Below are 139,102 nucleotides of genomic sequence, written 5' to 3' on the forward strand. Positions count from 1 at the left end.
GACATGGAACAACAGACTGGTTCCAAATAGGAAAAAGGAGTATGTCAAGGCTGTATATTGTCACCCTGCTTTATTAACTTATATGCAGAGTACATCATACGAAACGCCAGGCTGGATGAGTTACAAGCTGGTATCAAGATTGCCAGGAGAAATGTCAACAACTTCAGATATGCAGATGATACCATTCTAATGGCAGAAAGTGAAGAGGAACTAAAGACTAAAGAGCCTCTTGATAAGGGTGAAAGAGGAGAATGAAAAATCAGCTTAAAACCAACATTCAAAAAACTAAGATCACAGCATCTGGTCCCATCACTTCATGGCGAATGGAAAGAGGAAAAAGTGGAAACAGTGACAAATTTTCTCTTCTTGGACCTTCAAATCACTGCAAGATGTGACTGCAAGCATGAAATTAGAAAGATGTTTGCTTGCTTGGAAGGAATGCTATGTATGACAAACCTAGAGCAGCTTGTTAAAAAGCAAAGATATCACTTTGCTGACAAGGTCTGTAAATAGATCAAAGCTATGTTTTTTTCCAGTAGTCATGTATGGATGGGAGAGTTGGACTTAAAGAAAGCTGAGCAACCCAAGATTGATGCTTTTGAACTATGGTGTTTGGAGAAGACTCTTGAGAATCTCTTGGACTGCAAGGAGATTCAATGAGTCCATCCTAAAGGAAATCAGTCCTGAATATTCATTGGAAGGACTGATGCTCAAGCTGAAACTTCATTACTTTGGCCACCTGATGCAAAGAACTGACTCATTGGAAAAGACCCTGATGCTGGGAAAGATTGAGGGCAGGAGGAGAAGGGGATGACAGAGGATGAGGCAGTTGGATGGCATCACCAACTCGATGGACATGAGTTTGAGAAAGCTCTGGTAGAAGAAATCAAAAAAGAAATCAAAATATGCATAGAAACAAATGAAAATGAAAACACAACAACCCAAAACCTATGGTACACTGTAAAAGCAGTGCTAAGGGGAATGTTCATAGCATTACAGGCTTGACCAACAAATCATAGAAGAAATCAAAAAGGAAATCAAAATATGCAGAGAAAGCTCTGGGAGTTGGTGATGGACAGGGAATCCTGGTGTGCTGCAGTCCATGGGGTCGAAAGAGTGACTGAACTGAACTGAACTAATGGTCTTTCTAGTAGTCATGTATAGATGTGAGAGTTAGACCATAAGGAAGGTTGAGCGCAGAAGAATTGATGATTTTGAACTGTGGTGTTGGAGAAGACTTTTGAGCGTCCCTTGGACAGCAAGGAGATCAAACCAGTCAATCCTAAAGGAAAATCAATACTCATTGGAAGAACTGATGCTGAAGCTGAAACTCCAATACTTTGGCCACCTGATGCAAAGAGCCAACTCATTGAAAAAGACCCTGATGCTGGGAAAGATTGAAGGCAGAAGGAGAAGAGGGTGGCAGAGGATGAGATGGTTGGATAGCATCAATGACTCAATGAACAAGAACTTGGACAAACTCTGGGAGACAGTGAGGGACATGGAGGCCTGGTGTACCACAGTCCACAGGGTCACAAAGAGTCAGACATGGCTTAGTGACTGAACAACACGGAAAAACAGACCCTCTCGGTTCTCTCTGTGGGTCTCTGACTGTGAGTAGCCAGGTCAAGGCTTTTGCCTGCAGCGGTTCCTTGCCTGGCTGTGCTGGCCTGGGTCTCACAGCCTGGCCCCCTCTTTGTTCTTACCTCCCACTCTCTCTCTCTCCCCTCCTTTGATCTCTCTTGGGTGCTATTCCTGTAGGGCTGAGGGTTAACATTTTCAGATTAAGATTTACTTGGCCAGAGGCAGGAGTTGTATATATAATAACTCACCTGATGACCCCTGTAACATGGGCAGGTAGTGAGTGTCGGACATCATTTTGTCAGTGTCCAAAATAATTTTCTTCCCACTAGGCCTGGGGCTCTTTCCCCCAGGAGAGCAATGATGTCCCTGCCTCCCTCTGGCTCTAGAAAGTGTTCATCTAAACCAAGAGCTGGGCCTATGATAGTGGGATTTTCAAGGCTGCCAGCGTACCTCGGGCAGTAGGACGCTCTCTTGGCCTTGCCTGTCTTTTCAAGGGCTCTGGCCTGGTGCACCCCAACAAGTGGGGGGTTCCAAATGTCATTTTGCAAAGATTTAAAAGTGCCTTTCCCTTCAAGGTCACTACCAAAACTGAAAAAAGGAATCCAACCCCAAACCTCCCACTCCCAAGGCCAGACTTGCCTGTGTTTATCATCTCTGTGTCCTATAAGCATTAATCAGAAAGCCTCTTTGGCTGGACACAGGGGAAATAAAGGTTGCACTGTCTCCCACACACAGAGCTCTCAGGCTGAACAAAGGCAGAACCACAAAGGCACATGTCTGTTCCTGTTCTTTGCCTGGAATTTAAAAACCTATTCATTAGACCTTTTTCTGGATGACTCACCCACCCCCTATGCGTTTTATCTGAAGATGGTCGCATGAGTTTTATGACATTTTTGCATGTTTGCCTTGCCTGCATTTAACATTGCTAAGTTATTTAATTCAGCCATGCCTAGGTCTTCTCTCCAAGTTCTGAAGGGGCTTCTTTGTAACTTTTCTTACATCTGAACTTGTTTTTCAGTTAGCTCACACCTTGTCTCTCCCTCCTTGAGTAGAACCATTTATTTAGCATCAAGTGCCTAAATAAACTGCGAGCCAAGGGACCCATAAGTTTTTTCATCTGCCATAGTCTTGGGAGTCTTGTGGACACCGGCCCCATGGGCTTTCAGATCTAGGTGTTCTGGGGGCTGTCCCTCAGGCGGGAGTCTTAGAAGTTGTGGGACTGGATACCTTGCTTCTAACCCAGTGGGACCCATTTTGGACTACCAGCCTCCAGAACCTTGAGATGATAAGTTGGTGTTATTTTAAGCCACTGAGTTGGTGGTAATTTCTTGCAGCAGCAATTGGAGACTCACATAGAGAAGTGAAGGGGCGTCACAGAGACAATTTGGAAGGGGCACGATGGCAGTCTGGAGATGGCCCAACTGGCTTACAGCTTCTGTTCAGCCCCAGCCAGTATTTCTTAGAGGGAATAGAGGGTCAGAATTGTCAGATTCTTCAATTTTCCAAATAAGGTGAAAATACAATTTCCATGTCAAAAAAAAGTTGGGGGGGGGGTGCCTAGATGTGTGGTCCAAATCATTCACTCCTCACAAACAGTGAAATCACCCCCTTTTAAAACTGAAGAACTAGAACGTCAGCTTGTGGAAGCAAATCACTCAAGGTCACATAACTTGCCAGCAGTAATATTCCTTCCTTCCAACCTGACTTGCATTAGGAAAAAATTAACTATATATGTGAATTTCGGAAGGCAAGACAAATTGACTATCAAGTTACTACTCTCAACTACACCCAGAAAACAAATATGCCCAAGACAGTTTATGCCGGAAAGATCCTGGTGCCCTGGAAGGTGTCAGGGCCATCCAAACATCACACTTAAGCCAAGAGAGCAAACAGAGGCCTGAAATTACAAAAGAAGCTCAAAAGGTCTGGTGGTTTAAAAAAAAAAAAGTTCCGCATACCATAACCCGAAAGTCTGCTTTTTGAGTAAGAGTTATTTTCTGAAAGTCAGGACAGCCTTTACCCATTTGTTTATTCTTTAATTTGTTCATTCATTCAGCAAAGTTCCATAAACATCCCCTAAGGAGCTTATTTCAGCCGTGGAGACAGGGGCGTAACCAGTAAATAAAAGCTATGTGATATGGAATGAATTGGAAGAGGCCCCAGTAAAGAATTAGGAGAGTATCCAAAATGAATAATAATAACTAATCTTCCTGGGCACTCATTACGTTCCAGGCATTTTCTAAGTGCTTTACACGTATCCGTTTATTTAATCTTCACAAAACCTCTGAGGAGAGCAGTAGCCTGCTCCCTACATTTACCTTAGAAAATTCAGGCACAGAATGGTTTCATCACTCACCAAGATCACAGAACTAATAAATGGGTTTAGATCATCTGGCTCCACAGCCTGTATCTTTCATCATCTCACTCCAGCTGTTGGGAGGACAAGGCAAGTGTTGACGTTGCTTCTAGCCAGAGGGATTGGGGAAGGCTTTGTGGAAGAGGTGGTATTGGGTTAAGCCCTGAAGGAGAAGGGAAAGAGCATTCCAGGTTGAGAGGGGAGATACAGAGAAGCAAAAGAAAAAAATTGTATTGGGGGTAAGCAGTTGCTAGCAGGAGTAGGCAGACCGTGTGGATGGGGAGGGTGAGATCTCTGATAAGTTTCATATTATTCTGAAGGTGTTAGGAAGTCAGAGTTTTTCTGAGCAGGGAAGGGCTCCATTCTAACACTTTCTATGTATCCTTTCAATCAATACTTACTTAACATCTAATTAAACACCTGTTTGAACAGTTAATTTAACACCTAATATTGAATGCTGGTAGAGGGGAATTGTTTCTGCTGTCAAAGAAGTACACCTTAATTGAAGGCACAGGAAATAATACTTCAAAAAACTGTACCACAAATTTAAAAATATGACAAGAGGTGTTCCAAGGCAGTACATGAGGAATTGTTCAACAAACCATTTCGTGAAATTTGGCAAATTTCAGGGTCTGTTAATCCTCTCTCTGGCTTGGGTTGAGGGTTTGCAAGGGCAAAGTAGGGGAGCAGTCTGGGGAGCCAGCTGGAGAAGTTCATGGTGCCACATACACGGCTAGCCCTTGAGCTACCAAACACAGGAACAAAATAGTTAATGTTGGATCTGGCTCCCCAGCACCCTCTTCCTAATCTGCATCATGGCCTAGGGAGAGGAGAGTTCCCTGTAATCAGAAGCTAGGAGGAAGGCAGTGGCTAGAAATAGGAGCCTATTGATTCCCTTGATTCAGAGTGAGAAAATTCCAAAGCTTCTCTCCTAGACTACAGTCTAATGATCTAAATATCACTGGGGAAAACTGTCCAAGATTTGGAAATGGACAGGGGAGATTACTAGGTTTCCTTTCAGTGGAATGCTTATTACTGCCTGCTGTAATCTCTGTGATTTTCTGATTCTACAGGTTTATACAATTTGATTTCTTATTGGCCAGGCTATTTTTTTTATCTCTGGAGGAGTTGAAGTAAATTTGTAGAAAAAATTATAATAATGCAAAGTTTCTTATTTATAGCAATGTAAGTGAATTTTGTCTGGTGAGGATACAACTGATTTCTGTAGAAAAGGTAACCCCAAACATTACATTTTATTGCATGAAGATATTAACCAGTTTTACATGTATTAGCAGAACCATTTTATCTTTCCTCATTGCCTCTTCCTCAAATTCTGCTTTGAAACAGTCTTAACATCTTTCTGGTGCCTTCTTCCGTTTCTGGGTAGCAGTAAGATGCCCCCTAATTAATCTTTACTGTGGGACCATTGTATTTTTACATTAAAAAATGATTAAAAATCATGCTTTAACACTGTTAATTCCTGCAGGTTTTCCAGCATCTAGGATAATCAGAAGAAAGGAAATGCCACAATTTCCATTAGTGAGCCAAAAGTCGTTTCCAGAAATTGTAACTGAGGTGCTTGTTGGCAATTCTTTGAGAATTCTAACTGGAGTTTTAAAACAAATGCTTTATGAGAATTTAGAAAGAAAAAGGAAAAAATGTTTACTATTATATTGCCAATTACTGCACTAGGTGATTTACATATATTATCATAACCCTTGGGAAATCTTTGAAATAGGTATTATTGTCCTAATTTTGTAGGTGAATAAACAGGAAATATTTGATTAAGTATTGTAGCACCCATCTGCAGATCAAATCACATAAGTGGAAAATTACTGTAATGGTTCATAAACCACGGTGGTTAAAAGGGTACATGGTAAATAAGGGTATAAAATTCAATAAAGATGTGAGTGAAAGGACAATGAGCAAGACCAAAGTCCCAAACAAGAAAAACTGGCGGCAGTGCTTGGGCGGGAGCTCTTAATTACATGGGTATGGCTTGAAAGCTTCTTTAGATATCCTGTTTCTTTAGACCTCACCTCACGACAAACCTGCCCACACATCCACCCTCTGCTGTCTGCTGGCCTTCCTGAGCAAGAGAGAGGGAACTTAGGACCACTTCAATGTCTGCCTTCCTACATCACTCTCAAAGGGATGTGTGGTCCACTCCCACAAGGCAGCCCCACTAACCATGTGGCTGATGGAGATGAAGCAGCTTCTTAGAAAGACTGGATCCACAGATCCACTGCATCTGCAATATTTCCTCTCTCAACTGCAAGATCTGATGCAAAATGGCATAATGCTAAAATTGTAAACCTGGGTTGTTGCGTTCTTCTATACTTGCCTCTTATATCTCATACAAAATAAGTTTATCATTAAGTAAAAAAGGGAAATCTGGAGGGAAAAAGGTTTAATTTATTAGTTTTGATTTTGAAGTGAAAGTTGCTCAGTTGTGTCTGACTCCTCTTGACCCCATGGACTATATATAGTCCTTGGAATTCTCTAGGCCAGAATACTGGAGTTGGTAGCCTTTCCCTTCTCCAGATCTTTCCCAACCAAGGGATCGAACCCAGGTATCCCGCATTGCAGGCGGATTCTTTACCAACTGAGCCACTAGGAGAGTCCAGTTTTGATTTTGAGCCCTCCCTTAAAAGCAGAGACAGAGGCAGAGGGAAAGCAGGGACAGGTCCAGGTGTGCCCAACAAGCCTAATTAGCTGAAGCATATCACTGCCCTGCTGCTGCCAGACCTCAGGCTCTTCTCATCCACGTGGCCTCCTGATCAACAGTGCTTTTTACTTCTACTTTATCAACACTCCTGTTTTTGGACACCATCTCCTCAGAACGCAAGACAACTCCAAGAGATCTTTCAAGCATAAGATCTGGGACTTCAGGCCCCAAGAGTCTCTTCAGGCCTCGTGTCCTCCTCTGGCTCCTGAGTCCTGCCTCCAGGTCTCACCCACCCTACCGTCCATCTCTTCTATTCCTCCTCTCTGTGCCTGCCTGTTTTATTTTATATTCTCATGAATGTGTCCCCCATCAAAGACACACGTACATACAGCCCAGACTAGTGTGTTAGGAGTTCTGCAACTCACTGACATATATTTGTTGATAGAAACCAGAGCCTGGGGTGGGAATTCTGCCTGACGCTAACACATCTCCTCTACCTCTGGAAGCTGCCACCGTGATCAGGTGGATGGGAGCCCCCTGGTCCTACCCCATTACATTCTAGGGCGTCTGCTCAGGTGTTTGACGCAATTTGGGCCTCCTGTTCCAGTGGCAGTGGGATGCAGCTCTGGGAAAGCACCCTTCATTCCTCCCCAGGACGCGGTTCCTGAAGAGTGGAGGCCCTTCTACTGGTTGCATTCAGGACCCGCTGCTGTTTAAAGCGGGTATTGCCACTGTCTGACAAAAGGAGCCTGTGTGCAAAGGCCTCCAAGCTGGTGCAGTGTGGGTGGGGGGTGTGCAAAGGCCTCCAAGCTGGTGCAGTGTGGGTGGGGGGAGCCTGCGGCGGCGGCGGGGAGAAGGCCTGCCCACGGGCTGTCCCCGGAACGCTCTCCGGGGCCTCTGTCTCCCTGTCCCTGTCCTGGAGGAGCCTCGCTCCGGTCGTCCTGACACAGGCTGGAGCCTCGGGAGCCCTGCCTTCTCCCCGTGTCCCCCCCACGGGTGCTTAAGGGGGAGGGTTGGCTTCACTCTCCCCTGGCGACCAGGTTGGCTTCCCGTCCACAGTCTACGACGGGAAGCCGTGACTGTCGCCTCCCCCGCCCCGACCTCGGCACCCAGGTCTGCACTTGGCCCCGGCAGCTCCCCAGCTGGCTGCCTGTCACAGAGGGCAGTGCGGCGGGCCTGCCGCACCCTGTTCCTTATGGACCTCCTCATTCCTCGGGCCACCTGCCCCCAGGCTCACTCTTCTTCTCTGAAACCCTGAGCTGTTCCCGCCAGCCTTCCCAGAGGCCTGGCCATGAGGCTTTGGGCATTTCTGGTTTTAGTTCTGGGCTCCGAGAGGGGAGGAGAAGGCAGCCTTTCTCTCTAGTGGAGGCCGATGCCGGGCAGGAAGGCAGGGACCCAGAGGGGCCACTGCCGGAGAATATGAGTGCGGGGCGACGGGAGGGCCAGACGGCCCAGGTCTCTGGGTGCCCTGGGCCTGCGGGCAGGAGGAGATGGGTCGGGAAGCCTTCAGATGCGGCAGCTCGCGGCCGTCTGGTGCTGGTGGCTGGGGAGGGTCCCCGCGTCCCAGGCTCCCGGGGTCAGCGAGGGGCCTGGGAAGGCCACTGCTGGCTCTTAGGAGAGCTGTCTCAGGAGTGTGGCGGGGCCTGAAGACAGATGGGGAAAGTCAGGAGCGAGTGGGCGGTTGGCAGGCGGAGACCCTCCGTGCACCCCGCTCTCCCAGGATACTGTGTGAGGAGGGAGAGGCAGGGCGCTGACAGGCCGGGGACGTTCACAGTCACAGGGAGAACCGGTTTGCACTGCCTGTGTTTGTTTTTGCCCTAGAGACACATGCAGGTACTCAGAGAGAAGACCTTGGAGAAAGGGGCAGGCCAGAAAGATGTTACAAAGGCCATGTTGACAAAGCCCAGTCCCCAGATCACACTGCTGGTGGGAGGGAGGCCGCCTGTGGGACCACAGGTGTGACCGCCGGGCTCAGTAAGGCCCACTGAGGCCCTTGGCTTAGAGTCTAAGCCAAGCTGAGTCTCTCCCCAAAGCTGAGTCTCCCCGAAAGCTGAGTCTTGCCATTTTAACAGGGCCTCGCCTAAAGCCCAGGGCAGCCTTGTGAGAAGAATGTGGGTCCCTCAGGGGAAGGAAGAGGGTGAGTCACACACACAGACACACACACACACCACCCCCAGCCAAACCCGCAGAGCGGGCATGAGTCAATTTTCCTTTCAGTCACCTATAAGGAAGAATTAGATGGAAAACAAGAAAACACCCAGGGTTAAAATAAACCCTGTCCTTTCTAACCTCCCGCCTATTGCACAGAGGCAAATGCGGAGCAGAAGGAAGCCTCCAGCCTGGAGTTTAGTGCCCTGACTAGGGGCCTTGGTAAACACGCGGCAGAGCTTCCTAACCAGGGCAGCAGGTCGTCCACTGACCCTCTCAGCCCTGGGAATGAGTGGGTCTGGGGTCAACTGCCTTGCCTGGTACTCAGCTTATAGCCGTGCCAGGCTGTTTGTGCATATTGGATTGGCCCAAAAGTTTGTTCAGGTTTTTCCATTAGATGTTACGGAAAAACCTGAATGAACTTTTGGGTCAACCCAATAAAAAGGCACTCTAATACCTGCTGAATGAATGACTGCCTGAATGTATTCATTTTGACGCATATTAGAAAAAAGATCTATAATTAGCATGTTAATCCTATGAAGATCATAAAAGGCACCGTTGAATGAGTGACAAAGTGTATTTACTGTGCACTGGAAAATGTATATAATTAGCAAGTTAAACCTATGCTTTCACAAATATTATCTAGGACAAGGCTACGTTTAGAAAAAGAATTGATTTAAAGTTGATTTCAGGAGAAACAAAACAGCATGATTACAAGCAGATCGGACAGGCAGTCATCAGACAACATACACTGTCTCCCCCACTGCCTGCATCACTCACGAGGGCCTTGTCATCGTTCTGTTTGGGTCTGGGGAGAGCAAGGAAACTCACTGAGAGTCAGGGGCTGCGTGTACATTTTGCATTGGTACCTCCTTCCACCTGGTACCAGCCTTCTGAATATTCCCTCTACAGACGTACTATCAGCCTTAGAAAAGTTAAGTAACTTGTCCAAGATCAGTCAACTGTAAATGACAGAGCCAGGATTCAAGCTTGGCTCCAGCTGACTTCACAGCCCCGCTCCTGTCACTATCTTCCAGGCACGAAGAGTGAGTCAGTCTACAGGAAATGTTCAGCCTAGGGTAGGAAGAAGGAGGGAGTTTCCTTGGAAGGTTCTCTCTCTCCATGACGTCAGTGATGAGTCCATCTGCTGAGCCACGGTGGGGGATTTGAAAAGAAAACACCCTAACTGATAGAAAATGAAAAGAAATAAAAGAACTGGGAAAGGAAGACCCTTAGAGAGGGTGGAACACCCATGGCACCCCATGTCAGGAACTAATACTTGTGGATTTGTCCTCTGCAAGATACCTTTACACTTATCCCCACATTCAGGGGGAAGTCTCCAGTTTTCACAAGTCCGCTCCTTTCCTAGAGTAGGTACTCATGTGGCAGGTTGAGTGGTGGTACCCTGTGTTGGTCAGGGTTCTCCAGAGAAACAGAGCCAATAGGATGTATTGATTTATAAAGAGAGAAAGAGGCTTATTTTAAGGAATTGGAAAACGTGATTGTGGGGGCTTGGCAAGTCCAAAATCTGATGGGGGAAGTGCCAGGCAGAGACTCAGGGAAGAATTGCAGTTGAGTCCAAAGGCAGTTAGGCTGGAGACTCAGGAAGAGCAAATACTGCAGATAAAGTCCAAAGGCTGTCTGCTGGCAGAAGCGTCCTTCCTGCTCTGGGGAGGTCAGCCTTTGTTTTATCCAGGCCTTGAACTCATTGAGTGAGGCCCAATCATGGAGCATGGAGTACAATCCCTGAATAATGTTTGAGCACATATCTAGGCACCATGGACCAGAGAAACTGACATAAAATTCGCCCCATCACATCCCCCAATCCCTGTCAAATCCTTGGAACCAGTGGGTGTTACCCTATCTGAAAAAAAGAGTTTGGGGAATTAGGTATCTTGAGATAAGGAGATCATCCTGGACCATCCAGGCAAGCCTTTAGTCCAGTGATAAGGGTCCTTACAGGAGACACACAGGGGAGAGATGCACGGGAGGGGAAAAGGCCGCATGGAGACAGGAGACGGGAGTGACGAAACCACAGTCCAGTCAGCCCCTGGAATAAGAAGAGACTAAAAAAGTATACTCCCCTGGAGCCTGCAGAGGGGGTGCAACCCTGCCAGCCCCCAGATTTTGGACTCACAGCCTCTAGACTGAGGGAAACACTTAAACGTAGTTTGAAACCACCCAGTTTGCAGTGATTCCTTACAACTGCCTGGGAAAACACATTCAGCAGGGCAATGGCGAGTGCCCCGCTTCCTTGCTTGCGTGCTGTGGTTCCTCAACCTCAAGCTTGCACACACAGAAGGAAGGCGAGAGGCAGTCTCCTCTACTCCTCGTTCTTTTTGGGGACTTCAACTCCAGGCCCCCAGGCCCCTAACAGGACCCTTAGCCTCTCTTCTCCATCTCCTGCCCAGGCCCTACTCCCCCAAAACAGCTCAGTTCTGCTGCCCCAGTGCTAGCTGGCATCTCTTGCCTGCTCAGCACCCCAAACCCCTGTGCCTGCTTCCTCCCAGACTGCCTGTCCCCAAGGACATGGTTCTGATTGTCTCTTTGGACCCAGGAGGACTTTATCCTTCTACTCAGCCTTGGACCCACCTGCTATTACCGTCACTCAGGTCAGCAGCATTTGTCGTGTGTAATCTAGGAATCAGACCTCCTTCAAATTTCTAGAGGCACCTAAAAGTCCCTGCCCTCTGTAAGCTTACCCTCTGCTCAGTAATTTCCCTTCTCCTTCTCTCCTGGAACACATGGTCTGTGGCCACCAGTTTCTAGCAATCTGCTTTGTACCTGCTCCTCCTCTGAGTTTCTGGGGGTGAGGGTCCCACTGTGCAGGATGTTAGGACCAGGATCTAATCGCGGGCCCTCTTTGAAGTGTAATTTGTTGATCTTTGCTATGGAAGAGGCCATAGGCCAAACGGAAGCAAGGCAGGGGCTAAATTTGACACAAAGAGTCACTAATGGTTATTTCATCAAAGCTGTGTGTTATTTCATCAACACAATGCTTAGCTATGTTTGTATAAGAAAAGATAAGAAACAATGATGTAATGTTTCCCAACCTAGAGTAGTTAAAATTTACATAAGTGTTAACACGGGCACCAGAAAAACATGAGGTGAGGCCTGATTTTAAATCTTACATCTTAAAAAAAAATCACATTGCAAAATCCACTTTAATAATCAAGATATTTCATAAAAAAATATATTTCATCAGTATAGATTTGGATTTATTTATCAATGTATCATATTCTTTGAGTACGAGTATGCTTTATCTACATCTGAATTTCTTTAAAAAAAATCCTCTTTCATATCTTTAGTATAGTTGTTCTCACTTTCAGTAATCTAAAACATGTTGAATCACTTTTAATAGTTCAAATAGTCTACCCTAGACATAAATCATGACTATTAAGGCTGAACTGGGAAATTCCCTGGCGGCCCCGTAGTTAGGACACTGTGTTTTCTCTGCCAAGTGCCTAGGTTCAACCCCTGATTAGGGAATTAAGATTCCCTGATCCAAGAGAGCTAAGCTACCCAGTGCAGCCAAAAACACACAAAAAAAGCAAATAAAAAGACTGAACTGAACTTCAGCTCCAAAAAGGCCATTCTGTCTGTCTCAGGTTTCTTTCACTGTCTCATGAATACCTTATCCTAGCCCATTTTAATTTAATTCACAATTCATTGAATGCTACTATATTCATTGAGTGCTACTATGTACTTGGAGCTCCCCTTGGAGCTCAGCTGGTAAAGAATCCGCCTGCAATGCGGGAGACCTGGGTTTGATCCCTGGGCTGGGAAGATCCCCTGGAGATGGGAAAGGCTCCCCACTCCAGTATTCTGGCCTGGAGAATTCCCCGGACTGTACAGTCCTTGGGGACGCAAAGAGTCAGACATGACTGAGCGAATTCACTTTCACGTGCTTGGCACTATGCATGATTCTGGAAATACAAAGATGAACAAAATAGCTGCGGTGATCCTATTGGGGTCTACTCCCAGTGTCAGGCTGGTGAACTGCCGGGTACTGGGGCAGCAGTTCTCAAAGTGGCCTCAGGACCCTTGGTAAGGAAGGAGGAGTCCCTGAGACTGGCTGTGTGTGAAGCCCAAATATATTTCTGTGTTCATCATAATATAGATTATTCTCTCTTTTTTTTTTTTTTTTTGCAGTATTTAGGGGATATACGGTTGCTGTGAAGGCCAAGGTAGTGAATACCCAACTGTTTATTGCATCTAAGAGAAGCAAAAGATTAGGTTCCTGCAAGCCTCTGGTCACAACATTTTTGTCAACCGATTGATATATAACCTTGTTTGGTGTGTGTTTCTGTTTAAAAGGCAACTTACTGAGAGAGAATGGGAAACTTCTAGGGTATCTCCCATCTACTTCCCTGCCTTCCCTGGGAGGATGTCATGGTATGATTTCTCAGGCCTTCCGGGTTCTGAGGAGGAAGGGGCTTCTGCCCCAGTCCCCTCAAAATAGGGCTTCAGAGTGTGAACCTCCTTGCTGCAGTCTGGAGCAGGCTCCAGCAGGAAGATGCCCCACATCCCGCATGTGGTCAACGGGCCGTTTGGCTGTGTTGTCATTCTGGGTGTCTGTGCTGGGACCAGGGGAGTTGGCACCTAAAAGTAACCTGTTGTATGTTTACTCTCCAGCCAGCCGGGCCCATCTGCGGCCTGATGTGTGCTTAACAAATATGAGCAACTGAAGGGCAGCATCGCATGAGTGGCCTGCCCAGGGACACTGCTCACAGCTGAGCCAGGGGGCCCCCAGAGCCGCAGCCTGAAAACCAGCCGTGAGACTATTTCCCAGGTCCGCTCTCAGAGCTGGGCTTTACTGATAGAGACTAGAAACGAAGGGAGAGGACTTTTTAAGACCATGTTTTTATGTGAGAAAAAGCAAACTGGATGTGAAGAGATGAATGGGAATGAAGAGTGGACATTAATCAGAAAATGATGCCGAGGGTTATGTATACCCTTCATCACATTTGGGAAATGTAAGAAAATTTTTCAGTTATTTAAAAATTACTCTTTGGTGGTCCAGCTGGTTTCTCCGGTTGCAGCACTGCTTCAAGACCAGACCATGGTTTGCTTCAGAGTCCGTAAATACTGATACGTAATGATTAACTAGGAATTTCTGTGCCTGGAGGGGAGTCCATGATGCCTAACACTCCTGAACTTCCCAACCAAATTGCAGGAGACAATTCTATTATTTTTTATGTAATTATAAATTCCATAAGCTTTCTACATGTAAATATTTCAGTGGAATTTCTTAGTAGGAATATTCCCATCATTTGGTATTGCGCTCAGTCGTGTCTGACTCTGCACCCTTTTGGACTGTAGCCTGCCAGGCTCCTCTGTCCATGGGATTTTCTAGGCAAGAATACTGGAGTGGGTTGCCATTTCCTCCTCCAGGGGTTCTTCCTGACCCAGGAATCGAACCTGCATCTCCTGTGTCTCCTGCATTGAAGGCAGATTTTTCACCTGCTGAGCCATCAAGGAATCCCATCATTTGGGGCAGAAGAAGTTTTTATCGTGCAGGACAATTTCTGACATTGCAAAAAAGTTCCTATCCAGTAAAACTAAAAGCATCTGTTGCTCATCGTGGCAAATAAAGATCATCCCCCCACACACATTTTGTAATATACCCCTTTGGGGTATGGAACTGCCTCCCTTGAGAATGATTGCCACCCAGAAGTAGATGGAGGATACCTGGGAATTTCAGCTCCAGCCTCCCTCAGCCTAACCCTGTCATAATGTTTATTTCACTCCTGCAGTCTTCTTGATGGGCTGAGTAAAGGGGCCCCATCCTGAGAGGCATTGTTATGAACTAAACACTTGTGCCCCCCAAACTCACATGTTGAACTCCTCCCAAATATGATGTCTTGGGAAGTGGGGCCTTCATTGGAAGTGGCAGTAGAATGAGAGGTTTTTTGTTTCACCGTCACATGCGATGCTTGCTCTGGATTTCGGTTGTACTTTAATGAGTTAAGGAAGTTTCCAGATATCCTACATGACAAAAAGAGCTTTTCTCTTGGTTTCAGTTTTTTTTTTTTAATTGGGAACAGGTGTAGCAAACACTTTTTCAAAATCTAATTTTTGTAATTTTTCTCTTTTGTTAATGTAACGTCATATCAAAAGACCTCTAAAGCTGGATCATACTCACAGTCCAGAGACAAACATTTGGTCATTTGGTATTATTCTTTTCATACATAGTTAGATTTTATTTACTATTCTTTAAGTCAATTTCATTTCTCAGTTTGTGCCAGCCTGTGATAGTTCAGTAAATGTGCTAGCCTATGCTTAGCTATATGCTCCGCATTCCATTCATCCGTTTTTAAAAACAGCAGTATAGAGTGTTCTCGTCTTAAAAACTGATTATTTTTCTTTTTTGGCTTTGCAGCTTGCAGGATCTTACCTTCTCAACCAGGGATAGAACCCCAAGCCCCGACAGTGAAAGCTCCAGACCACCAGACCACCAGGAAATTCCCCCAAATAGATTACTTCTAATCGTAGCTTTCCTTAAGTAGAATGTACAGTTATGTGGTAGATAAGGCTAGGACGGTGATATGTTCAAATGAACATATACCAGTGAAATCAAAATAAGCAAATCATCAGCCTATATCCCTTGCCGCCAATCTGGCTATGGGGGGGGGGGGTTCCTGAGCCCCCAAAATATAAGATTCCTCCCTTATAAAATGTATCAACAGTTTTCAGTCCTAATGCAGCTTAGATAAAGTGCAACAGTATTGATTTTCCTTCAGTCTCAGGAAACTAAGGGTTTTAAGTATCTTGAGGCCTGTGACTGTGAAGGAACCTTAAATCCTCTTGTTTAATCTTTTTATTTTCCTTCTTTGCTCTAAACAATACATCAGTAAATGTTTTGCCTCTGTGTGAAGCCAATATGAAGAACACTATTGAGATTTTGATCGTATATTTTTGTTTCTACCTTTAAGAAACTCAGAAGGAAATAATTTTTCTAGTGGAAAATAAAATCATCAAGTAGAATAGTGCATCCAAAACAGGAAACTAACACTCAGACACTGACTGTCCTACTTTTAAGCTCCTGTCCAGGCAGACAGGAAGAGTTGAGAGTCACATTTTTTTTTTTTCTTCCTTTTCAGAGAGGCGGAGCTCAAGATTTAGTTTGGAATTCAGACGCCTATTTATGACTGCTCTGGGGTAGTTAAGCCAAGAGAACACACGGCTGCTCTGCTCACTGATTCAAACGCCAGGTACAGAGCTTGTGATCCAGGATGGACATTAACATGTATGCTCACCACACCTTGGGCCTTCCTGGCCCCCATGTAAGTAACTTAGTGATTTGACAGACTTTTATCATTGAACATGCAATCAGGAAAAAAAGGAGAAAATGACCAGGAGGAAGAGGAAAAGCTTTGGTTTTAAATCTATCACACCTAGCAGTTTTTTCTAGTGTCATTTTTTTTTTTAACTGCTGACTCCTGGCAGCAGGAATTCTCTGGTGGCTAGTTGTCTCTGAGTTCCTGTGTTGAACCTCACAGTCTCTTAACAATTCTAAACACAAAACCGAAAATGGAATCTTTCCATAAGATTCCTGATGCTTTCATCACATAAAGAGGGTAGGCTTTTACTTTTTGAGACATCTGCTTCATAAATGTAGTTTTTTTCCGTAAGTGCAGTGTTTACTGCAATTTTATTTTTTCCTTTGCTTTTGAAACATGGTATATAGAGCTGCCTGGCTTGTAGCACTTTTTCTCCCAGCTATTTACCTATTGACTGATTATACTGGTGAGGGAAGTATATTTATTTTGAATTTAATTAGTATCTGAGCCAAATTAAATGGAAATTGCTTACATTTATCAATATATAATATGTCATATCATATGCTATACTATAACATAGCTTATTTAACCTCAAATTTTTACTGAGAAATATGGAAATGCAGATGTTTCAGAAAATCATCATCACAATTCAATTTGGTGATTTATTAAAAAATGTCTATATATATTCAGTTTAAAGATCATTTATAGTTAAGGAATTGATTTATAAGCACCTTTCAATTAAATTATGTCATTCTTGCAATTATTTTCAACACAGTCTACTAATTATATCACTAATGCCTAATTTCAATTTATCTTCTTCAATGAGAATTTATTATTTTTTATTTTTTAGTAGCACTTCCATTTAAATTCAGGGTCACATTTTCTAACCTTCTAGTTGGAACTTCGTAGGTTTTGTTTTTTCCTCATGTCATCAATGAATTGTGAGAAATGGTTGTCTCTGGTTACAAAGTTACTCCTATTTTTCAAGTGACTGCTTTTTTAAAATGCACTTTGAAATGACCATTTCATCCATCTGCCTAATGTCTGGTCCTTCTACAACCACATCAGTTGTGAAATACTCCATGTGGCCTCTTTCAAGTCACTCTCCCACTTGATGGTACAACCATATTTTCCGATATTTCTCAACAAAACTTCTCCTGTCAGGGCTAGTCTCAATCCTTCCTTACTATCTTCAACCACACTGTATCCTCATCTGGGAAAATGCTCACTTAAAATGTGAAATGGGTAGGATTTCACGGTAAACTGAGTTTGAGAAAGAAAAGAGAAGTCAGGAGCGGCTCCCAGGTTACGGGGAGGGTGACTCCCATCACTGAAAATTAGACCAGAGAAAGGCCAGGTGTGGGGGGCAACGGAGAACTTCACTGCGGCAAACTGAATTGAAATGCCCATGGAACACATGCGGAAAAAGGTATCCTAAAAGGAGTTGGATATTTGGACTTGGACTGAGAAGACTGGGCCACAGATTCAGATTTAGAAATAATGTTAATGGTTGTTTTTTAAGCCCCGCAAGTGGATGAGATCACATTGTGCACTAAAATGAGATGAAAGGAAGGCTAAACAGGGAAGCCTAGAAAACTTTAAGTAGGGGTTTGGTGACATATAGCAGTCAGAGATATTGGAGGTAGGTGGAAAATCAGGAGATGTCGTGAAGCCCAGGAAGAAGAAAGCTTTGAAAATAAAGCAGTGGGGACTTCCCTCGTGCTCCAATGGCTAAAACTCTGAGCTCCCAATGCAGGGGGCCACGGGTTCGATCTCTGGTCAGGGAAGTATATCCCGCGTGCTGCAATGAGGACTAAAGAGCCCATGTGCTGCAACTAATACGCGGCACAGTCAAATAAACTAATTAACAACCACAACAAAAAAAGATAAGGCTGTGACCATAAGTGTAGAGAAGGGGTTAAGAGAATAGGAGGTGGAAGGCAGAGAAGATTCTATGCATGGGCAGTTGGATGAAGTGAGCTGGAAAAGAGGGAACCCGGCCAGGACACACCACAGTCTATTGTAACATAAGGTGCAATAAACTGGGTTTCCACGGAACTTTACTCCTTATGAAATTAAACAATGTCGAAGAGTCTGTTTAAGACTTACGTAACGACTCTATATAAAATATTACAGAAAGAGTTCTGAACTGGCCAAGAGTAGAAATATAACGAACTGGGATCCAGGAACATAATAAAAATCTGGTGAAACAGGTAGGACAAGAAATGTAGTTGGCTGCGTGGGCTGAGAGTGAACAGTGTATTTCAAGACAGATACACATTTTATTGGGTGAGTTATACCTATCACAGGTCTGTCTCTCCAACCCATCTCTCGCTTCAGGTCCTCAATCACAAATTCAACGTATCCACATCAGACTTCATTGTCTTCTCACCTACTCCAGCCCATCCCCAACCTGCTTCTCTACTTTAGGGAAGAGCTCTGCCAGCTACCCCATTGTTAAAAGTGCAAACCTGTGTCATTCACTCTTTTCCATTGTCATCTTTTCCGTCTCATCTCTGCCATGAAGTTATGTCCATTTTTCCTTCACATTCTTTTTTTTTTGACAGGAAAGTAGGATTTATTGGTGGGCATGAGTAAGGAGGGAACGGTGTCAAGGTTCTCACGAGTGCAGGCCCGCTGTTTGTCCAGATTAGGAATGTATTTGACCCCACAGTCATCCAAGATGAGCCACTTTTATGCCACCATGTTCTCAAATTCTTCCACATTAAACTGAGTAAATCCCCACTTCTTGGAGATGCAGGTCTCCTGGCAGTCCAGGCACTTGAATTTGGCCCTGTGTAGGGCCTCAATTGGGCTTCCTTGGTGAATCAGACAGTAAAGAATCCACCTGCAATGTGGGAGACCTGGGTTTGATCCCTGGATTGGGAAGATCCCCTGGAGGAGGGCATGGCAACCCCCTCCAGTATTCTTGCCTGGAGAATCCCCATGGACAGAGGAGCCTGGCAGGATACAGTCCATGGGGTCACAAAGAGTTGGTCATGCTGCTGCTAAGTCGAGTCAGTCGTGTCTGACTCTGTGCGACCCCATAGATGGCAGCCCACCAGGCTCCTCTGTCCCTGGGATTCTCCAGGCAAGAACACTGGAGTGGGTTGCCATTTCCTTCTCCAATGCATGAAAGTGAAAAGTTAAAGTGAAGTCGCTCAGTCGTGTCCGACTCTTTGCAACCCCATGGGCTGCAGCCTACCAGGCTCCTCAGTCCATGGGATTTTCCAGGCAAGAGTCCTGGAGTGGGGTGCCATTGCCTTCTCCCAATTGGACGTGACTGAGCGACTAAGCACAGCAAAGGGCCTTAATCACATACTCCTTGTTCTGCAACTTGGACATTATGATTTGGCCAATGTGGACCCTGGCCACTCTGCCCTGGGGCTTCTTTGGAAAGGCACTACACACACCTGTCTGGAACCTAGATTGGGGACAGCATGCCAATCATAAATGTCTACTGGAAAGGGCTGACTCCAAGGTACCTTAGGGCAACCTGCACAGGCTACAGGCTTCCGACACTCCTAAGGAGGCTGCTGTTTGCAGCCCTTGTGCACTAGGCCCCCTTGGGGAAAAGAGCACAGCGGGCTCAATGGGCTGCAAATCTCTACGTTCTTTTGACTCCGTTCTCTTGCTTTGCAGTCCTACCACCACCACTACCGTGCTGAAATCGTAATCTTAACTGCCTACCTTCTCCCAGTCTTTCCTCCTCTTCCCTACCCATCTCCCACACCTCTAATGAAGTAAATCTGATCAGGTCCCTCCGTGACATGGCTGGCTGATTAAAAAAACCTCCCAGTTCCAGTGATAAGAAAGAAGGTCCCACCTCCTTAGCATGACATCTTGCTAACCAGCCTTGCCCTACATCTTAGTTGACCCAGCCTAACCTGCTGACCCAGCCTTGCCCCACATCTTAGCTGCATCTCAAGACTTTCTGCCTCCTCACATCCACCTTCTAACACTGCTAAGTTTCTCCTTGTTCTTCAACTCACCATGTTCCTTTACATTTGATTTATGCTAAAGCCTGCGCAATAGTATTGTTCTACTAAGATCATTAGCTTGGGTGCTGGAGGAGGGCCAATGGGAGAAGTTGAACATAAGTGATTAGGACCAGCCATAGAGCAAAGAAGAGAGGTGGCCATGACCTTTGCTAAGAGATGTGATCCCACATTGAACTCAGTGCTTATTAGACTATTTCTTAGACAAATCACAATTCAAGGGAAACAAGTATATCTAATAGAGATAACTTCAAAGAATTTGTAATTTGATGAGAGAAATAAGACATAGAATGAGGCAACTAACGTGACTGATTTTTTCCTGGGTTCATTATAAAACATCAGATTAATGGCTTTACACTCATAAATATATCACTGACTCAATGGACATGAGTTTGAGCAAACTCCGGGAGACAGTGAAGGACAAGTAAGCCTGGCGTGCTGCAGTCCACAGGGATGCAAAGAGTTGGACATGACTTAGCAACTGAACAATCACAACACACATATATACAGACATTCAAAGATACTAGATAACTAATAATGTATGTGAGACACGGTGGCAGAAAAGCGGCTCATCCTGGATGGCTGTGGGATCAAGACAAGTCCTACAGGAATTTGGAGGAAGACAAGAGTATTTGGGGACAGAGTGCTCAGGTTACGTTTACAACAGAGCTAGGACTTGCAGTCTGAGTAGGGCATATGCAGCAGGAGGAATAACCTCCTAATTATGGGAAATGACACAGACAGGCAGAAGAGGATGTGTGCAGGGCAGAAGAATCCGGGTAGGGGGATTATGCTGACAAGGACAGGAAGACGTCAGCGTGTGATTGTGGGGTCCCTTCAACGTGTACTTTGATCCCCTAGGCATACCTACATACTTTGCCTAGCAGAGAATGGGTACCACTGAAGTTGTTTTTTTTTTTTTGGTCACACCTAGTTCTCCGGCCATGGATGAACCTGTGCCCTGCAGTGAAAGCACAGTCTTAGCCAGTGGACGTAGCTGATTGCAGTCTTTTAAGGAGATTAATCAGGCAGTAGTGTGCAGGACAGGTTAGAAAAGCAAGGGAATTCAGGCTGAAAGAGCGGTAGAAGCACAGTAATCTAGGTCTGAGATGTCACAGTTTTTTATTCTAAGACACTATTGAATAATAGGTTTTTGTAATAAGAAGCTCTACATTAAATGTCTACACTGATTATAAAATTTTAGGTATATAAAATTACAAAAATGCTGGCATCTCAGAATTAAGAACATAAGATAAAGATCTGAACTAAGGTGATGATGAAAGGAATGAGAAGAGTAGATGCAAAAAAGAAAACATCTTGAAGAATTTAGATATTAAAAGTCAGAAGAGATTAAAATAAGACTCCATTGTCTTGAGTCTGAATGAAAGTGACAAATTGTTACCTTTAAAAGAAGCCGGAAGGTCAAGAAGTAAAAAACCAAACTAAATTTAACGTAGAGTTGGAGGTGAGGAAATATCTAGCAGACAGTTGAAGATACAGGCTTAGAACTAGGAAGAAAGATCAGGCCAGAGTATTATCCAAGGAATTACCTACAAACAAGTCATAGTCAGAATGGAAAGTCTGAGAGTGAATGACATTCTGAAAGACCAAGTGTGTAGAAGACCTGAGGGAAAAGGTGTCATTGCAAGGGAGTGCCCACATTTCAGGACAGAAAGGAGGGTAGGGGGAAAAAAACAAATTATTTGAAAGTTTGACTTAGATCCAGAGTAGGAACATGGAAAACGTGAAGAAAGGCTGAGGTCTTCTTTTCATGTTTAGAATTTATTGTTGTTCACCATGTATATTTGAGTGTGTCTTAAGTATTCACCCAACCTAGATAGCATATTAAAAAGCAGAGACACTACTTTGCCAACAAAGATCTGTCTGGTCAAGGCTATGGTTTTTCCAGTGGTCATGTATGGATGTGAGAGTCGGACTGTGAAGACAGCTGAGCACTGAAAAATTGATGCTTTTGAACTGTGGTGTTGGAGAAGACTCTTGAGAGTCCCTTGGACTGCAAGGAGATCCAACCAGTCCATCCTAAAAGAGATCAGTCCTGGGTGTTCATTGGAGGGACTGATGCTGAAGCTGAAACTCCAGTACTTTGGCCACCTCATGCGAAGAGTTGACTCATTGGAAAAGACCCTGATGCCGGGAGGGATTGGGGGCAGGAGGAGAAGGGGACAACAGAGGATGAGATGGCTGGATGGCATCACCGACTCAATGGGCATGAGTTTGAGTAAACTCTGGGAGTTGGTGATGGACAGGGAGGCCTGGCGTGCTGTGATTCATGGGGTCGCAAAGAGTCGGACAGGACTGAGTGACTGAACTGAACTGAACTAAGTATTCACAGCCTGGGCTTCCCCGGAGACTCAGTGGTAAAGAATCTGCCTGCCAATGCAGGAGATGCAGGAGACCTGGGTTCGATCCCTGGGTCGGGAAGATCCCCTGGAGGAGGAAATGGCAATCCACCCCAGCATTCCTGCCTGGAGAATTCCATGGACAGAGGAGCATGGCGGGCTACAGTCTATGAGGGTCACAAACAGTTGGATATGACTGAGCATTCACGCCTCTAAGTACCTTCACACAGGTATGAAGAAGCCCACTGTGGCATTCCAAAGGAATGTCCATGTGGGCCCCCACTTTCATCCTTAGCTGGATGCCAAGTCCTAGCTGTGGGCTGTTCCTCAGCTCCAGAGGTTCTGGACATGTACCTGGCCTAGTTCCTCAGCTGTTGTGGAGAAATCATGAGATTTTTCCAAAGGTTTATTGCTCAGCAGTTCCTTTAAAGTCCAAAAGAACATATTTCCCACATTACTCTTTGATGAGCAGTTATTTAAGAATGTAATTTTGTTAATCCAACTTTTTATAACAGGGTCAAAGTTAAAAACGAACTAGTTTCTAACGCTTTTCCAGTTCAGCTGGAATAACTGTGCCCATTCAGCTTTCTGGACCCTGCTGGTCAGGGATGACTGAGCTGTCTCTGGCTTAGCTCATTGCCCTAGCAAGACAGATGAGAAATAAAAGTATTCATCAGTGCAAAATATGATATTTTCACAGCCCACAAAAATACATTAAGAAATTGTCCAATGAAGAGCAGCATTTCACAAACACACACACATGGTCCTTGCATTTATTTGTACTTTTCTTCTATAATTGGGGAAACTAGCAGAGGCATGGCTCACCATGGCAGGCACTCTACCAAGCTAATTGGCTGACATGATTAGTAACTGGGGATATGAACAGTGATTATATTTTCCCAAAATATGAAGCTGAAAAAGGCTTCTCTTCTCATCACAAATATTTTAATCGGGATGTTTGTAAGCATATCTTATAGTCTCATGCTCTTACAAACCTGAAGTTGACCCATACAGTTTGTTCACATTGTTACTGAATTATTTTCCGCCAGTATAAACTTACCCCTCACATGACTTTCCCAAGAGGAAAAGAAGTGTTTTCTCCTCTATATGGTGAAGCCTGATCAGTGTCACAGAAGTAATTCTCTCTTGCGAGGAGGTACCCACGTGACTTGGTTAGGCTGTAAGCAATCTGGCTTATGCAGTGATACTTGCTTTGTAAGATGTGCTTTATCTCTTTATATACTCAGGAGGCTCTGACAATTAAAAGGTCATGGTTGAAATACAGAGCGGGGTAGGAGGAACAACTAAGGCAAGGATATTTATTAAACAGAATCATCCAGATAATACGGTGATTAATTACTCAGCTTTTCCCATCTGAGGTTGATTTCTTCATGATACGGGCCGAGAGCAGGAGGGGCAAGCTCATGTCACTATTCCTGCCTCTCTTCCACACACACCCCACCTACCACCCACCTCCCCCCAAAAAACCCACGTGGCAGACATCACAATTTTCTTTTCCATTGGACTAAGCCTTGGAGTTTGGTGTTCATATCTTCTGACTACAAGGAGTAGGGCACCTTAAGGAAAAGAGGATTTATTTTAAGGATACACATAGTTTGAAGTCAGAGAGTTGTTCAGGATCCAAGGCAAGTCAGAGACTGGATTCTTGCCCTATGGCCCACCTGTTCAACCTCTCGTAACGTAACTGTGCTCTCATTTCTTGACTGACCAATCTTCTTTATATTCCACAGTCTAAATGCTTCAGAGAGTCAGTTTAACATGCTTCCTTAATTACCATTGTATCTATTACTAAGCATAGCTTTGGTTCCAGGTTTTGTCATGGGTCATGGACAGGCAGCTCTTGGTTAGGCAGCCCATGGATACTGGTACTTTTTGTCTTTATCTTAGTGGTAGTTATCCAAGTGTGTTCAGTTCATGAAAACCCAAAATTCAACCATGCTTGTTATGTGCAACTTTCTTTGTTATAATAAGTTTATTTTTTAAAATTATGCCAAACTGACCTCATTCTCTTTTTTGAAGCATATCAGGAGAATGTCATAGGCATATATGTTGATTTTAAAGATATCTTTTAAAATTTTCTAAGACCATTATGTGCAATTCAGAGAGAGATGGGCTGTGTAGTAGAAGAGTTATGTGAATTCTTAACAACTTATGCAAAAGTTGACAATTAAGATCACCCTGAAGACAGGTTTCTGTCATGATATATGTGGGTTCTGCAGTACAGAGAGGAAATGTAGGTCGAGTATGTGAGATCAAGGGCTGGGCTCTTCTGCTTAATAGCTGTTTGACCTTAAGGAATTTTTCCTTCTATGCTTCAGTCAGTTTTTCTGTCTATGAAATAGAGGTGATAGAGTCTACATCTTAAGATGGTCAGGAGTACTGAGTGAACATAAAGTGTTCAGAACCCTACTAACGTGTAGGTAGAGAGGCAGAGTACTTTATCATTAAGTCACGAAGTTAAAGAGCAAGACAAGTCTCTGTTAGAATAAATGTGCCCAAAGTGGCCAGATGAATGTCTGTCTGGATGCTGTAGAGAGATCTCTTCTGCTAATGAGAAGGCTGAATTAGATGATCTCTCAAGGTCTACGGTTCTTTGACAATCTAATTGTGCCCTGAATACTAAATTCTGTTTATGGAGTAATTCTATAGAGTTACTCACTAAGAGGAGCCGGGGTCACCCATAACAAAATGGGTGTGCTTTGGAAACATCTGAGAACCCAGAGAACCAGTAGCTCCTCTGTCTAACGTTAGGTGAAAACATGAGAAAGTTCAATAGCCACAAGCTTGGGAAAAACACTTGCCTGTAAGATTGAAGAATCAAGAAAGAAACAGGTTTGTCTGCTTCATTTCTTCTTTAAAATGACCACCTGGCTTTAGCCATCATCGGGAATGTACTTTAGGCTCAAAAGGAACAAACACACACCTTCGGTGAGTTGCCAAGAGTAACAAGGTAACTGCCTTGCTTTGTTTGCAAGAAATGTTTGCTAAATTTTTTTAACTCTGATTTTATTTCACTACAAAGCCATCAGTACTTTTTTGCAGTTTGTAGAGCTCTCAGATTAAAGCCAAAGGAAATCAAGCCAAACGAAACATAATGACTTGAGGGAGTGGCCAAGAGGATGGAGCAGGAAGACCTGGTGTTCACCTCCTCCCAGAGGCACACCAAAACTGCAATTATTTACAGACAAAGTATCCATAAGAGCACCCTGAGGACGAACAAAAAAGGTCTTCTAAAAGCTGAAGCTGAAACTCCAATACTTTGGCCACCTCATGCGAAGAGCTGACTCATTGGAAAAGACCCTGATGCTTGGACGGATTGGGGGCAGGAGGAGAAGGGGACGACAGAGGATGAGATGGCTGGATGGCATCACCGACTCAATGGGCATGAGTTTGAGTAAACTCCGGGAGTTGGTGATGGACAGGGAGGCCTGGCGTGCTGCGATTCATGGGGTCGCAGAGAGTCGGACACCACTGAACTGAGCTGAAAAGCTAAAGTTACAAAGAAGGAACCACAGTGAGAAGGGGAGGAGGGGCAGAGATGCGGTTAGTCAAGACTCATGTCCCCCAGGTGAGTGATGCACAACTGGAAGGATAATTACAGTTGCGGAGGTTCTTCCCCAGAATCAGGGGGTCCAAGCCCTGCATTGGGCTTCCATCCCAGGGATCCTGTACTGGGGAGCCCAGCCCCCAGAACATTTAACTTGGAAGGCCAGTGGGACTTTCTTTAGGGAGACCCAGAGGGTTATGGGAAATAGAGACTCCACTCTTAAAGGGCACACACAAAATCTCACACGCTCCAAGATGCATGGCAGAAGCAGTCACTGGAAAGGAGCCTGGATCAAACCCACTTGCTGATCTTGGAGAGCCTCTTGTAGAGGCAGGAGGCAACCGAAACTCACCCTGGGGACATAGATGCAGCCATTTCAGGGAGGTCAACCCACCAGGAGGGCCCTGGCATGGGTAAGCACCACTTTAGAGTCTCCCCTGTAGCTTATTAGTGCTGGAAACTACTTGCCCACCAGCCAATCAGCACCAGTCCAGGGATGCCCCAGGCCAGGTGCCCCAGATGGGTAGGGTCTTGACCTCACCCCCTAGCAGAAAGGACTCCTTGAGGCTCCAGCCTTGTGCCAGGAAACACCCTCACCTACCAGATGGCCCAGGGCCCAGCCCCACCCACCTAGTGGGTCTACATCAGCGACAGAACCTTCAGCCCCTCAGTCAGAGATCCCAGGACCCAGCTCCACCCGTGGGTTGACACTAGTCTTGGAAAGAGGCCTCACCCACCTCTGGTAGACACCAGCTCCGTGAACACCAAGACCCCGCAGCCAGCTGTGTGAGGACCTGGTGTGCTAATCAGCAGACTAACACCAGCTCCAGGAGCACCAGGACCTGGCCTCGTCCACCAGTGGATGGGCGCCAGCCCTGGGACCCCCTGGGCCCAAGCCCCACACACGAATGGGCTGACCAACCCTGGGTCGCACAGACCCACTGCCCGCCATGTCAAGACCAGGCCCATCTGTTAGCAGGCCAGCGCCACCTTAGTATGGATTAAAGACTTAAACGTAAGACCTGAAACCATAAACTCTAGAAAGAAAATAGGCACTACACTCTTTGACACTGGCTTTAGCAATTTTTTTTTTTTGGATGTATCTCCTCAGGCAAGGGCAACAAAAGCCAAAATAAACAACTGCGACTACATCAAACTATAGTTTCACACAGTGAAGGAAACTATCAACAAAATTAAAAGGCCGCCTACCAAAAGGGAGAACATATTTTCAAGTGATACATGCAATAAGCAATTAATGCCCCCAATACGTAATGAACTCATACAACTCAACATCAAAAGACAATTTTTAAATGGCAAGAGATCCTAAACGGGCATTTTTCCAAAGAAGACATGCAGAGGGCCAACAGGCATGTGAAAAGATGCTGAACATCACCAATCACCAAGGAAATTCAAATCAAAACCACAATGAAATATCACCTCACATCTGTCAAAATGGTTAGCATGTGTTGTCAAAAAGATAACAAATAATAGCTATTGGTGAGGACTTGGAGAAAAAAGAAACTTTGCGCATTGGTGGTGAGAATATAAACTGGCATAGCCACTATAGAAAACGGTAAGGAGGTTTCTCAAAAAATTAAAAATAGAACTAACATACCATCCAGAAATTCCACTTCTGGGTATTTATCTGCAGAAAATGAAAACACTAATTATTAGAAAAGATAATGCTCCCCTATAGCAGAGACCCAGAAATCCAGAATGGTAATCTTTACCCATAGAAAAGTGATCTTAAAAAGCCAAGAGAAAATCCTTCCTACAGCTTCTTGCTGCAACTTCATCTTAAGAGAACATAGGAGAAAATCCTAAAAAGGGATAATCTAGGGTTAAATGATTCTATGAACACAGAACTATTCAACTATGTATGAAACTATAAAATTCTCAATATTGGTCAAAAAACAACAAAATCTGTGAGTGGCTTAATACGTGTACAAATTCTCAAAATTGTATTTCCTATTACTACAAGTATTTATATTTCTAGTTACATTTTCCCCAGCTATCATCTTAAGCATTAAGTATTTTAGAAACATATTGTACTTACAATATAAACACAAAAAGTGCACATATCTTAAGCGTACAATATGAAATTTTACAAACTAAACACATCCATGTAATAAGCCACCAGATAAAAACTGAACATTAACCCTGTTTTGATATTAATTTTTATTCAAGAAAAGAAAACTGATGTTCTGCTCTGGATAGGGTCTTCTCCAGCACAATTCGAAAGCATCAGTTCTTCAGCGCTCAGCCTTCTTTATGGTCCAGCTCTCACATCCATACATGACTACTGGAAAAAAACATAGCTTTGACTATGCAGACCTTTCTTGGCAAAGTGATATCTCTCCTTTTTAATATGCTGTCTAGGTTTGTCATAGCTTTCTTTCCAAGGAACAAATATCCTTTACTTTCAAGGCTACAGTCACCATCCACAGTGATTTTGGAGCCCAAGAAAGCAAAGTATGTCACTGTTTCCATTCCCCCCCGCCCCCCCATCTATTTGCCATGAAGTGACGGGACTGGATGCAATGATCTTAGTTTTTGAATGTTGAGTTTTAAGCATCAAGAGGCCCTTCAGTTCCTCTTCTGCTTTCTGCCATTAGGGTGGTACTACTTGTGTATTATCTCCTACTATCTGCAAATCTGAGGTTATTGATATTTCTCCCAACAATCTTAATCCAGCTTGAGCTTCATCCAGTCCAGCATTTTTTCATGATGTACTCTGCATATGTTAAATAAACAGGGTGACAATACACAGCCCTGATGTACTCCTTAAGCCCAACTTTGAGCCAGTCTGTTTTTCCATGTCTGGTTCTAACTTGCTTCTTGATCTGCATACAGCTTTCTCAGGAGACAGATAAGGTGGTGTGGTATTACCATCTCTTGAAGAATTTCCCACAGTTTGTTGTGATCCACCAGTCAAGGGCTTTAGCACAGTCAATGAAGCAGAAGTAGATGTTTTCCTGGAATTCCTTTGTTTCTTCTGTGATCCAACAAATGTTGGCAATTTGATCTCTGGTTTCTCTGCCTTTTCTAAATCCAACTTATACAACTTGTAGTTCTCAGTTCATGTACTGTCAAAGCCTAGCTTGAAGGATTTAAGCATTACCTTGCTAGCATGTGAAATAAGTGCAGTTGTGCAGTGGTTTGAACATTCTTTGGCATTGCCCTTATTTGGGACTGGAATAAAAACTGACCTTTTCCAATCCTGTGCCCACTGCTGAGTTTTCCAAATTTGCTGGCATATTGACTGCAGCACTTTAATAACATCATCTTTTAGGATCTGAAATAGCTCAGCTGGAATTCCATCCCCTTCACTAGCTTTGTTTGTATTAATGCCTCCTAAGGCCCACTTGATTTCACACTCCAGGATGTCTGGCTCTAGGTGAATGATCACACTATCATGGTTATCCCGGTCATTAAGACCTTTTCGTGAAGCTCTTCTGTGTATTATTGCCACCTCTTCTTAATCTCTTCTGCTTCTGTTAGGTCTTTGCCTTCTGTAGATTGTTGTTGTTTAGTCGCTAAGTTCTGTTCAACTCTTTTGCAACCCCCATGGATTGTAGCCTGCCAGGCTCCTCTGTCCATGGAATTTCCCAGGCAAGAATAATGGAGAGGGTTGCCTTTTCCTTCTCCAGGGGATCTTCCCAACCCAGGTATCGAACCCATGTCTCGTGCATTGGCAGGCAGATTCTTTACCACTGAGCCTCACCAGGGAAGTCTGAAGGTAGCCTCTAGAAATTGGAAAAGGCAAAGATACAGATTCTCCCCTGCAGCCTAAGGAAGACAAACCTACTGATACCCTTTTTTTTAAATTGAGATATATTTGACATATAACTTTACATTAGGTTCAGGTGTAAAACACAAGGATCTTGTGAAATGATCACCATGATAAATCTAGTTAACATTGATCACTACACATAGTTATAATTTTTTTTCTTGTGATGATATCTATACTGCTTCTTTTATGTTAGCCCCTCAAAAACCCATTTCAGACTTCTAACCTCCAGATTGGAAGATAATATAATTGTATTTTTAAGCTACTAAGTTTTGTGTAATTTGTTACAACAGCAGTGGGAAACTAATACACCGTGAATCTGTGTGTTCAGATCCACACAGCTTTTGTACACATCACTTTATTTATCTTCGGTTGTGCTAGGTCTTTGTCGCCATGCAGGCTTTTCTCCAGTTGCAGTGAGTGGGGGCTACTCTCTAGTCACCGTGTCTGGGCTTCTCACTGTGGCAGTTTCTCTTCTGGAGCATGGGATCTAGGTGCACACGAGTTTCAGTATTTGCAACTCCCGGGCTCTAGAGCACAAGCTCAGTAGTTGCGGTGCATGGGCTTAGCTGCTCCTTAGCATGTGAGATCTTCCTGGACCGGGGATCGAACTTGTGTATCCTGCATTGGCAGGCAGATTCTTTACCACTGAGCCACCAGGGAAGCCCTAGATTCATATATCTTATTGCCTTTATAATAGCTTCATGTGGCTGTCTCATAGGCATCTCAAATCTAACACATCACAAATTATGCCTTTACTTTTAAATCCCTAAACCTGACCACTCCCCCAGCTTTTCATCTTGGTAAATGGCACTAATCACCCAATTACTAATACCAGACATCTGGAAGTCAACCTTCCTTTTCTCTGTCATCCTTGCATGTGTACCAAGTCACTTCAGTCGTGTCCAACTCTTTATGACCCTATGGACTGTAGCCTGCCAGGCTCCTCTGTCCATGGAATTCTTCAGGCAAGAATACTGGAGTGGGTTGCCGTGCCCTCTTTCAGGGGATCTTCCTGACCCAAGGATCGAACATATCTCTTATGTCTCCTACATTGGCAGGCGGGTTCTTTACCATTGAGCCACCTGGGAAGTCCCATTCCTTTCACATCTAATTCATAATTAAGTTTCATCAATTCCACTTCCAAGCTAAATATCATAACCAACCGCTTCAATTGAGTTTCACTGCCACCATTTTTTTTACCATCAATTTTCTTTTCTTTAATATGGAATGTGTGCATATACTACAAAATACAAAAGATATTATAAAAATAAACTCAGTGAAAAGTCTATCTCTTCCCAGCTCTGCCAAATGCAATTAGTGGTATGGGTTTTGTCTGTATATGTGTGCGTGTGTATCCTTTCAGAGATTTTTTTTCACTACCACCATTCTCAACTTTCAACCAGTCCATTCTCCACAGAATAGCAAAAGTGATATTTTAAAAAAGAAATCTGCTGGTACTTCCTTGCAGGAAATCCCCTAATATCTGTCCTTTTGTGGCTGATGTGACCTCTTGGTGACAACAAGCTAGCTGCAGGGGAACTAACGGTTCACAAATATTCTGTAAATTAGAGCATCATTAACTGAAATAAATTAAGTGCAAAAGTTTATTGGGCTTGAAATTCACTTTAGCAAGAACTGACAATGAATCATTAGGCTGTTTAAATAGTTTCACTTGCGGTAAATTATTTACTAGCTGTAAAAAATATTTTAATATATTGCATCACCAACTCAAAGCTTGTCAGTGGTGACTAAGGAATTTGCAACAATCATTAGAAAGCGTCCGTCAGGAGCTGTGTGAGCCCTTTCCCGCCACTTTCTCTGCCACCTCTGTGTTCCTCTCTGTGAGTCTCTGGGGCAGGACGGCATGGGGGTTCCGCGCATCCTAAGGATCAGCAGGTCTCCGCCTTGACTTGGTCTTCAGCATCCACAGATCCTTCTAGTAGACGCGGTTCTGGAGCGGCAGGTCTTCACTCGGGAGAGGGCTCTGGGTGGACCGCCACTCGACCGTATTGTTTTGGTCCTGCCTCTGAGATGACTGCGTGAGAAGGCCTGAGACATTACCTCTAGGGCGCAAGGCCAGAACAACTACCCGTGAGGCGCTCGGGTTCCGAACTTTCCCTTGACAGGCCGAGAAGCGGTCCAGGGGCGGGAACACCGGCGGAGAAGAAGAGCTGGTCGCCTGGGGGCTACGCCACGTCCACGGAAGGCGCCGCCCCGGCCCGTCCTCCTCGCTCAGCCAATCGCAGGGTTCCTCCCCGCTGACGTGGGGCGCGACGGCCGATTCGGCGCTCGGGTGGGCGCGCAGGGCGCGCGGGGTGCCCCAGGAGCCGGGCGAGGCGCGTCATCGTTCGCGGTGCAGCGTGGCGGAAGCCGAAGGGGCGGTCTCGCGCCGGCCTGCGTTCCGTCTCGACCCTCAGCTCTCACCCGCGAGGTCTGGCGGCGGGGGACGCCGCGGAAACAGCGGACCCGCTACTGGTGAGATCTGCGTGCCCGCCAGGGACTCGGGGGAGGAGGACGCGGGCTCGGGGAACGCCACCTGTCGGCCCCCGGGGCCTTTCTCCTTCGGCCTCCACCCGGAGGCCTCAGATCCCCGGCCGGCGGCTCCGCACCTCACCACGCCGCAGGTCCGCACCCGGCCCGGGCCTCGCGGTCTCCGGGGGGCCCGCACGCCGGAGCCCAGTTGTAGGCTCAGCTGTTGGCTGGTGCAGCAGACAGTTTTGAGTGCGGACCCCGGGTGAGTAACCCCGGAGTGGGGCTCGGGGTCTCAGAGGAAGGCCGGCTGCACTCTGTTCCTCCGGCTGTCCTGAAAGACGGCGAGCAGCCGCTCACGGAGATGTGCGGAAGGCAGGGAGCTCCGTGGAGATGAGTGGCCCTGGGATGTAAAGTGTCGGACCAACGATGATCTTGAAGGTCTGCTCCTAACCCCGACTGTCCTCTGAGTCTGGGCTTCCCTGGAAGCTTGATATGCATTTATTCCACTCCCCCGCCCCAGCACACTTGTCAAATTGTCAGAGCACGGAAGTTTTTTTTTTTTTTTGAATCCTGATGGAGAAGAGGCGTAGGGTACAGCTTGGCATTTAGAGGTAACTGTTCCAGTCGACTATGGAAGCTCTGGAAGGAGTCACACCCGAGTATAGCTCAGGATAGTGTTCTGAATTTCAGACCACTTTAGATAGGCCTCCCCTGATTCTTGTGAGCCTCATCCGGTCTGCACTGAGGGAAGAGAGGGATTCATCATGTGTGCCCTTCACTCCCGCGGTGCCTGGAAGGAACGTTCTCACTCATGAGTGCTTATGAAATGAACAGACCCAGGCAAACACTGGATATGGGCACTATCTTGAATGCTGATTTGGTGTTTGTTTTCGCAGTTATTAGTTATGATTTGGGGCAAATCACTGAGGTATGCCCATTTGTAAAACAGGGCTAGTAAGATAGGGCTGTGAGGATGAAGTGAGTTAATGCTTGTAAAGCTCTTTAACATGTGCTTGGCAATTGTTTGCTTTGATGGTTTCCTCTGCTCAGAAGGGCTTCCCCCTGTGGCTCAGCTGGTAAAGAATCTGCCTGCAATGTGGGAGATCTGGGTTCAGTCTCTGGGTTGGGAAGATCCCATGGAGAAGGGAAAGGCTACCCACTCCAGGATTCTGGCCTGGAGAATTCCATGGACTGTGGTCCATGGGGTCACAAAGTTACTCAACTGAGCAACTTTCACTTCACTTCTGGTCAGAAGCTGCTTGAGCCAAGTGTCTTTTTCAGTAGTTGAGTGGGACCACAGTATTTATTTTTCTGGAAAGGGTCACTCACCTTTTTGTCAGTATTTGTAATAGTCTTGAGAGAATGTGGGTTTCTCAGATTGTCAGTGAGTTCGAGGCGAAGGCTTATTTTCATACCAGTATCTATGTTTTAGTGGCTCTGGTTACTCTCATGGAATTGAGTGAAATGAATGTAAATATCCAGTCCATCTGCTTTCTGAGCGTTAGGCTTTAAGGACTGTGGACAGTGCATCTTCGTTGTTCATTTAAAAGATTTCTCGTTTTCCATACAATATTTCATATATGCTGAAAAGGACAGAAGACAACATGACACCCTCTACCAGTCCTCAAGATTTAACACATATTAATATGGTACCGTGTTTGTTTCAGATCTCTACTTAAACGATTTTTAAAAAAATGTTTACATAGACAACAGAAGCCCTCTAAGCCTTCTTTTCCTTTCCCTTCCCTCCTTCTTCAGAGGTAACTACTTTCTTGAGTTGCTGTAAAATTTTACTATAGATGAGTAAACAACATACAGTAATGTTTTACATATTTTTAGATGGTGCCCTATTGTATCTTTTTAGAATATGCTGTTTTTGTCTAACATTATGTTTTAGATGTTTGTTAATGTTGACACATTTCAACATAGTGCATTTGTTTTCATTACTCTCTGAGAGTCCACTGTGTAAATAAAAGTTTTATCTTGTTTTACATTGCACTTTATGCAACTTAAAAACTCCTGGTATAGTTTAAGTCCATTATGTCACATTTATTCATTTCTTACTGGTCATGGAGACTCTGATCATAGTTAGTGTAAAAATGGATCCTTGGGCATGACATTTTATCCAGAACAAATAATAATTATACTGAGCAGTGAAAGAAAATTTGTTACTTTTGTTCCTAGTGCTTCTGTTGGGAAGCTGATCTATTAACGTGGCTTGGTGGCAGGTACTAGGTTCTAAGTTCCTCAAAACTGGAGGTGAGATCTTCCTCAGCTCCACATCTCTGCTTTGCGTTGCTCTGCACAGAGTCACTTCTCGATAAATGTTTGTGGCACTTTTACTTTCAGGGCTCTCATAACCCTACATATATTTGAAAAAGTTGATGGCCAGCAATTTTCAAAATTGCACCGTAAAAAATATAATTGTATTTATTTATTTTGGCTGTGCTGGATCTTCACCGCCGTGCAGTCTTCCCTCTAGGTGTGGAGAGGCGGGGCTGCTGTCCACTTGCGGTGAGCGGGCTTCGCATTGTGGGGCGTCTCTCGTGGAGCACTGGCTCTGTGGGGCGTGGGCTTCAGTGTTGGTGGCATGCAGGCTCCGTAGTTGTGGTTCCCAGGCTCTAGAGCACAGCTGCCATAGCTGTGTGCACAGGCTGAGTTGCTCTGCAGCCTGTGGGATCTTCCCAGACCAGGGATCAAACGCTCATCTCCTGCGCGGGCAGGCAGATCCTTTACCACTGAGCCACCAGGGAAGCCCGGAATTGCACTTTTAGATTTGATATCTCTAATGCCTTTAAGGGCTTCCCTGGTGGCTCAGTGGTTAAAGAATCCGCCTGCCGATACAGAAGACGAGACTTTGATCCCTGGGTCGGGAAGATCCCCTGGAGAAGGAAATGGCAACCCACTCCAGTATTCTTGCCTGGGAAATCCTGTGGACAGAGGAGCCTGGCGGCTACAGTCCATGGGGTCACAAAAGAGTTGGACGTGACTTAGTGACTAAAAAGCTACAACAACAATGTCTTTAAACCTTCCCATTTTACCACTTGATTCAGAAACTTAATTAAGAACAATTAAAAAGCAAGGTATGTGACAACAGTTTGTAGACTATATTACTAATTGCATAATGCACTCTCTCTATATTTATAAAATATATTTGTATTTATGTATGTGAAGAAATATATGTGTATTTTTTGTATATATATAGTTTATCTGTAGAAGGATGGATAAGTAACTAGTAACTCACTAGTAACTCTAAGCATCCCGGCAGAACTACATGTCTGAGAACACAGATGAGAAGACTTTTACAGCCTCTGTGCCTTTTCAGTTTTAAACTATGTAAATGTACTATCTAATCAAAAGTTAGTTAAATTAAAATTATTTTTTAAAAAGAATTCTCCCCTTAAAAAAGGATTTTTACCATTATTAAACTTTTTTTTTTTTTTTTAAGATTTAGCTTTTTTCTTTAAAAAAACTTTTGGTCTTAGTAACATTATTGTATTTTTCATAGTTTGTATATATGGCTACTTACTTTCACTTTTCGTAGAATAACCTTTGAATTACCTGATAAGCACTAAGTGTTTTAGAATTGCTGGATAGAAAGTTTACTATTCTAAAATAAATACAAATTTGCCAACCATTTGGTCGGTAAAAAAAATCCATTTGCTTTGCCTCACCTAGCAAATTAAATATCATTAGCAATTTATTCAGCTCAAATTTAATGAGTGGAGGAAGATTTACATACAAGAACACTCAGGCCAGCTGGTTTTGGAAAAATATCTTTGTCTCGGTAGTGCTTGTGGGGAAAAAAATGTGAAAGTGTTAGTCACTCAGCTGTGTCTGACTCTTTGTGACCCCAGGGACTGTAGCCCACCAGGCTCCTCTGTCCATGGGATTCTTCAGGCAAGAACGCGGGAGTGGGTAGCCATTCCATTCTCCAGGGGATCTTCCCTGCTCAGGGATTGAAGTCTGGTCTCCTGCATTTTAGGCAGATTCTTTACCGTCTGAGCCATAGCCAGTGCTTAGACCTTACAAATACAACTCCCTTGACAGAATGTCCATTTCATTATCTTATAAATGCTTTCCATTGGGTGGAATTAGTTCTTACTGGAGATTAGAAATTCTGAGTGGGCCTAATGATGGGCAATTTGTGTGATTACGGGAGTTCAGCATAAGAGAGATGAGACATCAGCAGCAGAAGGTTACTGGCAGTATATCCACTGAGTCTGGGTCTACCTTGATTGCAAAGGCAGCTCCCCTTTTATTGGCACCCTTACTCAAGCCTCGCTGGATTCCTGATCACAAAGTCTAAATGTTGATACACTTCCTGAGACCTAGGCATTGAGATTAGTCCATGAAGTTAAACTTTACATTGATATAAGGAAGTTTTAAAAACTCCATGAAACATAACTCTTATAACCTTGTCCCTGGTTTTTACTTTTTGAACTGAGTACAGGATGGTGGGGGATGGGGGGCAGAGGAGTTGAGCAGTAGTAGGTGGCTCAGTGGCAAGGAGTCCACCTGCCAAGCAGGAGTCGCGGGTTCGATCCCTGGGTTGAGGTGATTGCCTGGAGAAGGAAATGGCAACCCACTCCAGTATTCTTGCAGGGGAAGTCCCATGGACAGAGGAGCCTGCAGGGCTACAGTCCATGTGGTCACAAAGAGTCGGACATGACTTAGCAGCTAAACAACAATACATGTGTATGTTAGGGCCACAGTGCTCAGAGGGAGGCAGCAATGAAAAGGGGTTGAGTAGGGAGGAATTGAGGTTTATGTGAAGGCTTTCCAGAGGAGGTGACACTCAGACTGAATTTTAAAGGTTGCAGAAGAATCCAGGCAAGAGGGAAAGGAAGTTTTAGGCAGAGGAATGGGCATCTAAAATGGCACAGAAATATGAAGACCCACTGGTTGAACTACAGGCATTTCAGCATGGCTTTGGCTCAGAGTAAGGGTAATTATAATGGTTGGAAGAGTGGACTAGGTCCAGATCTGCAATTTGGAATTTATCCATAGGTGGTATATGTTTAGCAGTGTAGTCAGGTTTACAAATTTGGAGAGATCACCCTGAAAGTTTGTGGGAGGCAGGGCAAGACCAGAGGCAGGGAATCCACTTTGAGGGGCTTCCCAGATGGCCCTCGTGGTAAAGAACTCGCCTGCCAATGCTGGAGACATGAGAGATGCGGGTTTGATCCCTGGGTCTGGAAGATGCCCTGGAGGAGGACATGGCAACCCACTCCAGTATTCTTGCCTGGAGAATCCCATGGACAGAGGAGCCTGGCGGGCTTCCAGTCCATGGGGCCACAAAAAGTCGGACACAACTTAGAATAAACAACAATCCACTTTGACAGCTGTTAGAATAGTTCTGATCTGAGGTCAGATATTAGACTAGGAGACGTCCTGGTGGGTGGGGATGGAGAGGAGACAGATTTGAAAGATATTCGGAAGGTAGAATTGACAGGGCTGAGGAAGGACAGGGTGAGGCGCAGAGAAGGCAAGGATGTCAAGGCATTTGGATGAATGGGGGTTCATAACGGAGTTAGAGAATCAGGAAGGAGGAACAGGTTTGGAGAAGAAAATGAGTTCCGTTTGGGACAGTGACTTTGAGGGACCTATGGGGCAGGAGATAGCTGGGAGGCGTTTGGAGGCGTCAAGTCTGTAGGCACTGGCTGGGGATGTGATTGAGGCCGTGGAGGTCGGGGTTCTTGTTTCAGCTTACGCATCTTTTCCTCAGCACGAATCACAGTGCTTTGTGCGTAGTATGAGAGTGAGTCACTCATTTGTCCCAGGATGTGATCTTGAATCTTGGGGAAGTCATTTCCTCCCCTGGCTTGTCTTTCTCTTTCTCTAGGTGGGGAAGTTGAATTAGATCAGTGGCTCTCAACCAAACTTTTGCTTTAGTCTGGTATGTTGGGATTAATTGTGAGGAACGGCAAGTCATTTTTAATTAATAATAAAGAGCTGATGTTTGCTTGCCTTTTAAATGAGAGTTGATTTGTTACTCTTTAAATAACAAACAATATTTTACTAAAACATAAGATTTACCAAAATTTCCAGACAAACCATACAAAATGGTCACAAGCTTTTTCTTAAAGGGAGAATGCTACACTTGACAGCTAACACAGTGTTATTGGTGAGTTTGCTTAATGTTCCCATTTTGGTTCAATCAAGCTTGTCCAGCTATAGCGTCTAAATAAAGTTAGACTTGATTAGAGACCATATTCTGAAGAACTGATTAGTTGCTTTTAACCAATGCAATTAGATCACCATAAAAGGGGGGAAAGGAGCCCATGAAACTAAAATAAAACTATCTTTCCCTCACCGAAAAAAGAGAGAGAGAGAGAAACAGTCACAGCCCTGCAACTAATCCTGACAACTACCTTCATTCACAGAGGTGGTGGTTCACTCCCCAAGGTGTGTTTAACTCTTCCGACCCCATGGACTGTAGTCCCCCAGGCTCCTCTGTCCATGGGACTTCCAGGCAGGAATGCTGGAGTGGGTTGCCATTTCCTTCTCCGGCTGCTTTATACTTAAACCATGATGAGGAAAATGAATAAAAGCAGAAAGAGGCTATTGCTTTTACACCTTTCGCCGCAATCCAAACGATACTTCTAGCCTCTGCTCATGCTGATTTGCAACAGTGAATGAGGACAAGACTAGATCTGCTCATGTGCGTTTAATCAGCAAAGGAAGGACGGCGTCTGGGCTTTTATTCTGTAATGTTTCTAAGACTGCGTCCATTAAATGCAAACACAGAAGGGAGACGTCTTGGCAGAACAGGGGGAGCGATGCATACTTGATGATTGATGGATTTAAGTATTGTCTGTGGCATGTAGCCTCGCCCATGCTTCAGCTGTTTCTGTGGCTTGGGCTTTGTTGACCTTCCGCTGCTCGGCTACATCATTTGTTGATGGATCATCTGGACTCGGAGCACTTAACAGAGTCTGGATGGATAGCAGAACTATCCACATCTGCAGTGCCAGGGACTACTTGTCTTTCAAAATATCTAAACGTTCTTCCCAACTTGTCTACATTAGGATGATAAATTCTGGTCATGAAACATACTTTGGGGGCTGCCATTGGGTATTCTTCTGAAGGGATGGTTCAGACTTAAAAGTCCCTCCCTTTATCCCTATACTGAATGGTGGTTAAAGATTTAAGACTGCAAAATCTTATGTTTATATCTGGGATCTGTCATTCTGATTATAAATAAATTTTTTGTCTCTGTAATGCCTTATTATTGAAATATAGTTGAACAATAGTTAATTACTGTTGTGCAGCAAAGTGACTCAGTAATACATACATATTGTATTCTCTTCCATTATGGTTTGTCACAGGATATTAATTTTTTATTTTTGCAACTTTAGGAACTCTACTTTCAGAACCTCTCAAAAAGAAAACAAGTCATGGAGAAGAAAGAGAATAACCGAAAGCTTCGGGTTTGTGTTGCTACTTGCAACCGTGCTGATTATTCTAAACTTGCCCCCATCATGTTTGGCATTAAAATGGAACCTGAGTTCTTTGAACTTGACGTGGTGGTACTTGGCTCTCACCTGATAGATGACTATGGGTAAGATGAAAGCATTTTCTTATGATATTCTTCATTGCAACATGGTGTACCACAGAGAACTTGGGTCCTGGGGCCATGTGAGCCCAGCTTCAAATGCCAGTTCTACCACTTAGTTTTTAGGTGGCCTTGGAGACATTGCCTAGCACTTGTGAGCTTCAGGTTCCTCAGTTATAAAACGGAGTGGAAACTTGTATTGCAGGTTACTGTGAAGAATGGAGATAGCGACATAAAGTGTCTGTACAGGGATGCTGCCTACTAGATGCTTGGTAAATTATAGCCATTATCATTATTACTACTATTATTTGCTACTACATTCAGAAATGCCATTTATAAATGTATATTGTGTGACTATAATGTGATTCTATACATTTGTTTTGTGAGTTCTAATGCTAATCGTACATGAAAAAACTGTGTATAAAGTAGTAGGTACTGAACAAGATTTTAAAAATCAAATCTATAAGATAAAGTAGAATTACCATTACCATTGATCCTTATTTTGATGACATTAGGTTTGTTATTGATCACAGTCTGAATATGAAAGATGAAACTTGGGAAATCTTTGAGGGAGCAGAAAGAATGTATGTACCAAAGATGAACATTCATTGTTATATGTGTTAATAATAAAGTGGCTTTAGTGCACCCTTGTGGCATGAGAACAGTAATGCAGCCTCTGAAGAAGGTAAAAAAAAATACAATATGAAAGAAGCTTGTGTTAAGGTAAAATTGTCTTTTTCAGACTGTCCTTTAACAATAAGATAATAACAGCAAAAACAAAAACTGCTTCCAAAAACAAATTTGGCAATTTGCGATAAGAAAACACTTTTAAAGACTAGAGCAGAAACTTATGGATAGCTTAAAAGTTCATAGGTTTTTAAAATGTGCAATGAGTTTTGGCTATCTAAGAAAACCCGCTTGAGTGTTCTTACATTATTGAACAGAAACTGGACAAAGTAAAAGAGGAGTTTCCGTTACAACCTGAGGTAGAGATCTAAGCGTGTTCTTTTACTTCTTTGAGAGAAGTTTGGCAGAAGACTGGTAGGGGAGAGGCTTTCACAGAGATGGTGGCAGGTTTCTCACCTGCCTGCCATAGTAATTAAGGGGGAAGGTAGTGTTTGCCAGGCGAGGTTAAAATGGAAACTAGACTGGTACTTACTGGAAATATTTGTCTGTAGTGCATTCTTACACAGGAAATTGGTTGCTTATGGGGAGAAGCATTGGATGACTGGAAAACAAAAGTGAGAAGCAGCCTTTTCACTGCACAGCCTTTTGTATCCTGAGTTTTAAACCATGTGATTGTTATTATTTAAGACGTTAGGGCTTCCCTGGTGGCTCAGTGGTAAAGAACTCACCTGCCAGTGCAGGAGACGTGGGTTTGATCCCTGGTCAGGGGAGATCCCACGTGCCATGGGGCAGCTAAGCTTTTGGGCCACAACGATTGAGCCTGTGCTTAGAGCCAGGGAACTGCAGCTGCTGAAGCCCAAGGGCCCCAGAGCCCGTGCTCCATGGCCGGAGGCCGCCAGTGAGCGAAGCCCGGGCACTGCGGCCGGAGGAGAGCCCACGCAGCAACGCAGACCCAGCCCAGCCAGAAACAATACATGAATAAAAACCACAGGAGAAAAAGAAGACATTCAGTCAACAGAAGCAGTTAGCTACCTTTCTACCTCAACTAGTTGGATATTTTTTTAAAACATCATTTTTATACTCTTAAGAATTGGGCAAAAAAATTCAAATGAATAACAGACTCCTTAAGAATTCATTGGTTCATTTATCCAGCACATTTTTTTTCAGATTGGTATTACAAGTTTTTTTGTTTTTTGAAGTATAGTTGATTACAATGTTGTGCTAATGTCTGCTATATAGCAAAGTGACTCAGTTACATGTACATATACATTCTTTTTTGTATTCGTTTCCATTATGGTTTATCCCAGGAAATTGGATATCGTTCCCTGTGCTATATATACAGTAGGATCTTGTTTATCCATTCTAAACGTAATAGTTTGCATTTACTAACCTCACCCTCCCAGTCCATCCCTCTCCCTTCCCTCATCACCCTGGCAACCACAAGTCTATACTGGATGTCTGTGAGTCTGGTTTTTGTAGATAGGTTCATTTGTGCCAAATTTCATTTCATTTATTAATTTGGCCACACAGCGTGGGCTTATGGGATCTTAGTTCCCCGACGAGGGATTGAACCCTGACCCTCAGCAGAGAAAGCACCAAACCACTGGGCTGCCCAGAAGTTCCCTGAATTACCTATTTCTTCTGATTCAGTTTTGGTGGGCTGCATGTTTTGTATGTTTCTAGAAAGTTGCCCATTTCTTTTGAGTTGTCAAATTTGTTGGCATATAATTGTCCATAGTATTCTCTTAGGGGTTTTTGTATTTCGTGGTAGCAGTTGAAATTTCTCCTTTTATATTTCTAATTTTTTAAAAATTTGAGTTCCTGTCTTTCTTTTTGGTGAGCCTGGCTAAAGGTTTGTCAATTTTGTTTGCCCTTTCAAAGAATCAGCTCTTGGTTTTACTGATTTTTTTTTCAATTGTTTTTTTAAATCTCTATTTTATTTCCTCTCTGATATAAATTTATATTTTATTTCCTTCATTCTGCTGACTTTAGGTTTTGTTTGTTCTTTTTCTAATTATTTTAGGTGGTGGGTTAGGTTGTTTATTTGAGATTTTTCTTATTTTTTTGAGGAATATCTGTATTGCTATGAACTTCCCTCTAAGAACTACTTTTGCTGCATCCCATAGGTTTTTGTATAGTTGTGTTTTCCTTGTCATTTGTCTCAAGGTATTTTTAAATTCTGTTTTGATTTTCTCACTTACCACCCCCCAACCCCCTTATTTTAGTAGCATGTCATTTAATATCCATGAAATCTTTTCCCTCTTTTTTTCCTTGTAATTGATTTCTAGTTTTGTGCTCTATTTCAAAGGGATTCTGATTATGGTTACTGATTCAGATGGTTAGACATGAACATTCTGTAGGTAGTACAGTCTCAGAATTAAAGCTGTGTTGCAATCTTAGAAGACATACCTGCCAGAGGTTTCCAAATTTGGTTAAAAAAAAACAAACAAAAACCCAGAAAAACCCAACATTGATGTACATATACAGAAAGGTCAACAACCCTTAATAGATAAATACAAAGAAGAAAACTACATGTACACATAGCATAGTCAATTTGTTGAAGACAAGAAAATCTTGAAAGCAACAAGACCAAAAATTGCATTTCTTACAGGGGAACTAATGATAAGAATAATTAACTCACTGACAGTGGAGGCCAGAAGACAATGGAACATCTTTAATGTGCTCAGAAAAGGGGAAAAAAACCTCTGCTAACCCAGAATTTTTTTATCCAGTGAAAGTACCTTTTAAAAATAAAGTTGAAGTAAAGATATTTTCAAAGAAAAGCTAAGCAAATTATCACCAGCAGGTATGTGCTGCTAAAAATGCTAAGGCAGATTCTTGAAACTGAAGAGAAATGATACCTGTTGGGAACTTACATCTACAGGAAGGAGTAACTACAAATGGTAAAATACATGCGAATATGTAAAAGAAAGAATGCCTTTAAAAAATAGATTTTAGAATAGTGTTAAGTCCTGCAGCAAAACTGAGCAGAAGGTACAGAAGTTACCCATATACCTCTCTTCCTCTGTACATGCCTAACATCCCCCACTATCGGCATCCCCTACCATACCTCATTGGTACATATTGTTCAAACAGTGCACCTCCACTGACACCTCATTGTCACTCAAAGTCATAGTTTAATTGGTTTCAACTTGGTGGTGTAAGTTCTATGGGTTTGGACAAATGTATATTGACATCTATCTACCGTTATAGTATCACAGAGTCATTTCACTGTTTCGTTCAGTCAGTCAGTCGTGTCCAATCTTTGTGACCCCATGGACTGCAGCACGCCAGGCCTCCTTGTCCATCACCAGCTCCCAGAGTTTACTCAAACTCACGTCCATTGAGTCGGTGATGCCATCCAACCATCTCATCCTCTGTCGTCCCCTTCTCCTCCCGCCTTCAATCTTTCCCAGCGTCAGGGTCGTTTCAAATGAGTCAGCTCTTCGCATCAGATGGCCAGAGTATTGGAGTTTCAGCTTCAGCATCCATCCTTCCAGTGAATATTCAGGACTGATTTCCTTTAGGATGGACTGGTTGGATCTCCGTGTAGTCCAAGGGACTCTCAAGAGTCTTCTCTAGCACCACAGTTCAAAAGCATCAATTCTTCGGCGCTCATTTCACTGTTCACTGTCTCCCAAATCTTCTCCTCTACCCATTCATCCCTTCCTCTCCCCCTAACCCATTTCCTGGTGGTCACTGATCTTTTTACCATTTCCATAGATTTTTCTGCCTTTTCCAGAATGTCATATTGTTGGAATATCCTATATTATGTAGCCTCTTCTTTCATTTAGTAATATACTTTTGAATTTCCTTTATGTATTTTCTTAGCTTGATAGTCATTTCTTTTCAGTGCTGAATAATATTGCATTGTGTGGATGTATGATAGTTTATTTCTGCATTCTCTTACTGAAGGATATTTTGATTGCTTCCAAGTATTGGGGATTATGAATAAAGCAGATTTTTGTAGATTTTTGTGTAGTGTAAGTTTTTAGCTCCTTTAGGTAGATCAAGGAGCATGATTGCTCCTTGTAAAAAAGTATGTTTAGTTTTGCAAGAAACTGACAAACTATCTTCCAAAATGGCTGTATCATTCTGTATTCCCCCAACGATAAGTGAGAACTCCTGTTGCTCCATATCATTGCCAGAATTTAGTGTTGTCAGTGCTCTGGCTTTTGTCCATTCTAATAGTATCTCTTTTTAATTTGCATTTCCTTGATGACACGTGATGTGGAGCATCTTTTCGTATGCTTATTTGCCATCTTTATATCATCTTTGGTTTAACCCATTTTTAAATTGGGTTGTTTATTGTTGAGTTTTAAGCTCAGGGGCCAAACAAGAAATCCTAAGGGAAATTAGAAAGTATTTTGACCTAAATAAATATTACAGTGTCTCAAAATTTGTGGTTATAGGTTAATCAGGGCTTGTGGGGAAATTTATCATTTTAAATATTAATACTTATGTGAAAAAAGAGGTTAGAGTCAAGGATCCATTTCCACTTTAATAAACAAGAAAGAAAATGAAGCCCAAAGTAAGTAGAAGGGAGGATCAAGGACCAATAGAGTCAAAATCAATGAAATGTAAAAATAGATTAAACAATAAAGAAAGTTAATTGAGCTAAAAGTTATTTGTTTAAAATAATAAAATCAACAAGCTTCTGCAGAACAAGGAAGGGGTAACAGAAATTACCAACATAGGATAACAAAGAGGATATCACTACTGATCTCAGCCATTAAAAGAATAAAAGGAGGCTATTAGGCCAGTAAATTGACAATCAATTTAGATGAAATGGACACACTTTTGAAAAATATAGCTTACAGTATTTTTTTCTACAGAAAAGATAGAAAATCTCAATAGCTCTATATTAAAGAAATTTGGTTCATTACCAAACCCTAGAGATACCTTCACTTTTGAATCCTATCAAACATTTAAGATCCCATTAAATTCCTATGGGAATTCTCAGAGGATTTTCTTTATTTACAATGTCATAGCTTTTGTAGGAAAATCCAAAGAAATCTATAAAATGACTGCTAAGACATTTATATGATGTATGTAAAAAATCCTTCATAATCTGAGAAAATATCATAGTGTTAAATGGGTTAAATAGATTACAAAATTGTACTGTGATGTATTCTCAATCATGTTAAAATATTACGGGAAAAAATGATGTATAAAGTGGTTAGAAAGAGGGACTTCCCTGGTGGTGCGGTGGTTAAGACTCCATGTTCCCATGTAGGGGGTGCAGGTTGGATTCCTGGTCAGGGAACCAAGATCCCACACGCCGCATGGTATGGCAAAAAAAAAAAGAAATCATGGTAATAGTGATGGTGCTTAGTGGTAGGTTTATGCATGATGATTTTCTGTATTTTTCTAATTTTTAAGTAATGTTTTATATATTTCCAGAAAAAAAGTCAGATCTTTTAAAATTTAGTCATAACAAACAGGAAACTTTAAAGCATTGAGGACTGCTATTGCTGTTGAAGCATGAGACAGACCTGAAACTGCATTTTACAGACAATTTAAGCCACGTTTTCACCCCAGTCAGAATTACACTGCATGACCGGTACCGTACGAAGAGAATTCAGGGGATGATTCCCATCATTCAGGAATTTATAATATAGTGCCATATCGGGTATCCCGGTCCCATACTGCTTTTTTAGGAGCCTTTATAAGTAACATTTTTCCTGTTAAGTGCCATGATTTCTTTTAAAAATATTATATATATTTTTCAGTTCAGTTCAGTTGCTCAGTCATGTCCGACTGCAACACCATGGACTGCAGCACGCCAGTCCTCCCTGTCCATCGCCAATTCCTGGAGTTTACTCAAATGAGTAAACTCCTGTCTTACGAGTAAACTCATAAGTCTACATAAGTAGACTTATGAGTTTACTCATGTCCGTTGAGTCAGTGACGCCATCCAACCATCTCATCCTCTGTCGTCCCCTTCTCCTCCTGCCCCCAATCTTTCCCAGCATCAGGGTCTTTTCTAATGAGTCTGTTCTTCGAATCAGATGGCCAGAGTATTGGAGCTTCAGCTCCAATGAATATTCAGGACTGATTTCCTTTAGGATGGACTGGTTGGATCTCCTTGCGGTCCAAGGGACTCTCAAGAGTCTTCTCCAACACCACAGTTCAAAAGCATCGATTCTTGGGTGCTCAGCTTTCTTTACAGTCCAACTCTCACATCCACACATGACTACTGGAAAAACCATAGCTTTGACTAGACAGACCTTTGTTGGCATATAATATTTTTTAACAGGAAAGAAAAAGTTGTGATCACTGTAAAATTTAGTGTCTTTTTTCCTAATAAAAAATTCTCCCTCCAAAGTTCTCCCTCCAGGTGCACAGGTGAGACCTGCAAGGTGTGGGAGGTGTTGATCTAGGTGGTGACTACAGGGGTGTTTGTGTAGAAAAAGTAATCGAGTGATCTGTATATTTATAGCCTATGCTTTTAATTTTTGTGTGTAAGTTATACTTCAGTTTATTTTAACAGGGAAATTTTGTGAAATATTTCTCCCTTCAGAGTTAATGTTGATGTTTTTATAGCCCTATATTTAAGAACATGCTCTCACATTTTTATTTCTCCCTGCTTTAGAAACACGTATCGCATGATTGAACAAGATGACTTTGACATTAACACCAGGTTACACACGATTGTCAGAGGGGAAGATGAGGCAGCCATGGTGGAGTCAGTAGGCCTGGCCCTTGTGAAGCTACCAGATGTCCTTAATCGCCTGAAGCCTGACATCATGATTGTTCATGGAGACAGGTTTGATGCCCTGGCTCTGGCTACCTCTGCTGCCTTGATGAATATCCGGATCCTTCACATTGAAGGGGGGGAGGTCAGCGGGACCATTGACGACTCCATCAGACACGCCATCACGAAGCTGGCTCATTATCACGTGTGCTGCACCCGAAGCGCGGAGCAGCACCTGATATCCATGTGTGAGGACCACGACCGCATCCTGCTGGCAGGCTGCCCTTCCTATGACAAGCTGCTCTCCGCCAAGAACAAGGACTACATGAGCATCATTCGGATGTGGTTAGGTATGTGTCAGACTTTATTCAGTCTAATAGTTGCTTTTGTCCCGAAGTTTGGTTATGTTTCAGTCCTTTTGGTAACTGTTGTGTATAGAAGGTACCATTAGCAGTCGGAAGGCTAAAATTTTAGTTCCTAAATCTTGCCCTGTGGTATGACTTTACCTCTCTGAGACTCATCTTTTCTAAAGGTAGGCTTAATGGACTGAATTTTTTAAATCTATGCTATTTTTATATAACAGAATGCTTTTCATCCATTAAATACAACGTTACAGGTGAATATTTAGTTACAGGGACAGATCCTGACATATCAAAAAGGGAAAAAAAGGAAGCTACAAATTGTATAATGTGATGCTGTTTTTATAAAAAACAATAGCATAATAGAAAAGTTGATAAGTATGTACATCAAATCATTTATAATATTTACTTCTGGTTAGTAGAATTATGGGTATCTTTTTTCCTTTGTTTTTTTAGCACAATGAAAAAATTAATTTAATGCCTTTCTTATGGACTTGTTAAAATACTCAGATGAGATAATGTTGAAAGGAGTAAGCCATAAGTACTTATAAGGGATTATGATTATTGTTAAAAAGCAGAAGTCATAGTTGTACAATTAGAGTTTGTTAGCCCTGTAAATAAGCCTTAAGGAAGGTTGTTCATTTATCTTCAGATCAATAATCTAGATTCCTGGAAGTTACTTTTTGCTAATCAGAGGCAAAGAAAAAAGATTTGCAAACAATGTCAGTTGGTTAATTTATAATGAGAGTACTATCTTGAGGATAAATCAGAACTAATTGTCTGTTTAGGTATTTAGGACTCTCTGTGAAAAGGTAGATCAGTTGAATAATGAAGTTAATGAATAGTAAATTAATCTAGTGGTTGTATAATTTAAGATTTTAAATCCAGATCACATTAGAACAGGAAAGAAACTGAATTTTTTTTACTCTATAGTTTAGCCCATTCTGTGTGTTTCTCACCCCTGGACAGATCTGTGCTGTCAGGGAACCTGCCGAGATAATGCTGATGAAGCAGACTTCCGTCTCTCAGTCTCCCCTTCCTTCATGCTTCTAAGTGAGCATTCCTGCACTCTGTTCTGGTTATACTGTTAGCTTTGTATGTCTTCTGAAAAACTTATAATGAATAAAAAATAACCCTTTTAAAGCAGAATACAACAGATTTGTACTTGCGGGGCTTCAGATTCTATTCGTAATCATTTAAGCAGTTTCTCTGTGAAAAGAAGAATGACAAAATAGTAAAAACTGGATTTTTTTTTTTAAGCCAGTGGGGGAAAATAAGACTTCTTCTGCAAAGCTTTTACCTGCTTCTAGACCTACAATTTCTGATGTTATCCTTCTCCTTATAGGAAAAATAGCATTGGGTAGGCCACTCAAACATACAGCTTTGTAACCAGAATATTAATAAATAACAGCCCTAATAAAAAATATTAGCAAAGTTAAATAGACATGTTAACATTTCTAATAATGAAAGAAATACCATAGTAAATATAGAACTTTTGACACAAAACCAAATAATGGTACCATAATGGAAAGGCTTTAAATAAATGCTTTAAATGTGTGGAAGGACTGAAGCTGCTGAGTTCTGGAGACAAAGGCAGATAATGTCAAAGTCATACATCACATTGAGGAACTAGTGTGGGATTTGCACAGACTATGTTATTACTAGGGATGGGTAGCTCCAGCCCATTGTCCTGTGTTTTCTTTTTCTTTTTTTTTTTTAAGATGTCTAATTTTTGCTCTTCTGTTTTCCCTTTTTAATGAAGAAACTGCTTAAATGGCTCCATATAAAGCATTAAGTTACAAAGTGCAGTCCTGCTGCATTCTGCGTTATAGGGTTATTTTCTGTATACTACAAATATTTCTCAATCACACTTAAAGTAGAAGATAAATGAGGTGTGGAAAGCGCTCATGGGGTAAACTGTTGGAATTTTTCTTCCTCTTCACCTTCCACTTGCCCCTTAGCAGTAAGTTGTGTAGAATGATCCTCTGCGTGGGACCACAAAAGCTCTGTTTATCCCCATTCTCAAAGAACAATTGCCACCAAAAAAGAAAGGCACAAAGATCAAAGAGACTTGCCCAATAAGTGTTCTCAAGACAGAGTACATGGGCAGACTGAACTCCAAGAAAGAGCGTGGGGTGAGGGGCCTGGTGACAAATACACTATTTCACCACAGCTTGTCTACATTTGCTTTACGGTTCTTAGCAATCAGTCTTGGGGAATCATGAATGAATAACTCAGCTACTGCATTCCTCTGTTTACCACTCACAGATGAGCTGATTCTCATTGTAGAAGTAACACATCATAGTGAGACTAACTTGTACCTGTGGCCAGACTGCAGCATACACGTTTCCATATCTGTTACAGCAGACACCTCTTTTGTTGGTTTCCTTCTCCCCAAGTTTTTAATTCTCTTTGAACTAGTTTCTTTCTAATGGCCTTGCTCTATATCTAATAGATTGCCTGAGTTTGTGTTGACGGCATCTTTGTTTCTGATAGAGTCTTTTAGGCCTTTAGGCCTTTTTTCTGCTTTGTACCAAAATGTAACGATGATATCCCCACGCCACCCGCAGTTTAGAACATGATGAGTCCAATAATTTTTTTAAATAAAATTTTGGAGCCTGTGGTCTTTTGAATAATACTGAAGATTCTTAGTAACATCTCTCTTACTATTACATCATAAAAAATAACTGCTACTGGTTGAATTTGGATTAATGATAAACATAGTTCATGATAAAGTTGTTCATTAAAATTAGTATCACAAAGAAATTTATTCGTTCATTAAAACTTAGTGAGTAGGAGCTTCCTTGGTGGCTCAATGGTAAAGAATCGGCCTGCCAATGCAGGAGAGACAGGTTTGATCCCAGGTCTGGGAAGATCCCACGTGCCATGGAGCAGCTCAGCCTCTACACCATAGCTACTGAGCCCGAGCTCACGGCCCGGGAGCTGCAGTTACTGAGAGCCGAGCGCCCCAGAGCCCGTGTTCCGCAGCAGGAGAAATCCGAACACCACAACGAAGAGGAGCCGCCGCCCACTGCAACTAGAGGAAGCCTGCGTGAAGCAACAGCAGTCGCTGCCCAGCGCAGCAAACATAAATAATTTTTAAAAATTAGCAAGTAGAACTAATTTCCAGTTCTATGGGATAACATAGGCGCTGTTGCAAAATGGTTTGTTATTTGACATAGCACTCTTCATCCAGATTTTTACACTTTACATTTTTGCTGAGGAACTGTCCTTGAGAGCCCTGGGGATGAGTTAAGCCTTTCTGGTCTTTTGAACAGAGTTAGAAACACTGGCATTCTATTGAATCTGGTAAGTGAGAGTGGGGAAGCTCCTGTGCATTATATGAAATTTATTTAATGCTCAACCAGTCTCTGAACCCTCTGATTTGCAACACATTATTACTCATTGACGATAAGTCATTAGAAACACCAGTTAAAAACTGGAAAGAGTCGCATTTTTCTAACACTTTGAAATATTTTGGATTTTAAAACAATGAAGTCTAGTGTCTGCTATTTAAAGTTTTATATTTTGTTTGTGGTAGCAAGCACCTTTGTAAAATGTTAAAAGTTTGCTGAAGAATCCTTGGACTTGTTGCTAAAAGTTCTTATTGTTAGGTCCTAATTTACATGCCCTGCTTAGATTGTGACAAACTGTTTTTTCCTTAGAATTTTTAAAAGCATAGACTTCGGGGTCTTGCTTTTCAGAATTTGCTCCTTCCTCCTGTAAGATTCTTAATTAATGAAGCCATGTGATTTGATTTTCTTTAAACAGGTGATGATGTAAAACCTAAAGATTACATTGTTGCTCTCCAGCACCCTGTGACCACTGACATTAAGCATTCCATAAAAATGTTTGAATTAACATTGGATGCACTTATCTCATTTAACAAGCGGACCCTAGTTCTGTTTCCAAATATTGATGCAGGTAATTGAACTTGAAAGTATGCCACCTACCTTTCCAGTTTTTTGTTTCTATCATGTCTTCTTTTGACTGACATTCTTGTCCTGCTCATCTTATCATTGAAGGCCATTCTATTCTGAAATGTATTCTGATTTTCAAAGGATCACCAATTTTTCAGTAGATTGAAGAGTTTGTGATATTATTGTCAAGTCTAGTAGAAACTTAATAGGAAAGAAATACTTGTAAATCTCCACTCTGTATTTTCATGTTTAGTTTCTCCCCTCCAGTTTCCATCCATGAGAAAATGCAGTAGCCAACAGATATAAACTTTAGAAGCTGAGTGTCTCTAGGAAAGTAGTGATCCCACTGACCACAGTAGAATAGCCATTATTGTTATTTCTTGTGAACATTTTTCGTTTATCTCGTACACCATTTAACAGTTGGCTCTTTTCACAGGGAGCAAAGAGATGGTCCGAGTGATGCGGAAGAAGGGCATTGAGCACCACCCCAACTTCCGGGCCGTTAAGCACGTCCCGTTTGACCAGTTTATACAGCTGGTTGCCCACGCTGGTTGCATGATTGGGAACAGCAGCTGCGGGGTGCGCGAGGTTGGCGCTTTTGGAACACCTGTCATCAACTTAGGAACACGTCAGATTGGCAGAGAAACAGGTATTTACCTTTATCTTTCAGCTGACTAGGCTTACTACGTGTGTTTGCATTATTACAGGTATGCATGTATCAGTGCTGCCATACATGTTTATGAATAAATGAGTAAATGAGGTTAATGACCAACTGTAGCCTGAAACCTGTAGATAGTACACATATTACCAAAGTTTTTAGGGCTCTACTTGTATTTTTATTGTCTTTGTAATAGCAGAGCTAAAAGTTTCTTAGTTAATTATGGTCTTTGATAGTTGTGTTTAAGAATGTGTTTAAATGTTTAAGTATATGAATGCTAGCCTTTCATCTCCCTGGGCCCAGTAAAATGAAGGGAATCAACAATACCCTTACACTTTTGGTTTGAGCAGTGGGGGTTCTCTTTCCTGATACGGAGGACCCTGAAGAAGGAGCAGTTTGGGAGCAGGTAGGATTAAGACTTCTCTGCGCTGCGCTTAGTTGTGCCTGACTCTCTGCGACCCCATGGCCTGTAGCCCTCCTCTGTCCATGGGGATTCTCCAAGAATACTGGAGTGGGTTGCCATGCCCTCCTCCAGGGGATCTTCCCAGCCCAGCTCTCTTGCGCTGCAGGCGGATTCTTTACTGTCTGAGCCGCCAGGGAAGCCCAAGAATACTGGAGTGGGTAGCCTATTCCTTCTCCAGAGGAACTCCCCGACCCAGGAATTGAACCAGGGTCTCCTGCATTACAGGCGGATTCTTTACCAGCTAAACCACCAGGCAAGCCCAAGAGTTCTCTGATGGCCATGTTAAGTCTGAAATGCCTTTTAGATATGGGAGTGGAGATGGCAGGCTAGCAGCTATATTGTTCCAGGAAAAGCTGAAGTTGAAGATAGAACTTTGAGAGTGATTGGCAAATGGGTGGTGTTAGGATATCGGTTCAGCTGCTGTAACAGACACAAGAAAGTAGTGCCTCAAAAAGATTTTCTTTGTTTCTCACTGGTAAGTCATCGGAGACTTAGCTTCCATCTATCTTTTTTTTTTTTTCTGTCTGTCTTCTTGATGGTTGCTCCAGCTCTTGCTGTCACTTGACACTTTGGCACATTTTAGCCATTGGGAAAGGAGGAGAGGGGAAGATACCCTTCCCTCTAAAAGCACAACTTGGAAGTTGCAAGTATTTCTTCTTACATCCTATAGAGTGTTGTCACCTGGCCACATCCAAGGGAAGCTGAAAAATACGTATAATCTTTAGCTGGGTGATCAGATGCCAAACTAAAAATTCTGCTACTGGTACAAAGGAAATTGAGGATAATGGCACACTCTGCCAGGAATGGTACTGACATTTAAAACCAAGGGATGAAATGAGATTACCCAGGGGGGAACATGCAAATAGGGAAGAGAATGGAGCCCAGGACCAACCTCTGGAGTCTTTCTGATGAGGAGGGAAGAGCCAGGAGGAAAGACTGAAGAGGAGCTGCCAGAAGATCAGGAGTGTAATATCATTAAAGCCCAGAAAAGAAAGGGTTTCAAGGAGATGACGTTGAATGATGCCGAGAGCTCAAACAAGACGTGAACAGAGAATTGAACCCTGGATTTGGCACCAGGGTCATCTAGCAAAAGCAGTGTGTCCTTTCTGCCACCACACTCACACAAACACATGCTCTCCATCCTTTCCTTCTTCCCTGCTTTACATTGGAGGGTGTGGGGTGTGGGGTCACCCCTGCCTGTCCACTGCTCAGCCTTCTGTGTTCTAAATCCCCGCCCTCCTGCCTTCTCAAGGACTATCAGTCATCCTTTCTCTTCCATGTATCTTTAGCTTCCTTAGCATTTAAACATGCCTAGGCCTCTGGTATCTTAAAACTACAAAACAACCCCTTCCCTGACCCCACACCTCTCCCTAGCCACTACCCTTCTGCTCTTCTCTTCTTCATAGCCAAGTCCACTGAAAAACATGTCATTGTCACTGTATTTACTCCCTCAAATTGGTGAGAAAATGTATGGAGAGAATGTGCCTGTATTAACAGCTGACTGGCCAACTGACTGATGCCCTAGCCTGACCAGCTGATCCAGCAACTGGCTGAGTAGATGGAAGTCAGGGCAGATGGAGAGAGTGGATGTGCTGGATGACTTTGTGAGTGGCAAGTGGATACTGGATTAATTACCTTATTTATTTCAATGATGAAACCAAAGCTTGATTTATTCTCTTTGGGAATAAAGGAATCTATGGCCCTCAAGTATCTGATATATGGAAATATTGCCGAGAGTGCTTGCAAAGGTATAAAGTAGAAAAGTTCATTTCTCTAATAGAAGACGACTTGTTTGAAGCCTTCTGGGTTTCAGGACTAATTATGAGCACGACACACTGCTCATTTCTGTCTTCTCTGGTTTCTCCCACTTCTGAATCACCATGACGTCACTGGACTTACCTAGGGGAGAATGTCCTTCATGTCCGGGATGCTGATACCCAAGACAAAATATTGCAAGCATTGCACCTTCAGTTTGGTAAACAGTACCCTTGGTGAGTGTATACTTTTAAAGTGATTTAAAAGGGGAGCTGCCTTAGGCACCATTTTCAAACTGTTTAGTCATCCTAACAGCATTCTCATTCTGCATTCTTAGGGGTCCCTGTCTGCTGGTGAGATAGGGCTTGTTAATACCGCTGTGACTCTACCAAGGGTTCCAGTGGAGAATAATTTATTTGTCTTAATTAATGTAGCACTTCTACCAGGAAATATTGCTTTAGCCTATTTTGAATTTCTGTAAGTATTAGAAAATAATGTAACTGATTTTCTTTAAAAATAGTACATTTCAGCATTTTAATTTAGACTATCCTTTCTGTTTCAAATTAAAGACGTTTTCCTTTACTTGAACCTTTTTTTCTGAAAATAACTTTTTCCCCATAAAAGTAAGGATAAAAAGCAAAAAAATACTTCTTTTTTTAACTATCCCAAACTATGATATATTGGTTTAAAAGAGATAATTTTCCTTTGATCTTATTGGCATTTTTGTTAGTGATATCTCAGTCTGGAAATAGTTGTATTTCAGTCAACAGTGGTTTTAGATATTCCATTGATAATATGAAGGTATTTAAGTAAGTGTTGCTGAAGAGATCCAGGTGTTGTTTTATATTTTAAAGGGAAAAAGCCCAAACTATTAATTACCTGAAGTTTCAGATTCCAGTAATACTGTGTCTTCCATATAATTTAATATGTGCAAGAGAAACATTTAATTTAGTTGACTTTTTGGACATTGCAGTTCAAAGATATATGGGGATGGAAATGCTGTTCCAAGGATTTTGAAGTTTCTCAAATCTATTGATCTTCAAGAGCCACTACAAAAGAAATTTTGTTTTCCTCCTGTGAAGGATAACATCTCTCAAGATATTGACCATATTCTTGAAACTCTAAGTGCCTTGGCTGTTGATCTTGGCGGGACGAACCTCCGAGTTGCAATAGTCAGCATGAAGGTAAAATAACTCCTAAGGTTATAACTTTATATCCCACATGAGTAGTTGATTTTCTTAAAGTATGGTTGGAAGGTAGGACTATAAACATACACAAGAGCTTGTAATCATTTGCCAATAGTATTGACTTAAAGGTCCATCACAATGCTTGTCTTACTATTTTACTAATCACTAACATTTTGAAGAGGTAAATTCTCAAGGAATTCAAGTTTGTAGATTTGAGTCGACAATGGGAGACCCATTAGACACCAGAGAGGGCATCTACCATGCAGGGGACCTGAAATGCTACACTCAGTAACAGCATGGAGCATGTTGACTACTCTCTCTGCCCTGGGGAGGGTATCTTCAGATGGTGAGGGGAATTGCTTCTCCTCTGGATCATGATTTTAGTTGAATTCAGCATACCTTCAATCTCTTAAGCAAACCAGCACCATAACTTTGACAGAGCCTTTATAAAACACCAAAACATCCGTGTGAAAATAATCTTCGATGATATAACAAGGAAGAATAAAATTACCAGAAAAATCTTTGAAATGTTATAGGTGTATGAAGTTTCAGGAGTCCATGAGAAATATAAAGGACTTTAAACACAAAGTTGTTTAGATCAATTTAAAAAAAGCGAAACAAAACATGATTTTATCTAGTGAAGCCAAAGGGCCTCCTTTATAAATTTTTTTTTTCTTTTGGGCCACACTGCATGGCTTGTGGGATCTCATTCCCTGACTAGGAATTGAACTCAGGACCTTGGCAGTAAAAGTGTGGAATCCTAATCACTGAACCGCCAGGGAATCCCCTATAAATGTATTAATAGGGAACTTCCTTGGTGATTCCTTCCAAGAATCTGCCTGTCAATGCAGGGGACATGGGTTCAGTCCCTGCTCGAGGAAGGTTCCACATGCCTTAGGAGCGGCTAAGCCTGTGCGCCACAACGGCTGAGCCCAAGTGCCCCAGCAACAAAGACCCAGAGCAGCCAAAAACTAAATAAATAAATTAATTTTAAAAATATTACTAGAAAAACATTTTCTTAACATATGATGATGATGATGATGTGAGGTTGCTCAGTAGTGTCCAACTCTTTGCGACCCCATGGACTGTAGCCCACCAGCCTCCTCCATCCATGGGATTTTCCAGGCAGGAGTACTGGAGTGGGTTGCCATTTCCTTCTCCAGGGTTCTTAACATATATTCCATATCAATGACCAACACCCTCAATAGTGGCAGGTCTAAAGATACTCTTATTAAAATCAAGTGGAAAAGGATATTTTCTGCAACATTATTTAACATAATTCTCAGAGTTAGGAAGGGAGTAAAGCAAGGAATGAACAGCAAAAATGGCAGTTGTGCACAGGATAAAAAAAACGTTACTTGCAGATAATATGAATAAACCAACAAGCTTGTAAAATAACACAACTGAGTAAAATCGTTAGATATTATGATAAATATGTAAGTATCAGTAACTTTTACTTATATGAAATTGCAGATAAAGATTTGAGTTTTTCTGTAGGTGAGTATTTATCAACCCTGATTGCACATTATTAGTGTTACATGGAAGCTTTAAAAAATTGTATGGATGCCTGGCCCCCACACCAGACTAGTTAGATGCCAGTCTCTGGGGGTAGGGACCAGGCATCAATATTTGTTCAAAGCTTTCCAGGTGATTCTGATGCACAGTGAAGGTCAAGAAGCACAAGGAGGTTTATTTTTAGTGACAATCATTAGTGACAGTTTTAACCCTTGGAAATGGATAAAAAGCCATTAATGAGCTTCTCTGGTTGCTCAGTGGATAAGAATCTGCCTGCCAGTGCAGGAGACATGGGTTTGATCCCTGATCCGGGAAGATCCCACATGCCAGAGCAGCTACGCCTGTGCAGCACAACTACTGAGACTGTGCTTTGAGCCCGGGCGCTGCGGCCACCGGAGCCCCGCAGCGCTCTGGGGCCCGGGCGCTGCGGCCGCCGGAGCCCTATGGTTCTCTAGAGCCCGCGTTCTGCAACAAGCCACCGCAGAGAGAGGCCCACGCACCGCAGCTAGAGAGGAGCCCACACAGCAGTGAAGACCCAGCACAGCCAGAAATAAATGCATTTTTTAAAAAAGTCATTCGTAACAGAAGAATGGAAAAAGAGACATATTTAGAACAACATAACTTCTAAGAAAAATCTAAACCAGAAAACTATGTGACCTATATAAAGAACATCTAAAAACTATAAAATAGAAAGCCTTGAAAAATCTCCTGGATGGGAGTGCTGAGTATTTTTTAAATGCCAAGAGTTTCCAAATTGAGTTTAACATAATTTTAGTCAACATTTCAGTGACGTTTTTTAAAGTTTAACAACATTTTCTGAAATTTACTTAGAATACACAAGTGGGAAGAGCACAGAAAAAAAATTTAAAAACAAGAATAGTTAGGAGGGACTGTGTCACCAAGCACAGTAATTTAATAAACATCATGGTTCGATACCATTATTGGCTTCAGTTATAGGAGATGATTAATGTTTACTTAGCATTTTTATTGAGTTGCTTCAGTATTTAAACAGGGAATTTTATCAGCCTGAAAGAGTAAAATATGATCTTTTAGTGAAGATTCAGATTAGCCAGAAGAGAGGGCCCACCTGGCTGGCTGTGGAGCTGTCATTGCTTCAGTGGCTTCCTAGAAACTAGTTGGGTGTAACCTAGGGCTGGCCCAAGCCAGCAAGGGTTCTCTTCCCAAGCAGTCATCTGAGTCTGCAGTACTGTGCTAAAGCAATGTCTGACTTATCATGAAAAAGGTCAGAGATTCACTGTATACTCCTCAGCTAAGACCAGTGAGACAGATCTGGTTTTTCTCTTTCAGGGTGAAATAGTTAAGAAGTATACTCAGTTCAATCCTAAAACGTATGAAGAGAGGATTAATTTAATCCTACAGATGTGTGTAGAAGCCGCAGCAGAAGCTGTAAAACTGAACTGCAGAATTTTGGGAGTAGGTGAGACTGAATTACATGTCCAAGCATGTTCACTGCCACATACAAAGTGTGCTCAGTTCTGATGCGTGACGTGGAACGTCAGGTCACCGTCGCGTGTGTAGACGGCTCCAGTCCCGCCTGTGGGCCCTCCGCAAACATTGTGAAAAGCATCATGGAACTGTCAGTCTGTGGGGGGGCACAGGTTTAGCCTTACATTACCTTGCAGTCCTTGGTAATGTCTGTTTTAGGAGATCTTGGGTGAATAATTTGTGTTCTAAGCCCAGAAAGCCAGCATAGTCTCTGAGATTGCTCAACAGAATTATTTTCCTTGTGTTTGTTGGGGAGCTCAGGCATTTCCACAGGTGGCCGTGTAAACCCTCGGGAAGGAATTGTGCTGCATTCAACCAAACTGATTCACGAATGGAACTCTGTGGACCTCAGAAGCCCCCTGTCTGACACTTTGCATCTCCCTGTGTGGGTAGACAATGATGGCAACTGTGCTGCCCTGGCAGAAAGGAAGTTTGGCCAAGGAAAAGGCCTTGAAAACTTTGTGACGCTCATCACAGGCACAGGTAAGAGGGGTAGAGACGGCCGCTTCGGATCTTGGGTGTGTGCTGGGCACCTTCACCACTCAGGCAGTCTTCACCTTCCCTCCCTGCTTGAGTAAGCCTGTAGGTGAGAGCTGAGGATGCCCAGGGCTTTTCTGGGCATGTGCCCGGCCCTGGGCATGAATGTGACCTTCTAAATTGCCAGGAATCGTCAGAGCTCTTCAAAGCCCTTATTCCCCAGAGCTTCTCACTGCTGGTTCCCCAGCTTTTCTTCCCACTCTCTTTGGTTTGTCACAACTATCATCCATTGCCCTAAGCAGTAGAAACTAATAAGTCTATCTTGCCTTTAAATGTCTTTGACAAGTGCCCCCTGGGTAGGCCCTCAGCCCTGGGAGAGTTCTGAGGAGGGTGAGATAGAGACCAGCCCTTTGAGCTCGTCCTCCGGGAGCCACCAAGCAGGTCTCCAGTGTTGCCGTCCGTACTGGGAATGCAGGCTGTAACTCATGGCCGTTGCCAAGCTGGGAGGTGAAGGGTGGGGGTGATGGGACCAGGAGATGCCAGAAATCCCTAAGACTCAGCTGTTTTCTCTCAATTCCCCTGTTTGCTGTAAATGTTTGGTTAGTTTCCAGAGTTCCAAAAAGAGTTGATTCTGACAGTTTTTACTAGTTTATCATTGCTTTAGTGGAGGGGTGGACTTTTGGAGTTCCTCCTTGGTCACTTCTGCTGATGTTCCAATTCGTTTTTCAAACGAGGAAACGGATTCAGCCAGTCAGTGTTGGAGGCGACCCTCAGTCTCCGCGTTCCTCACTGCAAACCCTGTGTGCTGTTCACCTCCACGTCAGAGCCCCTCCCCACGCGGTCGTGCCCTTGGTCCCAGACGCGGTGCTGACAGCTCGGATGTCACTCCCCAGTTCAGAGGAGTGCGTGCCTAGTCGCTGCAGTCCTGTCCGACTCTGCGACCCGATGGACCATGGCCCGCCAGGCTCCTCTGTCCCTGGGATTCTCCCGGAGAGAACACTGGAGTGGGTTGCCATTTTTCTCCAGTGATACCCTGCAGAGAGGAGTGCGGCTTGAGGAGTAGGCGCCACAGAAAGTAAGAGAGGGCAGCTCTAAAATGCAGCACCCATTCAGGCAGAAGGCCCTTTCTAACTCCTCAGCTCCATGACCAAAAAAATTCACTGATATTCATAATTGTTGAATCATACATTTTTAGACAAGGTGGCATTAAGAAGAGCCAAAACTATTTACTATTTTGTTTAAGAAAGCAGGTGTTTAAAAAAAAAAAAAAGCAGGTGGTGTATGAAACCTTTTAAAAAGCTTATCTTATCTCAGATTTCCCCCAAGGCAGAGCCTGAGGCAGGAGTTTGGTGTGGGTGTTTTATTTTGGAGGTGACTCTGAGACACAGGAATGAGGTGGTGGGGAGAGTGGAGCAGCAGGAGAACCATGAGAAGGCGCATCATCAGAGCTACCTCGGAAGCCTGCCTGTGAGCAGTGTGCTTCCGGGGCTGCTAGGCTCTCCCTTGAGTGCTAGAGAGGACCTGGGTGAGAACCAAGTTGAAATCACAGTGACTCCAAGCAGATGCAACACAGGGCGTCAGAGGATCAGCTAAACATTTCCATCCAAAAGGATTCCAGGTGGCGTTTTGGTGCCTGGTGAAGTTTTAGCTGTTTCAGGAAGCAGGCGCCACACAGGACCTTCAGATACATCCTGAAGCCTGGTAGACAGGAGGCAGGGCTCAGCTTTCTGTGTCGGGCGCAGAGCCGCGTCAGTGACTGGCGTCTCTCACCGCAGGGATTGGCGGGGGCATCATCCATCAGCATGAACTGATCCACGGCAGCTCCTTCTGCGCCGCAGAGCTGGGCCACATCGTGGTGTCCCTGGACGGGCCTGACTGCTCCTGTGGAAGCCACGGCTGTATTGAAGCCTACGCCTCCGGAATGGCCTTGCAGCGGGAAGCCAAAAAGCTACATGACGGTGGGTTTCTTTCACCTGACGGATAAATAGCCAAGTGGTAGATATTTTCGAAGTAGATACTCCAAAAAGGGCTGAATGCTGGAAGCCAGAACTTTCAAGCTTTTCACTCTCTAGAGGAAAGTCAGGACTCCGCATACTGAAGCTCAGAGCCTCCCTGGTCTTGACCCCGATTAACACTCTTCCCCTCCAGCAGTGGACAGGGACTAGGGTCTTGAGCTCCAGGAGAGCAGGGGAGATTGCTTTCATTTTTGTCTTCTCAACCCCTGACACAGGTTGGGTATCTTAATACAGATTTAATGGAGAAGTAAATGGATAAACATACACAATTTTTCAAGTCTGAGAGGTCTTTTGCATTATAGCTGTTTCTGGACATGTTATAAAAATCAGGATGGTTTCCAGTCTAATATAAGAGGGAATCATTTAATGTCATTACAATATGGTGTGTCAAGGGCACTGAGGATGATGGCCAGGGAGCATAGATGCATACAGGAGGCACATCAGTGTCCCCCCCAGCCCTCTCCATATAGGGAAGGGAGCCTTAGGCTGTCTAGTTGAAAGTCAGAGGGTAAGTCGAATTACTGAGGCAAGTTTGGATGAGCCAGGCAGCACTTCCAAGCATAGGAAACAGAGGTGTTGGTGCATAACGGCAAGGCAGGGTATAGCCAGAGGTTTGCCAGGACCAGCAGCTAATTGGAGAAGCCACTAAAAAATTTTAGGGAAAAAGACAGATCTGAATTTTAGGTTGTTCACCAAACTTCTGTTTTCTGGGAAGACAGTGATAGTTGAATGGAGGATGGCTTTCAGGGGGACAGTGCTGTGTGTGACTTGCAGTGTTTGGTTGGGAACATAAGAGAAGGAGCAGTCTGGCAGAAGATGATGGTTGGGAACCAGTGGGGTGTGAGGAGCAGTGCGCAGAAGGCAGCTGGCCACCGGGACCTGATGCTCAGGAGAGGTGATGGGGCTGGACTTGGAATCCTTGGCATTGAGGTGGTTCTTAAGCCTGTGAGTGAGACCTGGAGTGAGATGAACTGAGGGTGGAATCCAGCGAAACGTCAGTACTTGTAGGCAGAGAGGAAAACCAGGAGAGGGTCAAGCCACAGGCACCAAAAGGGAGAGAGCGGTGGGCAGTGTCAAGTGCTGAGGACAGGGAAACCGGAAAGTTCACTGGTTTGACCCTGAGGACGGGCACCATTTGGAGCCCTGAAAACTGTGATTTCCCACCTCATTTGTATCACCAACCCCCTAAGAAGTCTAAGTGCTTGGACACTTTTTCCTGATCATTCCACCCCAGGAAACTCGAATACCGCAGATACGTTGTTTGTTTATGTACTCTCTGTATAAAAAGAGAAGCTTTTTGCCCCCAAGAATCAGTTTTTGCCCTCATGGGGATAAATGCTTAAAGAAGTTTGGTCAGGTAGTGGGAGCAGAAAACGGACTACCCTGAGGAGGAGGGAAGGATGCCTCGAGGGCGAGGAATCTGGGTGCTCGCATGGGTGGAAGGGAGACAGCGAGGGCGCAAGGAGACAGCGGGAGCAGAAGTGAGCGTTGAGAACACAGGAGAGGATCAGTGGGGGAGCCCTTACAAGGCCCCTGGGGAGGCAGGGGGCAGTGAGCTGCAAAGCCCAAGTGGAGGGTGCGAGGAGAGAGCCAGGGTGTGAGAACACAGCCCTGTTCATAGGCAGGGGCAGGAGAGTAAGGGAGCTCCTGCCTGGAGGTGTCCTCTGTCTAAAGTCAGAGGTGCCGGTAGTGGGGGCAGGGATGGACAGTCTGAGGAGATGAAGGCTGAGAAGGGCTATGAAGGGGAATGGCAGGGTGGGCAGGGCGGCTGTGAGGGCCCCTGAAGATAGGAAGCCCCCAGCTTTTGTCTAGATAACCGTCTGCTTGGTTGGGATTTTCTCCCATCAGAGATGGAGCAACAGCCGATGAGGAGGGAGAGTGATCTAGGTTGGTGACTTGGCAGCGTCGGGGTAGATAACAACGGAGATATATACATTCATTTAGCATTTCCTCTGGCCAGCGGCTGGAATCCTGCGAGGGTAGGCCTCGTCACCCTAGTCTTAGAAGAGAAACGTGTGGAGGCGACGCATGTGGGCAAGGTGGCACAGCCGGCGCCGGCGGAGCTGACAGCTGAACCCAGGCCTGTCAGCTTCTGAGGCGCTGGGCCCTCCTGCTGTGGGGCACTGGCAGCGGCCTGGCATCTCAGCTAGACAAGGAAGGGGATGAATGCAGAGGAGTTCTGGTAATTTGGAGGAAAAAACACTTCACGACTGTTTAATACAGAATGGAGAAGCGAGGGAGGATTTTCTAGTTAGAGAAGTTTTGGATGATGTATAACCAGGCAGCAAAGGCCTCTTTGGCAGATGTATATTTATGATGATTGCAAAGCTTTGCAAGTGTGAAAAAAGATGATCATCTTCCCACTTGGGGGCCTGCTGCCCACAGACACAGTTGTAAGTGTGGCCTTCCCACGGGGCTGCTGCAGCTCGTGAATGACTGCTGCTCCTTCTCGCCTCTGCCCAAACAGAAGACCAGCTCTTGGTGGAAGGGATGTCCGTGCCAAAAGATGAGGCTGTGGGCGCACTCCATCTCATCCAGGCTGCAAAACTGGGCAACGCGAAGGCCCAGAGCATCTTAAGAACAGGTGAGCACACGGCCCTGGGCAGCTCTGCCTGGGGGGAGCCTGGAGTGCCCGCAGGTGCCCAGCCGGCCTCAGGATCAGTGCTCTGTCGTGTCTGTCCAGAGGTAATTTTTCTGCTTACTGAGACAACAAGGAATCGCATTCAAGGTATTTGGTAGCATTGCCTTTTTATTTTTTAATTGGAGTATAAATGCTTTACAGGGTTGCATTTCCTGCTGTACAGCAGTGTAAATCAGCTCTAAGTGTGTATATATGTATCTCCCCTCCCTCCCACTCCCCCCATCCTCCTCTACGTCATCACAGAGCAGGAGCTGAAGCTTCCCACCAGCTATTTCACACGTGGTGGTGTATACATGTCAATGCGTCCCACTTCTCCCCTCCCCACCCCTCGTGTCCACAGATCCATTCTGTGTCTGCATCTTGCTCTGCAAGCAGGTTCATCAGTACCATTTTTCTAGATTCCATATGTATGCGTTAATCTGTGATATTTTTCTCTTTCTGACCTACTCTGTGACAGACTCTAGGTTCATCCACATCACTACAACTGGCTCAATTTTGTTCCTTTTTATGGCTGAGTAATATTCCGCTATATTTATGTACCGCAGTGCCTTTATCCATTCGTCCGCTGATGGACGTCTACGTTGCTTCCCTGTCCTGGCTGTTGTAAACAGTGCTGTAATGAACATTGGGGTACATGTGTCTTTTCGATTATGGTTTTCTCAGGGTACATGCCCAGTAGCGGGATTACTGGGTCATGTGGTAGTTTTATCTTCAGTTTTTAAGGAACTTCTTCTGTTCTCCATGTTTAGTTTTTTAAAGACCTTCCTTACTATTCTCTGTAGTGGTTCTATCAATTTATATTCCCACCAATAGTGCAAGAAGATTTCCTTTTTTCCATACCCTCTCCAGCATTTACTGTTTGCAGACTTTCTGATAATGGTCATTCTGACTGGTGTGAGGTGACGCCTCATTGTGGCTTTGATCTGCATTCTGCAGTGATGAGCGATGTTGGGCACTGTTTCGTGTGCTCGCTGCCGTCTGCGTGTCGTCTTTGGAGAACGGTCTGTGTGGGCCCCCTGCCCGTCTCCTGACTGGGCCGTCTGCAGCACTGTCTCCCTCTCCCCTTGTGTCTCTGCTGGGTCTTCGCTGCGGCTCAGGCTCTGTCGAGTTGCAGCGTGCAGGCTTTTGATTGCAGTGGCCTCTCTTGGTGGGCAGTGCGGGCTGCAGGGCACACAGGCTTCAGCAGTTGCAATGCATGGGCTTAGCAGCTGCGGCTTATGGGCTCTGCAGCGCAGCCTCAGCTGTTGTGGCACATGGGCCTAGTTGCCCTATGGCATGTGGGATTTTCCCAGATTAGGGATCGAACTTGTGTCCCCTGCACCGGCAGGCGGATTCTTAACCACTAGATCACCAGCAAAGTCCATAAACAGCTGTAAAAGCACTGCTTCCCATGAGGCCGTGTAGGTGAACTATTCCTGGCTAGTGCCCTTTTCACATTCCTCTTTGACTTTGGATTGGGCTCTCTCCCAAAAACTTATTTTAATTTTTGTTTTCCTGTAGCTGGAACAGCTTTAGGTCTTGGGGTTGTGAACATCCTCCACACTATGAATCCTTCCCTTGTGATCCTCTCTGGAGTCCTAGCCAGTCACTACATCCACACTGTCAAAGACGTCATCCGCCAGCAAGCCTTGTCCTCGGTTCAGGATGTGGACGTGGTGGTTTCAGATTTGGTGGAACCTGCTCTGCTCGGCGCCGCCAGCATGGTTCTGGACTACACGACTCGCAGGATCTACTAGGCCTCCCGGGAATGCACGAGGACAGAGATGCAAGAGCTCCTTGGTGGAACCAGGTTGTCTCCTAGATGAGCATTTCTTATTAGGCAACCTGGCAGGTGACTACGGCAGAGAAGTGTTTGCTTTTAGTCTCCTCCTCCAAAGTCACTTTTCCCAACCTGATTTTGTAGATGCTGCTCCTCCTGGGGTTATTTCAGCTCAAACCTTGTCACACTCTTCTGTGCCAAAAGGAGCTACAACAGTAGCCAAGGATGCCTTGGGACTCCGTTTACTAGATGTACCACTCAGACCTGCAGGCCTTGCTTGGGGTGGGACCTTGATACTGGAGTTTTGAGTTATTAATCCTTCCTCCTCTGACCCTAAATTCAGAACACAGAAAGGGATCCAGTCAGGGAATGGAAAGAAATCCCACCACAAAAGGCTAAAGTAAACTCTTAAAAAGCAGTTTTATTGAGGTATTTTTTTAAGTGCACAATTCGGTAAGTTTTGACATCTATATGAAATCATGGCCACAATCAAGATATCAGGTGTATCTCTCACTGCTGTACGTCACTTGCTGAAAGATGTCGTTTGCTATTACTCTCTCAGAATCTTGAGCAACTGTAGATCGGGGTCTGAATTACAGTGGCCTTAGGGACCTTGTCCTTATCTTCTTAAGGACTGCTGAGAAGCCACTAGGACTTAGCCTCTGAAAGGAGATTAACCACCCCAGAAGGATCTTTGTTGCTGAGAACAGGCGTCTCTCTTCAGCAGCTTTTCACGTGGTGTTGAATATGGCTGGAGTACTGATAAAGGCAGGGTTTGTTGTGCGTCATATACCTAGAGCCCTGGAGGCTCAGACTTACGGTCTGCCTACAAGGTGGGAGACCTGGGTTCAATCCCTGGGTCAGGAAGATCTCCTGGAGAAGGAAATGGCAACCCACTCCAGTGTTCTTGCCTGGAAAATCCCATGGATGGAGGAGCTTGGTAGGCTACGGTCCGTGGGGTCACAAAGAGTCAGACACGACTGAGTGACTTCACTTTTGCCCAGAGCCCACATCTGTGAATCTGGATTCTGGCTAAATACGATTCCACGCCTGTACTGGTGTCAAGATACAGAGGCCAAGGTTCTTGCTATCAATTTCCACCTGGAAGAAATACTAATAGCCACCACTTATTAAGTGCCTACTGTGTGCTAGGCTCTGAACTTGGTGCTTCATATACATTATTCTAAATTCTCACAACCAGTAAGGTAGGTGTTTTAATTCCCATTTTATAGAACCCCAAACTAAGTCTTAAGTGGTGTGCCTAGAGCCACGTGGCTAATGAGTCTTAAAGATAAGGTTTGAGGCAGGTCCCTCTGTGCTTTTTCTGCTAAGCTACACAAGCTCTATTCATATCAAAATCTTCCAAAGTGCAAATATATTCTGATTTATTCCAGGCTACCGAAAGCTTTCACAGTATCTCAGTAGCAAATGAATTGCTTTATCCTTGACACTCTCAGTGATGAATTTAATAAAATATTCTTGTATGCTGTGGAAATTTTGCCAATATAGTATTTCGTCTAGTGACAGGTTTTTATGGGTACTTTTAGACAATCTAAAAATTAGCGTATGTTTTTAAGATTTATTATTTTAGGAAAACTTGAAGGTTTCTACAACATATTATTTCACTTGTTCACATATGAAGGAATCAAGATTATTGTATTTGAATTCCTTCCTTCCTGGTGGGTTAATGTGAAAAGAGGTTGGCTGATTCCTAGAACTCTGTCAGCTCTGAAATAATCTCCAGGTCCTGGTTGAAACATTCCACGTTGATTCCTGGGAAGGAAGCTTGATGGCTTGGCCACCAGTGTCTGGGGCCAGTCAGTGTACTGTGAAGGGGCATCCGTTGTTCCTTGGTGAAATCTACAACCACTGTATATACCAGACAGTTGCATTGCTATCAAGTTTCATACCAAATATTTGGAAGAATGGTACTGAATCTATAAAACCAGATCTCCATTTTTATTAAATTCATGGAAAAGCTAATATATTCCAACATAATTATTACGACAAGCTAAAATGATCACATTTTAATTTATTTTAATGTAAATATTTTTATGTTACTGTTCTGAGCCAAATTCTAAAGAAAAAATAAATTATTTCCTTGTGGAAATCCTGACATTTTTCTATTTTGTTTTGTTCTTAATTAGCTCATTAGCTAAAAACATTTCCCTCCCAAAGAGATTTGTTATACTCCTTACTATTTGAAGGTCATATAACTTCTTTAAGGCATTTAATATTGACTTAACAATCTCCCCCAAAAAAACCTTGTTAATAGATAGCATTGTTATATAACTTAAAAAATATATATATTGCAAAATGATCACCACAGTTTAGCTAACATCATCACAATCCATAGTTAAAAGAGTTTTTTTCCTTGTGATGAGGACTTTTAAGATTGAATTTAGTAGCAACTTTCAAATATGCCTTATGGTATTATCAACTATAGTTGCCATGCTGTATATTACATCCCTGTAACTTATTTTGTAACTGGAAGTTTGTAGCTTTTAACCCTCTACACCCACTCCCCACCTCCCAACCCTATCTGTGGCAACCACCAATTTGTTCTCTGTGAGCTGGGTTTTATTTTTTTTAGATTCCACATAGCACTTAGATCATATGGTATTTGTCTTTCTTGGTTTGATGTTTTACTTATTTAGTATAATGCCCTCAAGGTCTATCCATGTTTCACAAAGGGGAAGATTTCTTTTTTTTAAATGGCTGAATACTATTCTATCATATATATTTACACCACATTTTATCCACTCATTTGTTGATGAACACTTAGGTTGTTCCCATTACCTTGACTATGTAAGACTGCATATGCCTCTTAGAGTTAAGTGCTTCTGTTTTCTTTAGATAAATACCCAGAATTGTAATTGCTGGATCGTATGGGAGTTCATTTTCAATTTTTTGAGGACCCTCCGTACTGTCTTCCATAGTGGCTGCACCAGTTTACATTCTCACCAACAGTGCACAGGGCTCCCTTTCTCCTCCTCTCCTCCTCTCCTGTTACTTCTTGTCTTTTTGACAAGAGCCATCCTAAGAAATGTGAGGTGGTATCTCGTGGTTTTCATTTTCATGATTAGTGATATTGAGCACCTTTTTCATTTACCCATTGGCCAGCTATATCTCTTCTTTGGATAAATGTCTATTCAAATCCTCTGCTCATTTTTAAATTGTTTTTATGCTATTGAGTGTGAGTTCTTCACATATTTTGGATATGAACCCCTTACTGTATATGTGATCTGTAAATATTGTCACCCTTTCAGTAAGCTGTCTTTTTGTTGATAGTTTTCATTTTGCTGTGCAGAAGCTTTTTTGCTTGATGTAGTCCTGCTACCTGACGTGTGAGTTTATTTATTCTTTATTTATTTTTCATTGATCCATGTGTCTGTTTTTATGCCAATTACTGTTTTCATTACTATAGCTTTGTAATATGATTTGAAATCAGGGAGAGTGATGCTATCAGCTTTGTTCTTTCTCAAGATTGCTGTGGCTATTCAGGTCTTTTGTATTTCCATACAAATTTTAGGACTGTTTTATCCTTGTGAACAAAATGCCATTGGAATTTTGATAGGCTACATTGAACACATAGATTGCTTTGTGTAGTATGGACATTTCAACAGTATTGATTCTTCCAGTCCATGAGCATGAAGTCTGTTTAAATTTCTTTCATTGGTGTCTGCTAGTTTTTAGTGTTGGTTATATTTATTCCTAGGTATTTTATTTTTTGATGCAGTTGTAAATGGGACTGTTTTAATTTCTATTCCTGACAATTTGTTATTAGTATATAGAAATGCAACAAATTTCTGTAATTGTTTTTATACCCTACAACTTAATTCATTTATTAGTTGTTATTAGTAACAGTTTTTTGGTGGAGTTTTTAAGAGTTTTTTGTATATAAAGTCATGTCATCTGCAAATAGTGGCAGTTTTATTTCTTCCTTTCCAATGTGGGTGTTTTTTATTTTTTCTTGCTCAAGTGCAGAAACTAAACGCTGAGCACTCAGTGAGTTCTTGGACCAACTCCTTCCTTTTTATGAAGCCCCATGTGGGTAATGCAGGCATTAGAGACAATTCAGTTACCACTGCTGTGGAACAAACCACCTCAAAACTTAAGAGGCTTAAACAGTCATCATTTTCTCTCATGGTTTCTGTGGGTCAGGAATTTTGGAAAGGCTCTACCTGGCAATTCTGACTCAGGGCATCTGATGCGCTTGCAGTTAGGCAGTGGCTGGGGCTGGAATAGGGCTGGCCATGCGTCTCTCTTTGCTTGCAGTTTCAGGGTCTCTCCACATAGGCTGGTTTGGGCTTCCTCATAGCATGGCGGCCTCAGGGTGGTAGAGATTTTTACATGGCAGCTCAAGGACTATCAGCTTGTTTGTTCCAACAAACCAGCCGTAAACTGTCGCCCTAACAACCTAGCCTGGAAACATATAGCATTACTTCTGTCATATGATGCAGTCACCCCTCATTTGGACAAAGTCAGACTTGCCGTATCTACCTTCAGCACACCCATCCTATGTGAGATGCAAAACCAAGCCAGATGACACCATCAAGACATTATCAAAAGGTAAGCTGTCCCACGTAGAGAGGGTCATGGGAGCTCAGGGGAAAGGAAAGGCATCACGTAAGTGGCCTTTGAGCTAGTTCTTAAACCCGATTATGATCTTTTCAATGACGTTAGCAAGGCCTAGAAGCAACAAATGGTCGGCGAACAGCAGCAAGCAACTGCTTGACTGCCATCTCAGGTGGCTGAAGGGGAGGAAGAGCAATAAGACCAGAAATGCAGCCCAGACCAAGGAATGCCCAACGAAGTAGCTTGGCGAGGGGAAGATAGGCAAAAAAGTAAACATTCCTGTCCCTTTCAGACATAATTACCATAGAAGAGACGGTGGACTTTCTTGGCAATGGCAAGACCTAACCCTGCTCACCCACCTCCTGAGTGTTGCATTACAGGTGTTTAGATCAGTCTGCATCCTGGAACTAGTATCAGGTAACTCTAGCGGATTTCTGAAATACGGTTTTATTAGTCACTCGATCCATCACCTATAATGTGACAGGTTCTGAGAGCAAGTAGTGAATGTGTTGATGCCTGAAATGGAGTACAGTCTCCTACAGGTGCCTGTTATGTGGATCAGTGTGGTCCAGGATGTTCTGTGATGATGTAAATGTTCCACAGTCTGCCCTGTGCAACCCAAATGCATCCTAACTACATGTGGCCACAGCGCATATGAAAAGGAGCTTGGGCTAGAATTGTATTTTTAATTCTGACTGATTTAAATGGCCACTGTAGCTACTGTACTGGCCAGCAAGGTCTAGATGAAGGATCTGACAACAGGAATATGAGCAAAGTGCTAGGAATGGCACAGACCTCAGTGTGTGCTACAGGGATTCAGAGAAATAGGGCCAGGCATGCTCATGCCATCCTGACTCCGGTCTATGGGCTGAATCCAAAGAAGCAAGTGTCTCACTAGTTTCTATTGCCCAGGGAGAACCCTGCAGAAATACACTACCCAGGCTCCTACAGTCAGGGATAGTGACTGACAAGAGCCACTGGGGAGACGTCCAGGGTGGTGAAGGGACTCACAGCTCTGTCTTCAGTGGGCAGTGAGAGGTTAACCTTTAGCCAACCAGCTCCCCTTTCAAATGGAAATGTCCAGAGACTCCTACTACAGACAGTACAGACTCAGCTGTTTTAGTTCAAGGCAGGGTGGGCACCCAATGGCTGTGCCTCCGTAGCCCTGGAAAGGATAAAAGGAAATCCCTCACTGACCTCACTCCCAACTGCAGCACACCCTGAGATCAATAATGAAACTTCATGTTTATTTCTTGGAACAGAAATTTATTCTCAGAATAATGCACAAAAGCATAGGTTGAGGCTGCCGTTGGGAGGCCTCCCTCCCTTCCTCTGCCGCCACCTCCCCTCCTCCTTGAATGCCAGGGAGAACAGTTGAAGGAAACATGCAATCACAAACAATGATCAACTCTAAAGACAAAAGGTTTGGTCCAGAAGAACTCAACATAATTAATCCAGTTACCGTGAAGAGCTTCACTGAGTAGGATTAAGATGCTGCAGATGTAGTGTTTCCGCAGGGAGGCTCTTCAGTGCACCAGGGGGGCCTGCTTGAGGGAGATGAGGACAGAACGCATGCGGGAGACGTCTTTGGCCTGCTTGCTGGACTTGGGGTTAAAGTCACACAGCCGGGCCACCCGTTCCCACTCAGTGCCTGGGGACGACTCCTCAATGTCATTTACAAAGGCTTCTTCTGCTGCCCTGGAAGCAACAACAAAAGAGGCTGATTTAACGCAGACTCCCCACGTGAGCTACCTGGTGGCTACCTTGTTATGGAGACACGGCCTCTGTATGCCTGACCTAAAAGCATTCTGATTTTCCAAAGACTAACAGCCCTGGCCCAGGTCAAACTCAGGAGCAGACACATGGCCAGCTTTCCTAGGCACAGGGTGCCCGGACTGCTGTGTAAAATGTTGGAATACAGGTGTTTGGTTCAGGGCTCTCTCCCTCTCTGTTGACACAGAGAATTAAAGCAAGTCCTTAGCCAGCTACTCACTGCCTTCGTTAGCAAAGGCAAAGCAGCAGGCTGGCCAAGAACTTGAACAGCGGTTTATGTTGGCCTGTACTGAATTTCAAGTAAATTTAGAGACTTCGAAAGAAGCCCACAGGTCACTCTGCACAACAGCCTCTGGATTTACTCCAAAGGCTGGAGAGAAACAGGGCAGATCAAAAAGGAATTCAAGACCAAGCGCCCATGCTAGCAGGCACTAGAGACTAAAGCCATTCTAGGAGGGTTTGTCAGGACATTCTCCAGGTCAGCCAAAAGTTTTGCCGTTTTCCCTCCAGCCAGGTGCCGTGGGCCTCTCGGGACACTCTGGCAGGGGTGGGCACCCAGCAGCTGAGAGCCAGTCAGTGTGAGTTGCTTTTTGGTAGGATGCTCTTCCAACATTCGTTCACACCAAGGTCAGCCCATCCCCAGCTGGGAACTAACTGGTAGGAGCTACAGCCTAAAAGGACAGTGGTAAGAGGAGGGAAGACACACTATTTCATCTACTCCAACAGGCATCACGGGCAAAGCGAAAGCGATGGAGATGACTGGTCTGTGGGGACAGAGGGGTGGCACTCTCACAGGGATGGCCGTGGCAAACACCGCTGAAGCCCAGAGCCACTACAACACTCGACTTCATGGCACACACAGGGGCAGTGAGGAAGGTTTACTTAACTGTTCTAGGCTGTAGCAAGGATGGTTTATGTTTGTGCTTAAAGGTGAAGAGAAGAAAAACGAGAAAAACTTTAGGTCAGATACAGAAAATGAGAATGAGCTCAATGCAGATGGTCAGTAAGCTAGACACGCCCTTGCCACTCTGTACTCTGAGGGACGTGCAGCTGGCTTTGCTGGGCCACCCCGCTGCCCAGCAAACCCAGACTCGACCTTTCTAGTCTCCATCTCTACTCCAGAGAGAATGTGCAAAGCAAACCCAACTCCACCTGTAAGTCCAGCATTTCACAAGTCTCATTGCAAACGCACCCAGGGGCCCAGGAAACGCAGCTCTATCTCCTAACTGGTTGACACGCTCAAGGTCGAGGCCCTAAAAGGCTCTGCAGACCTCAGCCTGTGGTCTACCCTTCCCACAAGTTCTTCTCTTCCTCCATTCCACCCTCACCTCCCTCATGTCAAAAGCTAGTAGGCTAGTCCTAAAAGGAGGAAACACACAATTGAGCAACACTGCTTTGATAACAGGAATTCTTAAAAACAAACTCTCCCAGAGAAGATGCAGTTTTCTTTGGGGGTAAAAGCCACCATGGCCTGTATCAGACAGCTTTGGCTATCTGGCTATCTTGACCTCAAAGCTGGGGGTCTCTCTCTGTCTCTCTATGTGGGGGACAGGACATCAGAAGCTGGCAACTAAACAACTCTTTCTGATATGAGGCCACAGAGAAACAACTGCAGACCCTAGAGGAGACAGCCCCCTCTGCTCTGACTCTTCTGCCCAGAGGGAGAGGCAACCAACCCCATGTTCTTCAAAGGAAGCGAGTGTGGAAAATGCTGCCCACACTGGCTCCTACCCCAGGACTTTCCCCTCCTCCTCCTGTTCCCACCTGGGGCAGGGTGACAGCAACAAGAGGTCAGAGTCCCCAGTTCCCAATCCCCAAACCTTCCCAGGTGAGATCACAAATGACCCACATTTTACAAGTGTTAGCTTCCTTCCCTCCAAAACCCCAAAATGAAAAATGGCAACCAGAGCTGCAGAGTTGTGATTCTGTGATAATGGAACATACCCCCAGCTTATCAACTCTTAGGCAGCCCCCACAGTGCCAATCTGAAATAATTTAAAAAGCAAAGCAACTTGTGACATAAAAGGAGCATTAACTCTAAACAAAAAGTAGGAATTAAAACAAGAAAAGGAATTAGTTTTGCAACATACACATAACCAATCACGTCAGCGAAGGGTTGTTTGTAGAAAGCTTCATCTGCCACCCTAGACAGCAAGAGGTCCAAAAGGCAGGCAAGCAGGCAGGAAAAAAGAGAGAACATTGAGAAGGAGAAACATCTCAAATCCACAGTAGAGGCACAAGTGCTCTGGGGAGCTGCTCCCAAGGCTCCATCCTAACCCAGCGAAGGTTCGAGCACTGAAACTCTGCAGGTGAGGCTCCCTGCTGGCCTTCCCCACAGGCTTCTCCAGACAGTGCTGTCAACCTCACCCCCAGGCCCTACCCCGGCAACGTGAGCCTCTCCTAAGTATCCGCTGAGGGGCTGAGCCCTCTGACAAGGCGTTGGGTCCGTTCTATCCTCAACCCCAGACAACCTAGGGACACTGAATGTCTCCCCGCCTTTTACAGATGACGTGGTAGGAAGGGAGGTCTCGCGATGAAGCAAACCTGTCCGGCAGAAAGTGGCAACGGGGGCAGCAGAGCTCACACCCGAGGCGGCCTGTCTCTCCCCTGTAGTTACTGCTGCTCCCCAGCCGGTCCCCGCTCGGGAAGCCACGCCCCTTCCTGCCAGCCTCAGGAGACATCCCTGGGCACCAGTGCTGCCAGACAGCAGGCACGCGAGGGCCCACAGCCGGCTTAATCTTGGATTATCCAACTACTGCTTCTCCACATCGACTGGCTGGGACCAATTTTCTATATTCTGGGGACACACAGTCATCTCAAAATGGCACCTTGAAGGAAAAAGCAGCTGGAGGCAAGGAATGAGAGACCTGCAGACAAGGGTCCTGGCTCCAGCCCCAGGGAACTGTGGGTCCCTGAACACGGCTGACCGTCCACTCAGCTCCTGCCAGATTTGACCGCTTTGACGATGTACAGCCCAGAAGCCAGCACCTCATCCCTCCTGAACTCTCACATTGGAACGGGTCAGAATGGGACCTCTGGGGCGAGGAGGGAGGGCGGTGAGCGGGGTGGAGTTGCTTACAGGGCAGGGGGCGGGCTCAATCCCTGGACTGGCCGGCCCCCCTCGCCCAGCAAGGGTGGACAGGGAACCTTCCGCAAGGAGTCTTACCCTGTCCTTTGCCTGGCGAGTTTGGGGCATAAGAGTGGGAGGGAGGTTTTTAAGGACAGTCACGACTGGTCATTAACCTAAGCTCACACATTTATTTGAAGAGAAATTCTAGTAATTTATTTTTAAACTCACACAGACTCTTCCTTTACTCTCATTTTGGTTTATACATAGGAGGTGCTTTGTGGAAATTTAAAGAAAGCAAAAAGAACAGCCTGATTGTAACTCCCAAGTGAGTCAGGAGAAAAGCAGAGTGGTTTGTGGGCACAAGGAGTGGGCGGGAAAGGGAAGGCAGGCCAGCTTGTAAACCCCCAATCCATTCAGTTTACACAAAGGCCTAACTTCATCAACTTCAGCTTGTGTTTGCCTCTACTGGGAGAGAGAAAGGTTTAATGAAGGACTGAGACACAAGAGTGTGTCAGGCTTCTACTCCTCTGCAGCCAGCTTGGGATGAAGGAGCTGCTGGTAACAGGACAGCACAGCCAGAACAAAGGGAAACCACACAGGCCAACTCAGGCACCCTCCCACCTGGACAGAGGGCCTGAGAGCAGCAATCCTTGGGCAAGGCAGAAAGGGACCCTGAACATGGAGGGTCAGCCAGGTTTTACCAAGTACTTAGAGCAGACCCAGCCTCAGGCAACTCGCTAGGGTGCATGGGGCCTCGAACGGTGTCTGAGCAAAGCACCCACCCTTCTTTCTTCAGAATCTGAACCTGCACCTGGGGGAAGTAATCTTGAATGAGCCCATGATAAAGGAACCTGGGCCCATCAGCTTCAGACTAACCACAATCTCTCAGCAGCAGCCCCTGTTACTGCTACTCTTAGCAACTCGACTCCAACCAGAGAGCAGCCCCACCGTATCTGCGAGAGAACTTCAAGGGGAACCTGATAGCTCGCCTGCAGAGTCCATGCCCCACAGGAAGGCGCCCGAGGGAGTGACAGAACCAAGGGTGGCCCACGGGGACAGGCGGTGAGGGCTGCCGCACGCCGGCCACCGCCGGGTGGAAACTGTCTGGGAGAGGTCAGCTCCCTCCTGTCTGCAAGATCTCCACCTAAGGGCTACCAGAGACAAGGGCACAGAGGTTCTTTCCCACGAAAGGGACAGACAGCCCCAGGCCGAATCTGCTCTCCCTCTGCACTGAAGTGAGCGCAGTGACGATGACCTGACAGCCGGCTCCAGGCCTGGCCGGGGAAGCAAGCCCACCGCCTGCACCCAGGCAAACGGCGCTGCCCCTGCCTCCCTCTCTGAGCTGCTTCCAAGTGCACTCCCAGCTCAGAGCATTTAAGACCACAGCTTCTGGTGGGGGTCATAGGAGAGTGGCTGTGTTTACTCCCTGCAACTACTCAACCTTCAGTGAGTGTGGAAATTCAGAAAAGAGCCTTTTTAAAAAGTCACCTCAAGATTTTCTTAGACATAGAAGATACGCACCCAGAGAACGCTTCATCCTAAAGTCACTGTGTGGGAACATCTTGGCCACCTGATGACAGAGCACGCGTCCCCAGGACTGGGCCCTTTGGGGAGCAGCCCTCAGAGATCTAAGCTCTATTCAGGGGAGGCGACATGACGGAGTCTGTAATCATCTCAAGTACTGAGATCCTGCAGTAGTGGTCAAAGCGGCCTTTCATTTCAGGGTTAGGTTTTTGGACATGCACTTGATCCATGAGATGGTACTGCCTTCTGCGGAATCATACCATTACAGGCGGCGCAGGCTAACCAAACTCTCACCTCAGAGCTAGACTCACTGCAACTAGGGTGGTGAAAAGACTGGCTGAGTGACTCTTATAAAGACCCGAAAGACTTGCAATTTTCACATATAGTTTTTAAACCTGCAAACACATTTCCCACTAGAAGAGGCGGCGGCTGAGAACCTACGCCGGCTGGTGGAGACGGACCTGGCTGTAGAAGACGCGGCGCAGACTGACCTGTTGTTGGCTTTCGTCTTCTGGAGCTGCTCGTCCTGCCGTGCGTACCACTCGTCCAGCTCCTTTATTGCTTTTTCTTTCCACTCCGCTTCCTGCTTCCGAGAATTGGCATCTTTAAGGGAAGGAAAAGAAAGACAACACAAATGAAGCAAAATGCAAATTGAAGTTCGCGTCATTCATTTGGGGCTTATTAGCCTCATGCTGTGTGCGGTGTAGGGTAGAAGGCGAACAGTAGGGAATAAAGATAAAATTCTGTTTTCCTCATTTGTATGTCCAGCTCTCTGCATCAGCAATTCTACTCAAGCAAGGTGTTTCAGCACAATTTATCCCAGTCCACCTACACCTTAGTGGATCACGAGTTTGGGGGTTTGAGTAGAAAGAGGTGGAGATACTGACTTAATTTTTAAAAAGGCTTTTGAGACACCAACTGGTAAGAAGCAACTACAGATGATTCTTTAAGAATGCTGCCAGGTCAGTGTGGACTCTGGCAGTTAGCGAATATGAATTGGATAATGTTCTAATAAAACCTCCTCACAAACTACATTCCACACCCCAAGTTGGATAATTAATGGTTTCGTGAACAGAAGGCAGCACCCTCTTCACCAGATGCACATTTACGGAGCAGGGCAGTATTAGAAAAACTACTAGAGGTACAGATGATTCCCGGACCAGGCAAGAGCAGAATATAGATGGAACTGAGGGGACCACAAAATATCTACTCCTGCTTAGACTGCAGAGTGAGTTTGTGGCAGAGCTAGGACAGAAGTAAAAGAGAAAAACTCCCAACGGGGAGAACTGTAGGGTGAGGTGAGGGATCGTTATTAATACTTTTCCAAAAGGTTCTAGATGAGAGAGAGCAAAAGCACACCTAGGCCTGCCACACTGGATTCTCAGCCATGAAGCTTCTCAGAACTAAGTATGAGTTTCCCTGACACTGAGCTAAAGACACATGTCAGTAAACGGGAGAGAGAAAGAAGTACAGGTCATCCTACTGCCACAGCTGACACCCGAAGTCATCCTAATACTTCACTTTAAGCACATTCTCAAGGATGTCCTCTCTGGCAGGTTATTTCATACACATCTCATTTAATTTTACAACAATCCCAAGAAAGCAAACTAGTCCCATATTCAGCAGTGAGAAAAACTACAGCTCAGCAAGTCTGAGGAACTATCCCCAAAGTAGTAAGTGGCCAAACCAAGATTCATAGCAAGATTTGACTCTAAAGCTCACACGTTCTTACTTCATTGTGCTGTCTCCAAAGGGAGGGATGAACAGGAGGCAGACCCAACAACAGTCACAACTGTGACCAGCAGATGGGCACCAGGGATCCAGACTAGAGTCTGGACAGTGGAGTCAGAGCCCAAAATGTAATGGGTGTCCTTGAGGAGAGCAGAAAGCAAACAACTTCTTGAAGGAAGAAATGATGCTTTCAGAGCAATTTTAGGGTCTTTTCAAGAAAGGTCTTGCAGTAACAACTGGCAGAACACTGTCTGTAACTACTAGAAATAGCCTTGTAGCAGCTAAAAAAATCCCCCAAAGTTTCCTATTATAAAGAACTTTTACCGTTTTCTAACTTATCAGAAGGTGACCAACCTAATGCTCAAGAGAATTATTTCACTCAAAATTTTCCACTGATAAGTATACCAGTAAACTTCTGATGTGTGTTTGTCCATGGCATTAAGTGTATGTGGAGTGGAGGGTGCTGTGATGCAGGGAGAGATGCTGTGGGTCAATGGCACCCTGTGGACACGAAAATGAAAAAAATTTAAAATACAAGGTCTCCTTTTCAGGAGTTGTGAAATTATTTCCAAAAAATTAGTTTTGGATTGGGGAGTATTTTCCCTTTGTGTCATCTAATAATTTTTTTTTTTTAAAGGTTATATATCTTAAAATCAAAATACGGAAATTTATCTCTGAAAAAGTAGTCAAAAACTGTCCATTTGCACAGATTATGGTTAATGCATAAAATATTGTCTATAAACAATCTTCTTGCTTTTATAGATTTAAGAAGTGACACTGGAATAAGAATTTAGAATTCTTAAATGCTTAGCTTGATGGAACAAAGATCTAAGCTGTAATACCACCTCTTTCCATCTGGGAGGGAGAAGGTGGAGCAGGGTTCACTGACAGCTGTCTTCTCTGGCCATGCTCATTACTGTTCACAGGATATTTATTACTGGAAAACACTTCCCACAGCTAAGCTGAAAACCATGGATACTGCTTATCTATTTTTAGCATCTTGTACTTTCTCACAGTTCTTGCAAGGGAAAAGGTGAAACTGCAGAAACACCTAATTCATGGACCAACTTAATTCGATTCCATTGGAATATGAGGCCAAATATTTGACTTCCCTCAGGAAGGCATCTTAAGAAAACAACACTTGGTGGAATATTCCCAAAGAGCCCAAACTGTTAACTGAAAAAGAAAATAAAATTTTCCCACACACCAAAGTGTACTCTTCTCCATGTACAAGTCAACTTTGCTAAACTTTGGGGAAAGAGAAAAGATATATCTGAGTTCTGCAACACGAAAAAGATTCCAGTAGCAATAACAGTTGCTAAGTAAGTCTTGCCTCAAAGTCTACTCAGAAGAGATACTTGAAGAATAGCAAGGAGCAAGGCTGCCAGAACCATGAAGACCAATCTTCACCTTTTAAAACTATACTATCCAGTACAGTGACTACTAGCTTCATGTGGCTATTTAAATTTATTAAAATCAAATAAAATTTAAAATTCACTTTCTCAGTCATAGTAGTCACAAGCAGCTAGTGGTTACCATACAGAACAGCACTGATACAGAACATTCACATCATCAAAGAAACTACTATTGAATAATGCTGAGAGATTAAGTGTGCCCGCTGTCTGGAAAGCCACATAAATTACGCTGCAGAGACACTAACTGGCTGCATCATATGGGTCAAGTCCTTTCCTGTTTCTAGGTGCCAGTTACACCACCTGAGTCATGTTTGCACTAGTTCAGTCATTCTCAAGAAGGAATTATAATGCTGACACTGGTTACAGACGCATATTGCTATTTCTAGATGTACAATAAAATTATTTATGCATAAAGTATCTGGTGTCTATATCTGAATGGATCAGAAAAAAACTTATGTGTATATTCAGAACACACATATAAATGTGTGGGCATGTGAGTGGGCTTCCCTTGTGGCTCAGCTGGTAAAGAATCCGCCTGCAATGCAGGAGACCTGGGTTTGATCCCTGGGTTGGGAAGATCCCCTGGAGAAGGGAAAGCTACCCACTCCAGTATTCTGGCCTGGAGAATCCCAATAGTCCATGGGTTGCAGAGTCAGACACAATTGAGTGACTTTCACTTCACTTTCACATTCGTCTATAAAACATATACAGGATTTCCCTGGTGGTCCAGTGGTTAAGAATCCACCTTTCCATGCAGGAGACGTGTGTTCCATCCCTGGTTGGGGAATGAAAATTCCACATGCTGCAGGATAACTACGCCTGCGTGCCACAACTAAAACCTGCCACAGACAAATAAATATTTAAATACTGAAAATAAAAACAAACAAAAAACCTACACACACATACCTCATTTATACAAAGACAGCCCAATACGGCAGAATGTTCACGACTGAACCTCAAGGGAGGGGCACGTTTTACTCTGTGTTTGAAATTTTAATAAAAAGTTGAGAAGAGTACTCCACGGCTGACACCCCCTGCCCCATCACACCTTTTCGACACCCAGGGACAGATACCAAGTCTCCTGTAATCTCAACCAGCAGCCGGCGCTCCACGGAGAGGCCCGTCACCAGCGGCCAGGCTGACTGCAGACCTCGGGCTTCGCCCGCACGATGCTGTCAGCCGAGTGCAGTGCTGCTGAGACGGGCATGGATCCGGAAGCAGGGCAGACTCCAGCTGAATTCTGACGCTACCACTTTTAGCTGTCTGATTCAAAAACTTACTCTTCCTGTGATCCTTTTCCTCACCCATAAAAATGTAAGAACTCACAGGGATGTTAAGGTAAGAAGACCCAACTGTACATATTTCCTAACATTCCTCACATTTTCCTCTTAAGCATTACCTTAAATTCAGCCTTCAAATTGTCAATGGACTGTGCAGTCCCTCACATGGATATAACATCTTCAGGTTTATGAAGCACATTCACATATACCATCTCAGACTACCCTTGGGGTTGGTAGCACTGACCTTACTTCACAGATGAAGGGAACGGGCTCTAAGGTTTGAGCAACCAAGTGCCCGCAGCTAATAGCAGAGTTATGGTTCGGCCTGGGACCCAGCCTCTCACTCCAAGACTCCTTCCACAGCACCACTCTGCCCTCCAGAGAAGAGGGGATGCGCTTGTGACTCTCTGGGCTTGTAATGAAGCACCTCCATGTAGGTGGTGTTGTGACTTTCTCACTGTGAAAGATACCCTCCCCAAAACTGGACAAGGACATTACGGCTAATTCGAGTTAAAAATGGATAACAGCAGGGTCAAGGTCAACTATTCCACTGAAAACAGACACCCAAAGACAGAAAGGGATTCCTTACCAAGGGCTTCCAAGCGTTCTGTTTGCTCTTCTCTCCATTTTCGGATACTTTCAGGCTCTGACTGCAATCGATCCGCTTGTGAAATAGCTGCGTAACTGTCTGTAGGCCCATTAGTCTCCTTAACAGAAAACACAGTTGTGCTCTATCAGTACCAAAACCTCCTCCCAGATATGCCCTTCACCCCAGTCAGAACCCCTGGTTACGGGCCACACTGACGGCTGCTCTAGATGCAAAGGAGCAACAGCAGCCTTACACGCTGGTAGGACGCTTTCAACGCCATGAACTCAAGCCTTACAATCCACAAGGGAGGCAGAGTAGTTGTTATCCGGCCACTAAACGAGTCATGAGTGGGAGACAGCAAAGTTGGGGGAGTGGGTAATGGACTTACTAGGAAAAAAGTATTATCAATTTTGCTTTCCTTACTTGACACAGAGGCTGTAACATCTTCAAAGTAACAAAGGTAAATACCCAGTACAGTAAGGCCTAGAACCTGACACTTCTGAGTGCTTATTATACAATTCAGGGAAAAGTTCACTTAATACCACCTAGTCAAAATACAGTGAATTCTAGGGAAAAGAGAGTCAAAAGAAAATGCATAGTATAGTCATACCAAGACAAAGAAAAAAAGGCAGGCAAATGTGCATCACAGTGTACATGGCAGGGGGTAGGAGGGAGTCGGGGGGTCAGGGCTGACTCTTCCTTATAGTGGTTAAGACTGGGGAGCTAGTAAACAAATTGATTAAGATTCAAATGGAATCTAATCTTTAGAGAATTTTACCTACTGAACTAGGAATATTACCAGCTTAACCTCAGCAGACTATAAACAAAGATGGAAAGCAAACTATTTACAGTAGTATTTACTTATTATTAGCACCTTCCATATTTCAGCCACATAAACCTTTTATCTCCCAAACACCTTGCAAGGCAAATTTTTATTCCCATGGCACAGCTGGAGGATTAAACCGAGACCCAGGTAAATGACACGTCCAAATTCATAGCTAGTAAGAGACACAGTCAGGGCTGAACCCCATTCCATCTCCCTCTGAAGGCCAATCTCTAAACCAGGGTTTCGAAACTACAGCCAGCTCAGCCACCTGTTTCTATAATTAAATTTTATTGAAATAGAGCCATGCCCATTTATTTACATACTGTCTATGGATTTTTTCATGTTATAGCAACATAATAGTCTGACAGAGAACTTACGCGCCACAAAGCTTAAAATGTTTACTATTAATATCGGTCCTTTCCAGAAAAAGTTAGTCCACCCTTAATTGGCTTAAACCAATTAAGACTAATCTCATCCTCCTTGACAGTTAACTAGTTAAGGCTGTGCAGAAGCCCAGGCAGAGGCAAAGCACCAAGCTATTTCCCTGGACTGCAGTGATTACTTCCATCTAGTCAAAAGGGAAACAGAGGACTTTTGTTGAGTGGTTGGGAGAAACCTCCATGCTGTTCTAGATGGTATGACACGCACATGTTGAGACCTGGAAGTGCCTGTAGTCATTCCGCCAACATGAAAGAGTATAAAACTGCAGTCAGCTGGCGGAGCCAGAATCCTAGAGGAACTGAGTTGGAACCCTGGTCTGAGGACCCCTGGCCTATCAGAGTCCTTCCGGTTATATGAAATAGTAAAGTCTCTGTATTTAAGCCCATGTCAGGTTGGGCTGGTGGGCTTCCCCGATGGCTCAGTGGTAAAGAACCTGCCTGCAATGCAGGAGACACAGGTTCAGTCCCTGAGTCAGGAAGATCCCCGGGAGAAGGAAATGGCAACCCACTTCAGTATTCTTGCCTGGAGAATCCCATGGGCAGAGGACCCTGGCAGGGTACAGTCCATGGTTTCACAAGAGTTGGACACAACTTAGTAACTAAACAAGTTGGGCTGGTAACCAAAAGCTCAACAACACAGAGGGAAAATAATGGCAGTCATCACAAACACCAGCCACCCCTACCCTCACTATAATCTAAAAGCTAAGTGGTTCAAATGTCAGTCCTACCAGACTACCTTTGTTACTTGCAAACTCCTGGTTTCACCTCTGTATGCCTTGTGTGTAAATGGGAATCACAATAGCATAGATCCCTCAGGTTGCTGAGAATTAGAAGTTCAGTACAAACAGTGTTTGACACTGCACGGCACGCTGTCAGCCACGGTCGCCACTGCCGAACCATCATGATGAAGGGTCATTTCTTGAGAATAAAGTTGGTAACGCCAGGGCCAGGCCAACCACATTTTAAAAGAATGCTCTAACAATGTCTCTTGGCAGGTAACATACCAGTTACTCATACACCCAGGAAAGTCAGAGGAGTGGCATCCTTTCTAGGTCAGTCAATTCAAATCACAGAGAAGGAAGACTCTCAACAATATCATTCAACATTATCCGAACTGTTGTACAGAGTCTGTACCTGATAGTATTCTCCATTCGTCACCCCATCAACAGCATCTGCAAGACATAAGATTTCAATCTGTCAGTGAGTGCTGGTCAAATGCTGGGCCAAAGGGTTACAAGGTATGACATAGTATTATGTGTTTTAAGTACTCTAAGTTACTAAACACTATCCCCTTGCGAGATACCAGATAGACAACTTTCTATTCAATGAAACCAAGATGTGCTTATACACAAATGACTTCACCAAAATGTGGACAAATCTGTCTAAAAGCTTTTCATGACTATCTTCTGGCTTACAGAGATAATACTTAGAAGCCTGGCAGAAGAGCCTCATAGAGCAAGTTTCTCTATGAAGTTTCTCTAGAAGAGCAACCTTCTCTATGAAGGTTCTAGAGAAGGAAAAGGTATGAAAGGGTTGCCTAGAATCCTTCACAGCAAGCAGAGATACACAGCTTCATGTTTCAACCAAGGTGCTTTCTTGGGGGTCAGGACTCTCCATCCTTTGGCTGGAGTAGGTTTGGCACCTGAGGGTCTATAGTTGAGACTTCTTGCTAATTCCTCTAGTTCTCTTGGAATTAGTCCAGAACAGTAAGATTTGGGCATATCAAAATAAAATCAGTGTTTTCAAGGATGCAAGTTACAAAAACTCAAAGTATATACAATCTGATCTTATTAGCACAATTAATTACTCATGAGCTAAATGAGAAAGTCCATCTCAGAAATACGAAAAATGTCTAAGACCTCAAGATTTTCAATCCATACAGTATAAAACAGAGGTCCACAGGCTGAAAATATTTTCTTTAAAATACAAAGTATTTAATCAGGAAATTCCACAAAATCAGGATTTCCAGTGCTTGTGTGTGTGTGTGCGCGCGCGCGTGTGTGTGTGTGTGTGGCGCGGGGGAGGGTGTGCAGACAAGCTGTGGCAATCCGGGGCCTACACTCCTTAAATGAAGGAGGCCTTATGTGCAGCTTGCTCTGGACAACCCGCCGGGCCCCACTGGCCCCGTTTTATGTTTTTAACCCGTTCTGTGTGTCACTAAGTCAAGGTACCTGGTTGGTCCAATAACCATGCGTTTCTAACCCATGCCCTGACCCAACAGCTCTCACTGAGGGCCTGTGCAGGGCCGCAGAGCAGCCCTTCAGAGTGGCCGCTCTGCCTTCCCTTGAAAGCTTCAATACAGGCACCATAAAAATGCAGTGTCCACCTACATATTCTACATACTCTTTATCTGCTGGCTGACTTATCTTTACTGCCTACTATGCAGGACTTCTAATATTCTGTCCACCTGTATTCAAACTACCATGACTCTGTTATTGGGTAAGAGAGAAGAGATGCACCTAAAAGATACAAGAACCCAAGCAGTAAAAGGAATGCAGAGAGCTAGTGTGAGCCGCCATCACAAGGCCCTCAGGAACATCAGAGCTTTTCCGCGCAGCCAGAGGCAAGGTGCCCTCAGCCACATTCTTTCCTTTGAACAGGCAGAGACTGCAAACCACTCCTCCAGTCTTCTTGGTTTCTAACTATAATAATTAAATCCAGCTTAACTGCCTATTTTCCAAATCAACTTCATTCTCTTGCTTCTCCCAATTACCCTATGCTTGGCTTTGGGAGTACTGAAAACTTTCATTTCCCCACTTTAAAAAAAAAGGAAAATGGAGACAAAAGAAAAGGCCACATAATTTCATTACTCAGCCTACTGGTTTCTATTTTTTTTTTTTAGTTTATCTAATGCATATACATAAAATTTCTTTGAGCAAAATTAGACTCCTATAACAGATGGTTTTAGTAATCCATTTATCTATATCACTAAATTCTCAACTTTTTAAGTATGAAAACACCCACTATTTATTGCTTCCAATGTGCCAGGCACAATGTTAATTAAACACTTTCTATACATTAAGTTTTAATCCTTACAACAAATCTCTAAGTATCAGTAATTCACAAATGACCTTAAAATATGTGTATGGCTGGTTCCTTGAGAGGTAAGTAAAGTTTTCTTGAAGGAGCAGGTAACTGGTGACAATGTTTCCCCTCTTCAATTTACTTTTGAGTTAGAGCATATTTTAAAATTTTTGCTAAGGTGACAGCAGGAAAAAAACATTAGGGTGCCCTTGTGCCAAACTTCTATCCTGAGGAAATCACCTGACATTTGAATTTCTTCTTTACTAAACTGCCTGAGTTTTGCCCATTTTTCTGCTATCTTTTGATCTCTAAGTATTCTTTCTGTATTAATTATTTGTTCTCCCACATTATAAATATTTTCCCAATTATCTTTTTGTATCATTTATAATAGTTAATACCTACTTAACTTGTATGAGACATTATCAGGCTTTTTTTCCTTTAGGAGTTCTCTATCTCTTCTTATGATGAAGGCCTTTCCTACTCTTAGGAAAATAAAAAGGTATTTACTTTTCTTCTAGTACTTAAAAAAAAAAAAAGCCCCTCTTCCATGCATTTGGAGTTTATTTTTGTATAAAATTTATAAAGCAAAGTAACTGTAAATCTTCAAGCCTCAATGGCTAGTTCAGCCAGGCCTACTTTCTGGTTAATGTATTATAGTTAACATAACAATTACCCAGTTAATATATTCCAACCCAGGGCCACTGGCAGTAGGAGAGACTTTGATCACTACTCCAGACACAACAATTCTCATCCCATAGCTCCAAGTCACATGCTGCTTGTCCTTTAGGTCTGAAGACTCACCCAACACTGGCAAGTCCTTTCAGCTTTCATTAGTTACTCTTCTACTGTACTTACTGACATTCAACTGACTCAAATGAAAGGCCTGTCTGTTGCTATAGAAACATGCAAAAGAAAGGCCACCCCAGAGCCTTCATTCATTACGAAACTTTCTAGGGACCTCAGACAGAAACAAGGGGCAGAATAAGTTTCCAGAGATGAAAGACTATCCCAAATCCACTTCAACTTTCATTTTCCCCAACCACTGGAAGTCAGGCAGACCTGAGTCTGAATTCCTATGGAGTCATGTATTAGCTTACCACTTTCTGAACACTGCTTCATTTCCACAGAGATCAATTCTCACCTGAAACAGGATGACACCACCACTCTACCTGCAGAGTTACCGCATGGATCTGAAAGGACAGGGCGCCTGGGCCACCGCAGAAGTGCAGTATCACTAAGAATCATGCCTGCAATTTCCCTGAACTTTCCTCCACCACTGCTACCGAGAAAATCACTCTCCTTAAATTTACGAGCCTCTCTTACCGTGAGTGCCTCACTGCCTTACTCTCTCAGCAGCTCCTTGATCGCTCCTCTTCTCCTCCTCCATCCTTAGCCCTCACGATTGAGGGCTTTTCCTCAGCTCTAGACTCTGCCTTTTCCTGACCATTTGCTCTTCCTCAGTATCCAGGAGCCACTTCACTCAGCCTGTTACCTCCTACCTCTAAACTTAGGTTCTTCTCCTCATCTGCGAACAACTGAGGGCAGCATCCAAGGCTCAAGCCTAGCCCCTCCTTCATGGAAGTTTTCCCCAAGTCTGCGGGAGTTTGGATATGTTCCTCTTTCCTCAGGCTCTGCAGTGCCTCCTGCCTGTATAGCTCTGCACATTAAATACAGAGTTCCCTCTTAAAATGTTTCCTCAGTGCACCCCAAAGCCTAGCAGCTTTCTAACACCCTTCTCAGCCCACTCCCAAGGAATAATGTGTATACACATTAGAATAATGTGTATAGTAATAACATACTAGGTTCTGTGTGTAAGCACTTTACAGATGCTCTCCAATATAATCCAACCCTGTGTGGTGTTTATCTGCACCTTTTACAAAGAAGAAAACTGAGGCAGGGCAGTAGCAGTGGTTATCTAAGTTGTGTGAGACCACAAAGCTAAACTCACCCTCAAGCAGTCTAGGCCAACACAGAATCTTAACCACTAGAGACAGAGAGAGAAAGAGCGAGAGAGAGAGGAGGAAAACGAGAGAAAAAGAAAACATGTCCAACTAGAGCTCTAATCCCTAAGGGAAGTGCTGACCACTGCACTGTTCTGGTTTTTTTTTTCCTGACCACTGCACTATTACCAACCTCAACTACACTGTCAAGAGATCTGGCTTTAAGCCTCCGAATGCTTAGTTCACTAAGAAAGTCCTTCCTAGGAACTAGGTCAGCAATCACCCCTTCCTTCCCTTTGCTGAAAGCTTGATGACCAAGGGATCCGCGTGTCCAATTATACTCTTTCCCTTTTACCTCTCCAAACTGCCATCGCCAAGATCTGCCATTCTATCCAGGACCTCTGCAGCTGACGTTTTTGCACATTCCTATGTACATACTGTGAGCCTGCCCGCCTTCCTACTAACTGGTCTGTGTAGGCTCAGATTTGCCTTAAGTCTGGCCCAACTGCGCCAATGCGGCTGCGCCTCTGAGGCCAGGCTCAAGGCACAGCAACTGCTCAAGGAAAAGTTCCTGAACTGAATGGGCTTCCTCTGGCTCCTAAGCTTGTCATCCCGTTTTCTTGGCTTCTTCGGCCCGTCCGTGCCCAAGAGCGCTCAAACACACTTTGCGGACCGACTAGGCCTGCCGAGCCTGGGTTTCCGCATGACTGAGCTGGGGGCTCGTTCCCTCTTCGCACTCCTCAACCTCCCGGACGGAGAGGCACAAGAGTTACACAGAGCTCTCAGACCCACTGTGCGCCGAGTTTCCGGGGCAGCGCTTCCGCCCGGAAAGCACCCGCACTCACCTGGAACCCCCGGCGGCTCGCCGTGAGGCTGGGGTCCGGGGGCGCCGCCGTCCAGGATGGCGAAGGCCTCGTCGTTCTCGATGCCCGCAATCTCGCTCTCCTGCTGCGCCAAGAAGGCCGCGGCAGGGTCCTCTTCGCCGGCCACTCCGTTCCCCAGGGCGGAACCGCCAGCGGGGACGCCGAACGGATCTAACTCAGCCATGGCGGGAAGTTCGACGGCACCGACTTTCAGAGAAACACCAACCGAACAGCAGACACGGCGTCCGGCAGCGGCCGCTGTGCTTGCGCCTGCTATCAGACACAAGCTGGATGAGGGAGAAGACGGAAGCGGAAACCCGGCCCCAATATCCGGCCGGTCCAGGCGGTGTTGGAGAGCCGAAAAGGTAATAACCAATCAGAGGGCAGAAGTAGCTCCAGAGTTAACCAATCAGCAAGAGGAGAGGCGGGCCCCGAGTAAAACTCGTGACTCGGGAAGCACCTGCGTGGAGGGTGCTGAGCCGAACCAGCACTGGGCAGGCGGAAGTAGTGTGTGATTTAAGGTAGCCTTGCTTGATCCGGCTTTGGGGCTGTACTGACCCGGGACCGCCATCTCGGACGGGACTCGCTTGCTGAACTGGGAAGTGAGGTGAAAGTTAGGGCGGCGATGATTGGCCGATTGGAGAAGAGTCAAGCCACGTAGGCTTTCTGAATACCAGTTTCCTCATTTGAAAAATAGGAACAAGAATCCTGCACTACCTCCCTCCTAGGATTACTGGAAAAACTGAATCCTTTTATGGCTATGTACTGGCTTTCTTTAAAAAAAAAAAAAAAAGTGTTTGTTAACCCTTTCACTCCTTCTGGGTGGTTTTCTCCCTTAGAGCCTCCTGACTTAAATGTAATCAATTCAAATCCACTCTGACTTTTCTCCCCCATGGTATTATTATGGGGCTTCCCTGGTGGCTCAGATGGTAAAGAATCTGCGTGCAGTGCAGGAGACCCAGGTTCAATCTCTGGGTCAGGAAGATGCCCTGGTAAAGGAAATGGCAACCCACTGCAGGATACTTGCCTAGAAAATTCTGTGGACAGAGGAGCCTGGCAGCCTACAGTTCATGGGGTAGTAAAGAGTAGGACACGGCTGAGCAAGTAACAGAACAGTGTTATTATAAAAACACGAATATATCCCCTTTTACAAAGCCCCTTCGCAGCCGTTACTCTTCAGAGCTAGACAGAAGTTTCTAAAACTGAAAAATTCCTTAAGGATCATCTGGTTCCTAGGAAGACTGAGTCCCCACCCCCACCCCCACCCCCATGTAGGAAGGAGTCAGTCCCACAGGGAGTCAGTGGAAACTTAGGTCTCCTAGGCAATTCCGAATGATGCTAGCCACAACATCTTGAATATATACACGCCTTTTCCACCTAAGGACAGCAGGAATTTTGTTTAAAAACAGAGTTCCGTCAGTATGTTAGCATGGATAGTTAATTTTGCCTATACTATAGAGAGGATAGTCCAGTGATTCCAGTTACTCATATTCATGTTGAGGTGGGGTCTTCTGCACTGGTGAAAAGAAGGACCTTTTTCTTTCACCACCATCACACCAAAAAAGAAAAAGTTAGAAACAAACCAAGAAACCCGCCAGAGATCTAAGTTGCCTCCAGAGGTAGTCAGCAAGGGACAGCAAAGTGGTTTCTAAAAATACACACTAGTACTTACTGACACAAGAGGTTAATTGTTTCCTTAAGGCATGTACTACCTTTAAAATCAGTTCAATTATGGAGTGTAGGAAAGTTTTGAAGAAAAAAATTTAAGAACATAAAATTGTAGGGCCTGAAATTTACTCAATTCCCTCCCCCCTTTTTGTTTTAATGCTCATCCCTGAACATAAATTGGCTCATCTCTAACATAAATTGGCAACAACGCATGAAGCAGTTTCATATGCATCTTCTCTTTGAAACAATATATCCTGCCCCTGTTACAGGGATAAGGAAGAGGGACTTCTCTGAGGGGGTCTAAGGAAGACAACCTTTGGCTGCTTACAGCAGTGGTAGCTGAGGGACAGACAGCATTCTTTCGGAGGCAAGGGCATAACTCTGGGGAAGCCATCCGGAGAGTCACTCGCTAAAGGAGGAACCATCTCTCATCATGCAAAGTCAACAGGTGTTTATACAATCAAAATTGGGGAAATCCGCTGAGGGGTTTAGGGATGACTTCATAGGGGAGGTGTCTTGGAGCTCAGGTATGGAATTTGGTTAAGATTTAGAAGAGATTTAGAAGAGTTTTTCCCAAAGAGAGGCAATGCCAAAGAATGCTCAAACTACTGCATGATTGCACTCATCTCACATGCTAATAAAGTAATGCTCAAAATTCTCCAAGCCAGGCTTCAGCAATACATGAACCGTGAACTTCCAGATGTTCAAGCTGGTTTTATAAAAGGCAGAGGAACCAGAGATCAAATTGCCAACATCCACACAAAGATCCGTCTAGTCAAGGCTATGGTTTTTCCAGTAGTCATGTATGGATGTGAGAGTTGGACTATAAAGAAAGCTGAGCGCCAAAGAATTGATGCTTTTGAACTGTGCTGTTGGAGAAGACTCTTGAGAGTCCATTGGACATCAAGGAGGTCCAACCAACCAGTCCATCCTAAAGGAGATCAGTCCTGAGTGTTCTTTGGAAGGACTGATGTTAAAGCTGAAACTCCAATATTTTGGCCACCTGATGCAAAGAGCTGACTCATTTGAAAAGACCCTGATGCTGTGAAAGATTGAAGGCAGGAGGAGAAGGGGACAACAGAGGTTGAGATGGTTGGATGGCATCACTGACTCGATGGACATGAGTTTAGTGATGGACAGGGAGGTCTGGAGTGCTGTGGTCCATGGGGTCACAAAGAGTCGGACACAACTGAGCGACTGACCTGAACTGGACTAGAAGAGTGACTCCTGGTGGCCTAATACTACACTTGTGTAAGGATTCATAGCTTGGCATGTTTGGGGAACAGAGAGTAAGTTAGTTTCATCGGGTCTGAAGGGCTTAAGAAGAGGAATAATTGAAGGTAAATTTAGAGACATATGCTGGGGCCCTGAATGCTCATAAAACAAGGAGTCTTATTAGCAATAGGGAATTCTGGAAGGTTCCAGAAAAAGGAATGCTTTGATCAAGGTGCTACTTAGGAGATTGATCTTGTCCCTCTGTGCAGGATGGATAGGGGCAGAGGCTGTGGTAAGGAGTTGAGGAGTGACATGATGAAGGTCCAGGTGGGGCAACAGTACAGAGTGAGATGGGGAGCACTGATGGGCAGTCCCTACTGCCACAGGAAGTAGGGGCTGGGAGAGATGCACGGAGGAAAGAACGATCACAAAGCGTATCTGCAGTCACCAAAGCCACTAGTTTACTGCCTCTGGGGAGTTCCGGTGATGGACAGGAGACAGAGACGACCTAGGAGATACACAGGAGGTAGCTAGAAGTCTACCCGAGGTGGGGAGCTCCTGGCCTGGAATGGGAGAGATGGGGAGAGGGGAGTGCGGGGTGACACAGCTGGGAAGAGCTCTTGGCTCTGGGGAGAGGCAGAGATGAGACTGCCCAGGGCCCGTCCTCAGCACTCTGCCAAAGCCTGACCAAGGGCCGCATGGCGACGTCTGAAGGGCCTTTGTTGAGAGAGTGATACACAGAGCTCACTCTCAAAAGCCAGAGAGGATCTGATCCGGAAGAAGGGTGGTGAGAATTGCACGTGTGCTAAGTTGCTTCAGTTGTGTCTGACTCTTTGCAACCCTGTGGACTGCAGCCCACCAGGCTCCTCTGTCCATGGGGTTTTCCAGGCAAGAACACTGGAGTGGGTTGCCATTTCCTCCTCCAGGGGATCTTCCCAACTCAGGAAGCGAACCTGTGTCTCTTCCGTCTCATGCTGTGGCAGGCGGGTTCTTTACTTTACCACTGGTGCCACCTGGGAAGCCTTACAAATTACTATATGATCGGCGCAGATGGTGGTGCAGTAGGAGTGTGAAGAGGGCAATGGTGAGCAAGCAAAGAACTGAAAAGAGAAGGGAGGCAAGTCACATTTGATTGAGAAGTCCTAGAAAAGTTTCATACAGGAGGTAAGCTCAGTGTCTGTCTTTCCCACTAGACCTTTAGGAGCGGGCAGGGGCCATGTATGCCTTACTCATCTTTGTATTCTTAGGGTCTCGCATTATGCCTGGCACAGAGCAAGTGTTCAATAAACATTTGCTGCTGGACTTGAATGGCACTTGAGATGGGTCTCAAAGGAGACAGGTTGGGCAATATATATATGATGGAGAGGAAGAAAAGGCAGGATATCCTCTGGGAAGTGACTGGGCTAGATGATGGAAGAGCAGGAAAGTAAATGGGTACAGCTGAAGAAAGTCTGTGGGAGTCAAATCATGGAGGGCTTGAGTGCCGGGTAAGAGTTATTATTAAATTTGCAGAAGCTGTGAGGAGCCTTTTAAAGATTTTCCCCAGCCAGGGACTCAGTCAGAACCCTCTTCTGGAAGACTCTTCTGGCAGCTTAGGCAGTTAGCCTAGGAGAGGATTCTGAAAGCAGAGAAAACAGTTAGGAAAGACTGCTTCTGTGGCTTAGGAGGAGAGGCAGGGGGCCAGGGATGATAGGTAACAGATCCTAGGTAACAGAGCAGTGGGCTTAGGTGGAAGGAAAATAATGCAGATAATATACATAGTTTTTGGTAAGTGGGAGGCAGAAGCAGAGATTAATGTTTACAATATATTAGAAATTAAGTCCCTTGCAACTAATTAAGTTTTGAAAAAATTTAGATGTCACTTTAAAAATGCACAAGAAACATGTAGATTTTAAACAGTTCTCTTAGGGAGGGTACTTTTTGTCTTGTTTAGAGTTCATGGTGATTCTCTTGACTCTGTGGTTTGATTTCCTGTACCAATTTGGGAAATTCTTAGCCATTTTCTCTTCTGCCATTTTTCTTTATTCTCCTTGCTAAAATTACACTATAAAACCTATCCCTCATATCTCATTTTTTAAAAAATGCTCTTTTCTGTGTTTTTAGGAGGCAGAAAGAGGAGAGAGGAGATTCTCAGATAACTTTTATAGCTTGGAAAACCGTGAACAGAAATAGCCACAACAGGAAAAGCCAGTTGTGTGGAATGGGGAAGGAGATGAGACAAATGAAGAGGCCAGGTGTGGATGTATTGAGCACAAGGGACCCGTGAGATATTCAGGAGACATTCCACAGGATGTTGGAAATCTAAGTCTGAGGTTCGGGAGAGAGGAGGATCTCATTGCAGCAATGGTGGGCAAGTTACTTAATAGTGGTTAGACATAGTTGAAAAGAGAATGAGTGAACCAGAAGATAGAGCAGAAAAGTATCCAAGTTGAAACAGAACCAAAAGGATGAAAAACACAGAAAAGATTGTTTTTTAAAAAGCGGTATGTGAGGGTAAAGGAAATCAAACCAGAGTCAAGAGAGTCAGCATGAACTCCAAGCAAGATAGAACGTACCCTCCCTGAAAGAACCGTTTAAAATCTACATGCCTCTTGTGCATTTTTTAATTGACACCTAAATTTTTTCAAAACTTAATTAGTTGCAAGGGATATAATTTCTAATATATTGTAAACGTTGATCCTTTCAAATAAAATTGTTGCATTGCTTTTTTAAATGTATCTGGTGGCATCTAAATACCATAGTAATTTTATTCTCACCATAATCCATTTTAAAATGATAGCTTTTCATTAAGAAATTTCAGATTCTTACTTTTGCTCCATGAACACATATTCCAACACTTGCCCCATCTTCCTGATAACAAAAATATGTAATACAATTAACTTTTTAAAGTACCCCATTACTATAATAAAGCTCTGAATGTTAAAATTTAGTTTTGCATTGACACCATTATTAGCAGTATACATTTAACCAAAGCAACAAAATAAACCAGAAAATTTTATAATTACTAAATATTACTAAATACAGAAAGTAAAACTTTACTAGAACTTCATGTCTTAAAAGATCTTGATGGGCTTGTGTTATCTATTGCAGTGTAGTTAGAAATTAGTACCTTAAAATAACCAACATTATGTCTTACAATTTCAGAGGGTCAGGAATCTAAGGGGGATCTCTCGTGAGGTGGCTTCACGTGGCTCTTGTCAGGAAGCCGCAGTTCCTTGCCACATGGGCCTCTCTAAAGAGTTGCCCAGGACACAGAAGTCGACACCCTCCAGAGTGAGTAATCCAAGAAAGAAAGAATGAGCAAGACAGAGGCATGGTGTCTTTTTAATAACTTTATTGAAATTCACATACCATATAATTCACCCATTTAAAGTATACAGTTCAGTGGCTTTTAGTAAATTCACAGAATTGTGTATCTATCACCACTATAAATTTTAGAACATTATTGGTGCTGGTGGTGGTCTAGTTACTAAGTCATGTCCGACTCTTGTGACCACATGGAAAGTAGCCCACCAGGCTCCTCTGTCCATGGGATTTCCCAGGCAAGAATACTGGAGAGGGTTGCCATTTTCTTCTCCAGGGGATCTTCCTGACCTAGGGATTGGACCAGGGTCTCCCGCATTGCAGGCAGATTCTTTACTGACCCAAAAAACTTTGAAGTTTTAGTCTGTGCTTCTCAGTACTCTTAAGTCCTCCAGCTCTAGACAACTACTAATTCTCTGTTTTCTGTCTCTACAAAGTTGCCTATTATGTACACTTTATAAAAATGGAATTATAGAACATGTGGTCCTTTGTGACTGACTTCTTTCATTTAGCAAATGTTTTCAAGATTCAATCACGTTGTAGCATGTCCCAGTACTTTATTCTTTTTTATGGCTGAATACTATTCCCTTGTATGGATATACCACATTTACTTATGAGTTGATGAACACTTTTGATACTGCTGTGCGCATTCATGTACAAGCTTTTGTGTGCATATATGTTTATTTCCCTTGAGTATGTGCACCTAGGAAAGAAATTAATGGGCATGAACTCAGCATTCAAAAAAGTAAAATCATGGCATCTGGTTCCATCACTTCATGGCAGATATATAGGGAAACAATGGAAACAGTGACAGACTTTATTTTCTTGGGCTCTCAAATTACAGCCACGAAATTAAAAGCACTTGCTTCTTGGAAGACAAGCTATGACAAACCTAGACAGCATATTAAAAAGCAGAGACATTACTTTACTGACTGTATAGGTCTGTATAGTCCAAGCTATGGTTTTTTCAGTAATCATGTGTGGATGTGAGTTGGACTGCAAAGAAGGCTGAGTCCCAAAGAATTGATGCTTTTGAACTGTGATGTTGGAGAAGACTCTTGAGAGTCCCTTGGACTGCAAGGAGATCAAACCAGACAGTTTTAAAGGAAATCAATTCTGAATATTCATTGGAAGGACTGATGCTGAAGCTGAAGCTCCAATACTTTGGCCACCTGATGTGAAGGGCTGACTCTTAGAAAAGACCCTGATGCTGGGAAAGATTGAAGGGAGGAGCAGAAGGGGACGACAGAGGATGAGATGGTTGGATGGCATCACTGACTCAATGGACATGAGTTTGAGCAAACTCTGGGAGACGGTGAAGGACAGGGAAGCCTGGCGTGCTGCAGTCCATGGGGTCACAAAGAATTGGACGCGACTGTGAGATTGAACAGTGACAGTACCCAGTATATATATATTACTGGTCAGAGGGTAACTCCATGTTTAATCATTTGAGAAATTGCCAGACTTTTCCAAAGTGGTTGTACCATTTTACATTCCCACTAACATTGTTTGAGGGTTCCACTTTCTCCACATTCTCACTAATACTTATTATCTGTCTTTTTTAAATATAGCTGTCCTACTAGGTATGAAGTGGTATCTCATTACAGTCTTGATTTGCATTTCACTGATGGCTAATGATATTGAACATCTTTTCATGCGCATGTTGGCCATGTGTGTATCTTCTTTGAGGAAATGTATTCAGATCCTTTGCCCATCTTTAAATTGTTTCTTTCTCTCATTATTGAGTTGTAAGACTTCTTTATGTAGTCATTGTCTTGTATGTGCTTTTCAATTATTTTCTCAATTTGTGTCTTTTCACCTTCTTGATGGTGTCCTTTGAGGCACAAAAGTTTTTAATTTTTCTGATGGTTATCTATGATTTTGGAGTAATGTCTATGAAACTATTGACTATCCAAAGTCATATAAGCACCTATGTGAAACTCATACAGGTTTTTTAAAAATTCAAAATCAGGAATAAAAACAGGATCACTGAAGAGTCTCAAGACATTATAAAGATCATAAAAGGATATACAGACAAATATATGTTAATAGATTTGAAAATGTAAATGAAATAGAGAAATTTCTAGAAAATACAACTTAAAAATAACATAAGGAGAAATAATAGTATATTATTCCTATAACTAGTAAAATCATTTTAATAAATGAAAACCCTTCACACAAAGAAAATTCCACTTGGCATCATTAGTGAAAATTTCAGTCTTCACAAAATTCTTCCAGAGAATTTTGAAAAAGAGAATATACTTCTCAACTCATTTTATGGGAAGCATAATCTTGATACAAAACCTAACAAAGACAATAAGAGAATGGAAAATTATAGGCAAAGTCATTCATGAATATGGTTGGAAAAACCCTGAGTTGGGAGTAAGATGAAGTCGACACACTCAACCTGGTCTTTCCCACTGAATGCAGATATGAACCTAGCTGCCTGCACAGAGCAGAAGCTATCTGAGGACTGAACAGTAAACAGTGGCAGGCAAATCAAGGAAGACCAAAATATGAAGCCCTGAACTGGCAATGAGTTCATCATTTTCATCCTCTGGTCTTCTCCCACTTGATCTCAGATGTGTACATGGCAGAGTGGGCTAAGTATAGCTCTAGCTTTTATTTTTTCTGGCTGGAGAACCAAAAAGAGTAACCCCAGGGAACTGAAGAGTACAAGGGAGATGATGGAGAGTGAGGAGCTTGGGAAAGTGTGTTTGCAAATTCCTGGGCTCAGTCCTTAGCTGTAGTTTGATTGATCTGGTCTTCATCCTCATGTAAAAGACAGAGAACTGAATTTACCCTCAGCCATGTCCAAGGACAGAGAAGCCCCAGCAAGATGGTAGGAGCTGGAGTGGAACCTGTGCAGCGCTGGAGCAACTTTGAAGAGATACCCCACGTCCAAGGGCAAAGGAGAGTCCCAGCAAGATGGTAGGGGGAGAGAAATCACAATTAGAATCACACCCCATACCCACTAGAGATGCCCAGAGGGCTCAAACATGCCTTGTGCACACTAGGACCCAGAGACCCCACAGAGACTGAGTCAGAACTGTGTTTGAGCGTCTCCTGGGGAGGTGCAGGTGAGCAGTGGCCTGCTGCAGGGGCAGGGCCTCTGGGTGCAGCAGACCTGGGCATGGCGTAAGCCCTCTTGGAGGAGGTCGCCATTAACCCCACCATAGAGCCGCCAGAACTTACACAGGACTGGGGAAACACTCTTGGAGGGCACAGACCAAACCTTGTGTGCACCAGGACCCAGGAGAAAGGAGCAGTGACCCCATAAGAGACTGACCCAGACTTGCCTGTGAGTGTCCAGGAGTCTCTGGTGGAGGTGTGGGTTGACGGTGGCCTGTTGCAGAAGCTGGGGGCACTGAGGGTAGCAGTGTGTGCATGGGACCTTTTAGAAGGAGGTCATTATTATCTTCATCACCTCCACCATAGTTTGGCCTCAGGTCAAACAACAGGAAGGGAACACAGCCCCGCCCATCAACAGAAAATTGCATTAAAGATTTACTGAGCATGGCCCCACCCATCAGAACAAGACCCAGTTTCCCCTTCAGTCAGTCTCTCCCATCAGGTAGCTTCCATAAGCCTCTTATCCTTCACCATCAGAGGGCAGACAGACTGAAAACCACAATCACAGAAAACTAACCAACCTGATCACATGGACCACAGCCTTGTCTAACTCAGTGAAACTATGAGCCATGCCATGTAGGACCACCCAACATGGATGGGTCATGGTGGAGAGTTCTGACAAAACATGGTCCACTGGAGAAGGGAATGGCAAACCAGTTCAGTATTCTTGCCTTGAGAACCCCATGAACAGTATGAAAAGGCAAAAAAATAGGACACTGAAAGATGAACTCCCCAGGTTGGTAGGTGCCCAATATGCTACGGGAGATCAGTGGAGAAACAACTCCAGAAAGAATGAAGAGATGGAGCCAAAGCAAAAACAACACCCAGTTGTGGATGGGACTGGTGATGGAAGTAAAGTCCAATGCTGTAAAGAACAATACTGCATAGGAACCTGGAATGCTAGGTTCATGAATCAAGGCAAATTGGAAGTGGTCTAACAGGAGATGGCAAGAGTGAACACTGACATTTTAGGAATCAGCAAACTAAAATGGACTGGAATGGGTGAATTTAACTCAGTTGACCGTTATATCTACTACTGTGGGCAAGAATCCCTTAGAAGAAATGGAGTAGCCCTCATATTCAACAAGAGTCCAAAATGCAGTACTTGGATGCAATCTCAAAAATAACAGAATGATCTATGTTTGTTTCCAAGGCAAACTATTCAATAGCACAGTAATCCAAACCTAAAGAAAGAAAGTGAAGTCGCTCAGTCATGTCCGACTCTTTGCGACCCCATGGACTATAGCCTACCAAGCTCCTCTGTCCATGGGATTTTCCAGGCAAGGGTATTTCCTTCTCCAGGGGATCTTCCCAATCCAGGGATCGAACCCGGGTCTCTGGGCTCTGCAGGCAGATGCTTTACCATCTGAGCCACGAGGGAATGCCCCAACAAATAATGCTGAAGAAGCTGAAGTTGAATGATTCTGTGAAGACCTACAAAACCTTCTAGAACTAACACACAAAAAAAGATGTCCTTTTCATTATAGGGGATTGGAATGCAAAAGTAGGATGTCAAGAAACACCCGAAGTAACAGGCAAATTTGGCCTTGGAGTACAGAATGAAGCAGGGCAAAGGCTAACAGAGTTTTGCCAAGAGAACGAACTGGTAATAGCTAATTTCCTCTTCCAACAACAGAAGAGAAGACCCTACACATGTGCGGGGAGTGGCCTGAACCAAAAGGCTGACTCTGGGAGCTGCCTTGATCCTCAAGGGTCTGTTCGCAGACATAGCTCTCTGTCCCGCCACCCCTCTCTGGAATTTATTATCTAAGTTAAATCTTAACAGAACATTAGCAAGCCTTGAATGCACACATGATGCAGATGGATAAGCCTCTCTTGACCACCCTTAAGATAAACGGGATGCCCTTCTTAACCCTTGACGTTATCAGAGAGTTCTGGTGATTGTTATCTCAAAGTGATGTTTATGAAAAAATATTTTCTCTTCTTAAGATTCTCCTCTTGGTTTAGTATAAATGTAACCCTGAGAAATAAAGAATCATGGCTGACTGCAGCGATCCTCTCGACCCCATCTGTTCTGTGTCTTTATTTCTTAGCCTAAAGGAACGCGTCGTGTTGCTCCCTGAAATCTTCCGGCTGGCCCGGCACACATGGACAACACCAGATGACCAATACTGAAATCAGACTGGTTATATCCTTTATCCTTTGCAGCCAAAGATGGAGAAGCTCTATACAGTCAGCAAAAACAAGACCGGGAGCTGACTGTGGCTCAGATCATGAACTCCTTATTGCCAAATTTAGACTTAAGTTGAAGAAAGTAGGGAAAACCACTAGACCATTCAGGTATGACCTAAATCAAATCCCTTATGAATATACAGTGGAAGTGAGAAATAGATTCAAGGAATTAGATCTAGAGTGCCTGAAGAACAATGGACGGAGGTTCATGACATTGTACAGGAGGCAGGGATAAAGACCATCCCCAAGAAAAAGAAATGCAAAAAGGCAAAATGGTTGTCTGAGGAGGCCTTACAAACAGCTATGAAAAGAAGAGAAGCAAAAAGCAAAGGAGAAAAGGAAAGATATATCCATTTGAATGCAGAGCTCCAAAGAATAGCAAGGAGAGATAAGAAAGCCTTCCTCAGTGACCAATGCAAAGAAATAGAGGAAAACAATAGAATGGGAAAGACTAGAGATCTCTTCAAGAAAATCAGAGATACCAAGGGAACATTTCATGCAAAGATAGGCACAATAAAGGACAGAAATGGTATGGACTTAACAGAAGCAGAAGATATTAAGAAGAGGTGGCAAGAATACACAGAACTATACAGAAAAGATCATGACCCAGATAATCATGATGGTATGATCACCAACCTAGAGCCAGACATCCTGAAATGCGAAGTCAAGTGGGCCTTAGGAAGCATCACTACGAACAAAGCTAGTGGAGGTGATGGAATTCCAGTTGAGCTATTTCCAATCCTGAAAGATGATGCTGTGAAAGTGCTGCACTCAATATGCCAGCAAATTTGGAAAACTCAGCAGTGGCCACAGGACTGGAAAAGGTCAGTTTTCATTCCAATCCCTAAGAAAGGCAATGCCAAAGAATGCTCAAACTACCACACAATTGCACTCATCTCACACACTAGCAAAGTAATGCTCAAAATTCTTCAAGCCAGGCTTCAACAGTATGTGAACCGTGAACTTCCAGATGTTCAAGCTGGATTTAGAAAAGGCAAATGAACCAGAGATCAAATTGCCAACATCTGCTGGATCATCAAAAAAGCAAGAGAGTTCCAGGAAAACATCTACTTCTGCTTTATTGACTATGCCAAAACCTTTGACTGTGTGGATCACCACAAACTGTGGAATATCCTTAAATAGATGGAAATTGCAGACCACCTGACCTGCCTCTTGAGAAATCTGTATGCAGGTCAAGAAGCAACAGTTAGAGCTGGACATGGAACAACAGACTGCTTCCAAATCAGGAAAGGAGTAAGTCAAGGCTGTATATTGTCACCCTGCTTATTTAACATATATGCAGAGTACATCGTGAGAAATGCTGGGCTGGATGAATCACAAGCTGGAATCAAGATTGCTGGGAGAAATATCAATAACCTCAGATATGCAGATGACACCACCCTTATGGCAAAAAGTGAAGAACTAAAGAGCCTCTTGATGAAAGTGAAAGAGGAGAGTGAAAAAGTTGGCTTAAGTCTCAACATTCAGAAAACTAAGATCATAGCATCCGGTCCTATCACTTCATGGGAAATAGATGGGGAAACAGTGGAAACAGTGGCTGACTTTATTTTTTTGGGCTCCAAAGTCACTGCAGATGGTGACTGCAGCCATGAAAGTAAAAGACACTTACTCCTTGGAAGAAATGTTATGACCAACCTAGACAGCATATTAAAAAGCAGAGACATTACTTTGCCAACAAAGGCCTGTCTAGTCAAAGCTATGGTTTTTCCAGTAGTCATGTGTGGATGTAAGAGTTGGACTATAAAGAGAGCTGAGCACTGAAGATTTGATGCTTTTGAACTGTGGTGTTGGAGAAGACTCTTGAGAATCCCTTGGACAGCAAGGAGATCCAACCAATCCATGCTAAAGGAAATCAGTCCTGAATATTCACTGGAAGGACTGATGTTGAAACTGAAACTTTGGCCACCTGATGTGAAGAACTGACTCATTTGAAAAGACCCTGATGCTGGGAAAGATTGAAGGCGGGAGGAGAAGGGGACGACAGAGGATGAGATGGTAGGATGGCATCACTGACTCAATGGACATGAGTTTGAGCAAGCTCCGGGAGTTGGTGATGGACAGGGAAGCCTGGTGTGCTGCAGTCCATGGGGTCACAAAGAGTTGGACATGACTGAGTGACGGAACTGAATTGAAATGGATCATGCTTTTTGCGTGTCTTATATAAAAAAATCTTTGCTTAACCCCCAGTTACAAATATTTGGTCCATGTTTTTTTCTAAAAGTTTTGTAGTTTTGCATTTTACATTTAGAGCTATGATTCGTATTGAGTGAAAAGAAGATATTTACCAATGTACAACTGAGAGAGCTCACATCTGGAATATATAAAGATCCCCCACAATCTGCTAAGTACAAAATCAATATACAGAAGTCAATGTATTTCTATAGACTAAAAAGAGGAAATGAAATTTTCAAAGAATGCTGTTATTTTAAAAGAATATTATATCTTATATACATGACTATATACATTTTAATAATATATATTAATTTTAAAATGTCCAGTACCTAGGAATAAATCAACAAACATTGTGTGAGACCTCTACAAAGTATAAAGCATTAAGAAGAATTACAGAAGACTCCCTAAAATGGAAACATACCATATCCATGAATTTTAAAAACTGATATTATAAATATATGAAATTTCCCTAAATTGATCTATAAATTCAGCACAATCACAGTCAAAACTCAACAGTTTTGTGGATCCTGACAAACAAATTCTAAACCATATCGGATGTGACAAATCTATAGAAATGGAGGCTGTGCTATTGGCGTTAAGGTCAGATGAATAGACCAGTAGAATAAGAGAGCTCATAAGCACATCCACCCGTGTGTGGACAGGTGATTTACAACAAAGGTGGCGCTGCAGAGGAGTGGGAACATTGGTTCTGGGACAATTACATATCCATATGGGATATTCGTGACCTCAGGGTAAAGAATGATTTCCTCAAGTATCAAGATCAGCAACCAAAAATGAAAAGACAAATCAGACTAATTAAAATTAAAATATACCATCATGAGTGGAAGGGCAAGCCACAGAATGGGAGAAGATATTTACCACATTTGAAACTGGTAAACGACTCATGCCTAGTCTATATTAAGAATTCCAGGGACTTCCCTGGTGGTCCAGTGGTTACGACTTCACTTCCCAATGCAGGGGGTGTGGGTTCTCTGGTTCTCTGGTTGGGGAGCTGAGATCCCACATGCCTCCCAGCCAGAAAACCAGAATATAAACAACAGAAGCAATATTGTAACAAATTCAATAAACTTTAAAAACTTTAAAAATGATCCAAATCAAACTTTAAAACATAAAACTTTAAAAACGGTCTAACTCAAAAAAATTGAAAGAAAAAAAAAGAATCCCAACAAGTCAAAAAGAGAAAATAGTCAACCAAATAGAAAAAAAAGATTTCACAAAAGAGGATATCCAAATGTCCAATAAACATTAAAAGGTGCTTAACTTTTGATTATCAATCAAGAGAATGCAAATTAAAACTGCATTGAGATAATACTTCATATCTGATTGGCAATAATAAAAGTCTGACAATACTAAGTATTGGCAAGCATGTAGAAACAACGTGAGTTCTCAAGTACTGCTGATGGCAGTGTAAACTGGCACAATCACTTTGCGAAAGTTTGGCATCATCTAGAGATGAAGACAGTGATTCCACTTATGTTCTAAAGTTGAGTACACATGTATCAAGATCCATTCACAAGAACAGCGTTGTCTGTAATTGTCCAAACTGGAAACCACCCAGATATCGATGAACAGGAGACTGGATAAATAAAAGGATACACTCATATGACAGAATACCATACAGAAAATGAATGGGAAGAACTATGCCTACGTACAACATGGATCAATTGTGAAAACAATTTGAGTGAAAGAAGCCAGACACAAAATAATTCATACGGTACAAGTCTCATGTAAAGTTCAAAGGCAGGCTGAACTAATCTATGTATTAGAAATGCCTACTTAGACGGTAAAGCTATGTGCTGTGCTTAGTCGCTCAGTCGTGTCGGACTTTTTGCAACCCCATGAACTGTAGCTGGCCAGGCACCTCTGTCCACGGGCATTCTCCAGGCAGGAATACTGAGCAAGAAACAGGGAATTCCCTGGCGGTCCAGTGGTTAGGAGCCTGTGCTTTCACTGCCGAGGGCTTGATTGAGTTAGATCCCTGGTCAGGAAACGAAGACCAAAGAAAAGCAAGGAAGGTATTATCATAAAGCTCAGAGAGCAGAGAGGGATGTAGTCAGGAAGCGGCCACATTGGAGACTTTTGAGGTATTGGCGATATTCTATTGCTTAAACTCAGTAATGGTTACATGGATATTTACAAGTTATAATTCATTAAGCTATACAATTAGGTATTGTTGCTTTTCTATGTGGGTTATATATTCCTAATAAGAAAGGTTTTAAATGTTTCTTACAACTTTGAATAAAGCATTCTAATAATAAGCTTTCTAACTAACACGATATATTTACTTTTGTTCAAAGATGTAACACTGTTCTTTTGAACGTAAGTGTAGAATTTTTTATGTCGTCTTTTGAATGGTACCGAACAGACCCAGGAGAATGGGAGCATTTTCTCATTACTGAGAATGGTGAAAATGCAGAGAGGATGGGCTTGGTAGTGGATATTTTCTAACATACTTTAAAAAATCTTTAATATTCTAAGACAGATGGGTTGGTAGGAAGGAATAGAGACTTGTTACGATTCTATGGCCTGAATGAAACAATGGCACAAAGACTCTCATATTTCTGAGTCCCACTATCTTTGCACCTTGAGAACTCTTCCTCAAGAATAATACTTTCTCTGAGGACAACTGTCATCAAAAATAAGCCCCTGAAAAGATATCCAGCATCACTAGGCATCAGGGCAATGCAAACCAAAACCACAATGAGATGCTGCTTTCTCTCACTAGGATGACTCTTTCTGGAAAGGCAGATAATAAGAAGTGCTGGTGAGGGGGCAGAAAAGTTGGATCCCTCATACATTGCTGATGGGAATGTAAAATGACTCAGCTGCTTTGGGAAACAGTCTGGCAGTCCCTCAGATGGTTAAACACAGAGTTAAAATTTGATCTAACAATTCTATTCCTAGGTGTATACCCAAGAGAGATGAAAACCTGTGTGAACACAAAACCTTGTACACAAATATTCACTGAGCACTAGTCATAATAGCCAAGAAGTGGAAGCAAACCAAATGTCTATTAACTGATGAACAGATACATAAAATGTGGTGTAACCTCACAATGGAATAGTATCCAGCAATAAAAAGGAATGAATCACATGCTACAACATGGATGAAACTTGAAAACATTATGCTAAGTGAAAGCCAGAAAAAAGGTCACATTTTATATGAAATGTTTAGAATGGACTAATCCATACAGTCAGAAACTAAATTATTGGCTGCCTGGCGCTGGGGAATTGAGGGGGCTAGAGAGTTACAGCTATGGGGTACAAGATTTCTTTCTGGAGTGATGAAAATGTCCTAAAATTGATTGTTGCAATGATTGTAGAACTCTGTGAATATATAAAAACCATTGAATTCTATGCTTTAAATGGGTGAAAGTACTAGTCAATAATGATTTTTAAAAATATGTCCTCATAGCACTGTGCTGCTTCACATTTTTAAAGACCTATCTTGGACCAAAATACCCCAGTTTAAAACACCAGGCTTCACACGTCAACACAGACACTGTCTAGATAAGTCAGAAAAGTATTAATACCACAAATTCTTCTTTGATATTGGTGTCTTGATGAAAGGAATCTTCGCTGACACGTCACTGACACTAGTTTATATCCTCACATGGCATCCGGGGTGGTGCACCCTGGGAAGATTCGGAGTGGTTAAATGTTGCTCTCTCTGTGTGTGTAAAATGTTTGACAGATCATTTTGAAAAGGAAGATGGGAAAAGAGAACTAGAATGAAATCTCCACCACAGGTGTATTCTCAGATCAATTTTAGGAGAAAAGTTGAGTATCTGAAAACTGATTCCCTTCAAACTATGCTTGTCTGAATTTCCCTTGGAAAGACTTCATGTATTCCAGTTTGAAGACATGGATTATGGTACAAAAGTCATGTCTTTCAAGACCATAATCTCTGCTATGAATTGCTGAAGCTCTTCTAGCAACAGAAGCCAAGAGTTGAGCTCTGATTCCTACATTCAGCTGTGCCAACCTTGAGGGCAATAAACCCTGAAGCTTCAGCTTCATGGTCTAACTTTGAAGGATCAAGGAAGGACCACATTGGTTAACATATCAAATTATAATCTCACTATTCTAAAAGGAAAGGAAGGAAGGAAATCCCACTGCGAGGAAAAGAAAGAATGCTGAGAAAAAGACAACAGTGTCGTCAGGAGACAGTTTGGTGCTGCGGTGGGAACAGAAGCCAGATTGAGTGGGTTAGAGTTTGGTCTGGAACCAGAGAGCAGAAGCGACATTTAGGAAGCTCAGCTGAGGAAAGCGATGGGCAGATTGCAAGAGTTGGGCCTCAAAACTGAGGAGGGTTTGTCTTCAGGCTAGCAGAACCTTGAGAATATTTCTGGAATGAAGAGAAGATATTGGGAAGGAAATGTGGAGAGGGAGGGAACTGAGGAGCCTGGAAAGTTGTAAGGAAACAGAATAACAAGACAGGAGATTGCTTTGAATCAGGGAAGGACAGTCTTCCTCCGAGGTGCAGAAAAGCAGTGGAAGCCCTGGAGAGATTTTTTTGGGGAAACAGCAGATTACTTACGGTGCTAGGTCGTCTGACCTCTATTTCTCTGGAGTTCTGGTGGCAAAATGAAAGGTAAGTGGTCGAGAAGAAACAGAAAGGAGGCCAGGGCCCCAGGGCACCAGGAAGTTTGGAGAATCAGCAGTAGGGAATGGCCAGCTGGTGTCAGAAGAGGTGACTGGGTCAGCCAAGCCTGGTGGGGTGGAGGTGGGGCATCTGGGCTTCGCTGTGTGGGCCTGTAGGACCGTCTTCTTCCAGCTGGGAGACGCAATGAGGTGAGCAGAGGTGGGGGCTGCCCCGAATTGGAGAAGAGAGAAATGTGGGGTAAGTTCCCAGGGGAGAGAGTGTCAGCTGTGAAGTCCAAGGTCCTGGACTGGAAGGAGTGAAGTAAGACCTGGGCAGAGGGGTAGGCTTTGAAGACAGAGGCCACCCTTCAGGGAGGAAGCTGCAGCTGAGTGGGTGAAGCAGGATTGAGTGGGAAAATCAAGGGGATGGAGCAGATGTGAACCAGGAGGCTATGTAAAGTATCCCGCATGTATAATACAGGAGCCACTAGCTTCGTGGGCCTTGAGGTGTGTAGTCAGTCCAAAATGAGCCATGCTGTAAGTATAAAACACACTGGGTTCTAAAGACTCGATATGCAAAAAAAAAATGTTAAATACCTCATTAATAAATGTTTCCATTGATTATTTGTTTACATGTTAATTTTTAGGTATAGTGCCTTAAGTGAAATACATTATTAATTTCACTCATTTCTTTTTACCTTGTTAATATGGCTACTAGAAAAATTGAAATCCCATATGTGGCTTGCGTCCTACTCCTGTTGCATGGCTCTGGTGGACTCTCTCTCCCAGGGACAGGCGCTGTCTGTGTCATCCCAATGGCCCCAGCACCCAGCACAGGGGCCCGCGCAGAGAGGCCCCAGTGAGTGTGTGTGTCTGTGTGTGTGACCTGCTGAGCAGATGAGCAAGTGAATTCATGAAGGGACAAGTGAATGGATGGGTGAGGATTACATATGATGTTCAGGGACTGGGTCAGTTTCTTCTCAATTGGTTAGGATTATTTGGAAACACACCAATGAAAGGGAAGCAGAGGTAGTTGGAATTGAGGAGCGCTCACTAGGCTTTGATGTAGGGAGTCCCAAAGAACATTTTATGGAACCTAGCTTGATTATCAGGGTCCAGGAACCTAGCCCCTTGCCTCGTCCCTCTTTCCCGTTTTTCTCTTTTATAAAAGCGCTCCTGCAGCACTTGAACATACGCCAGGGACTGTCCTAGGCACTTCGCACATCACATCGCCGAGTGAGGCAGATGCTCTCATTGTCCCCCCTTTACAGACAAGGGAACTGAGGCACAGAGATGTTAATAACTTTCTCAGGATCACCCAGTGAGTGGTGGAACTGGCATTTGAACCAGGCCATCTGTCCCCAGTGTCCAGGCCCCTAACTACTAAACCATCCTGACTCTCATCCCATCATCTCCCCTCTCTCTCCAAGAGAGATGTAGGTTTCTTTTTTTCTCTCTTTACTCGCCTCTCTTCCACCCCCAGTTCCTCAGACCTTGTATTCCTGGAGAAAGTTCCCAATGAACCTTGCTTACTGGAAACATGTAACCAACCCTCCAACTTGCCCACAAATGAGACACACCATAGCTGCATGGTCCAGCCCAATAGCCAAGCAACCCTGCCTCCTCTCCTGTCCCAACCCCACACCCTCTGCCTGCATCCCCGAGCCTGGCTCAAACCACCTTCTTCCTCCCTAACCCAGGAGGCTCCTCTCCCGGACCTGGGATGGGCCCCCCCCGCCTTCCTGGGCAGACTCAGAAATGAGTGTTGGAGGAGCCTGAGGCTTCACAACTCTAAGCAGTGCTTTACCTGTCAGTCTAGCACGCGTCTTCAAGGTGACTACAGGGGTACAGGACGGGGGGCCTTTCAGACATCACCTTGGCCAGTGCCTGGGAGATGCCTCGATCTCACCCACCCAGGATCCCCTTCCAGCCTCTGCTTGGATCCCTTCAATGATGGAGTAGCCCTGAATCTTCACCTACCGGGAGCCAGTGCCCAAGATATGCCTCAATCCCACCCACCAGGAACTCTTTCAGCCTCCAGTAACAGGGCATCCCTGAATCTCCCCCCACTGGGAGTAGCCAGAGCCGAGGATCTCCACCTTCGGGGCCGAACAGAGACTAAAAAGGAACCAACAGCTTCCTCTCTTTTTCTCTCATTAAATTGTGAATAATAATGCATTTACTTATTCTCCCACTTAAAAAGTTGTTTAAATCCTTTGAAGAATCTTGCAAGGTAGCTTGGCTAGACAGCAGGCAGGACAGTCCAATGCCTCCGGTGGGGGGGCCAGGGTCTTCCACTCGCCTGCCTTTTGGTCCAGCAGGTAGGCATTTGGGTTGATGGTATAGTCCTTTGTCTGGACATCGCTGGCTGTGGTGACACCTCCGCACACAAACACTCTATTGTCTCCCACAGAGCATATAGCGTGGGACACATCCAAGGGGCAGTTGTTGGGCAAAAGAGGCACGGAGCTGGTCGTCTTGTTGGCCTTCACCTTCTGCAGGTTGATCTCCACACTCTGCCGGTGGCTGTACACGCAGAGGATGTTGTCTTGATGGAAAGAGAGCAGGGGCCGGTGGTTGAACTCAATGGGAAAGGTGATACACTGGACCACCTCCCCAGTGTTGGTGTCGAAGCAGTCCACCACCCCGACCCGGGAGATGTAACCCTTCACCAAGCAGCGCCCAGTGACAATATACAGGTTCCGGTCACCCTTGGTGATCACGGCTGTGCCGTCCATAGGAATGCTCATCTTCCCTGCCAGGCACCAGGCCTCCTTGCGCTCATCATAGCGGTAGATGTTAGAGACATAGCGCCTCGGGGCGATGCTGCCCCCCACCGAGTACACTGTTCCCCCGCAGGTCACCATGGTGTGGAAGACAAGCCCAATTGGCAGGTCGGGCAGCTTGGTCCAGGAGTTGTCATCCATGTCATACCGCCAAGCCGTCTTCAGCCCTGAGATCTGCTCCGTGGTCCCACCAGAGATGTAGATGTAGCGGCCGGCAGAGGTGGCGCTCAGTGCCGCTGCTCGGTAGGGCATCTCTGAGAGCTTCAACCACAGGTTCTCCTGGATGATGTAAGCAAACACGCCGTCGTTGAACTTGCCATGGGCCTTCTGGCCCCCTAGGATGACCACTGAATCAAGCAGGGCCCCTTTGCGCTGGTAGCTCAGCAGGCTGGTCGGCCTCTCCTGCTTGCGGTCCACAAGGACGCTTTCAATCAGGGTTGAGTGGGCTGAGCTGTTCTCCATGCACAGCAGCTTGTTGCTGGCATACATTAGCGTCTTGTTGGAGACAGCGTTGAGGTTGATGTAATTGAAGAACTTCTTGAAATACTTCTCCCGCTCATCCTTCCGGAAGCATACCCAATTGATAAGTGCGTTGAGAGCCTGGTCTTCGTTGAGTACGTGCAAGTTTTCATCTCGGAGCAGGCGGCCGAAGATGACAGGTGGACAGCGCATGAAGTGCATGCAGCCCTCAGGACTGGCCCAGTAGTGGAAGTTGTCCCGAATGCCAGAGTAGGCCAAGTCTGACACCTCTTTGAGCTCAAACAACTCAGCCAAGAAGAGGTAGCGCAAGCAGTTGGCACGGCGGATGGACTTGATCAGGAAGTCATTGCAGTGAATTCGAAGGCGGGGTGTGTTGAAATACTGGGCCCCACGAAGGAGCTCTTCCACATTCTGTTCTGAGATCACCACCTTGCCGCTGTAGAAGTAGTCTAGGAGCTGGTCCACTGTGGTTGGACTCAGGTAGTTGGGGTCAATGGTGATAAAGAGCTCATCGGTGGTCTTCATGTCATGGTTGGAGATGAGGTTCTTCACCAGCGGGGAGACTGCAGCCAGCACATTGCGATGTGCAAAGAAGACATGGTGGTCCACAGTCAGGGCTATGTCCCAGTACTCTTTGCGTTTTCTCTGTTTGTTCAGGTTCTGCAGTACGAAGCTGTTGTAGTTTTTCTCAGTGAATTCCAATTTCATGGTGCTTCTTGCTGGGTGAGACAGAAGATCAGCAGCAGGTACTGGAGAACAGACTTTCTCAGGCCTTTGGGATTCAGATTGATGGTTGTTTGCAGAGCAGCTGATCAGGGAGGAGTGGGAATGAGAGAGAGGATGATGTCATAGAATGGATGAGGTCATCACAATGCAGGCCCCCCTCCCTGAGGCCTTTCTCAGAGGCACAGGGCTTTTCTCCCCTCTGATGGCTCTGATCTGCCAAGGCCAGATACCCTGCCAGGACCTGGTCCAGGGCCCAGAACTCAGGAGGAAACTCAGAGATGGGTCACAGCTCCCACCTGGGACCTTCAACCTCACTTCAGGGCTGCTTCTGGAATGTCAGGGCCAGTCTGGGCGGGGCTCGTATGGGGAGGGCTATTAGGAAAGCTGGGGTAAGGATGTTTACATCATCTAGAGGAATGTACATTGCACAGGGGGGAAACCGAGGCCCACAGAAGAGCATGAACTTGCCCAAGATCACGTAGCCAGTTGGAAGCAGATCAGGGCCTGAAACCCAGTCCTTCTGGAACCCACCCTTCCGGGATGCTCCTAACTACTCAGCTTTCCTCTGTCTGTGATTCTCAAGCCCCAAAGCACCTTTCACTGCCAAGGCTCCTGGATATTAGAGAAGAAAAAGCTCTGTCCTTTGGCTTCTGACCTTTGCGGCTACAGAAATCATTCTTCACATTGGGTTGGCCAAAAAGGTCCTTCGGGTTTTCCCCTAACAGCTTTCGGAAAAATCAAACGAACTTTTTCGCCGATCCAATAAAACGGAGAGGTAGCAGCCCCTCAGAGAGCAAGGACGCAGGAGTTACTCTCGGACCGGGGGATGGGAGGGCCCTCGAAGCCCTGATTATTTCAGTTTCACGGAATACCGGGCCATTCTGTCCACACTTCCAAGTCTCTAGCTTGTAAAATGTGGGGGGCTGGGATAGGTCAGCTCTCCCCGCCAGCTGGGGACCTGGACAAGTTTCTCATTCTCTCTAAACCTCAGTTTCCCCCGCTGTGAGATGGGAATAATAGCTGCATCCGCTTAAAAGATGGTTAAGAGTTTACAGGAGAAAAGGACCGGAAAATGTTAAGCCCAGTGTTTGGTTCGCAACAAACGTTCAACAGATGCTAGCTGCCATTTCACTAGTTCGCCTGGCTGGCTGCTCCTTTGGTAAACACTGGTGGTTCTCTGGGATCGCGGGCAAGTCTGGAAATCCCCATCGCCTCGGGGTGGGCTCCGTGCGGCGGCTCAGCCGCGCGGTGGCGCTGGAGAGTCATCTCCCGCCTGGGAACCGCGCGCTCCTCACCGCCCCCCGCACCGCCCCCTCCGCCGACCCGATCTCCGCCAAACACCCTGTGCCCATTTTCCAGACAGAGGTAAAGCCTCAGATAGCGGGCGCACGGCCGGGCGGCGAGAGAGGACACATCCAGAACTCTAGGCCGCTCCCTTGGTGCCCCGCCGGGTGCCACGTCCACGGCCCACCCCGCCTCGAGCCGGCGTGGGGCTCCCCGAGTTCCCTCTTGGGCGCTGCTGTGCCCAGGAGGGGATAAGGACCAGCCGGAGCCTCCCACGGAGGAGGGCCGGCTCCTGCGGGTCCCACCCGGACCAGCCTTCGAGGGCTCCCAGCACCCGGCTCAACAGCGTAGGCCCTGGCGGCAACGGCAAAGAGGAACGGAGAGGACTTGGGCTCGGACCGCACCCTTGATCCCTCCAACTTGGGCCCTGAGCCCCGCTCCTGACCGTCAGGCCGTCTTTAGCGTCTTTCCTAGGAAAACTGTCGCTGCAGCCTTGGGACTGTGAGCCTGCCAGCTCTTTCCCTCCCTGCGTAGTCAAGTTCTCGTTATTAACTGCCGGTCTCTCCCTCCTCCCTTCATTCCAGATCTGGCTTTTTCTTAATTTGAAAATTTATTTTAGAGTACTTACCTTTTAATGCTATATTTGTTCACCTTGACGTCTCGAGGGTGAGAAGCACTCAGTCTCTTGAGATACGTGTCTGCACAAGGCTAGAACCTTCTGTTTTCCCCAAGGGAAGGTTTGGCTTTCTGCCCTTCCAAGGACTAGCTCTGTGGCTTAGGTGAGTTCCACCTGGTCCCTTCTCTCCCTATGAAGATAATTAAGCTCTAATTGCTTCTCCAGCTCTGATCTCTGGAGAGGAGAGGCCGCTATGATTCAGGTGGAGAAGGATGAGGCCTCTTGGTGCCTAGGCCAGACACTTTATCACTTCCTTTGGCTTCTAGGCCTGCCCACCCAGGGGTAGGGGATGAGTGGGTCATCCATCACTCCTTTGCCCCCGCCCCCACCCCCACGTTGATGGCAGAGGTGGCCATGCCCCTCTGTTTTCGTTTCAGGTCCCAGAAACCATGGCCGGAAGATCTCTCATCAGATGCTTCCTTCTGTTTTAAGAAAGTTAGGTTTACAGGGTGTCCTGGAGACCTTAGAGGATCCAGTAGACTTATTTCCATGTGCCAGACCTTGTACAGCTAGACAGATTGTGGCCCAGAGAGGGAAGGGGCTCATTCAACTCAGTTCACAGAGCTAGGACTGGAAGCCAGGGTGCCTGACTCCTTCCTCTGCCCTCTGGCTGCAAAGAAGAGGTGGCAGTCTGGCTTGTCTTCTGCTCACGTGGAATTTGTGGTGGTGGTGATTTAGTTCCTAAGTCGTGTCCAACTCTTGTGACCCCATGGACTGCAGCCTACCAGCTCCTCTGTCCATGGGATTTCCCAGGCAAGAATTCTGGAGTGGGTTGCCATTTCCTTCTTCAGAGGATCTGTGTGACCCAGGAATCGAACCCACATCTCCTGCATATTGCAGGCAGTCTCCTGCATTGCAGGCAGATTCTTTACTGACTGAGTCATCAGGGAAGCCCTTGAACTTGTAGGAGTTGCCATCTTTACAAAATCCATTGTAAGAAATTAGATTTGTGCCCACTCACTCAGCCAGCTTTGGTGTCTGGCTTGTCTTCAGCTTAGAAATCTCCCCTGGTCTGCTTGTTCCTTACTCCAGCCAAATGAAGAAACAAACTCCAACCTGACGGGCTTGGCTCCCTGCCAGGGCCCATCAGCCAGTTAGGTGTACGTGTGTATTGGGTAGAGTATGTCCCTAGGAGCTACAGGATGTTCAATGACTGGTCGTTGAGTTTGTCTTGTTCGTAGTAGCTGCCCAGGTATGGCCAAGGCCCTCAGCTTCTTGCACAGGTCAGCATTTTCTGTTGCTGGAAATTGCCTGGAGGGTGGGAGTTGGGGAGGCCTCTATCTAATATTTTATCCTTCTGGGGACCACCAATTAATATATCAATTTGTTGGGAAGCCCTGAAGAAAATGAAGGGTATGTTTTAAACATAGATTTGGCCTGGAACTGGAAAGGACAAGAACAGTCTTCCTGTCTTGCCACCTGTTTTATACCTCTAACAACTGGCTTTCTCACTTCCATATATTTCCAACTCATAACTGGGCTTACACATTGCTTTGACTGGCCATGGTCTTAATTCAAACTCATGGCATCCTTATTTTTTCAGTTCCACTGGTCAATTCTCTCTGTATTTCTTAGCTCAAATTCCTGGTCCATGGCCAGGCTAGGGATTGGCTGCCAAGAATCACATGTCCACTCTAGTCCTGTCAGCTATGTGACGGTAGGTCACGTGATTCAAAACAAGTCTACAGGAGAGGGGTTGGAGGTATTCAGAATCCCATCTTGAGGGATTCTCCCATCAAGATGGGCGATACCTCCCATCAAGAGGTATCCCATCTTGAGTTATCTAAGATGGGAACTCAGAGTTATTGATTACCTTAGTTACTGGTTAAGAATCAGGCACAAGCGACTTCCCTGGTGGTGCAGAGGTTAAGACTTCACCTTCCAATGCAGGGGATGTGGGTTTGATCCCTGGTCAGGGAACTAACATTCCATATGCCTTCGGGCCAAAAACATAAAACAAAAAACCCAGAAGCAATATTATAACAAACTTGACAAAAAGATTTTTTAAATGGTTCATACCAAAGAAAACCTTAAGAATCAGGCATGAATCACATGGGAGTAAGATATTACACTAAAGACTTTATTGCTATCCCTGGGTGAGATGAAGGGCACAGCAGAAGCCTGTGTTCACAACAGAGACCTTCAGGAAGCAGGTCTCAAAGACTGGCCCGCAGACTCCCGGCCCTGCTGTCTCACTGCCCGGAGATGCCATGGTTTCAGGGACACACAGCTCGGCCCCTCCCACCTGGACCATATGGAGTCCTGATTTAAGAGGACTTTGTATAGTCTGAGGCAAAACGCAGGACTAAGTCAGCGCCTCTAAGCCCCCGCATGGGATGTCTCTTTGGAACACTCGGGCCTGTGACACATTCCTGGAGGGAGCGGCCTCACAGCTGCGGTCACAGCTGCCAGGAGCAGGCTGGGGCTCCCCCCCTGCGTGGGGGGACGGCACAGGCTGGAGGGCTTCCTCTGGGGACTCTGAGTGAGCTCACCCTCACCCCCGCGCTCACTGACTTCATCATCCAAGGCTGCTTGGCCAAGAGCCCAGGCGGAGTGAGGGGCTTTCTTCCAGAACAGGCCCCGGGCCACCAGGCAGAGTGGGGGATGGGTGAGTCGCAGGCCTGGCCCTGCTCCCTGGAAACCGAGGTGGTGGTGGAGGGGCGGCATCATGAGCTCTGAAATGCCAGAGGATCTTTAGAAAAAGAGGGTGGGCCGAGGGTGGTGGAAGATAGAAAAGTGCAAGGAAGTGAAGCTTTTTTCTCCATTTGTTCTTTGGCAATCCCACTAGAGAATTCCAGGAGGTGTGCAGATGACATCATGTCTTACAACTGAGAAATCTCAGTAATTCCGTGAAATGGAGTCTCTGCCTACCCTGTATCTCTGATGGAAACTGCTTTGTATTTACACGTTTAAAGCTGTATTTTTTGTTACATTTAAATGAGGGTTTAATATTCTTAAATATCTACCAAAAGTAGATTACAATGCATGAAGGTCCCATAAGATGAACTTCACTTTCTCAGCATCACAAACAGCTGGAATACAGAAAGTCCAGGGATCGGGGGTGGATATAAGTAAGAAGGTACAAAAAAAGTTTGCTTTAAAAAATTTTTAAAAAGTTTAAAAGTTGAATTTTTCCTCTCAAAGTCCAAATAACTGTAGCCTAGGGAATCATTGAGATAGAGGCTTTGTATGCTCATTTCTTTGATGAGAATGATTTCACGCACAACTGTCTAACCGAGTGTGTGTGCAAGAGACTCAGCATCACACTCACAAGCACACACACCCACGGGGACAGACACACAGCTGAATTTCGTTGTTCTAGGCACTTCATATCCAAGTTCTTGAGTCTGCCACCTTCCCATTCCACTGGACAAATATTACTTCTTTGGAGGCAGGACATTTTCCTCAAAGAAGCCCTGGTTGACGACATTCCCTGCTGGGAAGTATCTGGCCACGACAAAAGAGGACCCGTCACTTGCAGACGCCTTCCCCACTCCCATCTTCTTTGTATTCTTCCATACCATGGCTGTGAAGTGTCCTGTAGGAACAGGCATGGGGAGAGGGAAACGGGCTAGTTAGCAAAGCCTGGAGAATGGTGTTTCAAGGGACTCTTGAACTCCTGCACCATCCTGCCATGTGGGGGGAAGCTTGATCTTCAATTGCCAGTCAGAAGAAGGAGGCACAAGACACTGACCAATTTTCTAACACATTGGGTCCTCTCAATTAGCCATATAGACCCTACTCATCTCACTATCCAATGCTCAAAAGTTTCATGGTCTCCTAGAGATTATGGCAAAGCCCAGTGACCCCAACAATTAGGAGGTCACCCTACCTTGCTCCTACTTCCACCCCTTGCTCCAAACCACACTTTCAAGGTCACCAACGATCTCTGTGTTCCTTCCCAATGGTCACTTATTGTCCTTATCTTGCTTGACATCTCAGGAACATTAATAGAATAGATTCCTGTCCCTTTCAAAGGACTGTCCTCTTTTGGTTTCCTCTCTTGGTATTCACCCCGCATCACTCACTCTTCCTCCTCCTCTTCCGTCTCACTTGTGAATACTGGAAGACCTGCATTTCCCAAGGTTCAATCCTGGGCTTTTTTTTTTTCCTGTTGCCCTCTTCAGACCATTTCATCTTTCCTTGGCTCCCAAATATCTTTCTCCAGCCCAAATCTCTCCTCTGTGTTCCAAACACAACTACTTACTTGACATTTCCACTGGGATGACTCACAGGCATCTCACATGTAACCTACCCAAACCTCACTCTTGATCTTGGTCTCTCCCGTTTCCATGACCAGTAATCCTCAGGGTTGCTCTGCATTCCTCCTCCACCTTCATTTGCCCACAAACCCTCATTCAATCCTGAAGAGTCTAACTTCAAAATACATCTCTAGTCCTTTCATTCCCAAAACCATGGTCTCAAGAATGAACTTTTCTCACTTGGATCACTGCAATAGCCTTCGCCTGACTCTCCAGCATCCACCCTTGCTTCCTCAATTTACATTCCATTGATGTAACCAGAGTGATCATTTTGAGACATAGATCATATCTGTTTACTTCTCTACTTAAAAATCCCTCCATTGCATCTAGTTGCACCTAAAATGAAAGTGAATGCTTTGGTCCAGTGGCCTCCTTTCCATCCCTTGAACACATCCTGTTATTTCTTACTATGGAGCCCTTGCACGCACTGGCCACTGTATGCAATGCTCGTCTGATGACCAGTGTTTTCATGTCCCTTAGGTCCTGGCCCAGATGTCACTTGTTTAGAGAGGCCTTTCGCAATCACTCTTATTTCCTGAACACCTCCCTCTCAAGATGGCCTTACTGTACTGTTTCCCGCCCTCACAGCATTCTTACCATTTGCAGTGATATACTTGTTTGATTACTTGCTAAGCACTTGGCCCCTTCACTAGGATATGAGCCCCATATGAGCAGGAACCAAACTGATTTATTTATCAAAGTATGTGGAGTACCTGGCACAGCCTGACACATGGAGTGTGAAATAAAACTTTGTGGAATGAATAAATGGAATGAATGAGTGAATGAATGAAAGGCATATGGAAGAACCAACCTGGACTAAGTTCTGCCGTCACTGGAAGTGCAGGCCTTGTACGTTTTGAGCTCTTTGAGACCCAGACAAGTTAGAGCCTCCTTCAGTTCCCTCTGCTCTGAGCCACATAGCTAAGTTCCTTCTTAAGATATTGCTGGCCCCTCCAGACGCTTGTGGCTGCTGAAGCTTCCCAGTATCATTCTCCCACTGCTCAGGCTGCCTGCCCAGCACTCACTGGTCTTTTCCAGCTGCTAACATAGCTTAGCTTCTAACTCTGCTCTTGTTTTGGGGTCAAAGAACTGATGCTGTAACATACTCTTTGCTCAATGACCATAAATTCTCGTCTCCTGGGAGCAGAGATCAGGAGTTCATCCTTTCCACCTTTACCGCTGAAGATTCAGAGAGATCCTTTGACAGGTCAGTGGGATATTTACTTCCATGTCACAGAATGGCATTCATTTTCTAAAAACAACCCTGAAGAGATTATGTTTCCTCTTTGAGAGCAGGCACCATATTTGTGTTCTTGGTACACAGTAGATGCTTAATACCTGATGAAGAAAGGAAGAGACAGAAGGAAGGAGGAAGGGGGAAAATTGTGATCAGAGTAGCTAAGCTTCCCACTGGGTGGTTAAGAAAGAGGGTAACCACTTTATATTCATTAAGATGGATATTAATTTTTTTTTTAAATAACAAATGTTATTTGTTGATGGGGATGATGGGGAGAAATTGGAACCCTTTTGCTTTGCTGATGAGAATGTAAAAGGGTGCAGCCACTGTGGGAGACAGTATGGCAGTTCCTAAAATAATTAAATATAGAATTATCATATGACCCGGTAATTCCACTCCTAGGCATACACCCAAAAGAACAAGAAGCAGGGACTCAAATATTTGCACACCAATGTACATATTATTCACAATAGCTAAAAGGGGGAGAGAAAACAACTGCCCATGGATAAACAAAATGTTTTTGTATAAGGAGAATAGTCAAATTCATGGAGAAAAGTAGAATAGTAGTTACCAAGGCTTGGCCAGGGGCTGGCAGGAAGGGACTGGTGTTATTGTTTAGTGGGTTCAGAGTTTCAGTTTGGAATGATGCCAGCGTTCAGGAGATGGATGGTGGTGATGGGTGCATAGAAATGTGCGTGACTTAACCGCAGTGAGCTGTATGCTTAAAGGTGGCTAACATGGGGCTTCCCTGGCAGCTCGGTGGTAAAGAATCCGCCTGCCAATGCAGGAGACGTGGGTTTGATCCCTGGTCAGGAAAGATCCCACGTGCCTTGGAGCAACCAAGCCTGTGTACCACAACTATTGAGCCTGCGCTCCACAAGAGAAGCCTGTGTATCACCGCTGGAGAGCAGCCCCCGCTCTCGGCAACTAGCGGAGAGCCCAGGCAGCAAGGAAGACCCAGCACAGCCAAAAACAAAACGCGTAACATTTTAAAAAATTATAAAAAATGGTTAAAATGGTAAATTTATGTTAAGTGTATTTCACCACAAAATGAAATAAACAAAGGTAGGAAGGAGACAGGGCTGGTATCCACACTCTTCCAGTCAGGGAAGAGACAAAGTTTCCCACTGTGTCTCGTATTTGGTAAGGACTAAATAATCATTCATTGATTAAACTGTTTTTCCCCTATAGATGAACTCTATAATTTATAAAAATTTATTTATTATTTTATTTGGCTGCACTGGGTCTTAGTCAGAACATGTGGGATGTAGTTCTCTGAACAGGGAACCTGGGCCCTTTGCATTGGGAGCTCAGAATCTTAGCCACTGGACCAGCAGGGAAGTCCTCATTTTTATAATTTTTAAATGTAGGCATTATTTCTTTGTCTACATCTCTAAAAGATTTGTGATTACTAAATTCTTTATGAAAACAACCAAAACATAAACACTAACCTGCAGGACTGGTGTGATATAATCAAAGCAAGAATTAAAAGGAAACAAACGTTAACTACGGTTATGCATCCTGACCATTTACCCTTAAGCTCATGTTATCTATTGCTCAGTACACCCTGAGTCTCACCTCAGAAAAGAGGAAGCACTATTTTCCAATTCATCCTTGGTCCTTGAACTTTTAATCACATTTCTTTCATCTCCAGCTCTTCAGCAGCGTTGCCAGATGTCACTGCTTCTATGGACTGCCTTTTCATGAAGGCTCACACCCTTTTGCCCACAAGCCTTTTCTCCAAGAGACCACATGCTTTGGCCGCTGACCTACCCACTGTCTCCATCACCCAGAGAAGGAAGAGCTGCCATTTATCCACTGGTTGCCAAGAAAATGATTACAGACGCCACATGCACACCAACAGAATGAATGTCTGTGGAAGCCTTTTCCAAACAGATAAAACTAAGTCATCTTTCCTCTGACTGGAGAGGTTTCTGTCTGCACACAGATAATTAAGTCTGGGTATTTAGAGATGAATTACAGGACACGGCTTCCTTAGCAACCATCAGATACACACTGGTTTCTAACTCTAAACTACTAACAGCTTCCTTCTTTTTCTTTTTTTTCCCAAAAGGATCACATCCTCTTTCCTGCTATGGACCCAAACTTTCCAGAATATACATCTGAAAAACACATTAAATAAGTTACAGTATATCCTTGCAAGAGAATAAAAGAGAAAGCTCTTTCCCTATTGATATGATACAGTCTCTGCTAACCTGCCCTGTGAAGAAAGCAAGTGTAAAACAGATCACCTACCTGACACCAGAGTATAAAAAAAAGGAAAAACCACAACTTTAGGTTCGAGTGACTGTAAAGGATACACAGAAACTGGTATTGCTGGTTGGGAGGCAAAGCGCTGGAAGTCAGGGATGGAAGGAAGACTGTCCACCTTATACAGCTTGCAGACCTCATGTCATATAAATGTACTACTTATTCAGAATAAGTCAACAAGCCTATGCATTAAAAAAAAAACCAAAAACCAAAACTCAAAATAAAGGACCTGCAAGAAGCTATTTCTCTCAGCACAAACAGAATTGTGTCCTTCCTCACAAGACTCTGACCTGGGTAGGGGTGGGGTGGGGTCAGGGGTATTTTGAAGGCTCTTTCACCTACAGCATGGGCCTGGTCAGGGACGCCCTGAATCATGGTGCAGTGAGAAGCAGCTCTAGGGGTAGCTGACGCAGGGGGGACAGGCCTGAGTATCTTTAAGAGTCTTGCAAAACCCCTGCTTCTACCACCACCCAAAGCTGTGCTCCTGTCCAAGGGTCAGGCTCTGTGTGACCGCAGCCATTGCCCACTGGTGCCTGGGATGGAGTAGGGGCTGTTGGCTCTCGGCTTTTCCTCTTGAGGGGTGGGAGATGTAGAATAACAGACAAGACAGAGGGTCAGGGATCGCGGGAAGTTGAGACCAATCCCCAGCTCTGACACTTGAGAGATTCCTACCTTGGAGCAGAGACCATGGAAGAAGCATCAGATTGAAGATAGAAGGTAAAGAGAAGTCTTTTCCCCTTTCTGGGCCTCAGTTTCCTCCTCTGCACAATGGGTGGAATAAAGCCCCACCTTCAAAAGGTACTGCAGGTTGTGGAGGTGGAGACGCTTTTTACTATCAAGCGGCGTGTCCACACGAGCAACACCAATAACTTGCTCTGACACATGTGTGACTGCTCGTGAATCTTGCTCACAGGATGAAATAAAACATCTTCTGGACAGTGACCTTTATGAAAAGAAGGCCAAGTTCTGCCTACACATCGTTGGTCACTGGTAGGAGGCGGTCACTGTTGCTGCTTCACCTCTCAGATCTAATTACGGCAGAACGGGCAGTTCTCTCCCAGGGCCTGGCTGCAGCCTCCTGGTCCTGCCCCACGGGACTGAGAGGAAACGCCTCGGTGCAGAGGCTGCTACCTCTGCCCACACGATTGCAAGAACCCCTGCCCCCAAGGGTGAGCGCCAACCACAGGAAACGGTGACTGGCTCTCAGAACATGTCACTTCCTGCTTCTGAAGCGTCCTCCAGAGGGTGGGAGGCTGTCAGTGTCCCCACCCAAGGGTGGGGAAGAGGAATGGCGGGACGGATAGAGAATCCTCTGTTCACTTCCTCTGGGGCCTTCTGGTCAGAGGAACTCCCAGCTGCTTTGAAACCATCCTGGGCCCCGGGTGGACGTGAGTCAGTTCTGAGGAAAAATGAGCCTGGTGAGGCCTGTGAGGGGCAGGGGGGACCCAGAGCAGCTGCCCAGGGCTTTGGTAGGCTAATCATTCACTGCTCACATGGGCGGTCCATGGGAAAGTCTGGATGGTCCCATGGCCGGCTCCCTGCATCTAAGTCCCGGCTCTCAGAGCGTCCCATGGAGGCCACCGCCCTGTGCCTCTCCCTCGGGGACAGGGAAGGACAGGGCGCTGACCCAGGTTCATGGAGCTCACAGTGCCAGAGCTGAGACTGGATCCAAACGTCTCTGCATTCCAAGCTGACCTGAACCACACACTGGTGTGCAAGGGAGCAGGGAGACTACCTGGGAGGTTGGGAGGAGGGGGTGTGGGGGGGGTGTGGGGGCAGGAGGGTGTGAGGACCAGGGGAAGAGTCAGTGGCTCCGCAGCTTTCCTGATGGCCCCAGGAAGCCACTGGCAGTTTAATCAGAAGAGCAGCATGGACAGGGAAGGTCTCAGAATACTCTGGCTCCTGGAGAGCAGGCCCAGGAGTAGGATGACGGATGACAAGCGCTGAGGTACCACTCCTGAAAAGACACACTCAGCAGCTTTTCAGCCCACAGCCTCTGCACGCCACACTCCAGGCATCTGGAGAGCGCTGAGCTGCTGCGGCAGGAGCCGGCAGCTGGGGTACTCTTGGATGGAGGGGTGTGTGTGTGTGTGTGTGTGTGTTTGAAGAGGTGGGGATGCTTTTGCCCTCTAGCTGGGGTACTCTTGGATGGAGGTGTGTGTGTGTGTGTGTGTGTGTGTGTGTGTGTGTGTGTGTGTGTGTGTGTGTGTGTGTGTGTGTGTGTGTGTGTGTGTGTGTGTGTGTGTGTGTGTGTGTGTGTGTGTGTGTGTTTGAAGAGGTGGGGATGCTTTTGCCCTCTGGGCAAAGTCAAACCAGAGAAATATGGAAGAAGTAAAACAGAAGGAAAGTGACTGATTTTCAGGGGGTTAGTTCCTCTGAAGTCAGACCCAGACTGCAGCCCCGCCCCGGGCCAGGTCACTGCTGCGTCCACATCACTCACCGGTCCCAGAGGTGAAGCCAGGCTGCTGAAAGTTGTAGTTCTTGATCTCACTGTACCATCTATCAGCCACCTCCTTTCCTGTAAGGCAAAGACACTGCTGACAACTCGGCAGCAAAATGAACCGACTCCCTGTTCCTTCCATCTCCCATAAGCCCCAAAGCACCCACCCCTCAGTTAGACATTTCATGAAGCGCCGACGGGCTGACATGGGGACTCTTGCCCTGGAGCACATCCAGGCTGAAGGGAGGGCCTTCTTGGGGGTTGGGAAGAGCCCTGACCTGAGGTCGGGGGGCCTGTGTCTGTGTCCTTGCCCTGCCACTAATTGGCTGTGCAATCCTGGGCAAGGCCTGCCCAGTTCTGGGCCTCTCTACAACAGGACTGAATGCAACATACTCCAAGGGCTTCTAACAATGCTGCGAGCTTTCCGGAGACTCTGCCCTCATCCCACCGCAATACTTGCTTCTGACACATCCACAGGAGGAAGTGTAGTTGGGCTGGCGGGTCAGGGTCTCTGCTGCAGGCAGAAGAGCCCTCTCCTGGAGCATCCACTGGTCACAGCATTCCCCTGGGAGCAGTTGAGCTCAGGGCCAGAGGGCAAGGAGCCTTGGGCCTCAGGGCAGTAAGTCTTGAACTTTAACAAGTGCACGAATCACCTGGGGCTCTTGTTAAAATGCAGCTTCTGACTCCGGCAGATCTAGGTGGAGCCTGCATTGCTAACACATTTCCAGGTGCTGTGGCTGATCCATGGACCACACCTGGAGTGGCAGGGCCTCTGAGAGCAGTGGGAAGCTTTTCAAAATTACTGATGCCTGATACTGACTGTTATCAGTGTCTCTGGAGGAGAGATCAGGCACTATACTTTTTTTTTTTTTAATTTTTTATTAGTTGGAGGCTAATTACTTCACAACATTTCAGTGGGTTTTGTCATACATTGATATGAATCAGCCATAGATTTACACGTATTCCCCATCCCGATCCCCCTCCCACCTCCCTCTCCACCCGATTCCTCTGGGTCTTCCCAGTGCACCAGGCCCGAGCACTTGTCTCATGCATCCCACCTGGGCTGGGGATCTGTTTCACCATAGATAGTATACATGCTGTTCTTTTGAAATATCCCACCAGGCACTATACTTTTAAAAAGCACCACGGAAGATCCCAGGGCGCAGCGAGGGTGGGGAACTGCTGCCCTAGAGGCCACCCACCCAACCCCTCTCAGTAGGGATGGGGACACTGGGGCCATGGAGGGTAGCAGACTTGCTCAAGGCTCCACGGGGAGCCAGCGAGAGGCTGGGAGGGAGCCTCATCTCCTGCTGGCTCTTTCCCGCCCCCCTCCCTTCTCCCCATCGGAGGCCCACAGCCTGAAACTGGGGAGGGGCTGCGGGCCTCGGGCTCTACCTTCCTCAGGGGCAGGCCCATGCTTTTCGTGGAGCTCTGCCTGGAAACATAGAGGACTCCAGGGCCTCCCTGGGGAACCCCCAGGAATGTGAGGCCAGGGAGGGAACAGTCATTCTCCTGCAGGGGAGGGAGGCGGTCAGAGCTCGAGGTGGCTCTCTCCAGCATTTTTCCTAAAAAGCCACGCCAGCACTGTCAGAGCCAGGAAGTCCACAATGTTTGGTCAGTGTGGTGGGATCACCATCCAGGTTGTGACTTTGGGTGAGGAATTGCCTTTCCCATTATTATTACTTTGTCCAACATGGAAAAAAGCTCTATTGCACTTTTCTCATGAAAACAGTTAATACACAAGCACTGAAAAGACTTTTGGAAGAACGTGAGGAAAGTAAAATTCTTCTGTAACTGGGGATGCTGCAGCGCCCACAGGGTCAGGCCGAGACTCGGCACAGAAACGGTCTCTCCCCCGCCCCCACTCTCAGCTGGGAGTTCTTCTGCAGGGGGTGCGGGGGCGGGAAGTCTGACTCATCTCTGTGTCCCTGGCACCCGGCACAGGCCTGGCCCTGAGCTGGCCACTGGAGCCCTTGTGGTGAACTGCAGTCAGCCCCTGGGGGCAGACAGAGAGCTCTGGGCTTCTGTTCCCTTCTGGGCAGGTAGCGCATCACGCAGACACTATGAGGACACTGAGGAGGACTTCGGGAGGAGCCTGAATACTGGATGTCCCAGGCCCGGCTCAGGCAGTGGGTGGCAAGCTGAGAAAGGACCCACCTGTCTGATCGTAGGATGCCCATGCCAGGTTCTCTCCACACTGGCCACGACTGGACTCTGGGCTGTGCTTGAGGATCCTCGTGCTGGCCAGGGCCTCTGAATACCTGCAGGAGTCCACGGTGCTCCCTTAGAGCGAGTACAGCCTGGGGAAGCCTCCAAAGTAGGAGCCCTAACCTAGTACGGCTGAGCTTCCGTCCCTGCCCTGGGCTCGGGGAGGCAATCAGGAGCATCACATCTGCATCACTTCTAAGCCCCTGCTCCAGTCCCACTCTACAGAGGAGCAAACTCGGGCTCAGAGGAACAATGGGACCTGCCCGGGTAAGTGGCAGAGGGGCTATTCAAGTATGGCCATGTTTGCCCCGCAAGCCCGCATCTCTCCTGCATCCTGGAGCCCGTCCGTGACTGCCGCAGGGGCAGCGCCGTGAAGGGCTGTGGGCGCTGGGGGCACTCACTGCTGAGCCTCCCGGTTGAGCTTCTTGCAGAGCTTCAGTGGGGGGACACCATGCTGCCGCCGGTACTCATTGTGGGCCTTCAGGACCTCGTCGTTAAACTGCTTGGAGGCTGCAACGAGTTCAAGATGGAAACCATCTCAGTGAGGAGAAGAGAGCCACGGGAAGTAGGAAAGTACCCTGCGGGCTTCAGAGCATGGCCCAACTCAAACCTGAGGCCCCATGGCCAGGCTTGCTGCCCCAGTCTCTGCACACCAACACCCCCAGGACGATGTAGGGCCCCATGGAGCATGTAAGGAATCTGGGTCTTTATTCATGGCGATGGGAAGTGACTGACTTGGGGAAGGGGGGTGAGCCAGGGAGATCTCTGTTTCTAGAAGACCCTGCTGGCTGCTGAGTGGAGGACGGGCAGAGCAGATGGAGCGGGGCGGGGTGCTGGATGGTGTTGGACAAGGAAGAGCAGGACATCCGAAAGAAAATGTGTGAAGGAGACTGTATATCTCAGGTGGGACCTATGGTACATGCTACGGGAGGGCTGGGAAGGGCTGCAGATGGGAGCTCAGAGAGAAGAGGCCTGGCCGGGGAGCAGGGGTACCCGCACTGCCCCAAGACAGAGGGGCAGATGGAGACAGGAGGACCGACCAGGGCAGGACAGCATCAGGAAGTGGCGAGAGGGGGAGAGTGTGGGAAAGAATGCTGTGGGGGGGGGGGGGGTGATCAGCTGGCCTCAGCAGGTGAAGGAAGGTATGCCCAACTGGGTCCCAACCTCAGAAGGGGCAAGGCCAAAGGGGCTGGAGTTGGGAGAGGAGAAGTGGTGAAGTCAAAGGTAGGCCAGGTCAGCAAGGGACAGAGGTCATATCAATTCGGATCTGAAATGGAACTTCATCTATCCCACACCCTCCATCCATCTCTCCATCACTCATCCACCCACCTACTGACTCATGATGTAAGCAGCAGGGTCCAACCACCCATCTATCACCCATCCAACCCCAGCTCATCTATCTGTTCATCTGCTCTCCGAGTGTGTCCTCTGTGCCAAGTCCCGTACCATATGCCAGGGGTTCGGACAAGTTACCAATGTCCTTCCCTCGAAGAGCTCACACCCAGGAGGGAGAGAGTCTTGAGAACAGCAGCCAGCAGTGTGGCAGGCTCGAGGTGTGGGTGAGCACAGTGCAAGAGGAACCTGGAGCAAAGCAGCCTACCATGGTCTGGGGATCAGGAAGGTGACCCCTGATTTGAGGCCCCACAGATGTCTGAATAGGAGCTGGCCAGGCTAAGACTCTGAAGGTGCTGACCTCAGCCTTAGGAATCTGGGAGGATGGGCGGACCCCCTGCCATCACCATGGAAATGGTTGAGTTACATGTGAGGGCCACAGGGGGTCCACAGAACTGAGCTAGTCCCCTCTGGCACGAGCCTGTCTCTGAAGCCTGCTGTGGGCAGAGGGTATAAACCAGAGGATGAGAGAAGCAGCCCTCCACCCACTGGCCCGAGTCACCGTCACCAGCCACCTTTCTCCTCCTCTGCGGTCTTTTCCCCCAGAGGCCTTGGAGATGAACCAGCAGGGTTCCTCTTCCCCTCCCTCAGCCAGATCCCTCAGGTCTCCTGGGCCTTCAGATTGAATCCCCTCGGGTCACTAGGGGACTTGAGGGAAGAAGACCCAGGGCTTGCCCTCTGGAGCTTTGGGCTAGACAGTGACCAGGAGAGGGAAGGAAACTGCAGGCCAGGCCAGTGGTGGCCAGCGGTCACAACCTCCAACACTCTGGGGGCTGATGGGGCAGTCTGGTGGGGTCCAGTCATAGTGATGGGAAGTGTGACAGGGACGGGAAAGAGGTGCCAAACGCCAGGATGTGGGAGGTCTGGATTGACAGGCAGAGACGGGGAGACACTATGACAAAGGCGTGGAGGTGAAAACCGTGGCCATGGTAACAGGTCATAAGGCAGAGGGTGGAGCTACCACCTGAAGTCCTCAGGCCTGTGTGGCCGAGAGCGAAGGTGCTGTTGAATGAGTACAGAGTTTCAGATCTGCAAGACGAAAAAGTCCTGGAGATCTGCTTTGCAGCACTCTGAACACACTTTACTAAAAAGTGGTTAAGGCGGTGAATTCTATGTCATGCGATTTTTACCAGAATTAAAAAAAAAAAGAAAGATTTTGGGGGACTTCCCTAGGGCTCCAGTGGCTAAGATTTGGCACTCCCAATGTGCAGTGGTCAGGGAACTAGAACCCACACGCCACAGCTAAAGATCTCACGTGTCACGACTAAGACCCAGCACAGCCAAATAGTAAATATTAGAGAAAAAATTGGGGTTTCACATGTTACTGATAATGGAGTCACAGAGGCTTTTAAAGAATATCTCAGGTGGAAGCGGCAGGAATCACAGCAACTCATGGGACCCACACTGGAGCCTCACCAACAGGACACTAAGGAGGCAGCAGGGTGGCGTGGTGGCCAGAAACCCACGGCTCCTGGGCGATGTGCTGCTTGCCCTACACAAGCCCGTGTCCAGCTGCAGTTCTTCACCCAGCCCAGCCCCCAGCCTGCATTAGAGTCAGTGACAGTCTGACGTGTGTACAGAGGTGGTGATGAGGTGGAGAAGGGGCTGGGTATGTGGTCTCATAAGGGATGGTAGCAAGAACTGCAGAAGATCAGACTTTGGAAGATGCAGCACAGGTCCCTGCTGAATTCTGGGGCCCCACAGGGCAAAGTTGGGAACAGTGGGTGGAAAGGCAGGATGACGGATTTCAGCTCAGCCTGAGAAAGATCTCCGTCTCCATCAAAGCTTTCCGAAGACTGAAAGTGCTGCCTCACATGGCAGTGGGCTCTCCAGCACTGGGGGCATACAAGCAGGCGATGCCGCTCAGAGGAATGCAGGCAATGGAGGCCCAGTCAGATGACTTTTAAGTCCCTTCCAATCCTGAGGGTGAGGGTGAGAGGAGGCAAGATGACCGACTGACCCCAGACTTCCAGGAGTCAGTGTGTGTGTACATGCAGGGGCAAGTGTGGGTACCCACAAAGTGGGGGAGGGTCTCTATCTGAGTGACAGGCCTGGCTAGGCCCACCCTAATGTCCCTTGCAGCTCCTATGTACCAGTCAGGCCCCGGTGGGACACCACGAAAGATGCATGGGTCTGAGTGGCGTGGGCAATGGTGACCACGGATGTATCAGGGAAGGCCCCCTGGAGGAGGTGATGAGGGGGCAAAGGCGCGGGAAGGGCCAGGGCAGAAGGGGACTGGTATACGTGGTGCTGTGAGAAAGAGGTGGAGTTATGGGGAATGGGTGGGTCACTAAGGCAAAGCCAGTTTAAAGATAGCCCTGTGTGATACAATGGACCCTGGACTGCTCAGGCCCTGAAGTCTCCTTGGCAGTGAAAGTGAAGTCGCTCAGTCGTATCTGACTCTTTGTGACCCCATGGACTGTAGCCTACCAGGCCCCTCTGTCCATGGGATTTTCCAGGCAAGAGTACTGGAGTGGGTTGCCATTTCCTTCTCCAGGGAGTCTTCCCAACCCAGAGAAGGGACATATAAGGCTGCTGAAAACTAGGTCACTGCAGTCCCAGAATGTGGGAAGTACTGAAACAAAAAGTGAAAGTTCCAGCATCAGGGTTTCTAGGAAGGAGTCAGCAGGGTCGCCCTCTCTGCCTGTCACTGACTGGAAAGCCTGGGGGCCCCATAACCACACCCCTGGCTGATGCAGGGGTGCCCTCCCACCTCAGCAGCCAGTCCCAGCCCAAGTGGCTCCTCTGAGCAGAACCCGGCCCCAGGGAGGCAAGAGACCTCCCAGGGACCACACCCAGCAAGAGACACACCCACTTCTGTAAAAAGACCTGAGGACAGATAAACAGAAGAAAAAGAGAACCCACCCATCCCTGCATCAGGCAGGGGGAGACCTCAGAGCCACCCCACGATGGGGGAGGGAGGGTTATGGCTTCATTTTGTAGGAGGGCAAAAGAGCATTCCCAGGTGGCTTAGCAGTAAAAAAAAAAAGTCCATGTGCCCATGCAGGAACCGTAGGAGATGTGGGTTCAATCCCTGGGTTGGGAAGATCCCCTGGAGGAGGGCATGGCAAGCCACTCCAGTATTCCTGCCTGGAGAATCCCATGGACAGAGGAGCCTGGCAGGCTACAGTCCAGGGGGTCACAAAGAGTCAGATGTGACTGCACACAGGCTGGCAGACTGAGGCTCAGAGAGGTCATACAGCCTCAGGGTACCAGCCTGGAATGAGGGAGGGCCTTCCTTCTGCTTGTTGGCCAAGCATTTCTGGGTGCCAGGCCTGTGTATCATCTGATTTACTTTTCACCACCTTTGTGGGAGCTTTCACCACTGTACCCATTTTTTGGATGAGGAAACAGGCTCAAGAAGATAATCTGTCCACGTTCCCACAGATGGTCTAGGGGTAGGCCCCCAAGGAGGGGAACCACGACACTGAACCCCAGCCCACTTCAAGGGTCACCAGACAGAGGAAATCACTGAGAAAAGGGGGCCAGTAGACCTAGGAGGAGGATCAGGCCCAGTGAGGCTGACAGCTGCCTTCAAATCTTTGAGGGGAAAGAGGAGGAAGAAGGAAGAGAGAAGAAAAGAACTAAGATTTCTCAAGCACCTCCTCTGTGCTAAGCCCTTTGTAGACAGACCTGCCCAAGTCGTCCCAGAGGAAAGCCAAGGGCTCCATGGTCCTCAACTGGGGCTTAAGGTCAGAGCGGCTGGAAGGGGCTGCCTGAGATTGGCTCCCGCGGCCAAGGGGAGGGGGCAGGCCAGGGTTAGGTGGAAGACAAAGGCGTCTTGGGTGGGGCTGGGTCTCTCAAAGGTCCTTAGGGCAGAGCTCCTAACTGTGGAATAAAGACTCTGAGGAGGGCCGTGCCCCTCCTCCCTCACAACTGTTGGCTGGAACAGACCCCTCCCTCAGCATTCGTCCTCTTCTGGCCTCCCAGAGCCCAGCTGACTCATTTCTCAGCCCTCTCCCGACTCCCCATCCAAGAGGCCCAGGACCTGCAGGGCCAGAGCTGGAATTATGAACAGGCCCCTTCTGTCCCCTGGCAAGAGGCTAGAAAACCTTTGGGGCAAAGCTGGTTTTGCTAGTTTATCAGGAAGGAAAGAATAAAAACTTGATTAAAAAAAATAAAAAGAATGAGTTCCAGATGGGTAGCTTTTTCAGCCTGGGTTCCAGGAAATTCAAGAGGCAAATCCCAGCTCTGCGTTTTATTAGCTGTGTGATCTTGGTAAAGTTGCTAAATCACTCTGTGCCTCATTTCTTCCATACACAACATGGGGATAACAGTATCTACCTCACAGGGTTGTTGTGAGAATTAAATCAATCTTTGTAAATGCTTTAGATCAGATCTGAAACAAAGTGAACCAACTATAATTCAACTAAATGTCACCTATAAGTATTGTCATTACTGTGGGGCAGAGACCCATTAGCCTGGGTTTGGGGGGAACTCCCCTCCCTGATTTTACTGGGAGCAGGGCTGCTGGTATTTAACTGGGTCTTTGATGACCTTTTTCAGTACCTCTGAGCTCATGTACTTGCTGAGTGAAAAAGTGAGCACAAGAACAGATGAATGAGACTCTCACACCAGCACTGAGGACATGGTGCTTCTCATTATAGACGAGGAAACTTTGGTCTTTGGGAGGACATGTGACTTGCCCGAGGTCACACGGTGAGTCCACACTGGAGTCAGATCCAAGAACGTCCCTCCCTTGCCCTGTATCTCACACACTTTCCACCTTACACGCTTCTTCCAGACCCTAAGCAAGAATGACAAGGGTGTCCCAGGGTATGCCTTAGGCTGCCCCTGTGTGGGCGGATGATGGTCACGGAAGAACCGAAGGAGGCAGGGCAGGGAGAGCGCTTGCTTCACCAGCAGAGAGGCGGTCTCTCTCCAGCCCTGCCCGCCGCCACCCAGGCCTGCCTGCCAGCACGCTGCCCTGTTTCCTCATCTGTGTGAGAAGGAAGGATGACATCTGTGGTTTTCAAAATAGCTTAAAGCAGGGAAACCCTTTTTTGAACCTTTCTTTAGAATCAACAGATGAAAACAGAACTGTGGGGACTAACCGGCCCATGCGGCCTTCCCCTGCAGAGGCGTGAAGGCCCTGCTCTGTAGAAAATTCCTGGATAATTTGGTCCCTGGAGGTCTTTCTGCCCTGATGACCTCTGGGGCTAGAAGGTGTGGATCGAGGGACAATAAGATTCTTAGCGATAGAGAGTGTGTGGTTGTCCTTCAGGGCTGGAGACCAGGCTGAGAAGCAGGTGACGAATGATCAGGCAGGCAGGTCAGCACCCAGCTGGGAAGTCAGAGAACAGGGTGCAAATGTTTGTCCACTGTATGAGCTTGGGCAAAGTACTCAAGCTCTGTAAATCCATTCAGCTGATAATAAGGGCCTCACAGGCTGTTACAAAAATTGGTAACACATATGAAACACCCAGCTTCAAGCCTGGCACACAGTAGGGGCTGAATGATTGGCAATCGCTATTATTAGGGACCATATTAGAGGCTTCCACTGAGCCCCAGGCTGTTGCCTTTCTCTGCTCAGCTGCAAACTGAAGCCCAGCAGGAAGATGTGGGCCAGGGGCTGGACCTAGGAGTCTCTGAACACTGGGCTTCCAGACTTTAAGCTGTGTTGGTTGTGAGACACTTTCCAGCAATGCCCACTACCCCAGTAGCTCTGCTGTATATCTGAGGTTAAAGACTAGAAAGAGATGGGCCCCTGTGCAGTGATGAGGAAACTGAAGCCCAGAAGGGGCAAGCTCCTTACGAAGGTCTTTACAGAACCACAGAGACCCCCTCTCTGGATGCACGCCTGTGATGTTGCCTGTCCTCTGGGCACAGACAGTCTCAGGCTGGTGGCCTGGAACGTCAAGTTTGGGCCTGTGTAACCCAGAAAAGTAATTTTCTCTTGGGGACCCTTAGGGGAGCTGAATACTATCCAGGGGGCTCAGAGTCTTTGGGGGAGATGAGTAGAATGCATGTGGCTAAGGGCCAGTATTCTGGAAGGTCCCCAGGTCTGTGGAGGTTAACCATGGGAAGGGGGCGGAAACTGCCTGAACCAGCTCTAACTTGCTTTCTGCCACCATCCTGGAGACTCTGCAGGACTCCAGTCTCTGCAGTCCTAGAAGGTGTCATCACCTTCCTGCACCTAGACTCACACCACTTGACCTTTCCTTCTTATTCACAAGTTAGTTACCAAGTCTGCTTGAGGCTACCATCTTGAAAATCCATCCCCGCTTCTTCTCCAGTCCCTTAGATGTTTCTGTTATCTCTTGCTTGAGTAACTGCAACAGTTTCTCCCTGACCCCTACCTCTACTCCCTCTCCAGCTGATCCACCCTGGAACAATTCTGGTCCCGAAGCTTTTAGATCAATGCCTTTCAATGGCCCCCCAGGTCTCACAGAGAAAGTCCAAAGTTCCAAGACACTCGAGAGTCTGACCACCTCTTCCAAGAACCTTCACTGGATGCTTGGGAAAGAGATCCACCCCCCACCCCCAGCCCACCACAAGCTCCCACTGCTCTTCACCTGCACCTGTCTTGTGGCTTGGATCGCTCTCCACCTCTTGCTAGAGCCATGTACTGCCAGTTTCTTCTACAACCAGCTTTCTGATGCATTTTATAAACCACACAAACACTCCTAAGGGCAGGGGCCATGCCCTCTGCAGCACTAGGTCCACAGGTTGATACAGAGCTGACAGATGATGGAAGGGAAGAACGAGGGAGGGAAGGAAAGATGGAGGGAGGGAGAGAGGGATGGATGAGCAGAGAAAAATGGGCACCCAGCAGTTCTGGAAAACTGTTTCTTAGGAAAGAAGCCAGAAACAACTGATTAGAATGTAGCTTTAGATAATTTGTGGACTTCCTCCTAATCTGTAGAGAAAGGGACTAATTTCCCAAATAGGGATTTCAAAGGGCCCTCTCACATCTGCCATGCTCTCCCCCACCCCCACCACTAGCCTGTTCTTTAACTGCATAATAACTATGCCACCTTTCCAGACTGCCAAAGACCCTGGGGATGATACCGGCCATCTTCTTTGTATAAACAAGGAAACAGGCACAGAGAAGGAAAGGACTTCGCTCAAGATCACACAGCAAGTGATTAGCAGAGCCAGGCTGAAAGCCAGACCTGCCACTGCAGATAAGGCAGGCTAGGCCCAATGCCAGAGAAAGTCACTTCCTCCAACACTGGTACCTCAGAAGTCCAGATCTTGAGGACGGATTCAGGAAGAGACCCAACTTTAAACCATCTGAGGCTGACAACTTCAACTTTCCATGAAGTGGGGCTTTTGAACTCTTCAAAATCTGTTCATTCAAAAGCCTCCTGTGAGGCATGAACCATACTGAGATAGACAGGGGTCCTGGCTGTCAGTGAGGAGTTGGTGGGAAGCAGATCTTTGGCTGGGTAGAGTCCCAACCTGTTAGCTGGGAGGGCTGCAAGAAAGAAGACACCAGGTCAGGAAGTGGGGTGCGGTACTAGTCTAGGTGTTGAGCCTAGAAGGATGGGGAGGATTTTCAATTTCACCGAAGTGGGAGAGGTGAAGTGGTGGTGGTGGTGAGCGCTGGGAAGGGGAACCCAGGGGAAGGATCCAGTGCCATAGCTAAGTGCAGAGGCAAGAAAGGGGTGATGGCCAGCTCCCTGAGAGCCCCACAGTGGAGCTGAAGAGTGTGTACTATGGGATGGAAGTTGTTCGGGAATAACAAGAGGAGACCTGGGTTTTAGAAAGTTCACCATGGCAGCCACCGTGGTGAGGATGGACAGCAGACAGGTCAGAGAAGGGGGAAGCCTTTGTGTGTACTCCTGTGTAGCCTGAATCTGGCACGGGGTGGGAGTGGGGTGCCTAGAGGAGTAGGCACAAGGATAGAAAAAAAGGATGCTCAGAGCTGTCTTTCGCAGGGTTGGTCGGGCAAGCTGCTTTGCATCAAGAGATCTTGTCACAGTTCTGTGGCTTTTTCCAACTCTAACCCTGTCCTGAAACAAAGCAAAAGCCACGCCTTGGCCGGACTCAGCGCTAATCCCATCAGCGCCTGGAAGCCCTCCCTGACGCAATCTCTGGCTCGCAGACGGGAGGACCCTCCCTCTGTCTCGCCTTCGCTCCCTCTCTCCCGGTGGCCCGACGGCCACCTCGGCTTCCTGGCTGCCCCGGAAACTGCCCTCTCCATGAGCCCCTCCATCCCGCACCCTGCGGTCCCACAGCGGCCGGAGCCGCGTCGCCCAGGCGGAGGTGGTCGACCCACTCCCCCTGGGCATCCAGCCAGCTTCGGGAAGAGTGACAGCGAGGACCTCGGAGCCCCGAGCCATCACCGCACCCGGGTGCTGCTAGCCCGGCGGGCTCACCTGATTTGCCCATGGCAGGCTCGGCGCGCTGCTCCGCTCCCGCTGCGCTGCGCTGCGCTCCCTCCTGGCCCGGCGCGGTTCAGAGCCGAGGAGGCCGGGCGGCTACAGCCCCTCCCCCGGCGCCGCCCGGCCCCCGCCTTATAAGGCAGCGGCAGCTGCAGGAGGAGTTGCCTGGAGCCATCCCGCCGACTGCCTGGAGGAGGCACCGCGCCCCGGCGCCGCGCGCGCCTCCGGAGAATTTTGCCCGCCTGGGGCCGCTCAGAGCTCTCCAAGTGCGGACGGGAGCCCTGGCTACTGGCCCCGAGCTGCCCCTCTCCGGACCCCGAATGGGGGTGCAGAGGGAAGCCCGCGCCTCCTACACAGTTCTTGGTAGATGCTCAGAGACTGATTCGCTAAGGGGACCGCAGGGCTCGTTGTCGGGGAGTGAGGGACGGTTCCGACCCGCGTCACGAACCCGCGTGACCAGGGCTTGGTGCTCTCCCTGGAGCGGCCTGACCCCCACAAACCCCGGGCTCCGGGCTCCGATGTACGTCTCGTCCTCTCCGCAGCACACACCCTCTGGTGTGGGTCTGGGTTGGAGCTGGGCATTTCCCAACGCTCCTCTTCCCCGCGTGGCCGTCCCAGGGAGGCTTCTGCAGTCCCGTCTGTCCCCTGTCCTGTTGTCCCTCGTTGCCTGTCAGACCAAGCCAAATCCCCCCCCACCCCTGAATTCTGGCGGCAGACCTCCTCCTCAGCTTCCTAATTTCATCCCATGCTCCAGTCAAATTAGACTTATGAGGTGGGGGGTTGGGGGCCCACGCCGAGTGGCTTGCGGATTCTTAGAGTCTTGGTTCCCAGACCAGGGATCAAACCCCGCCCATGGCAGGGTCCAAACCGCAGATTCCCAACCACTGGACTGCCAGGGAGTTACTCTAACTAAAAAGCCTAAGATCATGGCATCTGGTCCTATTACTTCATGGCAAATAGATGGGGGAAAAGTGGAAATACTGGCAGATTTTATTTTCTTGGGCTCCAAAGTCACTGCGGATGGTGACTGCAGCCATGAAATTAAAAGACGCTTGCTCCTTGGAAGAAAAACTATGACAAACCTAGACAGCATATTAAAAAGCAGAGACATTATTTTACTGACAAAGGTCCATGTAGCCAAAGCTATGGTTTTTCTAGTAGTCCTGTGTGGATGTGAGAGTTGGACTATAAAGAAAGCTGAGTGCTGAAGAATTGATGCCTTTGAACTGTGCTGTTGGAGAAAACTCTTGAGAGTCCCTTGGACTGCAAGGAGATCCAACCAGTCCATCCTAAAGGTAATCAGTCCTGAGTGTTCATTGGAAGGACTGATGTTGAAGCTGAAACTCCAATACTTTGGCCACCTGATGAGAAGAGCTGACTCATTTGAAAAGACCCTGATGCTGGGAAAGATTGAAGGTGGGAGAAGAAGGGAATGACAGGATGAGATTGTTGGATGGCCTCAGGACTCAATGGACATGAGTTTGGGTAAACTCCAGGAGTTGGTGATGGACAGGGAGGCCTGGTGTGCTGCAGTCCATGGGGTGGCAAAGAGTCGGACATGACTTGGAGGCTGAGCAACAGACTTTCTGATATTCCCCAAACATGTTCAGAGACTCCTCACCTCCTTGCCTTCCTTGGGCTATTTGTTCAGTCTGGTCTGCTGGCCCATCTCTGCCCATTCAAATCCTACTCTTCCCTTAGGGTGTATGGGTTCCTTCAACTTCCAGAGGTCTTGACCGCTTCTGGCCTTGGGGCAGTGGTCAGTACACATCTGGTGCTAAAGAGACTTGGTCTCACTCATGGCCCCACCCCTGTGTGAGACAAGCAGGGAAGTAAAGATGCCGCCTGGGTGAGATTCCCCAGAGCAACTCCTTATGGGGGAAGGGCTTCAGTAAACCCTAACTGAAAGAAGCTAATTTTAAGATCTTTCAATAAGTGGGCACTGAAGTGGACTGACTTGTTGATTATAAGGGTAGATTTTTAAGTAAGGCTGGGCACTGTCCCCTTTACTTCCTCCCCTGTGCCAGGCAAATAAGACTATTTATATTTGATAACATTATTTTCAAATTTCTATGGAACAAATACAAAGGTTGACTAAATATTAGGCCCTAAAGTAAACCACAATAAATTCCTGAAAGTAGAAACTATTCAGTTAAATTTTCTGAACACAATGTAATAAAACTAAAATTTAACAAAAGATTAACTGATAATTTTTGAAATGAAAAAAGTCCCTCCCAGAGGACTGAAAGGCGAAGTCAAAACAAGTGTTCAGAGATGAATGGCAATTAAGAATACTTGGTTAAAAGCCTGGGGCATGGCCTTGAAGTCATGTGGCCCACGTCCATGTGCCAGCGCTGCTGCCCACTGACTGGGATTCTCATCCAGGTGCTTGAAATGACAGTAATACATAACCCAGAGGGTTTTTTTTTTTTATTAAATAAGATGATAATTAAAGCATCCTTTAAACATCACTTATTTGTGTGTGGGTAATATTTCACAGTCACAATTTAGATATGTAAAAAGGTCACTGTAGATCTAGTCCAAATTTTGCTGATGGCAGAAAACTTAAACTTGCAAATTGACGGAAACTGTCACATCTACTTTAGTCTCTTGGGGATAAATATTCAAGCAATCCAGAATCTTTCTTGGTCCCTCGCTACGTCTCTGGGTCACTCTTCTAGACTCAGGTTCTTGGGCCGGAGCACCTGTTTGGCTGAACCGGGGTCACATGACTTCCCGCAATCTTTCAGAAAGAGAGCAGAGGAATGTCTGCCCCCCTTCAGCTTCCATAGTTAGATACAGGATCTTGTACACTCAAATAAAGACTTCGCCACATGCTGAGCAGCCAGAACCCAGAAGCTATCTACCTTATCTTCCCTTCAAGAAAAGGAAATTTTGTTTCTGTCCTAAATGTTTCCCCAGAATGTGCTGCCCTCCATGATTCAGTCCTCCTTAGTGTCTAAAGTCTTATATTATTATAAATTCTTCCCTAAACTGTGGTTAAAGATACATATAATGCTTTAAGCCCTTCAGCCTTTGGGTCTTGATCTGCAGTTCTGGGGAATAAAAAATTCATTGTAATAGTTTGATGGGTAGAGATCATGGCAACTAGAAAAGTGGAGGAAAGAAAAACCTTGGCAGAAAGTCTCATTTTATTGAGTTATGCTCTCTTTATTACTGTTGATAGAAAATATATGGGGGGGACTCCCCTGTTGGTCCAGTGGTCAAGACTTTGCCTTCCAATGCAAGGGGTATGGGTTCGATTCCTGGTTGGGGAGCTAGGACCTCACGTGCCTTGGGGTCAAAAAAGAAAACCCCCAAAACATAGGACAGAAGCAATATTGTAACAAATTCAATAAAGATTTTAAAAATGGTTCACATAAAAAAAATAGAAGATTAGAAAAAAGGAAATATATGGGATTGCCAATTGTTTAAAAAGAGAAAATAAATAATGCTGGGCCAAAGGAGTTAGACAAGTTATAGAAAACAAAGAATCACAAAAAAATATTGAATTCTAATTAATGAATAAATGCTGGAGTGTTTAGGGGTGAAATATATTAATGTTTGCAACTTACTTTGAAATGCATAAAGTATAAGATGGATGGATAGATAGAAGAAGAGATGGATAAATAGTGACAAAGCAATTAGCAAAATGTTCATTATAGAATCTGGACGGTGGTATATGGATTTTCACTTTCAAATTGTCTGCCAGTTTGAAATTTTCCATAGTAAAGTGTTCAAATTAACTGAATAAAGAAATTAATATAGATAAAACAGAAAAGTAGAAGTGAAAAAATATATCCCAGAGCTGGAAGATATCAAATAGATAAATTTCTACAAAATCAAATCAATAAAAAAAAGTCTAAAAAGAGAAAATTCAAATTCAAAGAGGAGGTAACCTCTTTTTAGAAAAATAGTATCGACTCTCCACTAGTAGATTTTCTGAATTGGGCAATTTTCTAGGGAAAAAAATATATAAGTATTTAAGAAGAGAAAAAAATCAAAATGAACCAATATGGTAAAAAAATGGTCAAAAAAATGAAAATATGACTGCTTACCTAAATAAGAGCTGGACCCAGATAAGCCTGCAGGTAAATTCTATCAAAGCTTTGAGAGACAGATGATTCTGGTACTATTTACATGTTCTAAAGCATAGAAAACCTTCCCCTCTCATTTAATGAAGCTAAAATGATCCTGAGTCCACAATCTGAAAAATATAGCAAATACAAAAAAAAATTATGAATATAAATATCAATGTCCTAAATCAAATGTCAGCAAACTG

General features: G+C 45.4%; 4 protein-coding genes and 1 non-coding gene across 12 annotated transcripts; 1 reads left to right on the forward strand and 4 right to left on the reverse strand.

Moving 5' to 3' along the window:
• The first annotated feature begins 15,903 nt into the window (after window positions 1-15,903).
• GNE (glucosamine (UDP-N-acetyl)-2-epimerase/N-acetylmannosamine kinase) lies at window positions 15,904-67,483 on the forward strand. 5 transcript variants are annotated; one of them, XM_043487247.1, is made up of 12 exons: window positions 15,904-16,042; window positions 39,592-39,794; window positions 47,011-47,462; window positions 51,243-51,395; window positions 51,828-52,040; window positions 54,416-54,503; window positions 55,241-55,451; window positions 58,278-58,407; window positions 58,737-58,958; window positions 60,728-60,910; window positions 63,435-63,551; window positions 65,109-67,483. In XM_043487247.1, exons 1-12 carry the CDS (start codon window positions 15,992-15,994, stop codon window positions 65,342-65,344), a joined length of 2,259 nt encoding a protein of 752 aa, XP_043343182.1. In that variant the 5' UTR covers window positions 15,904-15,991; the 3' UTR covers window positions 65,345-67,483. The 5 variants fall into 5 exon arrangements, with proteins under 5 accessions (XP_043343182.1, XP_043343186.1, XP_043343184.1 ...); XM_043487251.1 differs by lacking the exon at window positions 15,904-16,042 and adding an exon at window positions 32,028-32,233; XM_043487249.1 differs by lacking the exon at window positions 15,904-16,042 and adding an exon at window positions 32,277-32,492.
• On the reverse strand, window positions 19,508-19,642 carry LOC122453457. Its single transcript, XR_006273074.1, has one exon. It is a non-coding gene; the product is annotated as a small nucleolar RNA SNORA70 (small nucleolar RNA).
• A 3,711-nt stretch (window positions 67,484-71,194) lies between the features above and the next one.
• Window positions 71,195-88,924, reverse strand: CLTA (clathrin light chain A). 3 transcript variants are annotated; one of them, XM_043487252.1, is made up of 7 exons: window positions 88,403-88,924; window positions 83,728-83,765; window positions 81,328-81,445; window positions 76,804-76,915; window positions 73,809-73,862; window positions 72,606-72,641; window positions 71,195-71,643 (listed from the first exon to the last, which is right to left on the reverse strand). In XM_043487252.1, the coding sequence occupies exons 1-7, from the start codon at window positions 88,602-88,604 to the stop codon at window positions 71,472-71,474; spliced, it is 732 nt and encodes a 243-aa protein (XP_043343187.1). In that variant the 5' UTR covers window positions 88,605-88,924; the 3' UTR covers window positions 71,195-71,471. The 3 variants fall into 3 exon arrangements, with proteins under 3 accessions (XP_043343187.1, XP_043343188.1, XP_043343190.1); XM_043487253.1 differs by lacking the exon at window positions 73,809-73,862; XM_043487255.1 differs by lacking the exons at window positions 72,606-72,641; window positions 73,809-73,862.
• A 19,927-nt stretch (window positions 88,925-108,851) lies between these two features.
• Window positions 108,852-113,462, reverse strand: CCIN (calicin). The gene is made up of 2 exons (XM_043486888.1): window positions 112,633-113,462; window positions 108,852-110,802 (listed from the first exon to the last, which is right to left on the reverse strand). The coding sequence occupies exon 2, from the start codon at window positions 110,700-110,702 to the stop codon at window positions 108,936-108,938; it is 1,767 nt and encodes a 588-aa protein (XP_043342823.1). The 5' UTR covers window positions 110,703-110,802; window positions 112,633-113,462; the 3' UTR covers window positions 108,852-108,935.
• A 1,277-nt stretch (window positions 113,463-114,739) lies between these two features.
• Window positions 114,740-134,963, reverse strand: GLIPR2 (GLI pathogenesis related 2). Of its 2 annotated transcripts, XM_043486889.1 has the most exons (5): window positions 134,815-134,962; window positions 125,500-125,608; window positions 125,048-125,151; window positions 122,891-122,968; window positions 114,740-116,218 (listed from the first exon to the last, which is right to left on the reverse strand). In XM_043486889.1, the coding sequence occupies exons 1-5, from the start codon at window positions 134,825-134,827 to the stop codon at window positions 116,058-116,060; spliced, it is 465 nt and encodes a 154-aa protein (XP_043342824.1). In that variant the 5' UTR covers window positions 134,828-134,962; the 3' UTR covers window positions 114,740-116,057. The 2 variants fall into 2 exon arrangements, with proteins under 2 accessions (XP_043342824.1, XP_043342825.1); XM_043486890.1 differs by lacking the exons at window positions 122,891-122,968; window positions 125,048-125,151 and having other exon boundaries at window positions 116,152-116,218; window positions 134,815-134,963.
• Between the last annotated feature and the right edge of the window lie 4,139 nt (window positions 134,964-139,102).

This window comes from Cervus canadensis, chromosome 14, assembly GCF_019320065.1.
Source record: "Cervus canadensis isolate Bull #8, Minnesota chromosome 14, ASM1932006v1, whole genome shotgun sequence".
Taxonomy (NCBI): Eukaryota; Metazoa; Chordata; class Mammalia; order Artiodactyla; family Cervidae; genus Cervus; species Cervus canadensis.

Coding starts and splice junctions, on each gene's coding strand:
- GNE (XM_043487247.1), top strand. CDS start 15,992: ATGGACATTAACATGTATGCTCACCACACCTTGGGCCTTCCTGGCCCC. Junction 16,043..39,591: donor TGGGCCTTCCTGGCCCCCAT/GTAAGTAACTTA, acceptor TTGCAACTTTAG/GAACTCTACTTTCAGAACCT. Junction 52,041..54,415: donor TCAGATTGGCAGAGAAACAG/GTATTTACCTTT, acceptor GGACTTACCTAG/GGGAGAATGTCCTTCATGTC.
- CLTA (XM_043487252.1), bottom strand. CDS start 88,604: ATGGCTGAGTTAGATCCGTTCGGCGTCCCCGCTGGCGGTTCCGCCCTG. Junction 72,642..73,808: donor GCTGACGTGATTGGTTATGT/GTATGTTGCAAA, acceptor TTCACCTTTAAG/CACAAACATAAACCATCCTT. Junction 71,644..72,605: donor CCTTGCTACAGCCTAGAACA/GTTAAGTAAACC, acceptor TGTTGCTTCCAG/GGCAGCAGAAGAAGCCTTTG.
- GLIPR2 (XM_043486889.1), bottom strand. Junction 125,152..125,499: donor CTCAACCGGGAGGCTCAGCA/GTGAGTGCCCCC, acceptor GGACTCCTGCAG/GTATTCAGAGGCCCTGGCCA. Junction 116,219..122,890: donor TGGCTTCACCTCTGGGACCG/GTGAGTGATGTG, acceptor CTGTTCCTACAG/GACACTTCACAGCCATGGTA.
- CCIN (XM_043486888.1), bottom strand. CDS start 110,702: ATGAAATTGGAATTCACTGAGAAAAACTACAACAGCTTCGTACTGCAG.